At 39.3% G+C, this 144,179-nt stretch overlaps 8 protein-coding genes across 14 annotated transcripts in view; 3 read left to right on the forward strand and 5 right to left on the reverse strand.

Annotated features, from left to right (window-relative positions):
• The first annotated feature begins 996 nt into the window (after positions 1-996).
• On the forward strand, positions 997-7,252 carry LOC105010533 (cytochrome P450 26B1). The gene is made up of 7 exons (XM_010869866.4): positions 997-1,228; positions 1,777-2,031; positions 2,469-2,693; positions 2,935-3,210; positions 3,544-3,699; positions 3,912-4,346; positions 4,866-7,252. The coding sequence occupies exons 2-7, from the start codon at positions 1,828-1,830 to the stop codon at positions 5,199-5,201; spliced, it is 1,632 nt and encodes a 543-aa protein (XP_010868168.1). The 5' UTR covers positions 997-1,228; positions 1,777-1,827; the 3' UTR covers positions 5,202-7,252.
• Positions 7,253-27,682: 20,430 nt separating this feature from the next.
• slc22a15 (solute carrier family 22 member 15) lies at positions 27,683-41,559 on the reverse strand. Its single transcript, XM_010869867.3, has 12 exons — positions 41,445-41,559; positions 38,086-38,193; positions 37,779-37,911; positions 37,530-37,694; positions 37,253-37,382; positions 36,888-37,124; positions 31,722-31,862; positions 31,510-31,595; positions 31,306-31,414; positions 29,801-29,873; positions 29,467-29,625; positions 27,683-29,069 (listed from the first exon to the last, which is right to left on the reverse strand). Exons 1-12 carry the CDS (start codon positions 41,526-41,528, stop codon positions 29,025-29,027), a joined length of 1,470 nt encoding a protein of 489 aa, XP_010868169.1. The 5' UTR covers positions 41,529-41,559; the 3' UTR covers positions 27,683-29,024.
• A 1,403-nt stretch (positions 41,560-42,962) lies between these two features.
• On the reverse strand, positions 42,963-54,940 carry kif11 (kinesin family member 11). The gene is made up of 23 exons (XM_010869868.4): positions 54,796-54,940; positions 54,480-54,585; positions 54,113-54,245; positions 53,723-53,820; positions 53,532-53,610; positions 53,252-53,437; positions 52,294-52,418; positions 52,105-52,195; positions 51,730-51,972; positions 51,550-51,645; positions 50,843-50,931; positions 50,631-50,718; positions 49,739-49,927; positions 49,455-49,662; positions 48,623-48,795; positions 48,377-48,502; positions 48,105-48,263; positions 47,228-47,367; positions 45,265-45,544; positions 44,802-45,024; positions 43,660-43,820; positions 43,352-43,456; positions 42,963-43,256 (listed from the first exon to the last, which is right to left on the reverse strand). Exons 2-23 carry the CDS (start codon positions 54,554-54,556, stop codon positions 43,143-43,145), a joined length of 3,183 nt encoding a protein of 1,060 aa, XP_010868170.2. The 5' UTR covers positions 54,557-54,585; positions 54,796-54,940; the 3' UTR covers positions 42,963-43,142.
• Positions 54,941-60,482: 5,542 nt separating this feature from the next.
• Positions 60,483-61,922, forward strand: egr2a (early growth response 2a). The gene is given in 2 exon segments (XM_020047064.2): positions 60,483-60,504; positions 61,065-61,922. Coding segments are annotated over 2 exon segments (816 nt in total). The 3' UTR covers positions 61,859-61,922.
• Positions 61,923-66,402: 4,480 nt separating this feature from the next.
• Positions 66,403-67,903, reverse strand: adob (2-aminoethanethiol (cysteamine) dioxygenase b). Its single transcript, XM_010869869.3, has one exon. The coding sequence runs from the start codon at positions 67,613-67,615 to the stop codon at positions 66,860-66,862; it is 756 nt and encodes a 251-aa protein (XP_010868171.1). The 5' UTR covers positions 67,616-67,903; the 3' UTR covers positions 66,403-66,859.
• A 9,420-nt stretch (positions 67,904-77,323) lies between these two features.
• Positions 77,324-90,353, reverse strand: znf365 (zinc finger protein 365). 2 transcript variants are annotated; one of them, XM_010869871.4, is made up of 7 exons: positions 90,252-90,353; positions 87,985-88,763; positions 86,324-86,495; positions 84,093-84,136; positions 82,800-82,868; positions 78,893-79,073; positions 77,324-77,696 (listed from the first exon to the last, which is right to left on the reverse strand). In XM_010869871.4, the coding sequence occupies exons 1-6, from the start codon at positions 90,261-90,263 to the stop codon at positions 78,893-78,895; spliced, it is 1,257 nt and encodes a 418-aa protein (XP_010868173.2). In that variant the 5' UTR covers positions 90,264-90,353; the 3' UTR covers positions 77,324-77,696. The 2 variants fall into 2 exon arrangements, with proteins under 2 accessions (XP_010868173.2, XP_019902624.2); XM_020047065.3 differs by lacking the exon at positions 82,800-82,868 and having other exon boundaries at positions 77,324-79,073.
• Positions 90,354-92,296: 1,943 nt separating this feature from the next.
• On the forward strand, positions 92,297-106,976 carry rtkn2a (rhotekin 2a). Of its 5 annotated transcripts, none has more exons than XM_020047068.3 (12): positions 92,297-92,570; positions 95,032-95,231; positions 95,337-95,395; positions 95,589-95,642; positions 95,844-95,961; positions 96,086-96,286; positions 96,481-96,575; positions 96,697-96,803; positions 97,743-97,874; positions 98,176-98,341; positions 99,899-100,006; positions 105,329-106,976. In XM_020047068.3, the coding sequence occupies exons 2-12, from the start codon at positions 95,041-95,043 to the stop codon at positions 105,892-105,894; spliced, it is 1,797 nt and encodes a 598-aa protein (XP_019902627.2). In that variant the 5' UTR covers positions 92,297-92,570; positions 95,032-95,040; the 3' UTR covers positions 105,895-106,976. The 5 variants fall into 5 exon arrangements, with proteins under 5 accessions (XP_019902627.2, XP_010868174.2, XP_019902628.2 ...); XM_010869872.4 differs by lacking the exon at positions 92,297-92,570 and adding an exon at positions 92,581-92,765; XM_020047069.3 differs by lacking the exon at positions 92,297-92,570 and adding an exon at positions 92,909-92,930.
• Positions 106,977-109,920: 2,944 nt separating this feature from the next.
• Positions 109,921-144,179, reverse strand: part of LOC105010540 (AT-rich interactive domain-containing protein 5B-like) — a 66,075-nt gene continuing 31,816 nt past the window's right edge. For both annotated transcript variants that reach the window (XM_010869873.5, XM_020047668.3), the window contains exons 6-11: positions 128,908-129,035; positions 128,465-128,711; positions 124,050-124,102; positions 122,978-123,075; positions 114,258-114,465; positions 109,921-114,092 (exon numbers count right to left, since the gene is read on the reverse strand). In XM_010869873.5, the coding sequence (XP_010868175.1) occupies positions 112,200-114,092; positions 114,258-114,465; positions 122,978-123,075; positions 124,050-124,102; positions 128,465-128,711; positions 128,908-129,035 (2,627 nt within the window). In that variant the 3' untranslated portion in view covers positions 109,921-112,199. The remainder of the gene's footprint in view (positions 114,093-114,257; positions 114,466-122,977; positions 123,076-124,049; positions 124,103-128,464; positions 128,712-128,907; positions 129,036-144,179) is intronic.

Below are 144,179 nucleotides of genomic sequence, written 5' to 3' on the forward strand. Positions count from 1 at the left end.
TAAACACATACCCAATTATAATACAGCAGCAATGTTTGATAATCAACAGTTTATATTGTGATTCCACCGAAGAAAATGATATGCTGACTTCTTAAAATCAACCAAAGATAAAGTAAAAAATGTTAATCTCAAGTTAAAAAAAAAAACAAAGCAGACTACATTTGCAATGCAATGACCTTGCTTAAAAGAACTACTGCAGACTATTTCATCATTAGCCTACTTTTTCCGATGTTTTATAGCCTACAAATCACAAAAATATAGAAATGTTTGGTATTGAAACGTTTCGTTTACACTTTTCAGGTGATAAATGTGGCGAACCATACAAACTGGGTAACAGGTGTTCTGTTTCCAGAGCGAAAAAGGAACACACCTGAAATAATTGAGGTGATCGGCATCTATGGGACACGTTTCTACAGTGAGTAATGATAAGACAATAAGAGAGGAAACTCATTTATAACTAAAATATTTTCAACCCAACCGATCTTGTCAATTTCCAACGTTTTGAAAACGTTGACCCTGTTATTTATTGTGTCTCTTTAATGGGTCTAAATTATATTTCTTTTCACATTTGTTGACATAATACAACATGGTAAATTGTGACTTTAGTCTATATTTTGACATTTGTGTAAAAAAATATAGGCTAACTGCAAACTGAATACAAATCATCCGGCGGTTAGATTAAGGTCATGATGCTTCTAGAAAATTAAAATAATTGTCATTTATCCAAGGAAAATGATTTAAAAATAATTTAGCAGTTTCAGTTCCTCTTTAAAATATCAAAAAAGAAACGAAGTCTGATTGTTCATTTGTAGGCCTATAGCTAGTATATCACTATGGCAATACAGAATTACATTGCACCATGCCCACGCATCTCGAGAATTGGTCACTGTGAACAGAGTCAGTCAATGTGAGGGTTTTCAGCGATTGGCTGGGTACCTGTCTCCTCAATACACTGCCACACGCTCTTTCAAAACCGCCCCTGCTTGCGCTCACTAAATCTACGGGTGCTATAAGATAAAACATTCTCCAATCCTAGCGATTTATTAAGGTCTCTAGATATCCAAAACTCGTTATACGTCACCAGCGAAGGTGGATCATGTAGTGTTCCAAAGTTTATAAAGCCCAATGAGAACAAAACCTTGTGAAGGAATAGCCCACGTTTGGAGGGAGACTTTTAAGGACGAGTTTCAGGCTGCTGTCAGCGACTTGGTTCTACAGTTAAGACGAGGTAAGTCTACGTCCCCTTCTATAACAATCCAGTTGTACTTATTTTCTCCAAATATTTTATTTTTCTGTGTGATAATGTAAAGGATGATACTATTCTTAGGCATCATCCGCCTTAAACTTCTTAGACGTTGACCAATTTTATGCTACTGTATTTCAATCAATGTAACCTATCACCCTACTTTTACCTGATTTATTGCCATGCACTATATAACGTGGGGCGCCTTGGGGTTATTGAGCCCCCTGAACTATAGCCTATAAACGCAAGTAAATAGACAGGCCGGCGCATGTAACCTGTAAAACTATTTGGAATACTTGTCAGTTTTTGTCATTTAAGGGGAAGTAAATGGTAGCGGAATGAAGAAAATTTCCCGTATGTAAATCAGGCTAAACTTTTATTTTGTTTAGTTAATTTCAGACACTGCTTCAGTATTTTCAGAAACGAGGCGGTTTCTGAAATGTGTTTATGTCATATCTGAAAGTTCACTGAAGTAAATGCTTAACGAAAGTATTTGTTCTTTCCAATGAAAATGTTTTCTCTCTCCTGGACAGAGAAAAGAACCACGCGTCAGAGTTTGCACAGTAGCACGTGGATGTTTTGAAATGTTCCTTCTGGAGTTCAGTCACTTGTCAGCGCTGGTCACAGCACTCACGTCTGTGGTCTCAGCCCTGATCCTGCTTGCTGTCTCCAGGCAACTGTGGACTGTCCGGTGGACCAATACGCGAGACAAAGAGTGCAAGTTACCGCTACCAAATGGGTCCATGGGCTGGCCGCTGGTAGGAGAAACTTTCCACTGGCTCTTTCAGGTATGAAGAGTGTAGTTTGTTTTAAGTGTTCCAAGATTCCAAGCACATTCTTTTGCGTATGCCACCATACATGTGTTGAGCCAAAGAGTTTGGTTTACAAGTGTTAAAAAGGTGCTTAGGTTATCTCATGAAATGAGGGTTATGAAAAGTAAAAGATAATTATACAACAAAACAAATACTGAACGAAACTCTTAGACATTGGATCTTAGTTTAGTTGTTAAATAAAAGAGAAGGCTTTAATTCTTGTTTGCGATTAAATACGTTTTATACCGCTGTTTTTTAGACAACCTTACACCTTACACATGATGCATCATGCGTCAACTGCGCATGGTATACAAGGCACGAATATTAATCCATAACGTTACGGGTAGAACGCACCATCTTTATAGCTCGTGAAATTAATGACTCCTTTAATGCTTTTCCGTGTTTTGTTACAGGGGTCCAACTTTCACATCTCTAGGAGAGAGAAGCATGGCAACGTTTTTAAAACTCACCTTTTAGGAAAGCCGGTTATCCGGGTGACTGGTGCCGAAAACATCCGTAAAATCTTGCTTGGAGAACATAATTTGGTTTGCACACAGTGGCCTCAGAGCACCCGGATTATCCTGGGACCCAACACCCTGGTCAACTCAATCGGAGATCTGCATAAGAAGAAAAGAAAAGTAAGGATGAAATAAAGAAATAAATCATTAACCAAAGTTAACCAAACATATACCATATAGGTCTGCAGGTTACCTAACTTCACATAATCCTGGCAACATTTTGCGAAAAGACAGACATCTGTTATTATTAATTTGTTAAATACGTTTTTTTATATATAAGAATGGGGGATTCATTTCGTTTTAAGTATTTGTTCTCGTGCCGTGTACCGGATAGTACGTTTTTATTATCCTTTCCTTTCAGATCTTGGCAAAAGTGTTTAGCCGCGGGGCTCTGGAGACTTACCTACCCCGCTTGCAAGACGTTGTCAAGTCTGAAATTGCAAAGTGGTGCTCAGAGCCTGGCCCAGTGGATGTTTACGCCGCAGCCAAGTCTCTCACATTTCGTGTTGCGGTCAGAGTCTTGTTAGGACTGAATATGGAGGAAACACGCATAGTTTACCTTTCTACAATCTTTGAACAACTCATGAACAACCTCTTCTCACTACCAATTGACGCACCAATGAGTGGCCTCCGCAAAGTGAGTATTTTATTACCAAAAATGTCATTATGTCGTATTATTCGCACATTTAATGTTTAAAGAATTGTTTTTGACTTATTTATTGCCTTTGGATTTCTAACAACTATTTGTATTCATATTTTGGTATGGCATAATTAATAAAAAAAAGAATGTATATAAATAAAAAAATACTATGTAGCTTTAGCCTACGCTCTTGGAGGTGTGCCAAAAGTGTACTAAAATGCATAGCCAAATCAACATTTGCACGTGTAGCAAAATGTAATAAAGTGTCTTACACTGGATGTAAATATCAGCTAAAACGTTATAAGACCTCATGTTGATTTGTTTTCTCAGGGAATTAAAGCCCGGGAAATCCTACATGCGTGTATGGAGAAAATCATAGAGGAGAAAATACAGAAACAACAGTCTGAGGAGTACTATGACGCTTTTGATTATATGTTGAGCAGTGCCAAGGAAAACGGACATGAACTCAGCATGCAAGAGTTGAAGGTAAATTAGAGCTTAAAAACACACTAAAATGTATTTTCTGTGTATCTATTGTGCTATGGTTGTGAGTTTATATAAAATCCCACATCTGCAATTGTAGCCTATATTATTGAAGGTTTCTAGCCTGCTAAGATGAATTAGAATTGTTTTTACTTTGGACCACTGAAGCCAAATCCTAGTACTAGAAGGTTAATTGTGATTCATCTGGTATCTAGGAAACCGCGGTGGAGCTAATATTTGCTGCTCACTCTACTACAGCCAGTGCTTCCACCTCGCTCATACTTCAGCTCTTGCGGAACCCCGCAGTGGTGGAGAAAGCCCGGATAGAGCTGGAGTCAGAGGGTCTCGGCTACAACACACACAGCACAGACAGCTGGGAAGAAAATGGTCTGAAAGGTGTTCTTGCGTTCAAACAAGTACATAGGCCCCTAGACGCGGGGACCACCTCATTGATGAATGGGAACGGGACTGTTCATTCCGCAGCGGATGAAAACGACGAGGCACAATATTCGCGGCATCATATTCCTATTTTATCTATGGAGAAACTGAGCCAGCTCCGATACGTTGACTGCGTGGTCAAGGAAGTGCTGCGGTTTCTCCCGCCAGTATCTGGGGGATACAGGACTGCCCTACAAACATTCGAATTGGACGTAAGTATACAAATGGGCCTACACGCGAATTTTATGCACAGAGGCGCACTATGAAGGCTGACCTTAGATCAACCCCATGGCCAGGCTACAGAGCATCATAATTTCGATCTACAGACTGTGATGACCGCTGGGCAATTAGTTGTTCTAGTCACAAAAACTAGACCATTTATTCGAAAGCAGATACAACCCTATTTGAAAGTAATTGGGCGAGTTCTCAATACACCATTATGTGTGGCCGCTCAAGTGCGTCTCCCAATCATTGCTCCATAAAGTGACCACAGATTCACATAAACTGTGCTTTGAAATGAGGGTGAAGTAAGGTCAGTCCTAGGTTAACCTTGTCCGCAGGCTATTGGAAAAGAGATTACTCGTAGGTTAAAAAAATACAAAACTTTGAAGACGACTGAATATCCTTAATTGGCCATAGCCTATGACCAATGATGCATGCAATGCGATGTAGACTTTTTGTGTCGGATTGTAACATTTTGAAATATTATTTGTATTATCTGTTCTTCGAAGGGATACCAGATTCCCAAAGGATGGAGCGTGATGTACAGCATCCGGGACACACACGAGACAGCTGCAGTGTTCCAGAGCCCGGAGATATTCAACCCAGACCGCTTCGGAACGATGCGTGACGAAAGCAAGACCGGGCGTTTCAATTATGTTCCATTCGGCGGCGGAATAAGGAGTTGTGTCGGAAAGGAACTTGCCCAAATGTTATTAAAAACGCTGGCCACTGAGTTGATTGGCACGTGCAAATGGAATTTAGCTACGGAAACTTTCCCCAAGATGCAGACAGTGCCGATTGTACATCCCGTCAATGGACTGTATGTGCATTTCAATTATGCATAGGCAACTCCGAGAGTTCATTGATGCAATTGTGTTACTGAAGACATTTACCTCAAACTTTTTCCAATTGCAATATTAAGTTATTACATACGCATGAACCATATCCTGTTTTTTTTTTTTAAAGATGATGGAAATGGAAGAAACAGATAGATAGTAATTGTAGAGTGGAACCAAGACATGGTGCCTGGCTGGTGGACCTGTGATGACATGCTTATCGCCAAAATCGCCTTGGGAAAGGAGATTTAACGTTTGAAATTGTTCATGGACATCCGGGCGCCCCCTGCTATAACATATCAAACCGAAAGGTGTATTTTAGTATAATAATGCAATGGACACCTTTCTGTTTAGGAGTGGTTACAAATATTATCCTATTGCTAGGTTTATACCGAAATGGCTACAGACAATGCACGTTTGGCCAATATGCCTATTGTATAATCCGCTTAAAGAAAATATTGTGTTTCCACCAAACGTACTTTTTGAAATAGTAATCCAAGATGACGTAGCCCACATAACAGGATAGTTTTACTCTAACATTTTCTTCTATTCTACAATTTGATGTTTACATCGCATTTCAATTTTTACCAACGATTTGTCACACAAATAGTTTGTCAAACAAACAGCTTGTCACACAAACAGCTTGTCACACAAACAGTTTGCTACACAAAGTTTGCTACACAAACAGTTTGCTACACAAACAGTTTGCTACACAAACAGTTTGCTACACAAACAGTTTGCTACACAAACAGTTTGTCACATAAAGTACACAACGTTATTGGTCTTTGCTTGAGATAAAAAATTAGCAAATACATGGCCCCCAGATTAATACAATAACGTTTTTATTCGCCAAAAGGCTACTACACGAAAACACCACGCAAAAGACCCGCGAATTGGAAAGCGGCGTCAAGCTCATCTCCGTGCACTTCAACCATCTTATTTAATCTGTAGCTTAACAAACAAGTTTTTACTAGTTTTAATGGAAGGAATACAGCACATAATAATTCGAAGGTTTACTTCCAAATTATGGTTAGTCAATTATATTAATAATCGAGCATTAAGGCGTTTACACGAACTTCTCTCGCATAATTAAATTTGGCAACACAAAAAAATCCCACCATTGCTTAAATGACAGATCGACCTGCATCATATTTTAACTGCACGTCCCGATTTCATCACAAGTCAGTCATGATTTTTGTATAGGCCTATTTATTCGAGATTACTTTATTCGCATATAGCCTGTGGTTAGAAATGTGGTTTAAAAGGCAACATGTCTCTGGTAAAATGGTTTATAAAGATAAACTGTCTTTCTTATCTTGCACTTAGTCTCCGCGAAATGCATTCCGAAACACTTCAAAATGTGTTTCTGTCCAGTAGTTTAGGTAGGCTACACTCTTATGTGTATTAAATGAAGTAGGCCTAATATTAGAAATAATCTTTATTTGGGCCAGTTCTGTGTGCAAGTTGAATTAGAAACAGGCATTATCAACGTAAAAAAACTAAACAAAAAAAACGTTAAAACAAGTTAATATGCCTAAAGTAGGCCTAGCCGGTAATTAGATTTGAATTTCAGAGGCTATATCGAAATTCAATATTTAACGTTATTGTTAATAGTCATATTGATTCATTATTAATATTATCATCATTAGACATTATTACATGTGCCATCATTTTTATTACATGTGCCATCATTGTTTAATAATCGCTTGTTGATTTTCAAATAATATAGAAGCGCAGCGAAATTTAGATTAATGGAAGTAGATAGCACTTTTCGTCCATTATAAAGTATATAGCCCACAGACTATTTGTCTTGTTCAGTCACTGTGTATTTTTGTGTTGTTGTACCTTATCTATTTGGATGGAACGATGATATGAGCGAAAATGAGTCTTTTTGCAGTAGGAAACTATGACAATATTTTGAAATTGTTGCCATTATGTTGTACTACAGTTGCGTACAGATTCCCGTGTTCATAAGTAATGGTTACGGTTTTAGTAGTCAAAACCAATTCAATCTTTAATGAAATTGATGTTTAAGAAATACAATATGTCTACATTGTGCAGTTTTAGTGTAACGCCTATTATTGGATAAATTGTCTGTTTTTGTTCACTCGCACACTGCATTCCATTACAAACAAATTTGATTTACAGATAATTTACCATGCAAACAATGAATGGAACTTTCTAGAGATTACATGCACCTCATGAGAGTTCACTCGGATGCAAGTATTGTATGACCCTAGCGAACCATTTAATGCTGCGCTATTGACCCCATCTGAGGTGACGGCTTTGACTTAATTTGACTATCTTGTTGTTGCAGGAATGTCTTGGTATATTCAAGGTTTTAAAATTGTAATTTGCTCTTTATTATGCGAGATTTGATTTGTCCTAACGAAAAATATATCAACCCCTTGAACAGAAATTGCCATTAATTCTATTTTGCATTAAAACGAACTGCATTATTACTGCATTATTATCCAGCCATGTGAACCGGGATCAGATTTAGATTCTGCTTCTGTTGCTGCTTTTTCATGAGCCAATGACTACGCAAAATAGAAAGTAAATTACCGTTCAAAAGTTTAGGGTCACTTATGTCCTCGTTTTCCATGACAACATACATCAAATGAGTTTGAATAGGACATGTGGCAAAATTAATAGGCAATATAATCATTGACGAGGTTAGAAATAAATATTTTTAAATGAAATAACTGTGTCCTTCAAACTTAACATTCGTCAAAGAATCCTCCATTTGCAGCAATTACAGCCTTGCAGACCTTGGGCATTCTAGCTGTCAGTTTGGTGAGGTAATCTGAAGAGATTTCACCACATGCTTCCTGAAGCACCTCCTACAAATTGGACTGGCTTGATGGGCACTTCTTAATAGGCCTAGCCTATTAGCTCATTATCTGAACGTACAAACATCGGACGACTGAAATTATTCAAATGATTTTTGGCTACATCATCAGGGATATTTTGAGGGAATTGATACCCTAGTCTGTGATAAATTACTGAATAGACTGAAGTAGATACTGATGTACACCCCACCTCCCCAGATTGCACGTGCTAGAGGGCCCAGTAACGCGTGTTTTGATGGACAGTGAACTTGACGACGTTTTAGCTCTTTACAGGGTTGTCACGGTCCGTGTTGCAGGTCACATCTAGGTCAGCTCCTAGGAAAGGAGTAGCGCGTCGCTGACCCTAGATCTGTTGGAATTTCTTTGCGATAATGGTTTCAAACTTGGTCTACAAACAGTGATGTGAAGTGTTAAATGCCATCGCCATTTAAAAGCAATATATTCATTAATTGTAACCTAAACAAAATACAAGACGTGCCATTTCCGCTAGGGACACATTGACATTCAACGTAAAAATAGATTAAGCTTAACCGTTCTTTGACATGAATCCCATTTTCTGTTGAATTACTGTAGGCAAATCAACTACGATCAGTATGGTCCAAATACCAAGTAGGCCATATACATAGACTAAGTAGATCAAAATAGAATAAAAAAGTATAATATGATCTTTTAGGTGGTAGATCATATGTACCTATAATAAAATGGTTAAACATTCGGTCCGATTTGGGCGTAGCACAGAGTGAAAGAGCATTACGACTGAATAAGGGAACTCCGAGTGAACTAATTAACCTGACCTAACAGGCGGCAATGATTTGGGGCTAAAGTAGTCAACAAATTCGAAGACAACACGGTCAGATCAACCAGTCGAGTGCAAAACACGTTTCTTCCTCCAAATTAGTTCAATTTTTAACGATTTATCTATACTTGCTTGACAGGAATCTCCTCGAAATAGGTTTTTACGCGTTACTGGTAACAAATATTTGCATTCTTGTGCTCACACTTTTCATGAACCTGGCGGCGATTAATCGGTGAGAAATGTAAGTAGTGGGTGAACGTCATTCCACCTGCTTATCGTTCCCTTTCATGGGTCTGGACGCTTCGGATGATCCTACAGGTGAACCAAGAAGGAAACAGAACTCGAACTCGGTTCCTTTCTACTTGCTGTGTGTAGAAACCAGCTGTCGATTAGATGAGGTTATGTCTAGGCCTCAAATCTCCTAGAAAGATAGACGCTATTGAGTAAATGTAAATATTAGCAAAATTAAAGCTATTTGATTAACACATTATACATATACTGTCCATTCAAACATACTTTTTTTTCAAGAGAATTCCTAAATCATGAATCATAAATATGGATATATTTGAGACGCATCTGTTTGCTATTCCCACGGTGTGGGTAATATGTTCAAAAAAGAGAAAAAAATCTGATGTAGGAACAAATACTGTTAGCCAGCATTGGTGCACATCATCCTCAGGTCACACGTCCAATCAAATGGGCGCCTCGCTCTCCACAAGTGGACACGCGGATGTAGTGTACCCATTGTGATTGATGAAAAAATGTGTACCCATTGTGATTGATGAAAAAATTTATTTACCTCATTTTTTGATATTTGTGCAAGTTATTGTGTGTGTGTGTGTGTGTGTGTGTGTGTGTGTATGGGGGGGGGGGCAGTAAAGTCCATTATCAAGAAATGGAGAGAATATTGTATAACTGTGAAGCTCTCTTGAATATGCCATCCTCTAAAACTGAGTATACGGGCAAGCAGGGCATTTGTAAGGGAGGGCACCAAGAGCACTATGGCAACTCTAAAAGAGTTTGTCTTCCACAGATGAGCTGAGAGACTGTAAATACTGCAACAATAGCCTGGGTGCTTCACAAAAGTGGCCTTTATGGGACAGTTGCAAAAAAAAAGCCATTGTTAAAAACAACTCTCATCAAATCTTGCCTAGAGTTTGCATAGCTTCATGTGGGAGACTCGGAGACCAAGTGAAAGAAGATTCTATAGTTTGATGAGACTAAATAAAGCTTTTTGGCCCAATGCTAAGCACTATATTTGGCGCCTACCCTAAAAATACTGCCAAAGCCACACTGGAGTGGCTTTAAAACCAAAAGGTTAATGTTCTGGAGTGGCCCATTACTATTTTGTCTTCATCTGTGGCAAAAACTGATCAACAGACTAATTAAATCCATTTTGATTTCATATTAAGAAAATGTGGAAAAGTCCAAATAGGGTAAATGCTTTTGAAAACTACTATAACAGTGATTGTTTAGCAGATATCCTACTAGTTAGACAGTTGTGTAAATAACTAATATGTTGCCATTTGAGTCTCTAAGCCACTAAAGTAAAAAATCAGTTGTTTCAGCCTTTAAGCAAGGCATTTATAAATCATTACACCTGTAAGTTGCTCTGGATAAAACACCTAAGAAAATAATCGCGATGTGAATACATAACTTATTTCTAATAAAGTACTGTGTTTATTCAGGGACGACCCTGGACATTCTCCCGCTCTAGGCAGGACAAAATAAATAGTGCCGCTGGAGGGACGCTGGAGGGCGGTAGCCAATTGTCATACTGGAGGAAGTCAGCCAATTGTCAAAATGACACCTCAAATTTAAATAGCGTCATAGGCTGCAGCCTAATCTTACCTAATGGGAGAGCCAGCTCTGTATTATCAAAATAACGCCAGTGCAGATCCCTGAGCCTCCTCTGGCCCTAGAAATGTCGTTTGATCGGTCTATAGCCCAACCCTTCCCAGATAAATCATTGGTCTGTTATTATCATTTATCAGTTTAGTTTCAACAGGGCCTAGACCACACATACACAGGTATTTTTTAAAACAGGGGTTTTCTATGCGTTTTGGCCTTTTGTCCACATGCAAACTGCGTTTTAGGTCACTGAAAACTGACCTTTTGAAAAACTCCTTCCAGGGTGAAAATATTCAGATACTTAATTTTCAGTGTTTGTGTAGACCGAGATTTTGGCTTGTAATGTCAGTGTGCACAGTTACCTCCTTTGTTTACATGGGGCAATTTTGTGCAATGTCACACGTAGCCAAAATAGTGCTGTTTTTAATCTTGCTAACAGGACTTTTACATATTTACACAAACGTACAGTTACTCTCCCACTAAACTGAGGAACAGAGGCGTCCGAATATGCTACATAGGTCACTGATACATCCAATACTCAAGCCATTGTTGTTAGCCTACCGGAACCGGTAATAACATTTTTCAGGCTTCTGATTGGCCAATATGGCTTAAGGTTGGGGTTATATCGTCACCCGTTGGTTGGATTTTTTTACATTAGTGGTTGTATGGACGGGCATTTTTTTAAGAACAAATGAGAAAAATGTAGTTAAAAAATATACATGTGTATGTGTGGACTAGGCCCAAATCAACCGCTAGGCTCACGATTCAGGTTCGGTGGCAATAACACATGTACATTGTCCTAATCACTACGCCCTAGCAAAACTTTACAGTATTTTAAAGCTACACATGCTTACTACTGCCCCTAGCAACCACCCTAAACTTACCATTGTGTGGTATGGAAACAGGTAGGTATATCATAAACCTGAAAGTGTGAACTTTAAGGTTTTATTGTTAACCTATAAAGCAATACATGGACTTGCTCCTACCTACTTCGCTGAATTTGTTCAGCCATACATACCTACACATAACCTAAGATCGCAAGCTGCAGGCCTTCTAATTGTACCTAGAATTTCTAAACAACCAGCCGGCGCAGGGCTTTCTCTCATAGAGCACACTACAGTGGAATGATCTGCCAATTTAGAGCAGCAGACTCAGTGCAAACTTTCAAGTGTCAACTAAAGACTCATCTCTTCAGCATGAAGGTGAACAGAAAGGTTTGATACTGTCCACCCTTGCTGTCTTTCCAGATGAGCTCTAATCGCCACTTGGATCCCCTCTCTCCAATGCCATTCGGGGGCGGACTCCCTGGTTTGTTATCATCTCTCCATTGTGCCCATCGTGCAATTGGAGTGAACTCTGCTGTCTATACCCTCATTCAGGGTGGCTGCAGTTGGTTGGTGTCCCTAAATTTCTAAACAAACAGCGGGAGGCAGGTCTTTCTTCTGTAGAGCTCCAGTATTGTGGAATGATCTGCCAATTAAGGTTAGAGAGACAGACTCAGTGCAAACCTTCATGTATCTACTAAAGACTCATCTCTTCAGCTTGGTCTATTATTAAGTGTAGTCTGGCCCAGGGGTGTGAAGGATACTGTCCACACTTGCTGTCTCTCCAGGTTGGCTTTCATCTCTACTGGGATGTCCTTTCTCCAATGCAATTCGGGGGCAGAGTTACTGGCTTACTGTTCTTTCTCCGTTGCGGCCCTCGTGCAAACGGAGTGAACTCTGGACAAAGCCCACATTTATTCATTACTACAATTTGTACCCTTAAAATGTTCACCCAGCACAGCCAGAAGAGGACTGGCAACCCCTCAGCGCCTTGTTCCTTTCTAGGTTTCTTCCTAAGTTTCGGCCCCTAATAGGGATTCTTTCCTAGCCACTGTGCATCAACAACGTTGTTGCTTGCTCCTTGGGGTTTCAGGCTAGTTGTTTTGTAAAAGCACTTTGCGACAACTGCTGGCGTTATGAATATAGATTTGATTGACTGATTGAACCCTTGTTATATGTACAAAGAGGGAAGGGAAGTGATTAGGCTGCAAAAAGGTTATTATTATGAAATTATGATAGCACTGGAAATATGAAATACAGAAACCATGTGATGGCATAGTCCATAAGTTTCTTTACAACTCTCACAACATGGCAGCAGCAATTTATACACTGAAAAAAACAATATAAACACAATATGTACAGTGTTGGTCCAATGTTCATGAGCTGAAATAGGTGCTTTTATCCTTTTCCAGGATAATCCATAATCTGATGAACTCTGAAATTATTGCATGTCACATTGATATTTTTATTCAGTATAATAGGCACAGAGATGCTTTTATGTAGGTCTACCAGCTGCTTGCGACTAACTGAAATATGGCAATTTATTTAAATACTTGTTAACATTGATAATGTATTTTGTATATTTTTACAGATTTCAATAAAATTCCCAGGGACATTATAAAACATATTTAAAAACACTTTATATTATTGTCCTTTCAAAAGTTTAGACAAATCTATATGTATATTTTGTTGAGCTTTACTTGAACATTTCAATGCCACTGGCATGTGGTATGTTTTCAGTTAAAAATATATATTCAGAAAATTTGAACCATTTCCATTTTCCAAATTTCCTGACATAGCTTAGGGATTTCATGTGAATGATAAATTAGGTTGTTTAAATACTGAATGCTCACTGGGTGAAAACCATAGTATTTGTAACCAATGAGGCAGAAGGCTGTGTGGTATATGGCCAATATACCACAGCTAAGCGCTGTTCTTAGGCATGAAGCACCGCAATTTGTGCTTTATTGCTTAGGGCCTTATTGCTTGCTTATACACCAAGTGGATTGAATGCTTATTGGCTGATTGCTGTGGTCTATGAGACATTATACCATGGGTATGACATCACATGACTTTGTACTGCTCTAATTCTGTAACCGTGATGTGGGCCAGTGTAAGCACTATGCTCTCCACTGCACACTCGTGACATTGCACAAATAAGTGATAAGCGAGGAAAGAACTGGATCCCCTGCGGGTGTTTGAAGCTGAGGGTAGCTATATTGTCATAGGGAAGGTGGGCACACACGTTAGGCAGGTGTGAGAGCCAGGGCCATGTGTAAGGCTGAGCCAAATGAAACCAGTGAGGTCTGTGATTCCTGATGGCTAGGCTGTGGGTTACACAGCCACCAACGCAGCATCATTCAGCTGATTCCTAGATTCAGTGGCTTTCTCAGCTGGGAGCTTTTTCCCAAGTCATCAGACACAGGAGCTTGGGCAAACCCAACCTAGTAACGTCACCACTAGGGGGGACATCAGTCTGCAAAGCGCCCTGTTCATGGAACTAAATGCCTAGAGAGATGTTGTACTCAGGGTCCATATGCAATGGCTAGATCATCTTACTCTGTCCCAGCATGAGCATTGACAGATAATTCCCAATGCGGTGCATGCAAGCTACTGTGTCATAGGCTCAGGACAGTAGCGAATCAAGTGTTATACATAGAGGCCTGGGGAAGTGTCACCTTTCATGACTTAATCTGGAGAGAAAATCAGTTTCAGGGGTCAGAGTGGGCCTCTTGCAGGTGACCTATGCCCAGGCGGTTGGTTTAATAAACAACATCAGATTTAAACCATATTGTATTGGAATTTTCTTATCTTGGCAGCTAGAAAGAAGCCATGCTAAAAGACATTTTTGTGCAAATAACTAACCAGAGCTCTTTGGAGACAAATGGCATAAGCAAAGTTCATGTAAAATGAATGCTAAAAAGTTAATGGAAGAAAACAAACAGGGCCTTTTTTAAGAACAATATTAAAGCATAAAATGCATCGACTGTTTTGTTTAATATATTGCCATATAACAAAAAAGCAAGTCTATGTGAAGTGGAACATGGATTTTTAGAAATACACACTAGTGTGTGTAGAATCCATATAAAGTGTAATTTAATGGGGCAATATAGAGGGTTTAGCCAGCAGCAATTTCTTACACACCCACTACATTGGCTTCAAGGCAATACACAGCATGTCAACAGGCATATGCAAATCTTTTCTCTTGGACAAGCTGGTGGAATTCTCCAAGCTCTCTTCTCTGTAACTCAAGAACCCACACCCTGCTTGGCCTGCCGCCAGTTCCGGTTGACTTTACTCTCTGATACAGAAGGCAGACGCACACTTTCTTCAAAGATGGTCTCATGGTGAATTTGGTTACGCTACCACTGGTTTTCAGTCTAATCTATATTAATAATTTCCTCCCAAAAAATATTAATTTGTGCAAGAGATAGGCCATTTAGTTGCCTATATGTACAGTTACAATTTGCTTGTCTCTATTTTTGTGTAAACATTTTTTTTGAGGAGGGTCAAATATTAAGTGAACATCAAAGTATAACACCAAGTCAATGAAACATCAGGGATATCAATCTGTCCAGTTAGGAATCATAAGCAATTGTGAATCAATGTCACGTTTTGGTGCAAATGAAAGTGACAACAGGTGCACTGGAGAGGTAACAGCAAAACTACTCCCAAAAAGGGAATGATTTTGCAGGGGGTGGCCACAGACAATTGCTCTCTCCTTATGAATGATTCTTCTCTAGTTTAGCATTTTGCTAGTGTTCTTGTCACTACTGGAAGCATGAGGAAGCATGAGGTGGTACCTGCATTCAGGTTGCACAGAGAGTCCGTCACAAGAACGTTTGCTGTGTCACCCAGTACAGTCTCAAGAGCATGGGTGTGATATCAGGAGATGGGCCGTTACATGAGGAGAGCTGGACAGGGGCATAGAAGGGGCATCATCCCAGTAGCAGGACTGGTAACTGCTCCTTTGTGTGAAGAGGAACAGGAGGAGCATTGTCAGAGCCCTAAGAAATGACCTCCAACGGGCTACTAGTGATGTGACAGATGTGGTGACACTGTGGTGAACGTTATGCTGCGTACAACATCATCCAGCGGTGGGTCAGTGATGGTCTGGGGAAGCATATCCGCACAGACCTCCACGTCCTAGCCAACGGTACCCTGACTGCTGTCAGGAACCAGGACGAAATCCTCAGACCCATTGTCAGACCTTACGCTGGTGGTCCTGGGTTCCTCCTGGTGCAGGACAATGCCTCATGTGGTCAGAGTGTGTAGGCAGTTCTCGGGATGACGAAGGCATTGATGCCATTGACTGTCCCTCACGTTCCCCAGACCTGAATCCAATTGAGAACCTCTGGGACGTTATGTATCGTGCATCCGACACCACCAAGTAGCGCCACAGACTGTCCAGGAGCTCACTGATGCCCTGATCCAGGTCTGGGAGGAGATCCCTCAGGACACCATCCTTCGTCTCATCAGGAGCATGCCCAGATGGTGTCGGTAGTGCATACAGGCATGTGGGGGCCATACACGCTACTGAGTCACCTTATGAGTTGCAGTGATGAAATTCATGAAAGTTGGAACAGCCTGTGATTTCAAATGTTTAGTTAGATTTTCGGTGTGAGTTTGAATCTTGCCCTAAATCAGGTGGTGATTTTGGTTGACTGTTCTCAATGAATTACATAATGTTCAGTAAAGATTATGATCTTTAATATATTCCGCTCATTGAGACCCAGTGTAATTAATGTTTTCCCTTAATTTCTTTGAGCAGTGTATTTATACATACGTTGACTCAAATCAGTTTTTACTATATTTTTATTTGGATGAGAAAACAGACACCCTCCTCATCTGAGTGAAGATCTGACTTTTCACTTGGTGGATGAAAGCACTTCTAACAATTTGCATGTCTGGTGCACTTTTGCCCTCATGTTGAGCAATATCAGGTCCCCAAACTCTAAATCAGATTATCCATTAGCAGACCATTGGTATTATTTATAATTGAGAGGGAGAAGCTTTTTAAAGGACACCACAGGGTCAAGAAGAGTTCGTTGATAATAGGGACCCTGAGATTAAAGTGATGTGATTGGGGATGGACTTTCATCTGTCTGTTGAAATAGTTTACTGCTGAGTAAATACCATGAAAACATTTTTCAGGAGAAGATTAATAGGGCTATTTCATAATCAAAGTGCATTTCATGTTCGTCATCTGTCAAAGGCTTTATTGGCCAATAAAATTCACACCACAAACAAGTATGTTCATGCCCTCACAGCACTTTTGCTCTCCACTTTCATGCTCTTCAGTTCAGAGATGCGTTGAAGGCGATGAGGGACAGCGCTTTTTTAAATTAGAGGTAACCAGGGCAGATGGAGGCTATGATAAGGCTCCAAAGACATCAAGCCCATAGTCAGGCTATGTCACCCTTTAGTCCCAAAGGAAATGTACGTAATGAAATGACCCTCTAATCTTCCTCTAGAATCATGTCACTTCTATTCTAGTATGGTACAAAAGACACAAATCAATAAGGATTTCTTAAGAAGCCATCCCAGGTCATTGAGAGAACAGTTAATTACAATAATGACGTAAAAGATTAGCCTTTTGGAGAAAAAAAAAAATCTGCCCATTACAAAATTAATTCTATTCACAGAAAATAATACAGAAACTTTGCTGACTCTTTTGAAAGGAAATGTCAAATGTTAAGATTTTCAAATGTTATAAAAAATATGTATTATGCAAATTTTTTGTTATCCTAATATGCTGTTAGTCATCCGCGTGCCACCAAAAGAGTGCCGACTCACAGAGGCATGAACTCTACAAGACCCCTGAAGGTCTCCTGTGGTATCTGGCACCAAGACATTAGCAGGAGATCTTTCAAGTCCTGTAAGTTGCAAGGTGGAGTCACTGTGGATCTGGCTTGTTGGTCCATCACATCCCACAGATGCTCAATCGGACTGAGTTCTGGGGAATTGAGGCCAGGGAAACACTTTGAACTCTTCATCATGTTCCTCAAACCATTCCCGAACAATGTGTGCAGTATGACAGGGCGCATTATCCTGCTGAAAGAGGCCACTGCCATCATGGAATACCATTGCCATGAAGGCGTGTACCTGGTCTGAAATTATATTTAGTTAGGTGGCACGTGTCAAATTGACAATCCACATAAATGCCTGGACCCAGCAAAACATTGTCCAGATCGTCACACTCCCTCTACTGGCTTGACTCAAACGGGACACATCAGACCAAGTGACCTTCCACTGCTCCAAGGTCCAGTTCCGACGCTTGTAGGCACTTTTGATGGTGAATAGCAGTCATCGTGGGCACTCTGACCAGTCTTGTGACTATGCAACCCCATACACAGCAGGGTGCGATGCATTGTGTTTTGACACATTCCTCCCTCAACCATCATTCAAATTTTCTGTGACTTGTGCCACAGTTTACTTGTGCCTACCAGACAGGATAACATTAATTGCCCTCGCACGTCGATGAGCCTTGGGGGCCCAACAACCTGTCGCCTGGTTGAGGTTTGTCCCTCCTCGGACCACTGTTGGTAGGTACTCACCACTGCTGACCGGGAGCACCCCACAAGCCTTGCTGTTTCAGAGATGATCTGACCCAGTCGCCTGGCCCTAACAATTTGGCCCTTGTCAAAGTCTCTACTCATGTCCATTTCTCCTGCATCCAACAAGTTGACTACAAGAAATGATTATTCACTTAACATCCAATATAACCCGACCTTGACCCTTGTTAGGAGATTATCAGTGTTATTTGCTTCACCTGTGAGTGGTCATAATGTTTTAGCTCATTAGTGTATCCATGTAACACAAATAAATGACTTCTTAATGAAAAATAGACCCTCCATTTACTCTACAGTAAGGTTAAGGTTATTATCAAAGCTAGATTTATTTACAAATAATCAGTGATCAAGGCTGAGTTAACCATAAAAAAAGAGCTCAGACAATTCAGTGATGTGCTAAAGAAAATAAAATGCATTTGATTTCTGATTATACTAAACGTGCGCGCACCCAACTCAACCATAACCCGGGCTAATTCACAGTCAACAGGTGGCACTTTAAGGGGAATATAAGTTGTTGACTTCTCTCACAATACGTTTTAAATAAACAAGATTGCCTAGCACATTTTCTTGTTAAAATGTTCAGGGTACCTAGTAAGCTACACATGATGCCAAATGACAACAAATTACATTACTGCATTCAGATGGCAAACCACGGGACAGAAAAATTGACAGTGAACTCATCAACAGACTTTCAATTAACAGCTAATTGGTGAGGTATCCTCCAAATCAGATTTGAGGAACTGGCAATGTCTTTAACTCCATTTACCTAGAATTAAATAAATGCACCATGAGTTGAAGACCAATTAAATCTGACAAAGATTTCCTTATTTCTCTCTCACGAAGATTGCCTCATCATTCCATACCTTTGAGGAGGATTTTGAGGAAATCAAGGTTCTCTTTTGTGGCCTAGGATTGTCTAGGCAGAATTTCCCTGCCTTTCTGGATCCTTGCCACTCATCTATAACTCATACAGCAGCCTCATACAGAGTACGTGTTAATGTTCCCTCAACAACAAGAGTTACTCCTGGCAGAACAATTTGTGCTGGTAAACATTGCAGATTGTTTTGGTAGAATTCACTGGGAAATCAGTCCCACCATGTGGTCTCTTCAGGGTTTTAACTTAACTTTTAGTATTTCTCAGTGACAGAACTCCACATTCTAAAAAATATATAGAATCTTCTTGATCCTCCTGATTCACTGAGATTACATTCCTCCAGAAAGTTATAGATGTTTAATGGCTTTGCAGCTGCATAAGGATTCATAAAACTGACAGAATCTGTCATTAACATCCTTGGGAGATTAAGGTACTTCCCCAGTAGCAGACCTGATTTTGTGGAAAACACCACCACTCTTAATTTGATGCTGTTGTCTAGTCAGTAAATTGTCTAGCTTATTGCCAACAACATTTTTTTGTATGAAAGGATTTACACATTTTATAATTTTTATCTGCAGTAAAACTATCTGAGCATATTTCTTCTTGATGAATGTGGAAGACACCATTTCATATTGACTAAATGTTGACTTAATAATTGAAAAAAATAGAAACGTTGTACTGACTTGTCTTGACCTGACATGACTCAGAATTTACTCAACCTTAAGTCATTTTGGATCAAATTTGCTAAATGAACAAAATGTAAACGTATTTGTAATGTCTGGAGCATACTACCATTCTAAGGAATAAAATGTCTAGTTTTTAAAAAAGTTTTTTTTTAGATAAACAAAATTTTGCACCCAAAATTCTAATTTACATAAAGAACATTAGGGGAACAATGCAAAAAATGTATATGACAATTATTTGGTACTCTTTGTTATTGTTCTATATAGAGAATTTAGTGGAAATGATGATGAAATGTATAATATCTGATGATATAAAAAAAGTTCGCCACGTTGGTTACTAGGTTAAAAAAAATTATGTTTACATGCCTTCCAGGACAGGAGGCTAGCCAAAGCATTGCACCCATGTGAGCTAGAGGGAGTAAAACAAATAATCAAAGACTATGCAAGCCTTTGGCAAATACGCCGAGTACTATGTAGACCGATACATGGACATTTTGATATTTTCATGCTTGGATCCCATTTATTTAAAAAATAAATGGCCATGCCTAGATTCAAATAGTGCATCTGCAGCCTGTGTGCATCACACAGAAAGTTACAACAACTCTGTTTATCCACTGATAAAATGTGATTTGTGGGTTTCCATCAATGCAATGCATGAATTCCAAAAAGAGGCTCTCTTTAAAGTCTATAAACAACCATGTCCAAAAACTGTACGTCTCTACCATCAGCTTAAAAGGAGCTTCGCCTGTTTAGAGTCAGACTTGCCACTGAGTATATGCAGACATTAATCAACTCCATCATTTATGATTAATTCAGGAATATCCACTATTGTGGTAGCAAACATAAGTGAAAAAATAGCTAGCTTATTGAGTATTGATTCAGTGGTTAGCTTCAAAGCAGACTATTCCAGACTGATGTGCAGTGTAATATTATGCCGGCTTTGTGGATGCCGTGGCTTCATTCACGTGTGCTACACTTTAGTATGGAGAGAGTTCTAATCATGGAGTCTGCTTGAGACGACATCAGTGTTCTGATGAGCAGCATTGCACTGGTCTGATAAAACCCAGAAATGACCCCTCTTTATATTACCTCCTGACTGTAACTGGTCTAGCCTGGAATCAATTACCCAGCTTGCTGTGTTTATCCATTAATTAGTTGGTATTGAATATATTTCTTCTTTCCTTATAGATCTTAGAGATTGGAATAAAAACATTATCTAAGTATTTTTTTCATATCATTTCCTATAAATGTGACTCCAACATGACACAAACTGTTTTCCCAAAATGCATGCAACATGTTTGTACAGTCATTGGCTTGATTTATTCTGTGAACGCTAGGAACACAGAGGACTGAAGCCACAAACAATGCTCTGACCATATGATTCAGTAAAAGGAAGATAAACAGAAAGAATAAGAGGGAGCGAGGCAACAGCCGCCTGCTTTGACCTTACAAAGAAGAGGACACAAGCTGTTCACACAGGAGGAATAAGGCACAAATTAAACCAGGATCTGCCAAGGTGAGAGATAATTATTGGCTTTGTCAGACAACATCTGTTATTGCGGCATTCCAGAAGTCAGCTTCTCTGAAGACAAGCTGAAACCTCATTCAGAGTTCATGACTGACATAGGCCTCTGGCTGTTCCCTCTGGAGTTCACCCTCCTCCATTTCCATCACAATAACGTGCATTCGGCATGATAGTGGAAAATAGGACAGATTAGGAGACGATACGCCGCACATTTGTGTTGTTCTTTTTTTATACTACCCTGCACAATTGAAACAAAGCACATTGTGGAAAACAAAGCATTTGACAGGTTTCATTGACGTCGTTCCAACAGCATTAATGTTAGCTTGCCAAACACTTGGGTCTGACACAAAAAACATCCGAGGCTAGAGTCCAGATAGCCTGGCTCTGGTGACATCACTGTGAATCAAATAGGTGTGTAGAGGTTTGTATAAGTGCGTGTGCATGCACTACGTAGAGTATTTGGTATGAGTGTATGTATACCAGTAGCAAAACATATTGCACCAAAGGATATTTGGCTATGGTTTACATTTTTTATGTTAGCAGTTTACCCATGAAGGCTCACCTTGTAAACATTTGGATTGACTGCACACATTCAAATTGAACTCCCAGCCCTGAAGCATGGTAAAATGGGAGAGGAAACATGAGTTTCATCACCAAATAACTGCAAAAACTTGTTTCGTGGCAGCCTATGCCTGAAGGTTCAGACAGAGTTCATAGAAAAGTGAAAACAAACATAGCTAAATCAGGTGTCTGAGGTTTACTGTTTAAGTTTACAAACGACAAAAAGTTGGAGGATGAACTGCAAGAGCCCACATGAACACTTGTATCCATTAAAGCAAATAAACACCTTGTGTCTCAGAAAGGGTTGTTTATGCTCTAAAATACTGTGCAGGTTTGATATCCAATGTAACACCATGTGCCACATACCAGCAGAAGTTCAAAAGTTCATCTGAACCATGAACTCTGTCAGGGCACAGCAGGCAGTTCCACCCATGCGTCAAATAAAAGAGACAGAGAGGCTCGGAGCAGAATAAAACAACCTGCAAAGTGCTGCACGCCACATTCAAGGGAGCTGACAGGTAATAGGTGTCACAACTCCTGTCCCCCTCCCAGTCCTTCTACCCTTCTGGATACGCGTATGACCCCCTGATGCCCCTACACCTGCGATAGGAGCACACATCCAGTTACATACAGTTACAGTCAATTAAACTCAAGTGTGGCTGTCTAGTCTTTCCATGCATGGCGTGTGTATGCTTTCTTTGGGCCGCCCTAACCAGTCCCCGAGAGAAGGGGGCCTGGGATGCCAGCGATGAGGGAAGATTAGATTTGGGTCACCAAAAACAAAGCCATGCAGTTCAAACTGCAGGGCTCACTGCTTCTGGAATGAAAACAAGCCATTTCCAGCTTTTACAAATAATGTGTATTACTGGTTTATCAAAATAAATTGTGTTTGACTTAGTAGAACAAAAATGTTACCGTAAGATGCGTTTTTTTTCCGAACTCATACTGAATGTACCAATAAGCCTTCTCATTTGCTGAAAGAGCCAGTCATGTTGTTTAAATTTTTTCTAAGCAATCAATAAACAATAATCTATATATATATATATACACTATCTATATATCTATATATATACACACACACACACACACATACAATATATGTATACACACACATATATAAATACCTATACACACATATACACTCACCTAAAGGATTATTAGGAACAGATTGTGAAATACTCAGACCGGCCCGTCTGGCACTAACAACTATGCCACGCTCAAAATTGCTTAGATCTCCTTTCTTTCCCATTCTGACATTCAGTTTGGAGTTCAGGAGATTGTCTTGACCAGGACCACACCCCTAAATGCATTGAAGCAACTGCCATGTGATTGGTTGATTAGATAATTGCATTAATGAGAAATTGAACAGGTGTTCCTAATAATTCTTTAGGTGAGTGTATATCCTATACTGATTACAATGACCATTGCTCTGTAGTTGGTTCAGGACATTTTCTTTTCTATATTCATCACTCCTCCTATCTGCCTCTTTTAGTCTTGTTTGGACTGTCATTATGAGCATTGGAAAGCTATATGAGCAAGGAGAACGGTTCATTTTCTGATGTTTCACTGGACATATGTGAAGCCTTTTCACTCACTATGTTGGTCATAGACTTACACAAAAGTTTTAATGGAATTGGAAAGATTTTTCCAGTACATCTGAACTATTGTCATTTGCAGTCCCAATAAATATACAATGCTGCAAACTTTCTGTGTGAGATGATGAAAACCTACTTTCAGAAGTTTCAAGCTTTGGGGGCGATATAAGATACTGCTCCAGAAGAAATTAAGAGACCACTGCACCTTTTTCTTTCCTTTCCAAAAAAGTTGAAAAGGAAAGTTTTGAGTGAGGAATAAGACAGCTTTGAAATGGGTCAGTAACTATTTAGTCAGGTTATTACTCTTCTGGACGGGACTAAAACACTCAGTAAAACCATTGCTTATCAAACTCGTCTCATTAAAGACTCCAAACTGACACAAATTACTAAGTTGCCTATTTACTTTTGTTCAGGCAGTGGTTACATAAGCATTGATACATGTTGTTTTATAAGTCTAAGTGTTGTTTTAGAATATTTTGAAAGAGGAAAAACTGTTTGCTTGCCTTTGGAAGCATTTAGTAGATACCACCAATGGTCTATGTGCAATGACCTGAATCTGCCCATTCATGTTTGCTGCTAAGATAATATCCCTTTATTAGGATCAAGTGCCTTGAAAGCAGCATTGCTTTCAGGTGAGATCGCTCCTCAGAGCTTTTAAGAAAAGGTGATTTGCTTGACTGGCAGGTAGACTCTTTAAGAACCCTGACATCCATCAGGGTCACAATATTATGGACACAGTTATTTTTAGACATTGCGGTATTTGAATCTGTGTGTACAAAAAGCGCTTCCCAAACTCCTCTATGTGAAAAGGTTAATTTGCTTTTCCTGGCAGGTCTAGGCAGAAATATAACAGCCAGAGAGGTATTTTCAACAGTCTACTTGCCTCAGACAGTCAGTCTTCATGGGAATTTAACTGCATCATGCAGCAATGCTGCGCATGGAAGGAACATGAACAGGTCACAGCGAGCAGAGGAATACACTTAGGAAATAGCATTAACGCTTAGACTCATTTAGACGGACTGTCTCTGACACATAGAGGTGTTAATGCAAAGGAGACAAATATAGGCAGCTCAGTATGGCTAGTTGTGGGACGATAAAATAGATGAGGTTTAGGTAAATGCACAGCTCTGTTATTTTTCCAGCTTCTTCAGCACATCTCATTGCGTTTGATTCCAGGTTATTACGCATTACCACAATCTGTTCAAGGGAGATCCAGTCCCCTCCAAATTCTGGCCACACATTCATCATATGATATCACTTTTTCCACAGCTGAGCGGATAGTCATCCATCATTGCCATGTGCTTGTTTCATTAGCACCTCTTATCTCTCTGTCACTCTCAGCAAACATGTCAGGCCTCCTCTACAGCTGTGAGAGAAAGAGAAACCATCAACTCTGTGAATAGTGAACATTGAGCTACCCTCCATCTTCATCTGTCAGGAGGGAGTCCTACCAGGTTCCAGACACTTTTGTGGCTCTTACAAAAATATGTGAGACTGAATAGGTAATGTTAAAGCAGGAATGGCACTTTGCTTTGACCTGTGAATCAATCATTATACATTTTAGGAGATTTCAGGATCACATAATATGTTTGCAAGCAAGGTGTTGAGAGGCAAAAAGTTGTATCATCATTCAACTCAAAAACTTTTCTTGGTGTCAGTAATAGAGGAAGGGATACAATTCCTCTGAAATTCTGAAAAAGACCAAGAATAATAGGAAAGGCTTGTCCCATTTTCTGGTCAGACTCAACTCACTCTTGTCATAGGTATCACTGTGAAAAGTTTCCCCCCCCCTCCCCCCTCTTTAATGCCCACCCTTCCTCTCCCCCGTCTCTCGCTCAAGAGCGTAAATGCTTTGGCCTCTAAGAAAGTCACCGACAGGATGCTCCATACAGTGTAATTACAACCAGAAGCCAAGGCAAGTGTGAAAGCGTCAGATAACATCAGGTCACCCAGCGTGCAGGAGTTCACACAGAGCCCAGTGGAGGGGAACACAGTGGAGTGGCAGTGGCTGAGTTATTGCTCCATGTTGTACCTGTACCATACATCCCCATTCAGCATTTGGATGGAAAGGTTGGGTGTGTGGGGTTTGAACAATTAGAGATGCAGAACAAAATACAATGAATTGACATAGAAACTGTTCAGCCATTTGAGGTCAGAGATTTATATTCAAAGATAACATTCACCTGGATGTGTGCAAACCTACAGTGCAGTTTTGTGTAGCAGGTCTGTAACCGTATGAAGTGCAACAAAAAAATATGTGATGAATGAAGGCTAAGAAGAGTGGCGACACTGCAGTAGTCTTTGTCAATCTTATGGATTAATTGCTTCGGAGATAAACTGTTTATTTTTGCCATCATAAATACAAAAAATAATCCATTGTGAAATGCCCTAACTGTTGCCAAAACTGTTCTGAGCCAGAACTGCTATATCCAGGTTAAACACAGAAGGGGAGTCTACTGTAAATTATTTGACTGAAATCAAACCTTTTAATATGACCATAAACCTGTTACCTGAGAAAAAGATAGCAAGGAGGAAACAGCAGAATATCATAATGGCTTATAATAATGGCTTGGTGCGAGATTGTTCTTGATCAGACCATAAAAAACCTAAAATCAGGACAGAGCACTTAATAAAGAAACGATTAACTTATTCAAATAAATCAATATTAGCGCCAACATCTTAAGCAAAAAACATAGCTGTACTAGTGAGCCCACATTTACTGCTAGCAAATTGTTATCACAGTTTTCTACCACTAGCAGAAATACACACTGAATCTCAAACCGACCCCTATCCCCTACACACTTGCTTGGAGTGACCTCCGTTGTCACGTGTCTGCGGCGGCTATTGGTTCAATAAAAACATAAAAATATGGGATACGCTTAAATGATCCAAATAATATTCTGTTAGTTAACAAAACAACAAAAAATTCAAATTTACAAATCCCTCCTGTCGTTGAAGAACAAATCAACATAATTTACCAACTGAACATTTAATTCATAACATATTTTGTTTTGTATTGCCCCTCGAAATTTAAACAAATCCATATCATATAATTGCACACCTATCCATTCCTTTGTGTGAAATTTTGCAAGCTCATAAATAACACTGTGACTTGTGGGATTTCACTTTGCTAGCTATTTGCTGGCAGAGCCTGTACTAATGTGGCCACTGGAGGGTGTAATTAGACCCTATAAACATCCTCTGCTTTAGGACACCTGTACAAATTGCAGAGGCATGCTTAAATACGCACATTTCGTTCGAGGTAGGAGTGGAGGACAGAGGGTTTAACGTAAGATTTACCAACACTTCCCAGCACACATACATTGTGGCACCAACACACCCCCAACTGTTACATCAGAGTTACACCCACAAGAGAGGAGCCAGCCAACAGGGCCACCCCTGCACAGCAGTTTCCCATCAGGACCTTGTCTGGCGAGGTTTAGGAAGGCCCTGGCAAAGCAGGCTTGGGGGAGATCAAAAAGGAGTTGGAGGAGATGCTGTAAAGTATTGAGCCACAACTCAAACCCAAAGCCCTTGATTTTGTTCTGTCCTCCTAGTGACACAAGTGCCAGTAGTGGAGGAAAACAGCCAGGAAGAGGGTGCAGTGGCTGCCTGAATCTTTGACCGTCCACGCCCATTTCTTCAAAACCCCCACACCATGAGGCCACCCCAGAGACAATGCCTCCACCCCTGGCTGCCCATTCCTTCCTAACCCCTTTTCTCCTCTGATGGTGTCTGACAATGAAATGCCTCCAAGGCCCTGAACACCTGCAATCTGTCTGTTCCTTGTCTCAGTGACACTGGTGAAGGATGGGGCTCAGTCCTGGCTGGGGACACTGGGAACTTTACTCTATGAAGGTGCATAAGCATGTGAGCTTTCATTACTACACACACTCTTAAAATTAACGTTTATCAAACCTTGGTGGTTGTGAGCTTGAAAGTAAGCGGAAATTGCATACTGCAATAAGTCTATTCAATAACTGTTTACTGTAATTCCACACCTAGTTTCAACAAATCTTTGTTGCAGATTGTTTATTTACATAAATAGGGGATTCCTGTGCTGGCAAGGACACATTGTCAAGTGGAATAAAACCAAAACAATGATTACAGTTTAAACTCTTCAACTCGCTCCCAACTACTTGTTGAATCGGTGGTTTGGGCCAACTTTGTCATAAGGCATAATTATAAGTGATGGGGAAAAACATTATGTGGTTACCACTCAGTCTTTAATGAGACAGCTCCTGGGAGATACGCTTTAACTGGGCCTCTTCAGTCTACGTCAATGGTGACAACCAACCCTGAAGGTATGCTGATGCTGAAATGTTGGTATTTTGCTTAATAAATCAATGCGAGCTTATACAGCATAGGACATTTTTATTTATATAGCCTGCAGTTTACTCTACCTCAGAACAAACCTTTTCTAGACCCTCAGTGGTGACACCTCATTGAGAAAAGACCAAACGCAACAGAGTTCAGGATTTTACTGTTATTAGAGTGCCCTCTAGTGTTAACTTACTTTGCTTATTGTGTTTCATTATAAAACACTACCATGTCTGTTAGAATTACAGAAAAGAAATAATAAAATGTGTTGATGTGTGCTTGAGCAAGTCACAACCTTAACTGGTCCTGCGAGTCCTTCTAGTTAAGAGCTTCTGCTAAACGACTAAGAAGTAAATGTATCACATTAATAAATGGTAACAGTACTTCAATAACTGTTAATACATGTGTTATATGTCACTACACAATAAAAAGCATAGAATTCCACATCAGTAATGACTTAAGTATCCACAGATTTGTTTTGTAATTACACACTTGTTGGTAAAAAAAAAAAAAAACTAAAATAACTGAAACAGCAGAAGTTATGGCTTGTCAGAACTTTTTACCGGTGGCACAATGTAGCAAAATGGTCATGTAGCTAACAGGGCAATTCTCAAATGACTTTCAAAAGTGTAATTACAAAACCATAGTTAAAAAATTTACAATGACATGAACTACACAAGTAGCATAAACTTCAGCAAGTATGTATAATACAAGCATTCCATACAAAATATCTGTTAAAAAATAAATAATAATTGACACCATTTCCAAAATAGACATTTATATTATATAATCTTTTTATAATTTGTATTTTCATTGCAACTGAAATTTGGTCTGACCAGCAGAGCACATGTACAACATATATGGAAGAAAACCATTTAAACTACAAGCTTCAGATTAGTAGTTGTAACAAAGAAAACTGAAACTTTGGCAGTAATTGCAGTCATCCTCAACTTGATATCACATACATGGGGACAAAGACAGTACATTCAACATGACAGACTCACTATTGCTAAACAGTGGTTTAATAAGGCACTTTACATTACACTGCACAATACAAAACATATTTATGATGTAGTAATGTTATTGTCCAACCTAGCCATCATATGACAAATGTAAACAGCTCTGGAAAAAGACGGCCTGTTTAATGACCCAAACGAGTCACAACACATACAGATACAAAATCACAAACACAGTTAACGTGTGCGTTTCCCTGTAAAATGGCCCACCATTCCTCACGGCATGTTGCTAGCCCCCTTTACTTGCTTCTCTGTGGATACAGGGGCCACTGGTCCCTTGTGAGAAAGCACTGGTATGTGGGCAGGCTACAAGAGACTCCTGCCTGATTGCTTTTGACTGTTCTCTCAGGATGAGTCACTGATTCAGTTTGAGTTTCTTTTCAGTTGGACTTCTTCAAACAAGTGTGTCTGTATAAGGAAAGAAAAAAACAATATACAAATAGGATTAAAGATCATTGCAAGCTTGCATTTGGAAAGTACATTATCTAGTCTTGTGTGACCATCCTAAATTCTGATTATACTACTGGATGTCTGGAGAACATTGATTTGAATGGGTGACCTAAACAAAATTTCTTTGAACATTTCACCTTAAACAATTACATTTCATCATAGCTCTTTATACTCATCTTTACCAAGCATTACAATAATTCTACAGGACACTACCCCACATGGAGGAACATTACTATAGAACTCATTACATGTGTGGTTAAACAGCCCTTTTTGGTCATCTTTATCACAATAAATGAGAAGCATGTCCCATGCTTAGTCACAACTTTTCCAACAGTAACAAGAGTTATGATCATACCTCTTTCTCTACAATGCGGTGGTAAGCAGGGCTGCTGAGCTCATCCAGTGTTTCAGCTACAGGTTTGTTGAGTGTTTCAGGGAGAAGAAGACCCAGGCAACCTGAAGAGATCCCACTGAGACAGAACACCATAAAGGGCATGGAGGTGTGCAAGGCTTTCTGAAAAACAGAGCAAACAAAAGCGTGAGGGGTTTAAGTGCAATCTGACAAAGGCAAAACCAAGCTGCCATTTTCCACAATGAAGAATTGTGCAAAGTTCAATGTAGTCCGTTTTGTATGGACATGATTTCTATTGTCTATTATTATTAGTCAATTATCACATTATATGATGTACCATAGATGGCACAAAAGGAGCCAGAATCCCTCCAACTCTGCAAGACATTGAGCAGACCCCAAGACCAGCGCTCCTGAAATCAAGACAACACAACGCTATTTAAGAAAGCATTCAACATACCATACAAAAACAGAATGCACTAGTGTTATACAGTATATCTAAAATGCAGATGCATGTTTCTCACAAACAAATAATGTAAAATAGCACCCTCTACTGTACTTTATAAAAGTACACTCCACAAAAAAATGAAGGGAACACAATCACCACAGTATAACACCAAGCCAATTAAACTTCAGGGATATCAAATCGGCCTAGTTTAGAAGCATAAGCAACTGAGAATCAATGTCACCAGTTTTGGTGCAAATGAAAGTGAGAAGTGCACTGGCAAGGCAACAGCAAGACAACCCCCAAAAAGGGAATTGCAGGTGGTGGCCACAGACAATTGCCCTCTCCTTATCCTTCCTGACTGATTCTTGTCTAGCTTTGCATTTTGCTAGTGTCCTTGTCACTACTGGTAGCATGAGGCGGTATCTGCAGTCCATTCAGGTTGCACAGGCAATCCAGCGCTTCCAGGATGGCACATCCATACGAGTCGTCACAAGAAGGTTTCCGGTGTCTCCCAGTACAGTCACAAGAGCTGTGTTTGGAGGAAGAAGGATGAGTACAACCCCAAGAACACCATCCCAATCGTGAAGCATGGAGGTGGAAACATCATTCTTTGGGGATGCTTTTCTGCAAAGGGGAAAGTACGACTGCACCGTATTGAGGGGAGGATGGATGGGGCCATGTATCGCAATCTTTGCCAACAACCTCCTTCCCTCAGTAAGAGCATTGATGATGGGTCGTGGCTGGGTCTTCCAACATGACAACAACCTGAAACACACAGCCAGGGCAACTAAGGAGTGGCTCCGTAAGAAGCATCTCAAGGTCCTGGAGTGGCCTAGCCAGTCTCCAGACCTGAACCCAATAGAAAATCTTTGGAGGGAGCTGAAAGTCCGTATTGCCCAGCGACAGCCCCGAAACCTGAAGGATCTGGAGAAGGTATCGGCGCATCCCCGAAACCTGAAGGATCTTGGTGGTATCGGCGCATCCGACACCACCAAGTAGCTCTACAGACTGTCCAGGAGCCCACTGATGCCCTGATCCAGGTCTGGGAGGAGACCCCGCAGGACACCATCTGCAGTCTCATCGGGAGCATGCCCAGACAGTGTCAGGAGTACATACAGGTACGTGGGGGCCATACACACTACTGAGTCACATTATGAGTTACCGTGATAAAATTCACACAATTTGAAACAGCTTGTGATTTCAAATGTTAACTTAGATTTTTGGTGTGAGTTTTAATCCAGCTCTGGTGACTTTGGTATCCATTATGTAATTTTGTTCTAGACGAATTACACAATTCGATTTTGATCTTTAATATATTTAGTTCATAGAGAACCAATGTGTCATTTAAGTGATTTTTCTTTAGCTGTGTAACTGAATGACGTTTGCACAGCACTCACCTTATGACAGTGGGGTACAGTTCAGTAGTGTAGACGTACACTATGTTGAAAGCAGCACTGACCAACAGCTTCCCTAACAAAGCTAAAGATGTAGCACTGAAAAATGCCCCTAAAATTTTAAGGAATAACAAAAAGATTAAAAACAATGAATAAAATGATTTGAATATACTTTAGACTCGCATATGGAAGATGAGATCCCCTTACCAGCCTTTACTGGGACAAGCATGGTGCACAGACATGACAAGCCAGCTAAACCTAGAAAACCGGCCATGGTTTTCCTTCGCCCGGCCCTGAAATATTAAAACAATCATGAGAATGTAAGGTCTTCTAAAACTATTATAATAAATCAAGACATTAGGTGCCCCACTGGCACCCTATAATGAATCTAAAATAATCACAAGTGTTGAAAATCATACCACTGCTTGTTGATAAAATAGAAACAAAGAGGATAGGCCGGGAGTTCCACTAGTCCATACATTGACACGCTTAAATAGCGGTTCCCACTGTCCTCACTGGCATTCATGGTCAGTCCATAGTACACCAGGCTGCAAGAATACCTAGAGCAATGCCAGTGACAGTCAAACATCACAAGTTTAGATGATTAGTGTGAAAAGTGAATAAAATGTATACTCAACCTAAAGATCTTTGTGAACGGTTGATACTGTAGAATTATGTAGGAAAACCGGAGCGCTGCTTTAGCATGTTGCTCAAGCTGTCATGGTGTTTTCTAAATATTTTCATAAACTGATAAAACACAGGTGTAAAAAGTGATTCACAGAGACAAAGACAGCAAAGAGCGGGGATGAAGAAATTAGTGTCAACAACTAAATCACACTGGACTGTAAAAAGAAAAAAAGCATGATTGTGTACTGTGCACATGCTAAGAATAAGGAACTACAGTGGGGAGAACAAGTTTTTTGATACACTGCCAATTTGGCAGGTTTTGCCACTTACAAAGCATGTAAAAGTCTGTCATTTGTATCATAGGTACACTTCAACTGAGTGACGGAATCTAAAACAAAATAATCCAGAAAATAACATTGTATGATTTTTAAGTAATTAATTTGCATTTTATTTAATGACATAAGTATTTGATACATCAGAAAAGCAGAACTTAATATTTGGTACAGAAACCTTTGTTTGCAATTACAGAGATCATACATTTCCTGTAGTTCTTGACCAGGTTTGCACACACTGCAGCAGGGATTTTGGCCCACTCCTCCATACAGACCTTCTCCAGATCCTTCAGGTTTCGGGGCTGTCGCTGGGCAATACGGACTTTCAGCTCCCTCCAAAGATTTTCTATTGGGTTCAGGTCTGGAGACTGGCTAGGCCACTCCAGGACCTTGAGATGCTTCTTACGGAGCCACTCCTTAGTTGCCCTGGCTGTGTTTCAGGTTATTGTCATGTTGGAAGACCCAGCCACGACCCATCATCAATGCTCTTACTGAGGGAAGGAGGTTGTTGGCCAAGACCCCTCAATACGGTGCAGTCGTACTGTCCCCTTTGCAGAAAAGCATCCCCAAAGAATGATGTTTCCACCTCCATGCTTCACGATTGGGATGGTGTTCTTGGGGTTGTACTCATCCTTCTTCTTCCTCCAAACACAGCGAGTGGAGTATAGACCAAAAAGCTCTATTTTTGTCTCATCACACCACATGACCTTCTCCCATTCCTCCTCTGGATCATCCAGATGGTCATTGGCAAACTTCAGACGGGCCTGGACTTGTGCTGGCTTGAGCAGGGGGACCTTGCGTGCGCTGCAGGATTTTAATTAATGACGGCGTAGTGTGTTACTAATGGTTTTCTTTGAGACTATGTTCCCAACTCTCGTCAGGTCATTGACCAGGTGCTGCCGTGTAGTTCTGGGCTGATCCCTCACCTTCCTCATGATCATTAATGCCCCAAGAGGTGAGATCTTGCATGGAGCCCCAGACTCCCCAGACCAGAGACTGACCGTCATCTTGAACTTCTTCCATTTTCTAATAATTGTGCCAACAGTTGTTGCCTTCTCACTAAGCTGCTTGCCTATCTCAGTTCCAAGGTGTTACGCTGCTATATTATTGTGCTGGGGGTTATGAGGAATGCACTTCTAACTTTTCTCAGTTTCCTCCAGTTTTAAATTTTAGGAGGAGATGAGGTCCTGGTCCACACCTGCGGATTACCTGGTTTGGGGGGCCCGTTGCTGTCCCTGTCCACCTGGTCATACTTCTGACCTAGTCTAAAATCAAATAGCCTCTGGATTTAGCCCAGAGAAATGTATTAATTTTTCCAATTGGACTCTTAATATCTCACCCGGCACAGCCAGAAGAGGACTGGTCACCCCTCTGAGCCTGGGTCCTCTCTGGGTTTCTTCCTAAAATTCGGCCTTCTTAGGGAGTTTTTCCTAGCTACTGAAATTCAACACTACTGTTGTTTGCTCCTTGGGGTTTAAGGCCGGGTGTCTCTGTAAAGCACTTTGTGACAACTGCTGTTGTAAAAAGGGCTTTATAAATACATTTGATATTGAAATTTGATATTGTCCTGTAGCCCATCCCAGCCTTGTGCAGGTCTACAATTTTATCCCTGATGTCCTTACACAGCTCTCAGGTCTTGGCCATTGTGGAGAGGTTGGAGTGGAGAGGTTGGAGTCTGTTTGATTTGAGTGTGTGGACAGGCGTCTTTTATACAGGTAACGAGTTCAAACAGGTGCAGTTAATACAGGTAATGTGTGGAGAACAGGAGGGCTAAACAGGTCTGTGAGAGCCGAAATTCTTACAGGTTGGTAGGTGATCAAATAGTTATGTCATTCAATAAAATTCAAATTAATTATTTAAAAATCATACAATGTGATTTTCTGGATTTTTGTTTTGGATTTCGTCTCTCACAGTTGAAGTGTACCTATGATAGAAATTACAGACCTCTACATGCTTTGTAAGTAGGAAAACCTGCAAAATCGGCAGTGTATCAAATACTTTTTCTCCCCACTGTACATGGTACCTAGGCATATTTGTAACATAGTAGAAAGGGATTCATATATATTAAAGTTGTATTGCTAATATTCTATTAGGCCATTTATATTTTTAAAGAAGCTATTATTGTTTTAAGACAAATTATTTTCTATGTTTTCTATGTATCCAACACTATAATTGAACGGAAATGAAGAATGTGGTTACATCTGTGCATAAATCAGGCAGGGTTTGGTGTTAGTTTAAGGTAGCCTAATATTGGGCCTATTAAGCTATTATTTCTATTTATAGAAAACGAGTCAACAAAACAAACCATGCAGGGAGAAGATGCCTTCCATGCTTTTCGGCATGTGAAGCCAGAGTAGGGAAAGAGATGCTTGGATGAAGCTTCAGTAAAAACGGTTTACATGGACTGAGCCCATAACCAAGGGAGAACCAGAAGGGATGTGGTACAAGTACAGCCCAACCAGGGTACACACCACAATGCTATGCTACAGTCTGAGGACACCCTTATGCCCAACCAGGGTACACACTACAATGCTATGCTACAGTCTGAGGACACCCTTATGCCCAACCAGGGTACACACCACAATGCTATGCTACAGTCTGAGGACACCCTTATGCCCAACCAGGGTACACACCACAATGCTATGCTACAGTCTGAGGACACCCTTATGCCTAACCAGGGTACACACCACAATGCTATGCTACAGTCTGAGGACACCCTTATGCCTAACCAGGGTACACACCACAATGCTATGCTACAGTCTGAGGACACCCTTATGCCCAACCAGGGTACACACCACAATGCTATGCTACAGTCTGAGGACACCCTTATGCCTAACCAAGGTACACACCACAATGCTATGCTACAGTCTGAGGACACCCTTATGCCTTACCAGGGTACACACCACAATGCTATGCTACAGTCTGAGGACACCCTTATGCCTAACCAGGGTACACACCACAATGCTATGCTACAGTCTGAGGACACCCTTATGCCTAACCAGGGTACACACCACAATGCTATGCTACAGTCTGAGGACACCCTTATGCTCCATGCTGTCAAAGTAGTGGAAACCAAACCGAGAGAACTATTGCAACTATCCAATGGTTTCTTTGTGTTAACAGACATCTAAAGTAGCAGACGTGAACATTTCCTGGGCATGTATATTGTCGGTGTTCGGTTGCGAGCACATACAAGGACTTCACACAGCAAGGGCAATTTACCACTGAAAGTGTCCTGAGGAACTCGAACGTGAAGCAGCAGGTGATACAACTGGTGACTGACAGCTCAAAAAACATGATCAAGGCCTTCAACCTACCTGGTTTTGAGGAGATGAATGATGCAGAGGAAGATGAAGCATTGGAAAGAACAGCGCACCGCAACAGTTTCAAACTAACCATGTAGCCAAGAAAATTGACATACTAAACCAGTACTTCATGGAATCCAATCTACATTCATATTGCCAAATGCACATTGCTCCAGCTCACAATAAAGGACGCCATTAACATTCATGATGGGGTTACTGTACTGATCGTGGTGAAGGTACTAACTTTACTAGCAGACCTCACCATTAATATGCCGAACGAGTTGGGGAGCTAGGCATTATTGTTCTTGTGACAAACTTAAATCTGTGGACTACACTATCAGAGAATACGTTCACTGAATACTATAAACATTTTCTTAGCGGACATCCTTGACCCTGGTTTAGAGTGGTAGTAAATCTAATATTGTAATCGTCTTATTGGTATTTCATTACTTTGATAGGTAGAATAGTTGCCATAAGTTTTGCTTCCAGCATTTCCCTGGTATGTTTTGGTCGGGAGTTGAGAACCAATCTATGTAGATCAGTTTTGTTCACCAATTAAGTTGTTTTGATAACTCAATTCTCCTGCAAATTCTCTCATGTCCTTGGGCATCATGCCGCAAATTCAGTTAGCAAATGTCATACTGGAGTTGTCATGTTTGGCATAGAGTCGACAGTCTTTTTTCATGCATCATTATCAGGCCTCATTGCAAAGAGATGAAGCAACAGACTCTTGCCAAACTGTGATTCTAAGAGTAAATTCAAATTCATTGTAGACAGACATTCAGCTTCAGATAGTTCTTTAATGCTGTCAATTAACTTTTTTAATGAACGTGTATGGTACCGACCAGGCTACGTTGAATGAATACGACGAGCATTTCAACAAACATGCTGAAATGCTGAGCACCAAAGTTGCCAGGGTTTTGCATATTATTCAAAGTATTTGCAGATATCACACTTTTGGTTCCTTCTGTATGGTTACCAACAAATAAGGCAATTCTCAAGACATTTTAATTTAATCCTAAGAAAGATTCTACACAACCTCTAGGTAAAATGTTGAGAAAATAATTTTCCTGGCAGTCTAAAGTGTATCATAAATTGTTTACTATGTCTTTGCAAGCTATAGACACATTTTTGTTGCTAGACCTATTTAGAGAGTGTATCCATTTTTTTAAATAGGCTATCAAGCTTCATTAAAATCAAATATGCTTTGGTTTAAATCATTTAAAACACACATACTCTGCTGGCCAAGCCATAAAAATACATTAAAAACAAAGTCCCTTTGTGGTTCCCCAGGGCTTAAGGTCCTGGTGAATTGACTCACCAGATATACATGAGCACCACTGTCCTCCAACGGAGCACTGGGTGGGTGACCAGGCCGAGGAGGCCAGGGCCACTGTTGCCCTGGTTAGCAGTCTTAGCAGAGCCAGGACACTTGTAGAGCTTTACTTTGGCTGAGGCGTTCACATTTCCATTCCGCACGGCCATGTACTGCAGGACCTTCTCCGCCTGCTCAGTGTAACCACGAGAATACAGCCAGCGAGGCGACTCCGGGAGAGTACTGCCCAAACCAGAAAAGAGTAACAAGACAGAGAAAAAATAATTATATTTATATTTGTTCCACAAGCAAACTGCAGTCTGTCACGTACGTAATTGATTCTTGAAATAGTCATCCTAACAGTGACTTACACACAAAGTAGTAAAAACAGGACGCCAGGGCAGTTTGCTGCAGTGGCCAGGTTACGCCAAGGTCGGACATAGTAGCCAAGGGCTCCAAACAGAGCGATCCCCAGAGCAAAGGTCATATTAGATAATGTCCCTGTAAAACACAAACACAATTAAACCTGCACAGGAAGAAACTATTTTTGGTGGTGCCAGACCATTATGCACATCTTAGTCACACCCTCCATTACAAATTTTACTGTGTGTGTCAAGCATTTGTCAGTGTCGACATTATTATTTGTACCTGTCATCGCCCAGTAGGATTTGCCCACATACTCCTGGGTGAGAACGAAACATACGAGGGCCATGCCCCCATTCGTCACACCCACCAACAGACGCGACAACGCAAACACCTCATAGCTGGGAGCAAAGGCGGTGACATAGCCAAAAAACACCTCAAAGAACAGAGCTGATGGAGAGAGAAAAAAAAAAAGAGTCAAATATTTTCTAAGATATGAACATACAGAAATGTTGTGATCCTCATTCTCCTCACATGTTAGGAAGACGGGTTTCCTTCCAATCTTGTCCGAGAGAGGTCCAAACAAAATATTTCCAACCAAGACCCCAGCAAAAAACAAAGAGCCTGCCAAGCTGACCTTGTAAGCATGTTGCTTTGTAAGAAACCACTAAGAAAAAAGGAAGGAACGTGACAGTAAGATGGCATTCATAAATGTTTTATTGTTTAGAGACATGCAAATAATATTTCTATTAATTCTATACACTGCTATTTCAAATGACGCGACATTCTCAAGCACTTCCCATTCTTCCTACTACAGTCATTATTAACAGTGGCCTCTCACCTCTGTCACAATGGAGTCCTCATTGCTGGTATTGTCCACTTGATCAATGTGGTATTCTGGAACAGCTCCAATGATAACAATAAGCATCGACTGGAATGCCATATACACCTGGAAAACAAAACCAAGCTGATGAGTACTAAGAGCTGCATTTAGCATGGGGCGCTGTCGAGCAATGAACGGATAAGTCTTACCCCCGAGTGCTCCGTAGAGCTTTACTCAATTTAATGTAAAGAACCAAACCCTACTTCAGGTTTTTCCTGCCGGTAGCACAACGCCTTTATCTCACAGGGTAAACGTTTCAACACAAAACGACCACCACAGATAGAAATGGTCGGTACATCATTGTGGTAGGGGAAATACACTCAATCCCTATATCCCTGCTCAATATTTAGGCTATTGTCCCAAAACAGATAACCCTGCTTTCTTTCAAAGGGTGTTGGCTCTGATCCCAGATACCTATTAGACTAGTCTGGTTGTTGGAGGAGACCTAAACAGTCCTGGACGCATATTTGGATCATTCATCCACACGTGAGTTTCTGAATACCTAGATCAAGAACACAAACCTTTTTGATATCTGGAGGGTTACTAAACCCACAGGGCAGGGAATATTCCTTTCATTCTCAGGTACATAACACCTACACACAAACTGATTATTTCCTGGTGGATGCAAAACGTCTGCCTTATGCGACCAATGGGACATATCATGGCTGTGTCATCTCGGACCATTCTTCTCTCATCTTCTATTTGTGGTTAGAGGATATTGTGCCCTCAGAGAGGCCTGTGGAGGCTTAACCATCAACTTCTCTCAGAACACACCTTCTGTGGTTTTCTACAGGCACAGAAAATATTTTTCCTGGCCTACTACAAAGAATGTTGATTCAAACCAATAAAAAGGGAATGCTCCCACCAACACCTGATGTGGCAATGATCACTGTTATACAGAAAAAAGGCAAAGACCCGGAAGAGGATGGATCTTACAGGGCAATCTCTCAATAGTCGAAAGAAGTTTGGCTAAGATGCTCGCCAATAGACTTAGCCCACGAATAGCAACACTGGTCCACCCTGACCATAAGCCATCCCAGGGAGACTCAAAAATATCAGCCAAGGACAAAGCTTAGTCATTTTTACCAACCATTATGTCCATTCCGGACAAACCTTTGGTAAGTGAATTTTTAGATAAACATGAGACAAACTATCCTTTTAAAGCAAAATGGGAGGAGGAGCTAGGCTGCGAGACCCCACTCAAGGATTGGGAGGAGAGGCTGTCAAACATACATCTGCAAAGTCAATGCCAGGCACTGCCTGATTCAATTTAAGGTATTACACAGATTACATTATTCCAAAGTTAAACTGTATAGAATCTTTCCAGACACCCCCCCCCCCTCTGTATGACAAATGTGAAGGGACTGAGGGCTTACTTCTGCACAGTTTAGCATTGTGTCCTAAACTGCAAGATCTCTGGACAGGAACTGCTAAGGTATTTACGGACATTTCCAAAACCCCTATTGAATTGGGCCCTCTTACAACAATCTTGGACGTATCTGACGCTCATCGATGGCTCTTAATCTCTTAAAGCCGGATTGTAGCAAAGAAGTCAATCTTGATTTGAAAAGTCCCCTTTGACCTCCTTGTGGTTGAACTGACAAATACCTTACATCTAGAGATAATTACATTTGTACTGAGGGATAGGTTAATTGATTTTGACAGGATTTGGCAACCCCTTCTCTCCTACCTTACAGAGGTGACATGTGTTGTTTCCTGGCCGTTTGCGCTTTTTACCACTTGAGCAGTTAAGGCTGGATAAGTGAGGATGGTTTATTCATTTAGGTTAATTGTTGGCTGTTTTTTTTGGAGGGGTGGCCGGGTGGGGGGTTGCTGACTTTGGGCCGGGTTGGTTGCTGTGTGATATTGTTTTCTTGAACCTTGTTTTTGTTTATGAAAATGTTGTATGGATGAATACAAATAATTGATAGAGCAGCACTGTGAATCATGTCATTCGGTAGTGTCTGCATATGCCATCAAAGACCACAAAAATTCTAGTAATTTACTTTTTCTCGACATGCGCCTCATACATTTCAGAAAAACCTTACAGGTGCTGGTCATAAAATTAGAATATCATCAAAAAGTAGATTTATTTCAGAAGTGAAATAAAAAAAGTGAAACTTGTATAATGTATACATTCATTCCACACAGACTGATATATTTGAAGTGTTTATTTCTTTTAATTTTGATGATTATAACTGACAACTAATGAAAACCCCAAATTCTGTATCTCAGAAAATTAGAATGGAATTCTTAATTTGAATGGAATTACTGAAATAAATCAACTTTTTGATGATATTCTAATTTTATGACCAGCACCTGTAGTTGCCTTAGTATCTATCACTAAACATTGAGCCTATCCAGATAGAGGTCGCTGTAGTATTTACTGGGCATTCTGAGTAATGGGTAGATCTGAATATTGGATCATTAACTGGCTTCGTTCACCTGAAAGAGACAGCTTTTCTCTCTGCTTTCATTCAAAATGCTTAAACAATTACAACGAAGCATAAACAATCGTCCAAGCCAGATTGCCATAATGTTTAAAATAAGTTTACCTGACCTAATTTTTATAATGTTATGTTTATTTTATCGTGACGTCAATGAGAAATGTAGGTGGAATTCAATTATGCGCTTTCCACAATACTTAATATTTTGGTATTGAAGATCCACCATCCATAGTTAAATTATTTCGTAACATACATGCAGACAATAGTTCTGAGCTTTTAAAGTAGGTTAGGGAGCCAAATAAATATATCTTTCAGTTGGGTGATTAGAATTCTAACGTGCACCAAATAGAGACGACATTTTTTTCCTCGAACAGCAGCACTAGCTATGACCAAATCCAACTCAAAATCAACGATAAATCTGTAGTGTATTACGTTAACGAAGTGCTTTTGGAACACGTCAATCAATAACGCGAAGCAAAGCACGTCACCGTGACAACCAGATTCCGCAATCTACTTCGAAGCATCCCTGATTTTCATTATCTGAGAGAAGCGACAAACTATCTATGGTTAGCTAGTTGGCTTGATAGTTGTCAACTCAAATTCAACAACATAACGTTATCTTACACATTCCAACTGCTGTAAATTCTTCCAGGAAAATATAGCTAGCTATTACTGCTTTATTATTACAACAAAGCATTTGCTACTGAAGTAATAGTGCAAAGTACAACGCATTCTCTGTAGTTCATTCATAGACGCTAACTAGCTAGCTAACGTTAGACGGAGCTATGGTTGGCATACGTTTCGAGTTATAAGTTTGCTGTGGCTTATTTTATGTTATCCTTCAAAGCAACGGAAGTTCATGAAACAAACCTGGAGTAACACAAGAATCAACACCATCTGCTTCTGATATAATCCAAATTCTCCTACTAGTTGAAATGCCTGTTCTAAATCCATTCCAGGACAAGCACATTGCACCACTTTAACGTACTAGGTGTAAATATAATTTGCAGACGTGGATTACTATCACATGTTATCATATAGGGATGCTGATTGGACAAGGAATCCATAACCAAAAAAACAGTTTATGCGCAGTAGAACGGCACTGTGGGGCAAGTGTTCGACCATAGATGTTCGACACAGCGCTGGTTCAAAGGTCTCGGGCTCACGATCGGATCGGTGTATTTTTGTCATTGGATTTTTCAATGCAGTGTGAAAATTACGTTACAAAAGACAATAAACGTAAGCAATTGTAAATTAGGTTTGCAATATTTATTGTACATTTTGGTGAATTCGGATTTGTTTCCCCATTGCATATGAACTTCAGGGGTCCCACATTTTTGTTACATTAGGTAGGCCTAAACAGTACTATTCTATGTGCAGCAAAGCAAGAGGTGAAACATGACATCACCTGCAAAGTATTTTTATGTTTATTTAAAGTTCCTTTGCCAACGACTCTATCATTTCGATGAACAGCCGTTAGGGTTGCCACTCCTTTGTTAATTTACGGAATCATTCCGTTTTCGAAATGATACTTTCAGGATTTGTTCATCTTAGTGATCAAAGTCAGTTTAACAAATTAGTCTCTGCATTTGCTGCTGGTCAGACTTTACATTTAATTTGCTTCATAACACAACCTTAAATATAATCTGTCACACATCAGCTCGATACACATCACACCTTAATGAGCATGGTTGTGTGCACGATGGGCACGGGATGGTCTTTACATAGTTCTGCAACAATATATGCACAGGCCAACTCGGGGCCAGCGTACTTTCACGTCAAACTAACGCTTGCAGTAGAGGGACCTCGTATTTATTAAGCCAGAATCTATGCGTCGTTAAGAACTGGGAGGTATGCTCGAAAAATCCTCAAGTAGGCTTGAATCGAATTGTCAGCCGAGTAGGGGTCAGCAACACTTGTGTTATTGACAATGTGCAGGAATTAATTGATAGCAAATTGTATTTCATTATCTTATGATTAAGTCTATGATTTTATGTTTGATGGAGCAGAAAGTTCAAACTTTTCAGTGGGGGGCAGCTATACTAAAGTGCAGCTATCAAGCAATACTTTACCATACTTTTACAAAAATGTAATACCCAAGACAAGCCAAACAAAGTATTAGGTAACGTAACAATTTCAATGACTTTACTGAATTACATTTAATGGAATTAATTAGTTCCCAATCTATGGATTTCACCATAATAAAGATGAATAAAGATGTTAGAAACATTTCTGGGATTTTTATTTAAGTTTATGAACCATGGGACCAACACTATAATACATTTTTTGTTCAGTTTGGGAGCCATTTTGGATATACCACAACTGTTTTTCAAAGAATGTGCAGTTTACTAGACCAGTGTTGTTAAAAATCAAACAAGGGACCTCAAACATCTTTAAAATAACAGTTTAATAATAGTTTTACACATACAAATTTAAGAAATGTACAGTTAAATTCATTCATCCATTTTTAAAAGTCAACACAAAAGGCATCACTTATATAGAACAGAAAAATAGTAAAAGGCAAAACATTAAAACAAATGGTAAGAAACAAAGGACAATGACATTCAACTAGTTTTGACACCTGAGCGGTAATTTGGACTTAGGTGGTGTTGCCTGAGATTCATTTTCTGCCATCTTGGAACGACTGAGGGATTTGTTTTCTTTCTTGTTGGCCTTCTTTTGCTGAAAGCAGAAGACGACAAAACAAATTAAAAGACATGGCTTAGACATGAAACAAGAGAAAACTACTTCACTAAAGAGAAACAGGCTAACTTTACCTTGAAGAAAGGAACTCTTCCATTTTCATAGCACATTAGATTTTCATCAATGTAAGACGGCTCTGTGACATTGCTGTCATTGTACACCTCGTCCTCCAGAGAGTCCTGTGACAATTACAGTAAAAATAAACATACCACTCTGTACACAATGTCAGAATTTATTAATACATGCTCAACAGCAAAGATGTGTCAATGTAAGTCAGTGTATGCAGATCAGTTAATGGAATCATGATCCATGTACTCAGCCAGATCTAAGAACCATGCTACCAAGCCCAGAAAAATTGGAATCTAAACAACCTCTCGTGTACCTGATCAACCTGCTTCTCCTCCTCCTCCAACGTGTCACATTGCAACAGGGCTGCCTGCAGCTCCTCCTGCTTGTGGCGGAGATTCTCCAGCAGTTCTGCCCTGCTCTTGGACTTGTCCAGGACACGTGGGTACACAAAGTCTCTCCTCTGAGGAGTTGTACCTGCCCAGACAAAAAAAAGGAAAAATGAAGACCTCAGTGAATCAGACCAAGATTGTACAAAAAAAAAAGGCAGTTTTATGTTACACTGTAATAAGTAACTGTCCAACTTCAATTGAGTACTGACTAAAACATCTACACGGTCAATAGAACTCAACGCCTGTGGTACCAACTCATGTCAATAATATTTTATATCACTTGATGTTTTCAAGTGCAGTTAAATACTAGGTTCTTGAGTAAATTAACTACATTTGTGCTCTGCTAATATAAAATTATTATGTTTTAGTAAATCATAATTATTGAATAGGTCTAGGTCTATTTAATAAGTTACGCTTACATTAGTTAAGTATAACTATTAAAAGACAAAATATGAAGGAGAGTCAGACATTTGAGAAAAATCCACTGGATTTGTACATTGTATTAATTTATAATAATTAAGGCACTAATACTGCTATACAACGAGACTGTTCGAGCATTGTGGGTAATTCATCCCCCCACTTTTATAAAATATTTTATTTTATTAGCATTTTTTAAGGACAAAAAAAGTATTTCCAAAATAGTGTTAAGGAGTTAGCATTCTTATGAGGTTAAATTGGCAAGATGAATGGATATCAAAACCATGTGGCAAAGTTATGTTCTCCAATAAGACAAAGACAAATCTCCCATCAAAAAAATAAATGCAGCATGTATTGCAACAGCTTTACCAAGAGCAAGGTGAATGTTAGATAATGCCTGCTATGGTGGGTGACAGACTTAAAAGTTACTGTTAACTAGTAGTACAAAAGGAATTTCTGATGATGATTAATAATTTAAAAAGGAGCCTATATTTCTATGTTGCCAAAATTACAAATTATAGTACATGTAAAGTTAAGTGGCAATGTCACTTGTTTCAATCATCACTGCAATGCTTTGACTTGAATTCCACAACAGGTTTCCACAAACAAGTTAGCTCAACTGAACACTGCAGATATTCATTAGGCTCACCAGTTGGGACATCCTGTTTGAGTTCCTCGCTGAGGAACCGGTGGACACGAACCAGGCCATCATCCACGTGGGCCTTGAGTTCAGTCTGTTGATGTTCCAAGGTGTTCTGATCCAGTGAGGTTTTCTCCTTCATTGACATCAGGTCCTCCTCAACCTTCCTTTGCTGCTGCTTCAGCTGCCCACTCACCTCCTGTACCCTTTCCTCACAGCACTGCTCCACACTCTGATAGACACCAAACGAAATCAAAGAGGTCAGTTTCAGTAACAATGGACGATCAAGGAATTACAAAACTAAGCAATTTGGCAAAATGGAAACTGAAGGCAGCACCCTACAAAATTGTTAGCTAAAACAAATAAATTAACAGAAAAACTACAGGAGACATCAATGGTCCGTTGCATAAAACCGCACGGCAGTTAGCCAATTTTATGTAATCATGCATAACATTCGGAGTATCAAGTTTACCAGGAGCAAGTTCTGAGCGGATGCGTTGTTCTGTCTGATCAGGGTAAGCTGAGCCTGAGCCCGGGAGTCAGTGCTTTCCATGGTGGAGGCACACCACTGCAGGCTCTTCTCACCCAGCTGGGTCAGAGAGCTGTGCAGGTGACTGCAGTAGTTGGAGCACTCCTCTACTGTGTGCTGGGCTTCCAAGGCATTCTGATTAAACTCAGAGATCAGGCTGACGGTGCTGGACTCCATACACTCCTTTTGCATGGTGGTCTGGTTTTCAAGAGCACTGACTGACCTGGAGAACATAATAGGAGTTTGAGGCTTTGTAGAGGCTCAAATATAAGTGATGACAGTGACATGTACAGTGGATTTTAAAATTCTACACACCCCCGTTAAAATGCCATGTTCTTGTGATGTAAAAGAATGAGAAAAAGATAAACCATGTCAGAACTTTTTCCACCTTTAATGTGACCTATAATGTGAACAATTCAATTGGAAAACAAAAATCTTTGAGAAAAAAAAAATAATAAAAAACTCACAATAACCTGGTTGCATAAGTGTGCACACCCTTAAACTAACACTTTGTTGAAGCACCTTTTGATGTTATTACAACACTCAGTATTTTTGGGTAGGAGTCTATTAGCATGGCACATCTTGACGTGGCAATATTTCCCCACTCTTCTTTGCAAAAGCGCTTCAAATCTGACAGACTGTGCACAGCCCTCTTCAGATCACCTCACAAATGTTCAATTGGATTCAGGTCTGGGCTTGGCCATTCCAAAACGTTAATCTTCTTCTGGTGAAGCCATGCTTTTGTGGATTTGAATGTGTGCTTTGGGTCGTTGTCATGCTGAAAGGTGAACTTCTTCAGCTTTCTAATGGACGCCTGAAGGTTTTGTGCCAAAATTGCCGGGTATTTGGAACTGTTCATAATTCCCTCCACCCCGACTAATGCCCCAGTTCCAGCTGAAGAAAAACAGCCCCAAAGCATGATGCTGCCACCACCATACTTCACTGTGGGTATGGTGTCCTTTGGATGATGTGCAGTGTTGTTTTTGCGCCAAACATACCTTTTGGAATTATGACCAAAAGTTTAACCTTGGCTTTATCAGACCATAAAATCTCCCCACATGCTTTTAGAAGACTTGATGTTTATTTTTGCAAACTTCAGACGGGCTTGGATGTTTTTCTTTGTAAGAAAAGGCTTCCGTCTTGCCACCCTAACCCATTCATATGAAGAATACGGGAGATTGTTGTCACATGTAGCACACAGCCAGTACTTGTAAGAAATTCTTGCAGTTCCTTTAATGTTGCTGTAGGCCTCTTGGAAGCCTCCCTGGTCTTTTCATCAATTTTGGAGGGACGTCCAGTTCTTGGTAATGTCTCTGTTGTGCCATATTTTCTCCACTTGATGATGACTGTCTTAACTGTGTTCCACGGTATATCTAATGCTTTGGAAATTATTTTGTACCCTTCTCCTGACTGATATCTTTCAACAATGAGATCCCTCTGATGCTTTGGAAGCTCTCTGCGGACCATGGCTTTTGCTCTGAGATGCAACTAAGAAAATGTCAGGAAAATCCTACTAGAAGAGCTGAACTTTTTGTTATTAATCAGAGTCTCTTAAATGATGGCAGGTGAGTAATGACTTCTATTTAACATGAGTTTGAATCGGTTAATTCTGAACACAACCACATCCCCAGTAATAAGAGGGATGCACACTTATGCAACCAGGTTATTGGAAGGTTTTACATTTTTCCCCCTTGAAGATTTCAGTTTGTTTTTCAATTGAATTGTTCACATTATAGGTCCCATTAAAAGTGGAAAAGGTTCTGACATGATTTATTCATTCTTTTACATCACAAAAACCTGGCATTTTAACAAGGGTGTGTAGACTTTATATCCATTGTAGAAAGACAATGCAAAGGACCAAAGTCCATTACATTAATGGCCCAGTTAGGAGCCTAGTTGTACTTACGTTTGGAGTGTCTGCTGAAGGGAGTGGACAGGGACATGCAGGGAGTCTGAGGCATTCATCAGGCCAGCATAGCTATTACGGTTCTCAATGACCAGGAGATTCAATTGGTTCTGTAGACACTGAATCATTTGGTTCATACCCTGTAGGACCACAGACAGAATGCGTATTTTTTATGTGCTCCATCACTATTGGTCTTAAATCACTGAAGCCAATATCCATATAGCTTGTGTCTTGTAAAAATAGTTTCATTTTCATAAAACAATGCACTTGCATAGTTTTGATAGTATAAATGTACTGTAAGATGAGAAATGGCAACTTGGAAAACAGTTTGGTTAATACTAGCTGGTAACGACATCAGCTCTCTGCATTCACAGCCCCTTAAGTAACACTGGTTCTAGTTGAATATTCAACACTGCATCTCAATCAAAATATTGCATTTTTATAGAAGGCAGAAATTAGGTCTCTTTTTTACAATTTTACTATCATCTTTAGCTAAAAAGCAAAATGACCTGAAGATGGGGAGTATGAAACCCAGAGTTAAGTCTGAAAACCAGATGCTTTTGTTTTGACCACGCTTACGCATCAATATCATGCTTTCTATGTTACAGGATGCAAAACAATTTTTTTACTGCTGTATTTTCTCTCCGATCCCAATTGAGAAGTCCAATTAGCCATTACACTCTTTCCTCCTAGCAGCAACTACCAGCCGGTCTTGGTAGAGCAAAAGATTGACACGTCAAAAAAATCTCATTAGGTCATTCAGCTTCTTATCATACGGTTTGCCCAACTAGGAAATACTAATCTGAACCTACACAGTCAACAACCATGATGGGGAAAACGTTTAACTACTCTAATTCCAGTGAGTCCCAAGCCATACCGTCTCATTTTCCTTGTCTGCTCTGCTGATCTGTTCCTTTAGCTTCTGGTGCTCAATTTTTAGGGAGTCAAGACCTTCTGTAGCCATTCCCCTCAGGGCAGCCAGGTCTTGGGCAAGTCCGCTGAAGAATGACATCATCTCCACCTTCATGGACTCCAACTTGGGGGGGATGGGGGGGAGAGATAATGCATTCAAGAATCTGTCTATTGTCAAATTTATACTCTACAAAGTATTATGACACCAATAAATATATTTTAGCTAGCGTCCCTTACCCTTGTTGCCAGAGAATGGCGGCTCTCCAACGTTTTCTTCAGGCTTTCATTCATGGCTGTGATGGCACTGAGGCCCGGCAAAACTTGGGCCAAAAGGACAACCTCAAGCTCCATCTTATGCTCTTCCTTTAATAAAAATGGGGGGGGGGGAAAGTGTTCATCATGAATCCACTAATTTCTACTCCAACAGATGTGGACATGTACCATATGAGAGAATATTAGACATGGCTTCATCTTTATCCTTACCAAAACCTGGTGCAGGCTGCATTTTGCCTCCTCGCACAGTGACTCTTGTTCCATTATTTTAGCCTGACACTTGGTCATGCCATCAGTAACCAAGTCTTTGAGGCCACAGAAGGATGTAGCTACGGTAGCCATGGACCCTTTGAAAGCTTTGTCATTCACTGTGAGAAGACCCTCTGTGAGCAAAAGACAGACATTTGACAGTAAGATCATAGTTGCAAGTTAAACACTGTTTGCAGAAACTTTTGTTAAATCACAAACATCTGTTTTGCCAATCAGGGATGCAGTTTGAACACTGAGGGCAACATTAACTATTTATTGTTTTTGAGATTGCTCACATTTAGTCATTTGCTGGCAATCACTGAAAAACCACAATATAAAAAACCATTTTAAAGCAGATTATAGTTATGAAAAGGACCGGACTATTCAGGGCCACTCAAAACCTGTATCAAATTATTCATTTGAGAAACAACTATTCCACAATAAGGTTTAAAATAAAGGTTGACAAGATTCTGATGCTGCCAATGAAAAATATACTTAAAATATAATGCTGCCAATAATACTGTATCTCAAATTTCTAACCAAAAGTAAAAAGCCAAAGCAATTGACAAATCATATCAAGTTACAATTAATTATTCACAGCTCTAATAATGGCTGCTCACAGTGCTTCCACCAAGGATTAACTCTTAAGGGTGAAGGCCTATGCAATAAAGACCCCGTCATTTTCATATAAATTCAGAAACAGTTGTGTAAATGTGCAAGTGTAACAAACATAACCTAACCCTTTTACATTCACTAGACACTGCATAGCACCAGTCGACTACAAGATGCTCACCAACTGAGGCTCTGTAGGAATCCAACATGCTTTTCTGCCTGATAAACTGTTGTTCTGTGGAGTTCTGCATCTGGCTGAAAACTGCATCCATGCGTTCAGCGAATGTCATCTGGATCTCAGAGTTGTGCTCCTCAACTTGCTTTTTCCTCTCCAGTTTGGCATGCAGGCCAAAAACATCTTTAGTGCTAGCATCAACCGTCGTCAGCAACTGAGAAAAATACGAAATTAGAATTTGCCTAAAACCATTTGAATACACAGTATTTTGTCAAAGATGTCACCCTAACCTTGTCTGCAGTGTTGTACAGCTTCTTCTCAGTGGTAGCCAACTCAGACACCATCAATTCCTCTTCTGTGAGCTTCAGCTTAGTCTCTTGCAGGTTCTTGTGAGTCTCCTCGAGCTTCTGTTTCTTCTCTTCTAGGTCATTGGTGCACTGGTCCAGCTTCTCCTTGCTGTCATCAAACAGCTCTGTGACCTGGGGAGGAATGAATTGGTCAATGAACCTGACACTAAGAAGCAATTGAGTATTACATTTCAATTAAAGCCACTAAAAAAAAAAAACATTCATGATTTAAAATTGTTAAATAACGTCCCTGGACAGCGAGAATATATGCAGACATAAATCAGTCGATACTACAGACAGCATAACCCAAAACAAAGCAAGTATCCAACTATGGGGACACACAAAGTGCAGTGCAAATTGACTGAACACTATCCATTGTGTGCGTGTGTGGTTGTGGAATGAAGAACAATTCCCGTTTGTAAAAAGAATTGAACTTGTTTACCAAAAAGACAAAAATTATTAATACAAACCCAGGTTCCAATATTTTTTGTAAATGGATCATTTTTACTCACACTTCCACGACAGTATGACCTGTGTGACAAATTGACTACTTGCATACAGCCCTACAGTAGCTGAACGGATATGGCACACCGGTCTATATGGAATTCAATACGAACATATTCATCTTATTTGCTCAAACAAGCATAGTTTTCTGCCATATTGGAACGACAGTGTTTTTCCTCTTTTTATTTCCCCCTTTCATTTAAACAACATGGTTTGAAAATAAAATGCAATTACTTTTCACAGCATCAACACTAACCACCAGGGTAACCCGAACCAGATAATTTAATTCTGTTATTGTAGGATCTAAAATCGGGAACAGAATTAGACTTACCCTCTTCAGTTCCTCCTCCACAGCTGCAATTCTGTCAGTGTATTCTGTTACCTGCTCCTCTAGGGAAGATATTGTGCATGACATGTTCCTGGTGGAGGATAAAGGATGGTTGAATCACACCTTCTCAACAACTGATTTAATTCTAAACAAAACTTCAGTAATAAAAATGTGATTCATACACAATATTTTAGTGTTAAACAATGGGCACTTACTCATAGTTCTCAGATGACAGATACACTCCGTTCTTATCACGAGTGGCAGCCAAATCCCGTTTTAGACGTTCAATTTCTTCTGTGTATTCCTGATGAAAAAAAAATTCTGTCCCATGAATAAAATAGGCTACGAATAGGTTTTACCCAACCCTAGAGAACAATTTTTCAAACCGAAGGACCTAGGCAAGTTAGTTAACTTCACACAACTTACTCTGTTCTGAACCATGAAGTAGCCTATGCCTAATTTCTGAACAGCAGAAATACAACAAAGAAGGTTCTGGCCTTACCATAATGTAACAGACATGACAGTTGTAGATGAAGCTTTAGAAGATCTAAGAACATGATCCATGTTTTGCGATAATGTAGACTAAATCTATATCAAATAAAAATGCAATATTCATAGTCACAGCCATATTGTGACTATGGCTTCCTCCATAGCTAGTTTGTAACCATGAAAACAAATGACCTCAAATCGCTAATTAGACTAATGCAAACAAAGTGACAGCTAGATTTTATTGCCAGGTTCCATTGCTATTCCATTGTTTTCCAACACCTATACTGCCAAAACTCTAACTACAGCAATTTGGATTCCCGTAAAAACAGAATTGCAGACACTCAGAAAAACACATTTTCAAAAGATATTGTACTACCCGGCAGAAAATGTAAACCACACTAAGTCCCAAGTTGGTCAATTTTTAAATATTTACCTTGATAAGAGTTCTCTTAGTCAGCTTCTGATTCACTTCAGGCTTGTTCATTATGTTCTTGGCCCTGTTCGCATAGTCCAGGGTACTCAGAGTTTCCTGGGGATTTCATGAAATTCAAAAGTAAGTATAACAGATAAGGCTTCAAGCAAGATATTATTGTGAAGACGGAGCCAGACACACCTCCAAGTTGATGGAGGCTGGGGAAACTGTGGCAATGATTGACGTCTTGGTACGTCCTCCCAGCGAGTCCTGGAGGATGCGGGTTAGTTTGGACTCCCTGTAGGGAACATGGGGCCTCTTCTCCACCAGTGCAGTGATCACCCTGCCCAGTGTCAAAAGAGACTGGTTGATGTTTCCAGCCTCACGTGCCCGCTTATCCACAGCCCCAGACCGGCCAATGTTCTCACTACCTGCAAGGTCAACCTACAAGCGGAGCGCAAGACAGATAATGCATTTAAGCTGCTGTAGGTTACAGAGGATGAGGTGGTATTTTCTGTACAAACAAGACCAGGAACATCATAAACAAGCCTGAACACACATCAAGGTTAACCATACCAAGTTTAATTTTCCAATCTTGACCAGTTCCTCTCCTTCAACAGTGATCTCCTTCATATGAATTGTGACAGAGAACACTGAGTGAGAACGACTGAAAAGACAAAAAGGGAGGAGATCAATGGAATCCAAACCCTGAAACAGTAACACTCTGGGCTTGACAAGCATAGAGGGTTAGACATGCAGGTTTACCTAGAGTAGGCATTCATGAGAGTGGAGGCAGTCTTTCTCTTCGCAGATCCACGCTCCAGAATCTGGTACACCTCATTTTTGTTGTGTACTGTGATTTCTTCAAGGCCCTTGATGATTACACCCCTCTAAAATAAGGAGACTATTTTAACCCTCAAACTCAGTATCTATGCCTTACGTAAATAACATATAAGAAATGTTTCAATGACTATAGGATACCATTTAAAATAATTTCACATTAATTATGTAGTGATTTAGTAAAGTAATACATTATATTGTTAAGATAAACAGTATGTCATAACAATGCCAAGCACTTCACGAACTAAACAAAACTATGATTTCCATTTTAAGTGTATCAATAAAAACCTGTACATTGGCTTGGGTTTTAACCAGCTTTGCTCAGAAGAGAAATTCCCAATGAAAGTAAAAAACACAATAGCAACAGTCTAGTTAAGTGTCAATCTGCCATTGCAGGGCACAGAAAAATGCTCCAAAAACATCAAAATTCATCCTTTTAGAAAGACAACACAGTCAGTATAATTATGTAGGACTTCACAGAAAAAAAGGTTCCTTTCATATTTTATCAATGTCCTGTAACTGCAGAATGAGACTAAGGAAGACTTGATAGTGGCTAAAGAGAAACTGTAAAAAGTGTTTAACTTAATTTACACCAAAACATGATTTTCTGAACTTGTCACAGGATACTACATGCACTTAAAACACACCCATATTTTCACTTCTGTAAAATTTGATACATTTTCATATGATGCCTGTCCTGAACTCCGTTCGTAGAACAAGGACCTTATTACCCTAACTGCATGTCATAACTTAAACCTTAATAACAAAGGTTAAACGGCAGATTTGTCAATTACAACCTTTGAGGAGCACGTTAACAGCGGGTCTGACGGGAACAGTGTTAATGCTTTTGTGACCAGGAACATAATGAGAAAATGGATAGTACCTTATTACGTGGATCATCAAACAACTGAAGGCGTTCAGTGACATCGGGAGATGGACTCAGCAGGTCAAAGAGCTCTTCATTGTAGATCTCCAACAAGGAAACCTTGACAGAAAACTCAGTTCCACTGTCAGACAGTTTCTCGAATATCTGATGAAGGGTACGGGGAATGATACCAGCAAGGGGGTCCTAACAGAGTCAATTTAAAACAACATTAGTACACAGAGTAAGGAAAATAATAAAAAAATAAGTAAATCCCAAGACCTGCAAGAAGTTGTTATACCTCTTCCCATGTAAATTCTTCATCAGGAGATCTTTCTCCTTCCATTGTGAAGGTCTTTCCGGTTCCCGTTTGGCCATATCTACATGGCAAAAATGGGAAGAAGACAGTTTCGAAAAATCTCTTGCATAAAACCAACAGCCAAACCAGCAGTTTACAATTGCAACCTTGTGCCAAATCTTGTCCTTACTTACGCAAAAACTGTACAGTTGTATCCACTTATCACTTCATCCAAAATAGGGCACACTACACTCTTGTACACTTCAATTTGTTTGGCTGCGGCACCAAACACCTGCGGGTTCGATAACATTTTAGTTGACCATTAATAGTACCTACACGTGTAAAACAGACCAGAAGAATTTGAGCATTTTATTATTTTATGAATTGCTTCTCTATCAGACATGCACTAAATTACTTACACTGATTTATTACGAATTTTATTTTATGAAATTACAACAACAAAATAATTAAAATCGTTTTTATTAATAGCGGTTTTGGAAAACAATGGAAATTAGGCCAACTTAATAAAATAAAAACGTTACACTTGCAAGATATTTACAGGAAAAACGTTACATTCAATTTACCATGTCAAAGGTGTATGTTTTCCTAGCGGCTTTGTCGCCGATCCCTCCAGTACGAACATTGATCTCTTTTCTGTTTTGATCAGTATCAACGACTCCATGGGAGCAAGACTTGCGTTCAGCGATGTTGAAGGGTCTGAAGAAGTAAACAGAAGTGACTAAAACCCGCGAACTATACAGTTAGCTTAACGTTATGACCGCGACGGTCTACCGACTGATGTTTCATTCATTTAAAGCCATTGTAGTAACAGTATTTAGCTAACTAGTTAGTAAGCAAACATGACTGAAGTTACTCATCTAAATCCCAATGGGTTTCATAGTTACCTATCAATAAAGTATAGTTCAGATAACTAGCTATAAGCAAGCATACCTGCATCTCACAACGACTTGAATATTTCTCCCTTCCTTATCTTTCTTGGCGACATTGAAAGAGTTGTGCGAAGACATGTTTGCACTTCAAATACTGCAAACGTCAACTGTAACACAAAAACACAAAGGATGTTAACATAACATTACAATCGGACTACTGTAGTTAACTACTAAATTAACCAATAACAGGAACATAGCAAGCTACGTTAGCTGGCTAACGTTATATCAAGTATTGTTCTGCGCTAAACTAACGTCGGGTAATATGAACAACTTTTAACTTTACGCTGGCTTAATTACATTTTGAAAAGCATCCTTACCTAATGGCTGCCTTCTTTTTGTTGATCAGTTTTTATGTAAATATCAAGTTAGCTAAATAATAATTAAATGTACAATTAAATGAAGCGTGCCAACGCTGTCGCCTTATCGTGGGACTTATTTTTTTCAAAAAACATTTCAAATATTTTTCGTTCGAGAAGAATAACCAATAGCTAAAGCGGTATATCTAAAACGCGATTTCATTGGCAGTTTGAGGTCACATGGAAAATGGAGGGGTGATGCATCACGGGACATATACAGTAGAGAAAACCTAGTGTTTGATCAAAGAGCGGATAACACTCCCGCCCAGCAGAGTTTTGACATGTTGTGTTTCCGTTGTCATGGTGCGTCATGCGGTTGTTTAACTAATAGTATTAGTCACGAAATCGAAAGGATGCGCATTTTCTTCGAAAGTACCAAGTGTTACGATTCCAAAACGACACATTATAACAAAGAACAAATTGTTCTCGTATTAAGTGCTAATTTTACGTTTTTGAGATAGAGCCCAATTGACTCCCAGTCACTCATTGATGGAGTGCAGCACTATCGCAGTCAAGAGTTTCCCATCTCCCCAAAGGTTTCTCCGATTGGGACAAACGACCACTTCGCGTTCGGGTTAGCCACCAGAAAAAAAGCTCGAGTGTATACTCTCTCTTCATTTGTTATAAAACTACAGCTCAAAAAATAAGAATGTCGTGGAAAAGTTCATTTTTTACGTAATTCAAATAATAATGTGACACAATATATTCTAGATTCGTTTCACAAAATGAAACACTTCAAGCCTTTTATGTTTCAATCTTGATGATTATGGCTTACAGCTCATGGAAATAAAAAAATCTAGCATCTCAAAATATTAGAATTTTAAAAAATTACAAAAATGTCCACCTGAGAAGAGCTCTAATCAAATAATTAACTCCCTGAGCCTTCAATCTCTCAGTTTGGTTCAGTACACACAACCACAATCATTGGGAAAGACACTCATTGACACTCTCCATGAGGAGGGTAAGCCACAGAAGGTCATTGCTGAAAGGGCTGGCTGTTCGCAGAGTGTGGTATCAAAGCATATTCATGGAAAGTTGACTGGAAGGGAAAAGTGTGGTAGGAAAAGGTGCACTAGCAACAGGGATGACAACAGCCTTGAGAGGATTGGCAAGCAAAGCCGATTCAAGAACTTGGGGGAGCTTCACAAGGAGTGGACGGAGGCTGAAGTCAGTGCATCAAGAGCCACCATGTACAAATGTGTCCAAGAAATGGGCTACAAGTGTTGCATTCCTAGTTTCGAGCCACTCTTGAACAACTTCAGAAGGGTCTTACCTGGGCGATGGAGGAAAAGAACTGGACCATTGGTCAGTGTTCCTTAGTCCTCTCTTCAGATGAAAGTACATTTTGCATTTAATTATTAACTCAAGATATAGCAATTACTGTTTTATTCATTATTCCTTTTTATGGAAAACTCTATAGTTTTATTTTGACAGAAGAGTAGTTTTGTGAATTTTTTATCAAAAATTGTAATTAATTCATTGTTAAATGTAATGTAATAAAATGAGTAAAACATCAAGGAGGTAGAGATTAATCAAGAAGAAAAATTTTAAAATAAACAATTTAACAGGTTGTACAATGAGGGCAAAAATGGTAATCAGTCAGCCAGAAAGCAAGGTAGTACAAGGCACATATGGGCATAGATATACAATATTTAGTGTTTGAGATTTGCATAAGGCAAGTGTATTGGACTGGCGAAGTGCACTGGAATGGTAGAGTCAGTCATCATTACAAGAACGTAATCTGTGATTCATTATTGCATCAAACATCAGGATAAAAATAATACTTCCTTCTTGTTCAATAATTTACTTTAAACCGGGTTTTGTTTTTAGTTGGTCATGTCTGACTTATGCAATATGATTACTAATAACTGAAAATATAAATTGGGAAACACCAAATCATACAAAGAGGACACCGTACATGACAGTATGTTGATAAACATTGTTTTCAATCGTCAATATTCTACTAGTATTTTATTAAGTTTTCCCAATATAATATAAAGAATTAGAAAAAAGATTACAACGAATCAATAACATGCTTCCATGCAGCTCTATTGGCAGTTTTTTTCCCCTTTACTTTCTACGTAGGACCTTGTTCACCTCTACTCTTTGTCTCATATTTTAAGACATGACACCACCCATCAACCTTGCAGAGCACAGTCATCCATCTCCTGGGGGGCATCCACCCACACATCCTAGTGGGAACAAGGGTTATTCCCCTGTGTGAGTCTCTCTCTCTCTCACACACACACACACACACACACACTCACACAAACACCACCATACAGACAATTCCGACAGTTTCCCTACCCAAATGTGATTATTCAGCAATTATAATGTATAACAATCTTAATCTGTTTTTGAAACTCTCAGTAAAAAAGGAAATAATTGTTTCAGCCCCTTATTGGCCACTCCGTTCACTGATTTCCTTACTTTCAGTACAATAATATTTATTTTTCCTTATCCAAATTGACATCAGAATCGGACAACAGTGCCAAGCAGTATATAAAGTCCTATTCCAACTACAATGTTGCTCGTCAGAAATGGAGCGGTCTGAAATATAATCCTTCACACAATCAGTGGTGGTTGGGTCTCTGAGATGAGCTACTCCTGGAGGTTTATCGTCACGAGAGCAGCTGTCACCAAGGCCACACCCCTGGCATGGGGTTTGAGTGACCCAAACACCTCCGGTTTCTCCGATCAAAGAGACCTTTTCTATTACAATGTGCTGGGTCTAACAATTTCACTTCATTATCATAACAATTTTCACTGCGAGGGTGGAAGCATAGTCAAGTGGGAACAATCCTATTGTTTCTTTTTGCATCAGTCTCTCAGAAAAAGAAACATTATATGACCCACTCCATTAGAGGATTCTAGCGGGTAACATTGGTCGATCACAAGTTAGGGGACTGCCGCAGCAGAAGCATCTCTTCCTCTCTCTCTCTAAGGCCCTGGGTGTTATTGTTTCGGCGGCCTGTGGAAGAGACTTACCAGTACCATCATTACATTACAGGTAAGCAATCGCGGGGCTCCTTCATGTCTGTGAGTGGGTTTTCTTTGTCCCCTGCTGTTGAATATTCAGGAATCCCAGGACCAGTTTACCCAGACAAAGATTAAGCATCCTGGATTGATATGCTGTATAGATTTAGAATTGAGCATACACTCGTGAATAATTCACTGTTAATGTATGAATTCTGAGCATGCCATTCACTTTAAGACCACAGAATAATTGAGTGTAACTTTTAGTCCACAACAAAGCTTAGTCTGTTTCTTGGAGACAATTTATTGGTTACAGTATTGTTACTTTGAATTTTTAAAGGAAATATGTAGATATGTCTGAAAAATCTAAAGTGTTGCAAACTATACAATATAGTATACGCCCTATATATAACCTACTATGTATTCAATTAAGCTATATCAGAGGAGGATATTTGCAAATACATCAATCTACTCTTCATTAAGCACAGTATTTTACTCTACACACAAAAACAATTTATCTTGAGTGCCATTGTATATTGAAGAGCTGCATGGTTATATCATTGTATATTGAAGAGCTGCATGGTTATATCATTTTTAAGAAAGTGTTCTGAAAGCACGTGTTAAAGTAGTTACAATACAGTGCTAAGACTTATTGGTGTTGTCAAGTTGATCTTAAAGCTTATGAATGTGGTTTAAATAATGTGAGATTAGGAGTGATTCAAACATATACATTAATCCCATTTAAAAAAGCACAATAATAAATGGATTGTCTCGCCTGGTCTAAATGTTAAGCTTACTGAAAATCGAGAAGAAAATTATTGTTTTACTATGTATTATACGTTTTACGAAAAACCAGATTTACAATAATAAAGCATCATCTCCTATATCAGCCTAGTGTTAGCAAACAAAGATCTATAGTAACAAAAAACACACATGACATTTGATTAATCGTCATGCAGAGGTCTTCAGACCCCCAGATGACACTGAGGCATCACAACACAAAACGCCCCCCCCCCCCTCGCCCCTCAAATTCAGCTCAATGTGGCGGCGCGTGGGCGAGGGATGCAAAGAGGGCACCATTCCCCACGGAGGTCCAATGTGCACCCTAACGGCCGGACACTGAAACAGGACAAACCCCCCATCTGTCCGAGGGAGGCTGCGTTCACACAATACTCGAAAATTTTTGTAACTGTGGGCGTTGAATTGGGTACTTAAAAAGGGATTCCTTTCCCCCCTCCAAGAGGAGAGAGAAGTTAGGGAGGGAAGACTGCGCACTGGCTATTTAGGATGTTTGGTTGACGAATGTTCATGTTGTTGCTGGCATTACAATACAGTGGCTCTCCTAACATTTGGGTTCAGGGAACACTTCAGTGAAGATAGTAAAATAATCCAGCAAACCCTCATTGTCAGAATTGAACTCAAAAGGTAAAAACAGCATACAATTACTTTTACTATGACTTCAGCAGGTCATGGCTTAAGGAGTCAAGTCTTGCTTTACATTTCTAATATCCTGTAATTTTACAAATTCTTTGTAGTTTTAACCCTCAAAAAGTATTTTCCCTTAATTTTTGATTTGTACTAAACTAAAATATACAATATTTTAAATGTTATACAAATGTTATACAATTTTGGATCATAAGTCATATATCAAGGTCATTAAAAAAAATAATGCTAAAATCTGGTTATTAAACAGATTTTATAAACCATTTGAACATGACGAATAGATCATAAATCTTCAAAACGTTAAAGTTTATTTACTTATATCTGAGAGGTATATATAGTCTGGCAATGGACAAAATTATTTTGGGTTGTTTATACAGTAGCTAAAATAACAATGAACATATTTAAATTAAATAAGAGTGGTGCAGTGTCTATGTGAAGGATAATTTACTTTTAGAAACAGTTACACCAATACCTAAACAGTTTGATGTAATTAGGAACTTGTCAAACTCTGTTTGGGTATTAAGTCCAAAGATCATTCCCATTATCAGGCGATGTTATCCTCTGTGACAGAATAGCAATTAGCGGTACTTGTGGAGGACATGTAGTGAGCAGCCTCATTACCTGTGTGTCATGGTGGATGTGTAGGTCTTGAGACAGTGTTTACAGGGTTTGCCTCAGCCCTTGCATTAACAAAGATGCCCAATATTATTTAATACAGTGGGATGTTGAGTAGGTTCGGATATGTAATACATATTTTCAGTCTGTACATATTTGGCAACTTAAAAGTAAAGAATGATTAATAGTCTCTCCAATGACCCTTCTGTATACTGGCAACAAATTAATAAATTTAAACTGTAAAATAGGTTACTGGCAGAGACTTAAACATTAGATCATTTTTACCATGACAGTCATATAGACATTAAAAGCTCATTAAGTCTTGAAGCAAATATTCTTGGTAAAAAAAGAAAAGAAAACTACAGCTAAAACTATGGTTTAACTATGGTTAAAGTAACAGTCAGTGGTTCAATAAAAAAAAATCTGCTCAATGGAAGAGGAAATATCTACATGGGAACTGGGTTAAAAATGAAGTATTTTTCGGAAATGGCACTTCACTGTTTTTTTGTTGTTGAAATTACAGTGTAAATACTCCATATTTGGATGGAGCAATTGCAACAGACTGCAAGAATTAATTAATGATGATATCATTTTGAAAGTTACTTTTCAATGCTATGACCGATAAAAAGGACTCACGTGAGATTTCAGGATTAATGATGCGCTCTGTGATGCTGGACACTAGTAGTGAAAGTGACACTGTCAAGCCAAAAAGGGTCCCAGAAAATTGTTAACCATGATTTGTGCCCCGTGTTATCAAAACCATTTGCGTTTAACCTTGAAAATTCATAGCTAACTGAGGTATAAAATGGGAGGTATAAAAAAACATGTTATTAATATTAGTTTCAAACTGCATATCAATAGTCATCATATTTAAGATAAGAAAATGTAATATTATTGGTTTATACTAATCTAATAAGAATAAATGGTTGGTATAGTATGTCAACATATTTTTTGTAAAGCATGATGTGACGTTTCTCTCTTTTTAAAAATTTGGCCACACATCGAAGTAACTTTTTCTTTGCATTCCAGGTTATCGTGTGAGTGAAGACAAAGGCCAGCTTTGAGTTGTCTTTCCTCTGCAACTTTGCGTAACATCAGAGACATCAGGCAGTATCATAGAGAGGTTATCAATCAGAGGTGCAGGAGAACACTGGAATCCCTGGGGTGTCATTAATTTAGTGCTGATACAACGCTAGCCCCTTCGTCCCTGGTGTCTACCTCAACTTAACCACTGCATCTTTATGCAGGAACTGTGAGCTGCAACATGGCACAGAGTCAACATGATATAAACCACATGTATGCTCTGCCACCTTATTCTGGTAGCGGAGAAATGTACCAGGACCAATCAACCTACTTGGCAAATTCGACCTGCCCCACATCCTATCCACAGCCCTCCTACTCATACACGTCACCAAAGTCATCAGTGGACAGCACTCTGTTAACCATCATGCCAGACTACAGTGGGTTCTACCAGCCAAATTGCCAACGTGATATACAGGCTTTTCCTGATAGAAAAGCATTGTCATTTTCACTGGATTCTCTGAGGGTTCCTCCGCCTCTGACGCCTCTGAACACGATACGTAATTTTACGCTTGGGGGACCTGCAGTGGAAACCCCTTGTTTACCCAATCCTTACAACACTCCAAATGTACAGCTTAGGCCAATACTGAGACCCAGAAAGTATCCCAACCGCCCAAGCAAGACACCTGTCCATGAGCGACCATACCCGTGCCCAGCAGAGGCCTGTGACAGGAGGTTCTCCCGGTCCGACGAGTTAAGCAGACACGTCAGGATCCACACCGGACACAAGCCTTTTCAGTGCCGCATCTGCATGCGCAGTTTCAGTCGCAGCGACCACCTAACTACACACATTCGCACGCACACTGGAGAAAAACCCTTTTCCTGCGACCACTGTGGAAGAAAGTTTGCCAGGAGTGATGAGAGAAGGAGACATGCAAAAATCCACTTAAGACAAAAAGATAAAAAGTAATGAATGACCCTGTGACAAGTTATTAATTTGGGTTCATTTATTTATGGTTTAGACAAACGTTGTTTCCCGGCAGCACCAATATATTTAATAATATCCACATCACATGCGCAGAGTAATTCATGAAGATTTATGGTCCTAAATAAAATAAACACAGAATTGGTCAGTTACCTGCAAATGTGCTCAAACACAAGTGATTAGTACATTAAGAGTAGGCAAGGAGCACAACTGGAGGGGTCTCTGATGACAAGTCTCACTCCCTCTGCAGTAAATAAGCCTATGACATGAAACATCAGCGGGAACCCTTTAATTTCATACTCTGACATCCTCTGTCCTCATCTCCTTCCCAAAACCCATTGGACGAGGAAGCAAGACGTCTCACTTTGACCTTTTTCTCCGTCAGGTTCTGAAAATGAGGAAATTAGGGAATGAGGAGAAAATATCTCAGTTTCAAACCCCTCACATCCAATGTTAACCATCCTTGAATTACAGCAGGGAAAGGAGTGCAATGACTAATATTACTGAGATAGACGTCTGGCTTGGGATGGTGTGTTCCAATTATCATCATCTACAGTGGATTGCACAAGTATTTACCCCTTTGGAAAATATTGTTACATTGTGAAGTGTGAATAATATGGATTTACTGTCTTGTAACTCAGACAAAAAACACATACATACACAGACTATGTTGATGTGAAAAAGTAATAAAATAAATCATTAATTAAATCTGTTAATGAAATATAGTAATTGGCTCATTGCAAAAGTATTCACCATCTTGGTTAAGCTAAACTTAAGAGTCAGGAGTCAAATTTGGATTTACAATTTCCGATCACATCCACTGCAAACCATGGTGCTTGACTCCAAATACCTACCTTCAACCATTGTTTGAACTGTGCATCTCGAACACGCGCTCTATATTCTGCCTAATCTAAGTCCTTGGCCATCCCACCCGTACAGGGGAGGGCTGCTCCCAGTCCAAATTCTTCTTTGTTGTCGCACCCTTTGAAGCATGGATAGGAGAGTCTCTGCAAAATTTCAGAAACCTTCTGAACAACTATCTTTTCAAAAAGCAACTACAATAACCACACCTGCTTTATGTTGAGAGTGGAGTTTACAGAAAAGCATAGACAATGAATCTCCATTAGTCCACTAGTATGGGAGTTATGGTTGTATTTTTGTCTGACAAATCACAACAATGTGCAAAACCTTTAACACAGCCAGCAGAGCAGTGTTGCCTGGATTGCTCTCCCTGCACAACTGCGCTACTTTGAAAACAAATTGCTTGAAAGTCGGGTTTTTGGGAGGCGCTCCTTTTAAATTGCACCAGCTCAGCTGCAATGGAATTGCTTTTATCAATGAAGTATCTAATCATTTCACCTGGACCTGCTGGTGCAGACTGCTGGACAGTAAGTCAGGCTGTTGTTAAGTAAATTAATGATCTGGATGGTAGAGTTGGAAATGTGTGTGCGTGTGTATACTGAGAGACCTCAGGAAGCTGAGGCAGCAGTGTGACAGAGAACTCTGTTAGCACCATTCGTTTAGCAAAGGGCGTTACATGGGATTTGTCAAAGAAACACCGGGAGAGGTATACTGAGTCAGCATTTGCCACAGCACTTGCCAAAGAACCAACCTGCTCATTGATTGTTTAGAATGAGCAGTCCCTCCACAACTAGTGTCTTAACCAAAAGTAGTAACCGCAGGTAAGAGTGAAGAAGAAACCGAAACAAATGCGTTGTAGAAGTAAAAATATTATCTGTCGTTGACAGAATATGTAAACATAAATGGCCCAGTAGCGCTGTCTAGAGCTGCCATGAGACAGAAGTTTGTGTGAGATGAAAAGTAGCATTAGTTCTAGTGACTTTCCAGGGCGGGATTTGGCCAAATATTTTGAAAGAGAGGGTGGAGTACTTGGTTTCCGTTCCAATCTCATGTCCTAACACATATGGACTCAGAACCTATATCAAGACATTAGTTCTGGGTAGATTAGGAAACAATGTAACTATTTTTGTATTAGATATCAAATCATATGTTATTTCTTTTATATTAAAGGTTTGGCATCATTTTATAATGATTTGCTTGGTTTTTGGTTACAAGTCAATACATTTTTCTTTCAACTTTTTGATTTAGAGCTCAACATCCACTCTTTAACGGCAGGACAGTTAGAAGCTGTTCATTGAAAGTCTAATTTTAAAACTTCGGTCAAACCTTATTGACTATTAACTGTAACAGAATTTCCACAACCATCCTGATTGTAACAACCCTGCAATTTAAGCATATTTTAGGAGCTATGCTTCCTACTAATCTTTAGAATCCACAACAAATATCAAACTTTATTAAAGTCCTAGTGCAGTAAGAATCCTGTTTTTCATGTTGAATTGTTTTTGTGCAACAGCTGATGAAACAGACTGGAAGCGTGAAATATATATTTCCTTATGAATGAAAATAAATTCTATCAATGATTGAAAATAGTCTGTGATCCCTTTTGAAATTTTTGGTGGAAATGTGTGGCAATAATAATTGAACAATAGATTCAATAAACAACTCCTGTTGTGAGGGTTCCACAGCAGCAGGGAGACTGCCACATCAGAATGAAATAATTCCATTATTACTGTAGATACATTTTCAACTATAACAAATATTATTTATACCCATAAATGTAAGGATGTTGAAATCAAGAAACAGCTGCATTGGTTCTTAAGAATTCAGAAAATTATTTCTCAAACAATATATATTTTTTTTTAATTTGTGGGAAGTAGCCCCAGACCCCCAACAATAGCTCCTGGGAACATAATGTGGAATAGTGATGGGGTCTGAATACTTTCTGAGTGCACTTTAAGTTGAGCAGCAGATTATCCTCTCACTACAGTAAAAGAAAGGTTGCTATCCCAGATAGCAAGGGAAAAACAATATATACACCGATCAGCCATAACATTATGACCACCTGCCTAATATTGTATAGGTCCCCTTTTGCCGCCAAAACAGCCCTTACCCCCACTAGACCTCTGAAGGTGTGCTGTGGTATCTGGCACCAAGCAGCAGATCCTTCAGGTCCTATAGGTTGCGAGGTGGGGCCTCCATGGATCGGTCTGCAACATTGCTCAGGTAGGTACGTGTCAAAGTAACATCCACATGAATGGCAGGACCCAAGATTTCCCAGCAGAACATTGCCCAAAGCGTCACACTGCCTCAGCTGGCTTGCCTTCTTCCCATAGTGCATCCTGGTGCCATGTGTTCTCCAGGAAAGCGACACACATGCACGTCATCCACGTGACGTAAAAGGAAACATGAATCATCAGACCAGGCCATCTTCTTCCATTGCTCCGTGGTCCAGTTCTGATGCTCACGTGCCCATTGTAGGTGCTTTCAGCAGTGGACAGGGGTCAGCATGGGCACCCTGACTGGTCTGCGGCTATGCAGTCCCATACTCGACAAACTGTGATGCATTGTGTTCTGACACCTTTCCATCAGGACCAGCATTAACTTTTTCAGCAATTTGAGCTACAGTAGCTCGTCTCTTGGATCAGACCACACAGGCCTGCCTTCGCTCCCCACATGCATTAATGAGATGCTGGGTCACCGCATTTCCTTCCTTGGACCACTTTAGATAGGTACTGACCACTGCAGACTGGGACCACCCCAGAAGGGCTGCAGTTTTGGAGATGCCCTGACCCAGTCGTCGAGCCATCACAATTTGGCCCTTGTCAAAGTCGCTCAGATCCTTACGCTTGCCCATTTTCCCTGCTTGTAACGCATCAACTTTGAGGACAGAATGTTCACTTGCTGCCTAATATATCCCACCCACTGACAGGTGCAATGATAAAGAGATTATCAGTGTTTTTCACTTCACTTGTCATGGTTCATAACTTTAGGGCTGATTGGTGTATATACATGCATAGTTCTGTCCTAGCGCTTTGCTAAAAAGCAGGTTTTCTGGATGGTAATGGTGTGGGCATACTCTAGCAACAGGATGGTGTGGCTGTATACCAGACATCAAAACAACAGTTCTGAGTTGACTGCTAATTGGGCATCGCTTCTCTTTTTAGTTTGTGACTTTTAAAACTTTTGCTAATATAGACGGTAAAGTGAACAACACTTCTAAGGTAAGAGTTAACATTAAATTAACACCAATAAGCAAGATTTTCATTTGGTAATTAGTCTGATGTGCACTTATTCTACTTCCATTTGTTGTTACGAAGACACTGCCTAAGAACATTTTAGAAATGTCTTGCATATCTACAAGTAATGCAACCTAGATACACAGTACAATACAAATAACTAACAAAAACAATATAATTTGCAGACTAATTAATGATTTGTCCTCTTTATGGAGAACTCTGGGGTAAAAAAAACCTTTATATTCAGGAACCAAACCAGGGACATCAAGCAAACTTTACTCAGACCACCTGTTGGAATTATCAGAGCTCTCAAAAACAAAAAATTGCTGGAAAGGAACAAGTGTTAAAACAAGTACCTAAATGTCACTTTATGATAAATTACCTTTAATATAACACACTTTCCAAAATAAGTGAAGATCCCAAAATCATGAAGAAAGGAAAGTTATCATAGATTAAGTTTAATTAGGAAAGCTCAGTTAACTAAGTCATCATTCTAAATCTGACAGTAGTTGGAGCTAGTTAAAACATGCTTAGAAAATTTGTATTACTTTTCAAACATAAGTGACTGGAACACAACGATTTAGTGCATTCTTGAATCTTCCCTTAGATTTGATTTCAGAGAATCTAATGATAATCTAAATGTGGTTTCTGTTCATTTCAGGCAAGCAATATCAAAGACATGTTTATCAGCTGGTTATGTACTTTCATTGCAGTCAAAATGCATATGGATTGAACATTTGTCAAATTCAGGATAAGTGCAGTTAGTTCTTAGACATGTTTTTCTCCATTACACAACAGGGTGAAAAATACCATCCCATAGTCAATTACGATCATCATACATTTACACAATATGACATGGTCCTGAGAAACGAATCTGCATTTATGCACTTCAGATAGTAACTTCAGGGCCAGGGTAAGGTTCAGCACCACACCAAAAATCAGAAGGTTGTGATATTTCCATGAGACAAACTTCTTTTTGTCCCTGAGCCTCTGCCTTTTTGTCCTCTGATTCTGAAGCAGACTGCATTACTTTGTAGTAATGACAGTCCCTCCCTTCCTCTGGATCATATGGGGGAGCCAGAATATCCAGGAAAGCTGTGGGTCCATCCACTGCGTCTATTTGGTGAAGGTTGTCTCGGTCAGGGGTCAAAAAACACGGACCGCTCTCTTCTGTCAATTCACCCACCGACCGGAGTATCGATCTCCTCAAGGCACCTCTCTGGAAGGGTAACAGCGGAGGGCTGAACTGCGTGTCACTGACAACGTTGGTTGATTTGTTCAACCTGTCAAAACAGGTGATCCTGACCTTGCCATAAATCACTTTCAGCATGCCGTACATACCCGGGTGGTCGTGCAATGGTATGGAAGCACCGCTCTTTAGTAAAAACACCCCCATGCTGAATTCGTCTGTCTCGCATATGTGCATGTATGTGACCGGGGAATTGTGTGGCAAAGGCGTTGAAGCGCTGCCAACTTTCCTTGGAGCAATGTTCAAGTCTGCAGCTCTGACTTCGGCCATGAGGGTTTGAAGTTTACCTTGATTATCCAAAAACGCTTTATCACCAACCGAATAGGGATTTCTAAAAGTTACAAACGCCTGTCGTGCAATTTTCTGAACGAGGGAGGTCATGTCTTGAGGCATCATAACTAGCCAGCGAACGGTTGTCCTATACACTAGTCTCGCACTTGCTAGCTAGCTTCAGCAGCAAGCTAGGTATACCAACACAGCTGCCGTTGATTTTGCGTCGATGAGAATGAACGACTACACCCAGTGAATATATAAACAGCTTGATATAGCCGGGCCTAAAATAAAGCAGAAAGTCTAATATAATTTTACGAGAGGGGTCAAGTAGCATACAAAAAACCACCTCTCCAACAATACCCCATTTGCGGATATCATTCACACACGTCCGCAAAGGAACCAGCAACACAATCGGCTACGTCATATTTGTAATGAGGAAACCTTCAAAATAAAAGCCTGAATTACAAAACTTTAATAATAAAATATTCAAATTATTACAGTACTTTTCGATTAGTACAGTAATTTTCGATTATTATTTAACTAATAACAAATAAGATTAACAATGCATGAAAACTATAAGACTGGAGTATTAGAAAGATGCTGAAAGATGCATTGGAGCTATTTACTGAACCCCCAGGATGTGTTATGTCCTTGGGCAGGATGTGTAATATGTTGTTTGTATATATGTACAGTATACTATATGCATACTCTGTTAGTAGAAATTGGGTTAATGTCGATTAAGGTAATAATGTCCGTTCTCAAACTATTTACTTTTGTTACACATTCTAAAACCGGTCACGTTCAGCTCCGGAGACAAGTGTAGGCTATATCCATCTCGTTTGGAAGGGAGAGTAGTGACTTTGGTCGTTCCAATACATAAGCAGAAATCGATTGTGTCTTTTGTCAACTTTACTTAATAGCAAATATACAACTAATTGAATGGTGGTCTCCAAATGCAATTTCTAAATTTCAAAACAATAGGCGTTACTTATATTCCTCTTCATAAATTCATGAAACGATAATGGATTTTACTTCTAGAAACCCAATTTAATAACAGGATCTCCCTTTGTATGAACATGCTGTTTAAGTCTTCAAATACAACCAAACATGTTGCCAAATGAACATGCTTTTATTCAATTTCTATACAATTTGTGGCAGAAGAATTTAGCAAATGGCATTTTGGGCCAACAAGCACTCTCAAGTCTTCTCTTCAGTGTGTTTCGTACGTCATCACAGCAGGTGGACACGTTAAGTAACGCATTAAATGTATCATTAGTGCTATACTTAATTCCACAACATTCTATGGAATTAAGGGAACGTGAGAATTAGCACACCTATGTAATCACCTCTCAGAAAACGTTGTTTCTTATGACACGTTGAAACAGGTGTCATGTTGTTACTGTGTTTTTTTAAGATTTGATGTTGCAAAAATGCCACTGTAACTCCATTGCACTAAGTCTGTAAAGAGTTGTAAATACTGTTTCTGCTATTCCCCTTGTAGACGCTTGAGGGAGGAATTTACCAATTTCTCATTAAAGACTGGTACGTTCACAATACTTAGTTCCTACTACTTTTTATAATTACTTTTTCCAATGTCACAAAATTACACCGACAAGAGAAAAAGCTGTTTGACTTGTGGTTTAACTGAACAATATAATAGGGTTAATGTGCAGGGATAGGCTGAAAATGAATTGTTCGCCGACGGAATTACAAAAAAAATTACGTGCAACATTTTTGCAAGTCCTAATCAAGTCTCAAGTCTTAAAGGGGCATTTCATCCACGAGGACATTATGTGGTTTGTGTCATGTTTGAGAGATTTCTAGGTCATTTAGATTTGTTTCACACATAAATGTCCAGAAAGAGTGTGCTATGTATTGAAGAATTACAAGGATACAAAGCCACTTCCAAGCAATTTCAAGCACAACATTTCCCTGTCTGAAAGATCCTCTACAAATGGTGAAAATGCCAGACAACTGGCAACAAAGTAAAGAAGAGTGGGCAAAAAAAATCCTCCTAGTTGATGTAAGATACTGAAAGACAGTTATAAGAGACTGGTACCTACCATAAGGCAATGTTATTTTTGAGCTTAGTTAATTTCACATAAATTAATGGATAGGTGTGCTTAACGATAAGCCAGTGGTTCCCTACTCTGGTCCTTGAATACATCTAACAGCACACATTTTTGTTGTAGCTCTGAACAATCAAGTCAACAAGGCTTGATAATTAGTTGACAAGTTGAATCAGCTGTGAATGCAATAACATTGTGTACTGCTGGAGGTACTTGAGGACCGGAGTTGGGAACTAAGGATGTGTTTAGGGAAAGGGGTCGGTTTGAGATTCACAGATCCTCTTACCTGGTAGCTACCAGAGATGGTGTCTGCTATGGCTAGTGAATATGTATTACATAAGGCGAACTTCCTCTACTCTCTGACTGGAACGCAATGAAATAGGTTCCACTGCCTCCCTCCAGCCCACACAAAATCATGTACAGAAACTAACTCTGTTGTCCATACGGAGGCTATAAAATTTTTGATACAGCAATGTGAACTGCAACATATTAGTCTAGTTATGTGAGTATTCAAGGGATTAGATCCTTGTTTTAGATCACTGTGAGAAAGCTTGGCGTTACCCTCAACCGTGACTTCTCCTTTGATGAACATATAAAATATATCTGAAGAGCTGCTTTCTTCCATCTTCAGAACACTGCAACAAATCTGAAACTTGTTAGCAAAAACTGATACAGAAAAACGAATCCATGCTTTTTTACTTCTAGATTAGATTAATGCAATGCTCTCTGGCACGACTTTCTGTCATAAAGCTCCACTAATGTGGAATGATCTGCCAATTAAGGTTAGAACAGCAGACTCAGTGCAAACTTTCAAGTGTCAACTAAAGACTCATCTCTTCTGCATGGTCTATGATTAAGTGGAGTCTGGCTCACAGGTGTGAAGGTGAATAGAAATGCTTGATACTGTCCACCCTTGCTGTCTTGCCAGATGAGCTGTCATCGCCACTGGGATGCCCTCTCTCCAATCCCATTCGGGGGCGGAGTCACTGGCTTGTTGTTGTCTCTCTGTTGCGCCCATCATGCAATTGGAGTGAACTCTGCTGTCAATATTCGTCCCTCATTCAGGTTGGTTGCGGTTGGTTGTTGTCCCTTTCGTTGATGCTTGGCAATGTGGGTGGATTGTCCTCCTGCCGGTTGGGCCCTGTCCTGGGCCTCCCCAGGATAGGGCCACAGTGTCACTGGACCCCCCTATCACAGCACCAAGATTTTACGCTGCTATATTATTGTGCTGGGGGAGTAGGGTCAATTCTCCTTCTCCAATGTAAATCTTTGTAAATCTAAAGAATGCAATCTCTATATTTACCTTGTCTCCTGCTCCGTTTAAACTTAGGAGGACATGAGGTCTTGGCCCACACCCCTGGAGTACCAGGCTCAAAAGACTTGTTGTCCCTGTCCAAAGTCCTCCTGGTTGTGTTGCAGATCAAGACGATACCTATTGATTCCAGCTGCCACTCTGCTGAACATTCCCCCCTGGGTTGTCCCTATCCTTATCTATCTGGTCATGCTTCTGACCTGGACTAGGTTTTATAGACTTTGGACACAGCCCACATGCATTTACTAATTGTTACAACTTGTGGTCTTAAAATGTTCACCCAGCAGAGCCAGAAGAGGACTGGTCACCCCTCCAAGCCTGGTTCCTCTCTAGGTTTCTTACAATATTTCGGCCCCTTTTAGGGAGTTGCACTCGATCTAATCTTTAGATGTTGTCAACTAATCTCAGCACAACACTGCTCCATTCGTCTGACCACTTATTTGTTTCATTCTCTCTTTCTGTCCTCCACTGTCAGCCCCCTCCAATGATTCAGCCTGTGCTCTGGAACACTTGTTCACTCTCCCCAACTGCTCTTTCTTCTTCAATCCCATCATCTCTCCCGTCTCCAAAATCCTTCAACTTTCTATCTCCATTGTCTGCCTCTTCCGAGAGCCACAGGGAATACAGGTGTTTATTGCAACACTGGCAAGACTGTTGACCAGCCTCACACGTTCTACATTTTAATTTATATTAGTTTTTATGTTTGAGAAATGCCTAACAAAGCTGTCGCTGGCCCTATACTGACTGTGCTAACGATACTACATTACAGGGTAGTTTTTCCTGTCTTTCCTGTGTCCAGTCCTCTCTGATATCCCCCTTATACTCAGTCTGTATTGTTGGGAACATTGGGGTTATCCTGGCATTTTGCATGTGTTCACTTCCATTGACCAGTGCAATTCATGAAGAACATAGCTTCATGTTGTACCTAGTCAAAAGCCCAAATATAAGCTTTTTCATTGTTCTAAACAAGCAAATATTTTATAGCCCCATTCTTCTAGCTTTAATATTTCACTACCAACACAGTTCATGAATAATAATTTTGATCACAAAAGATGACAGTGAAATGTGAAATAGAGACCTCAAAATGACAAAAAATTTGTGCTGATGCACTTTAATCTGTCATGGAGACCAACTAGTTTAAACAAAAGTAGTATAACTGTTCACAGTATTGCATTTTGCACAGTGTTAGTACATATTAAAGTGTGAAGGTATTTATACAAGAGTTTATTCTTGCAAATAAACCCTACCTACACATATAAACCAGAGATACTAAACTTGGCAGATATAGTAACACTTAATTAAACTTAATGTATCTCTGGTCACATCAACACCGTAACCAGTCTGATTGTCAAATGTTAACAACAATCTCCATATGAAACTTATATGCCCCAAAGTGCTTTTTACTCAATTGTACAATGCTCCATCTCCAATATAATATACCTTGCTTTGCTACAAAAGTACAACTCATAACAAGGTACATATTGCATTTGCTACATATGGAGCATTTTCTCACAATTGACAATATCTATGCACCTCATGCATTTATGTCCAATTACATTCACAATGCAAAAGAATACAGAGGTGGCAAACTGAACACTTGCAACAAAAACTTGAAGCACACATAAAAATCACTATCTGATTAAATGCAAAAGCATTCCAATAACCACTTTTGGAAATGAGTCCAGTGTACTCTACAATCAACAAAGTACAAGGATCTGAAATTATCCCATAGACTATATATATATATATATATATATATATATATATATATATAGAAGGGTTGGAGTAAATAACAATGAATATTAAAATATTGGGTATATTCATGTTTGCTACATTCTTCATGAAACTACATTTCACATACTGCAACTCTATACAAAAAATCAACATATCAATACCATGAACAAAACATAGTCACAACAATTACAAAATATTTGTTTTATATTAATTTCTATTCTAATACATTCCCATTGTTTGATGGATGGCATTGAATTGTAAACAAACACCTAATTACCATTTATTTTTACTAGAGAATGAATGAGTGTAATGATAAGCTTCTGTGGAGAGAAAAATGATTGTTCCAATATTTGCATAATCATTGTGATTGGAGCATAGCTGTAAGGGTTATTAAATCCTCTGTTCACCTCAAACACATTAGTTAAATAATGTTAAAGGAATTTGATTACATAGTTGCCATGACACAATAGGCTGCTGAAACAGACCTTTCCGTATATCTTGTGTATATTTTCACGATTTTAATCCGCTTTGAGTCTTGATTGGATATATCTTGTTTTTTACCCAACGGGTGGAAGGACTGATGACAAGTTTACTTGTTAAGTTTGGCTGGCTAGATAACTAGCTGCCGGCTAATGTTTGAATTTAAAAATGTATTGCACACAACACCGTCTTCTTGATAAGAGACCTGACAGCTTTGAAAATGGCAAAGAGCTTTTAGTAGGGATGAATACTGCTGTAGCAGCTCCATCTCCATCACCTAGCATGAAAGGTAACCAGTCTCTTCACTAAGTTGGCACACTCTGTTGTGAAGGAACTCTCCAAAGCTGGCTTCAGTTCTTTTGTTTAATCTACCTATTTCTTTCTACTGTAAATGTTTCTCTATATCTGTTGTCCTTTACTAGAACCAGCTTTTAGCTGTGGATTTTTTGCCTACAATTTGAAATTCAACTATGAACCCCCAATTTTCAAAACAGTGCAATAGTCTTAGGCCATCAAAGAAATATTACCTGGGCAATAACTGTTTATTTGATCATGAAAACTATATATAAGTTAATAATAAATAAAAGGACAATAAAAAGGTAACAAGAAAATCTTGTCTTGTCCAAAAAGTTATTGACATCTTGTGAAATGACTAGAAGAGATATAATAAACAAATATGAAGACATAAAAAGCAGTGGAAACCCCAAAAAGCTGTCTGCATCTCATGAACAGTATGCTTCAATGGCATTAACTTGAGGGATAGAAGTAAAGTTAGTGGACAACTTGGTCAGCACCTGGCAGAGTCATTTAGCACAAAAGTACAAGCTTTGACCGATTGGCAAAAAAGTTACCTTTCAGCACAATAACAACCCAAAACCCTCTGCAAACATGATTAAGTCCTGCTTGTTGCATAAGTCTGCAGATAGAACACTCACAGAGTTAAACTGACTACCTCAGAGCATGACCTTCAACATATCTAAAATTGTGTGGGACAGGAAAAAGAACAATAAACAGCCAATGTCAAGAATGTACCCCAGGACTACTTGAAAATATTACATGACAGTCTACCAAAACAAATTGATCAATTTTAGATCGTAAGGGAGGCAACACAAAACACTAATTTGTTTTAAAAATGCAATATGTTTTGTTCCTTTTCATTGTATTACTTACTCTTTGTGTTTACTTCAATGTTTTATATGTTCTTTTCCCTGAACAAATTAACACTTGAAGCTCAGATAAATGGCTTAAAACATTTCTCAGATGGCCCAAGACATGCAAAGAACTGTGTAAATATTTGAAGACTGAAGAAAGGTCTGTCTTTGTCAGATGACGAGGAGTGTAGTAACCTAAAGAGACTGGTACCAAGGCAATCCTGCATCAATTATATAGATAGAAAATAATGAAAATATTAATAATACTTTCAAATACTTGAGTTAAATGCAGTGGAGTGTATTTGACACTTTCCAAATGTATTTGCAAATACAATATTAAACTACTTCCAAATAACTTGATGATTGTACATATCCTAAATACTGTTGAATTAGAACCCAGGTCTATTTCCTGGCTTTGAATGAAATATTTATTTATTGTGGTTTTAAAGGCCATAGGTATGCTGTTTTTTTAACAACAAATGAAAAATGTCATACAATATTTTTTATTTCGATGAACACTCAAAAGTACTTAAATAATACTAAAATTACAAAACAATATTACAAACAATTAAAACTAATTAAAACAAATGATGAAAATCTGATTACCTACCCAGGTTACTACAGTAGTATATTAAAGAATAGGACAGAATAATTATAACATTTTTGTAAAAACCAGCACACATATGGCCATTGATGTAGGCATTCCCTGCTGAGTGCAACCCTGTTTCTAAAAAAGTTGGGACGCTGTGTAAAATGTAAAGAAAAACCAAATGCAATGTGCAAATCATTTAAACCCTATATTCAATAGAAAATAGTTAAAAGAAAGATCAAATGTTGGAACTGAGAAATGTTACTGTTTCTTCAAAAATATATGCCCACTTTGAATTTGATGCGAGCAACATGTTTCCAAAAGTTGGGACAGGGGCAAAATAAGACAGGAAAAGTGCAATGCTAGAAAAGCTAAAAAAAAAAACTGGTGGAACATAACACAACTATTTAGGTTAATTGGCAACAGGTCAGTAACATGATTGGATATGAAAAGAGTCACTCTTGCATGTGCACTAGCATCATCTATGGTACACAATATCATTAAAAGATCCAGAGATTCCGGAGAAATCTCTGTATGCAAGGTACAAGGCCAAAAACCAATATTGGATGGCCGTGATGTTCGGGCACTGCATTAAAAACAGACACAATTCTGTAGTGGACATCACTGCATGGGCTCAGTAACACTTCCAAAAACCTTTGTCTATGAACACAGTATGTCGCTGTATACACAAATGCAAGTTAAAACACTACCATGCAAAGAAGAAACCATATACAGTTGTCCTCATAAGTTTGCATACCCTGGCAGAAACTGTGACATTTTGGCATGGATTTAGAAAATATGACTTTTATTTAAAGATAGTGATCATATGAAGCCATTTATTATCACATAGTTGTTTGGCTACTTTTTAAATCATAATGATCATCACCCAAATGGCCCTGATTGTAAGTTTACAAACCCTTGAATGTTTAGCATTGTTACAGACACACAAGGTGACACACACAGCTGTAAATGGCAATTAAAGATGAATTTCCTAAACCTGTGGCTTTTTAAATTGCAATTTGTGTCTGTGTATAAATAGTCAATGAGTTTGTTAGCTCTCACATGGATGCATTGAGCAGGCTAGATACTGAGCCATGGGGAGCAGAAATAACTGTCAAAAGACCTGTGTAACAAGGTAATGGAACTTATAAAGATGGAAAAGTATATAAAAAGACATCCAAAGCCTTGCAAATGCCAGTCAGTACTGTTCAATGACTTATTAAGAAGTGGAATATTCAGGGATCCCTTGATACCAAGCCAAGGTCAGGTAGACTAAGAAAGATTTCAGCCAAAACTGCCAGAAGAATTGTTCGGGATACAAAGAAAAATTCACAGGTAACCTCAGGAGAAATATAGGCTGCTCTGGAAAAGGACAGTGTGGCTGTTTCAAGGTGCACAATACAATGATACTTGAACAAAAATGAGCTGCATGGTCAAGTTGTCAGAAAGAAGCCTTTACTGCACCAATGCCACAAAAAAGCCAGGTTACAATATGCCCGACAACACCTTGACACACCTTACAGCTTCTGGCACACTGTAATTTGGAGTGACGAGACCAAAATAGAGCTTTATGGTCACAACCATAAGCACTATGTTTGGAGAGGGATCAGCAAGGCCTATAGTGAAAAGAAAACCATCCCCACTGTGAAGCCTGGTGGTGGCTCACTGATGTTTTGGGGGTGTGTGAGCTCTAAAGGCACAGGGAATCTTGTGAAAATTGGTGGCAAGATGAATGCAGCATGGATGCAAAAAAGTGGTATCGTTGCATCCCTACAAAAAACTGCACGGCGTCATTGATGCTGAAGGGGGTAATACATAGTATTAAGAACTAAGGGTATGTTGAACTTTGAACAAGGGTCAGTTCATTTTCTTCTTTATTGCCATGTTTTGTTTTATGATGTAGTCATTCTGTTATAACCTACAATTGAATACGAATTTCATTAGAAATAAAATCATTATTAAATAATTATTTTTGGGAATCCGGCTTGTTATCAGTGCATAGTTCAAAAGCCAGCATCCGTGATGGTATGGGTGTGCATTAGTGCACATGCAAGAGTGACTGACATATTTGTGAAGGCACTATTAATGATGAACAATATGTTCAGGTTTTGGAGCAACATCCAGACAACGTCTTTTTCAGGGAAGGCCTTGCTTATTTAAGCAAGACTATGTGAAACCACATTCTGCACGTATTACAACAGCATGGCTACGTAGTAAAAGAGTCCTGGTGCTAAACTGGCCTGTCTGGAGACCCCAAACTATTGAGCAGCTGAAATCCTATATTAAGCAACAATGGGAAAACATTTCAGTTTCAAAACTAAAGCAATTGGTCTCCTCAGTTCCCAAACATTTACAGAGTATTATTAAAAGGTGACGCCACATAGAGGTAAACATGCCCCTGTCCCAACTTTTTTGAAACATGTTGCTGGGATGTCTATTTCCAAAAATGAATTGATAGGTTGTCTTTGTACTATTTTCAATAATAAATATAGGGATACATCATTTGCACCTCATTGCATTCTGTTTTTAGTAGCACTTCACGCAGCGTCCCAACTTTTTTGGAAACAAGGTGGTATTATCCAGGATTGGGCCATTTAAATTAAAAGCTGCCATGGAATATATAGATTTATTAATGTAAAAAATATATATATATATTACGTCTTTTCTAAACTTCTCAATACACTGAAAAATACAGTTTCTTAGTATTGTTTTAGGGGATCACCTAGTCATGACAATTGGTGTCTCTTCTCACAAGGAATAATTTTGCTTCTTGGAAGAATCAGGAATTGTCCCACCATTTTGAATTATGTGAAAATGACATCCCTCCATTACCACTGGCCGGATCAGGAAGGGACTTAATATATAGCATCTATGGACCAAAGTCAAAACAACGTCAACACGTAGGTAGGCATTTCAAGCAATATGGCTAATATGAAATGACAAACATTCAATTGGTTGTGATTTTACACCAATGCATATTAACCAGTTTATTAACCAGTGTCATAAAACATTCTGTACATTTAAAAAAGAAAAAGGTATTCAATATTTTTTAAATAAGGGCATATCTGACAGGAAGAAATGTTTGGGGCGCCAAATTGCTTCACCTTGAATCCTGGGTCAGCGATGTTTAAATTTTACATTGAAATCACTTTCTGAATTCAGTTCCTTTGATTTTATCCCAACCCTGGTATTGTCTAACCATTGATTGACTAAACAAATACAGTATTATATGGGCAACTGACAAATAAGGGTTTCAATCCTAAATCTAATTAGTCCTGAGAAAATGTCATATGGTGCAACCACTATAATTTGCTTGATTTATAATTAAATATTTATCTTATAAGATACAGTACAAGCCAATGGTTTGGACACACACATTCAAGTGAATGGGCAAGTGTGTCTAAACTTTGGACAGATACTATAGTTGCACATGATAATTCAGAGATGATTTTAGAAACTGATACTCTGCACCTATATACCTTACGGTGTTCATGTTGCAATGAAGAGCGGATCTGAAATGGAGGGCAGGGATTTACTAGGTTCTTACAGTCTGAGAGGAGGGGCTCCTGGAATTGTTTCGGACCTGCATTTACTTAACAGGCGTAATTTTATATACACACACACATTGTTTTTTGATATTGACACGTGGAAATGAATTATGTTGTCGTCAAAACGGGCATTTTAATCCTATTTGCACCAAATTATAGTGTTTTTCAAATTATATTGTTTGTCAAAAGTATTTAAAATACAGTGACTGCTTCCTCTGAAAATATATTGACAATATTTCATAATATCATCACATACACTTAGATATGTATGCTCAGGTGAATGTGTATTCGTGCATGCACCTCATGACATTTTCACATTCTTTGACATGCCAAAACAAATGTATAATTGTATTGATTCATCCGTATGTTTCCAAACAGACTAAAACATTTAGAAATTTGCATTAAGAAAATTAATAAATTAAAATGTTTTTATTATAAAATCTTCAAACAAAAAATAACTTATGTCAATTTCCCATATATACATTCAATGGTCGGATTCATACATGCATCAGATTACCTAGTCTTCAAACCCAGCTGATCTTTGGCGCTGGGTCCAGACTTCATCTCTGCGATCAGGTCTAAAGCAGCCAGAGGCACCCATTCGCTCTCTAGGGGCATTGGGGAACGCTCGTCCTAACTGGGAGTGGTATTTTCTACCCTCCTGGGGACATGACTGTGACAGCTGAAAACCCGCTGACCTAGAATCGGGAGTGCAACAGACATAAAACACATTCACGTTTCAACAAGATGCAGGTGAAGAAGACAGCAGTGCTAAGTGATTCATATTTCTGAGGTTAATTGTATAATTGAGAATTTTTGATTAACATTGTCATTGTAACAACAAATTGATTTTATTTTATAGTGATATCTTTCCCAGATAGCTACAAAGGTCTGTGCTGGTTTGGGGAACAAACTTAGTCAACAACCAGTCATAACAGACATAAATGTTTCTTTATCATCAGAACAATTATGAAAAACTGTCAAACTACAGCACAACCTAGATATTTTCAATATGTGGTTTATTAAATACAATGTTGCCTTTTACATTCTAGTAATATATATGTTCCTTTAAGTCTACTGGTTACTATGATACTGTACACCAATCAGCCATAACATTATGACCAACTGCCTAATATAGTGTAGGTCCCCCTTTTGCAACCAAAACAGCCCTGACCCATCAAGGCATGAATTCCACTAGACCTCTGAAGGTGTGCTGTGGTGTCTGGCACCAAGATGTTAGCAGCAGATCCTTTAAGTCTTGTAGGTTGCGAGGTGGGGCCTCCATGGATCGGACCTGTTTGTCCAGCACATCCCACAGATGCTCGATTTTATTGAGATCTGGGGAATTTGGAGGCCAAGTCAACACCTTGAACTCGTTGTTGTGTTCCTCAAACCATTCCTGAACCATTTTTTGCTTTGTGGCAGAGCACATTATCCTGCTGAAAGAGGCCAATGCCATCAGGGCATACCGTTCCCATGAAAGGGTGCACATGTTCTGCAACAATGCTCAGGTAGGTACGTGTCAAAGTAACATCCACATGAATGGCAGAACCCAAGGTTTCCTAGCAGAACATTGCCCACAGCATCACACTGCCTCTGCTGGCTTGCCTTCTTCCCATAGTGCATCCTGGTGCCATGTGTTTTCCAGGTAAGCGATGCGATGGTCCAGTTCTGATGCTCACTTGCCCATTTTAGGTGCTTTCGGCAGTGGACAGGGGTCAGCATGGGCACCCTGACTGGTCTGTGGCTATGCAGTCCCATACGCAACAAACTGTGATGTACTGTGTGTTCTGACACCTTTCTGTCTGTACCAGCATTTTCAGCAATTTGAGCTAACGTAGCTTGTCTGTTGGATCGGACCACACGGGCCAGCCTTCACTCCCCACGTGCATCAGTGAGCTTTGGCCGCCCATGACCCAGTAGCCGGTTCACCGCTTTTCCTTCCTTGGACCACTTTTGATAGGTATTGACCACTGCAGACTGGGAACACCCCACAAGGGCTGTAATACTTACAAAGCATGTAGAGGTCTGTCATTTTTAACATAGGTACACTTCAACTGTGAGACATGGAATCTAAAACAAATATCCAGAAAATCACATTGTATGATTTTTTTATAATTAATTGCCATTTTATTGCATGACAAGTATTTGATCACCTACCAACAAGTAAGAATTTCTGGTTCTCACAGACATGTTAGATTTTCTTTAAGAAGCCCTCCTGTTCTCCACTCATTACCTGTATGAACTGCACCTGTTTGAACTGGTTACCTGTATTAAAGACACCTCTCTACACACTCAATCAAACAGACTCCAACCTCTCCACAATGGCCAAGACTAGAGAGCTGTGTAAGGACATCAGGGACAAAATTGTAGACCTGCACAAGGCTGGGATGGGCTACAGGACAATAGGCAAGCATCTGGGTGAGAAGGCAACAACTGTTGGCGCAATTATTAGAAAATGGAAGAAGTTCAAGATGACGGTCAATCTCCCTCAGTCTGGGGCTCCATGCAAGATCTCACCTCGTGGAGCTGCAATGATCATGAGAACAGTGAGGAATCAGCCCAGAACTACACAGGAGGATTTTGTCAATGATCTCAAGGCAGCTGGGACCATAGTCACCAAGAAAACAATTGGTAACACACAACACCGTGAAGGACTGAAATCTTGCAGCGCCCGCAAGGTCCCCCTGCTCAAGAAAGCACATGTACAGGCCCGTCTGAAGTTTGCCAATGAACATCTGAATGATTCAGAGGAGAACTGGGTGAAAGTGTTGTGGTCAGATGAGACCAAAATCAAGCTCTTTGGCATCAACTCAACTCGCTGTGTTTGGAGGAGGAGGAATGCTGCCTATGTCCCCAAGAACACCATCCCCACCGTCAAACATGGAGGTGGAAACATTATGCTTTGGGGGTGTTTTTCTGCTAAGGGGACAGGACGACTGCACAGTATTGAGGGGAGGATGGATGGGGCCATGTATCGCAAGATCTTGGCCAACAACCTCCTTCCCTCAGTAAGAGCATTGAAGATGGGTCGTGGCTGGGTCTTCCAGCATGACAACGACCCGAAACACACAGCCAGGGCAACTAAGGAGTGGCTCCGTAAGAAGCATCTCAAGGTCCTGGAGTGGCCTAGCCAGTCTCCAGACCTGAACCCAATAGAAAATCTTTGGAGGGAGCTGAAAGTCTGTATTGCCCAGCGACAGCCCCGAAACCTGAAGGATCTGGAGAAGGTCTGAATGGAGGAGTGGGCCAAAATCCCTGCTGCAGTGTGTGCAAACCTGTCAAGAACTACAGGAAATGTATGATCTCTGTAATTGCAAACAAATGTTTCTGTATCAAATATTAAGTTCTGCTTTTCTGATGTATCAAATACTTATGTCATGCAATAAAATGCAAATTAATTACTTTACAATGTGATTTTCTGGATTTTTTTTTTAGATTCCGTCACTCACAGTTGAAGAGTACCTATGATAAAAATGACAGACTTCTACATGCTTTGTAAGTGGGAAAACCTGCAAAATCTGCAGTTATCAAATACTTATTCTCCCTACTGTAGTTGAATGCAGATGGGATGTATCACACTCAAGGACAGATTTAAAAAAGTCGTTCTTGGGAATAATGTTTCTTTTAATTTTATTATGACTGTTATTATTAATTTCCAACTTTTTTCTTAATACAAATTAACGATAAAGCACCACTAGGATTTTAAAAAATCCTCAGTAAACTCAAAACATATTTAATGACATAATTCAAAATAAATACTGATACTACAATCAAAGTAATTTTTGAATGTTGGTAATTCACAAAGCAAGCACTCATTTACTTAAAATTCCTTCCCAAAGTAAGTATATAATTTCATTGATTTACTGTTCTAATTTTTTTCTGTTTCATATTTTGATTTTGAAACACTGACACTGAAAATATATTATATGGTTTATATTATATTACATTGGTTTTATGTTGGGAAATAGACAAAAGTGCATTCTGCAGAGGTTGGAAATTAAATAATACAAATGCATAGATTGGGAAATATAATATATATATATTAAATATCCTTGTGAGCCCCTGTTTGGATACATAATCAGGATGTGAAAGTGGCACAAGAAGTCTTGTGAGAAGCCACAGAGAGGCCAACAAACATTTTGATACACAAGTTGAATAAGATATGATAAATTCAGTGGCTGGGAATGATGTAATGGTTCACTGATCAATCAAAATGCTCTGCATAAAATTGGCATGCACTTGAGGCTGGTAAGGAAGAAAGCCATTACTCAAAAAGTACCATCTGAGAATGTGAGAGTGACCCAGCTGTGATTTGTGAAAAGGTTTTGTGATCATTTGAAACAAAGATAAAGCTTTTTGGCCAAAACTCAGTGATGTTGGTGGCATGAACCCAGCACTGCAATGCCGCAATTCACACTAACCCAAGAGTAATGTATGGTGGTGGTAACATCAGGCTGTGGGGATGCTTTTCATCAGCAGGGAATGAGCATCTGGTTAAAATTGAGGAAATATTAGATGGAACAAAATAACAATCCCATTCAGAATCTGTGGCAATATTTGAAATGTACAGTGCACAAACATCATCCAACCAACCTCAATAACCTAGAGCTAATCTGCCAAGATGAATGGGCAGATTAGCTCTAAACTCAGACACTGTCCAATTCTGGTGGCCTACATACCAAAATATTTTAAACTGTAATTGCAACGAAGACTGGATCTACCAAATATGAATGTTTGGTTGGTTGAATAATTATGTAAGCAACATATTTCAGGAATAGTTCCGAACATAAAACCAAAGTAAACATAAATTTTTTTATTTTGACAGTCAGTGTTTTCAAATACAATGCAAATCTTTATGTACAATATTCCAGTAAAATTTAAGAACTGATCAGGGGTTTGAATACTTTTGCAAGGCACTGTATAAGAAATACTACATGCCGATTCAAGGCTTTGCTCAAATGGAATATCAGGTTTTGTTCAGCATAAGCATGAGTAAGCCAATGTTCATGCTTCTAGACAAAACTGAACCAAGTGGACTAATTAAATACAATACGTAATTATGTTTTATGGGGTTGGTTGCGCCCATACCTGCAGTGCTCGTTGCTTCAGCATTCACATTACTTAAATAAAATGTTGGTTCAGTTAAATTTTTTATTACTTTATTACTTAATTTCAATCATCATCTCAAGTTCTAAGTTTTAATACTCATATGCATGCAATAAACAAGGCAAACTACACAATGAAATTCTTACTTGCAGGGTTCCTACTTGATCATGCTGAATAAGAGAGAGTAAGTTAATATAGAATAATAAAAAAAAATTAAAAAAGAAATCCCATGCAATGATCTTTCACAAATTCTCCCCTTCCTTTTGTTTGAAAGCTCCTTGGTGCCTGTGCTTGAATGGTGCCTATGCATGCTTTGCAATTCAATGGGACCATACAGAAACTGTGAAAAACTACAGTTTCTGTAGTTTCTGTAGTTCTGTAGTTTCTGAGGCCAATTAACTTACTAATACAAGGGGGGGGGATATTTCAGTTCTGAATCTTTAATATATAATCTCATTTAATAATAATAATATTTCCATTAAAAGTATGGAGTATGTTGAGATGAAAAAATCTAACTGCATAAAAATCTGTAGCACTGACATCACAAAATGTGAAAAACTGTACTTCCTACAGGGCACTATGTCAAAAACATATGTTCACAAACTTGCCTGCTTTTGGTGATTCTGTGAGATCCATTTTCAGCTGTCTGTTGCTGCAAGTCAGATAAAAAAAAGATATTTCCACAGTTGAGACACAACCTCAAAAGATTCGATTAACCAGTTATTGAATGTTGGGAAAGATATCATGTAAAAAAACTAAACTCTAAATAAGTTACCAAGTTGAATCAACAGTTCTCATGAGAGTTTAAATGTATGAACCATTATTATTATTACTATAATTACCATAGTTTCCCGTTTATAAACCACGGCTTATACACAGATTTTGAAAACCTTTTCAACCACTGCGGTTAATACATGGGTGCAGCTTGTACACAAGTTTAGATTTTTACAACCGTTGTAATGATTGCTTGATGAGGTAGCTTAAATTGATTGCTTGAGGAGGTAGAGGTCTCAGAAACTGAGACCAAAGTTATCAAATTAATGCTGCGGTTTATACACGGTGCAGGTAATAAATGGGGAATTATGGTACTACTACTATTACTATTATTAATTGGTATATGCAACCAAAAATAAATGTATTAAGATATTAATGCACACTTGTACAGTGAGGGAAAAAGGTATTTCATCCCCTGCTGATTTTGTACATTTGCCCGCTGACATAATATGATCAGTCTATAATTTTAACTGTAGGTTTATTTGAACAGTGAGAGACAGAATAACAACAAAGAAATCCAGAAAAACACATATCAAAAATGTTCTAAATTGATTTGCATTTTAATGAGCGAAATATGGATTTGATCTCCTCTCAATCTTACAGATTTCTGGCTCCCAGGTGTCTTTTATACAGGTAACGAGCTGAGATTAGGAGAACACTCTTAAAGGGAGTGCTCCTAATCTCAGTTTGTTACCTGTACTTAAGACACCTGTCCACAGAAGCAATCAATCAATCAGATTCCAAACTCTCCACTATGGCCAAGACCAAAGAGCTGTCCAAGGATGTCAGGGACAGGATTGTAGACCTACACAAGGCTGGAATGGGCTACAAGATCATCGCTAAGCAGCTTGGTGAGAAGGTGACAACAGTTGGTGCGATTATTCGCAAATGGAAGTAACACAAAAGAATTGTCAATCTCCCTCAGTCTGGGGCTCCATGCAAGATCTCACCTCGTGGAGCTGCAATGATCATGAGAACAGTGAGGAATCAGCCCAGAACTACACAGGAGGATTTTGTCAATGATCTCAAGGCAGCTGGGACCATAGTCACCAAGAAAACAATTGGTAACACACAACACCGTGAAGGACTGAAATCTTGCAGCGCCCGCAAGGTCCCCCTGCTCAAGAAAGCACATGTACCGGCCCGTCTGAAGTTTGCCAATGAACATCTGAATGATTCAGAGGAGAACTGGGTGAAAGTGTCGTGGTCAGATGAGACCAAAATCGAGCTCTTTGGCATCAACTCAACTCGCTGTGTTTGGAGGAGGAGGAATGCTGCCTATGTCCCCAAGAACACCATCCCCACTGTCAAACATGGAGGTGGAAACATTATGCTTTGGGGGTGTTTTTCTGCTAAGGGGACAGGACGACTGCACCGTATTGAGGGGAGGATGGATGGGGCCATGTATCGCGAGATCTTGGCCAACAACCTCCTTCCCTCAGTAAGAGCATTGAAGATGGGTCGTGGCTGGGTCTTCCACCATGACAACAACCTGAAACACACAGCCAGGGCAACTAAGGAGTGGCTCCGTAAAAAGCATCTCAAGGTCCTGGAGTGGCCTAGCCAGTCTCCAGACCTGAACCCAATAGAAAATCTTTGGAGGGAGCTAAAAGTCTGTATTGCCCAGCGACAGCCACAAAACCTGAAGGATCTAGAGAAGATCTGCAAAGAGGAGTGGGACAAAATCCCTCCTGAGATGTGTGCAAACCTCGTGGCCAACTACAAGAAAAGTCTGACCTCTGTGATTGCCAACAAGGGTTCGAATAATTATTTCACTCATTAAAATGCAAATCAATTTATAACATTTTTGACATGCGTTTTTCTGGATTTCTTTTTTGTTATTCTGTCTCTCACTGTTCAAATAAACCTACCATTAAAATTATAGACTGATTATTTCTTTGTCAGTGGGCAAACGTACAAAATCAGCAGGGGATCAAATATTTGTTTCCCTCACTGTACATGTGTTAAACAACAAGTAAAAAATACCCACCAAGTCACTCTTATTATTAGAAACACAGAAAATAATCTATCATTCTAAACAGACAACCTTGATATTGAATAGTACCATGTAATCATTGTAGTTTGGTGGGCTGGGGGAAATTTGGTAGTACTCCAGTAGCCTCTCAGCCAGGGCGATGCGTTTGAGCAAGTTCTCAATGAAATGTTGGATCCGAACTTTACCACATATCTCATGCTGGGCTGCAGCTTCCAGGAAATTCTGAATGGTAATAACCTCCCTAAAAACAAATTCAAAGAAATTCAAGCCATGAGAGAGCTCGCCCTATCATAATAAAAGTTTACAGTTAGGATAGCTTATCAATCTGCACACAATGCTACAATTTAATTGCTCCTGTCAATTTTCCCAACCTTCTCCTTGGAGACATTTATAATGTTTGTTTTGATTTAATTCATTGAACAAGTGTGCTTTCTGAGGGTTTGAACAAACCGGAGCCAAAAGCAGCTGAGATTGATTAATCCTGTGGACTAATACTGCATCCACTAATCAAATGTGTTAGATTGTAACACCACCAACTAAAGGCATTCATTGAAATAGGTCAAACGATCTTAAGGAAAAAGGGTAAATTATTGGTCCTCAGATTCAAATAACGAATGAAAGAAAGATAATAATAATGCAGATAAGTAGCCTGTAAGTGCGGTCTTGTCTATTGGCCTCTCAACCAGTGGACTGAAGAAAGATACAGCTCCTCTGTGATGTCAGGTTATTCCTTCTGGTTATTATATAATCATATCATAGTCTGATGATGGCTGTGAGGTTAATGTACGCCAGAGGTGTCAAACCGGTTCCACGGAGGGCAGAGTCTTTCACTCTCACCTTGTTCTTGATTGATTAATTAGGTCACTAACTGGTTAGTTTCTACCCTCATCTGGTTGTTTAGGTCTGAACTGGGAACCAATTTAAAGGAAAAACCAAAAACCTGCAGACACTCGGCCCTCTGTGGAACCGGTTTGACACCCCTGATCTACGCTGCATCTTAATTTTTCTTACAATTCTGTTGTATCAAAAAGAAATGACAGTGTAAAAAGCTATATTGAGACTCTGGTCTGGTTCCACCTTCAGCACTGTCCACCAGTAAGGTCAGGTCAGGTGGAACCTAGCAATGCTGCAGCTTGCAGCACGCCTTTTCCTTAACAACAAATAAAGAACTAACATGGACAACAGTAGGACTAACATTCTGGCTAAAAGTAAAGTGGAGACTAGCTGCATCACCTCTTGCTTTATTGAGAAATATCAACTCCAACCGAAAATAGAGAAAGATTGCCACACAAAGGCTGTAACGTGAATTTAGTCTAGGCCAGTTTGATGACATTGTGACTGGGAACAAGCTACACATAGCAATTTCCATTTTTCACCCTTTTCATTTTAAAGGTAATGCCTGTAGCATTATGTAGCATTTCATTATGTGCAATTCATTAAAGTGGCAGATTTTAGGAGAGATCAGCTGTTCTAACATCAAATTTTGCTAAGGCCCACAAGTTTTGTCCCTGAGGGAAACAGTGAGGGGAGTAGCTAGAAACATGCCAAATAAGGTTGCTACAGCACTAAAAAGTTTAACTCTCACTTCCAACAGCAACAAAATAAAGATGTACCAGATTATTGTGCTGGTAACTGTTGTCTGCAAATTGACCTCATGACTAAAACTGTTATGAAAAATAAAGGAAAAAGAAGGTTTAGGTTAATATTACATTACTGGTTCAGACACTCACTGTTCTCTCCTCTCCAGCTCATTCTCTGAATTGTTGAGCTGCTCCTTGAGTGTGGCAATCACCATCACAGCCATATCCACCTGCCGGCTCAGCGCCCTCTCCCTCTCATGTACCTCCTGCCTCTCCTGGGCTAAGTGTTGGGAGTGTGCACGCTCACACTGTAGCTCTGTGTCTGTCTGGGCCAGCTCTCTGCTTATCCTGTGCAGCCTTCTCTGCATGGTGCTGTCTGCTGCCCGTAGCACGTTGGTCAGCCTGCGTCGGACCGAAACCTCCCCAGCACAGATGCTCCACTTTTGGGAAACTACCTCTGTCTCGCTGCCTGGTTCTGTGGGATTGTCTAATGGAAGAGGCAAGGGGATATTAGTTTTCACAGGGCTGCACTTGCGGAATTTGAGATCATCTTCACTTGCTCCTTCCTCTTCATCATCCTCAGTCTGCATCTTCTCTGCTGCTTGTGTCCCCACACTATGCCTACGACACCGCTCCATGCAGCTATTGACCCCTCGTGTGTCACTGAGTGAGCGCACGTGCAGAACTCTCTCTGGATGAGAGTGCCCCCTGCTGGTCGGGAGCCTCAGCTCATGCATGGTATGGTAGTAGTTGTGGCTGTATTCTAAGTGGGCTCTCAGAGAAGACAGGCTACGGAACCTCTCATGCTCCCCACACCGAGAGCATCTGAATGGGAGCTCGGGGTCAGCAGGTGCCCCACATTCATGCCCATTCTCTGTGAAGAGGGAGGTACTTCTGGAACATACCCTCTGCTGCATTTCACCTACCACCTGGAAACAGACAAGACAATGGTCACAAGACAGTTGATATATATATATATTAATTGATTTATGTAGTCCACTTACAGCACTAACAAGACTGGTACTTAATCCACAACGCACTCAACTGCAATGGATGTGCATTCAGAAGTATAGGATAATCTAATCAGAATAACCATACAACATTAGTGCACATTTTCTTTTAAATCAAAACCATTGCCCATGTTTGATTTGAATAAATGTCCCTATTAATGTGATTGAATGTCACCTAAAAATGTGTCCTCAATGGTTGTGTTCCAACACAGTGTTGGGTAGGTAACTTTCTAAATGTAATTGGTTACCAGTAGTCTACCTGTCCGAAACTAATCAGAAACATTAATGTTGGAATACCCAATCTCAGCACGGTAATCTACGTTTCCTTTTTAAATGTTGATTACCCATCCTTAAAAGGCACATCTGTCAAGCCAAATGTCCCAATGTTCCCTGAATGAGAATTAATTACCAGTTCCTTATAAAGTGTTATAGTTTTTTTTGTCATTGAACATTTTTACAGCATTATAGTTATTTTATATTCATTGAATATTTATAAAGCAGCTATCATAACAATATGTGACTAAAGAGTTCACAGTAGCTGGATGTGGCATTCATAAGGTGGTATGTAGACTGTATCATTGTGCACCAGGTTTACAAGTAGGGTAGGCTACAACCATGCCGTTTTTATAACAGGTTGTTACGAGTTGCTTTTACACACACGCACACATAGACCTGCAGTACTATATGCAGTTAAATAATTCATATTACTCCATCATATGGCAGGCAGGTAACATAGTTGTTAATAGTTTGGTTAGGTTGCTGGACCGAATCCCAAAGCAGATGAAAAAATCACAGGTAAACACAAAGGTCATTCTTTAACACCCCAACTACATAACAAATGTACACATGAATAACGTTCAATTACTTAATTTAATACTCGGTACGCTCTTACGTAGGTCATTGGAAGATGAACAAGGAGAAATTCAAAGATAACTAAAGTAATCTTGTTATTATCTGTGAATTAATCCTCGAAGTAAATATGTGCATAATTGGTTTCGTACGCTATCTAAATGTCCACCACGGTTTCGTGCGTGTTTTGACCGGTCACCGAATTAATATAACTAGCTCGTTCACCTAGTATAACGGTCAAATTGGTAACGGCCTGTAAAAATCCCATTAAAAAAACAGCCAACAACAGACAACAGCAGTATAACTTTGATTGACAGCCTACTGAAGCAAACGCAACTCAAGTATTTAGCGAAGCAATTATTCAGGAAAGGACTCGATAAGCGTGTATAACTGCTTATAACATAACGTAATGTGATTTAACGCTGCTAGCATTCCTACTGTATCGCTACTTGCTGGCTCACCACGCTAGCCAGGCTGCTGATGCCAATATAAATAGTTTGATGTATTATTTATTTATAGCTATTACTTAAACGTTATCTTGCACGCATATAGCTTTACCTGTATTTGCATGATGATGTCATGCAAAAAAGTAAGATTCCCCCGCAAGCAAATCTGCTGCGTAGGGTCCGGTAGGGTCGTGCAAATTCCATGTGTTTCGTAGGCAACATTAAATTGTCGGTTTACCTTCAAAATAAAGGTCCCACATTAGAAAATGGAAACGGGAATTGTGAAATATTTGAACCTATGATTTCCATCGACTTTTACCTCTAAACCAGTGGTTGTCAAACTTTTCTGATCAAACCAAACCTTCTAAGTAGCATCTACAAGCCTCAATTAAAAAAAAAAAGTGCACATACAACATATTTTAGAGTCCCATGGTGAACCAGGAGTTGTCCAGCTTATCCCCAGTGGTACACTCTACCATAGTTTGAAAATCAATTCTCTAAACAACCCAAAATGCATGGAATTATTTTAAACTGCAACTTATCATTCCCTTTTGGTTGGTCACTTTGGCTCCACAATGGGGACACTCATGTGTCAAGGATATCTGTGAATACATTCATGCCTGAAAAGGCCCTACAGGTGTATAGCATCCGGAAGCCCTGTCTTCTATCCTATAAAAAATACCCAGCTATATTCACTGATTTATAATTCTTCAGGTACTCCTGTGCAGGGCCGTAACTACATATGAGGCACCTAAGGTCCATTATAATGTCTAAAAAATTTAATTCCAGATTCAGATGTATATGACTTGGATGGTGAGTTATTTTTTACTTTCCTTCAAAACTATTTTATTACCTACTGCAGACCAGATGGAATTGCCTCATGGGTTGAATGGAACTGCCTTGCGGGCTGAATTCAAAATGTTTGGGTCACTTAGAAATGTCTTTGTTTTCGAAAGAAAAGCACATATTTTGTCTATTAAAATAATGTAAAACTGATCAGAAATACAGTGTATGTATTGCTAATGTTGTAAATGACTACTGTAACTGGAAACAGCTATCCTAAGTCCTGTGTTCCAAAGGCACGTTGTGTTTGCTAATCCAAGTTTATCATTTTAAAAGGCTAATTAATCAATAGAAAACCCTTTTGCAATTATTTTAGCACCACTGACAACAGTTGTGCTGATTAAAAAAAGCAAAAAACTGCCCATCTTTAGACTAGTTGAGTATCAGCAATTGTGGGTTCGATTACAAACTTAAAATGGCCAGAAACAAATAACTTTCTTCTGAAACTCATCAATATATTCTTGTTCTGAGAAATGAAGGCTGTGCATGCAAGAAATTGCCCTAAAAACTGAAGATCTCGTAATGCTGTGTACTACTCCCTTCACAGAACAGCACAAACTGTCTTTAACAAGAATAGAAAGAGGATTGGGAGGCCCGGTATACATCTGAGCAAGAAGACAAATATATTAGAGTGTCTAGATGCCTCACAGGTCCTCTACTGGCAGCTTAATTAAATACACTCCACAAAACACCTGTATCAACATCAACAGTGAAGAGGTGACTCCGGGATGTTGGCTGCAAAGACAAAGACATCTCAAACTGGCCAAAAAGGAAAACATAAAAATAGGCAAAAGAACAGACACTGGACAGAGGAAGATTGGAAAAAAGTGTTATGGTCAGATAAATCTAAGTTTGAGGTGTTCAGATGACACAGAAGTACAGTCGTCAGACACAAGGCACACAATTATGTTTATTGAATGTACATGTTCCAGGGTTTGGCGCAATAAACATCACAAATACGTTTTTTTTGTGCTGATTTACAAATGCAGGAAATGAAGATAAGGCTCGAAGATAAGGCAAATCTGTCTGAATAAATGTATAAACGAATCTATCTTCTAATGTACACCTCTACTGTCTGTCTGAACGTGCAGACCAATGTTAGCCCCAGAAAATTGTCTAGTGGGCTCCGCTACACTCATATAACCGGAGTTACATTCCCGGTAACTAACGTTATGCAATGGTCTGATAACATAAAAAGTGTAACATCAAAAAACCTTCTTAATTTCAGGCTGGGATGGGTGTTTTTTGCAGAGTGATCAATTCAAGCCTGTACATAACGTCCCTCGCAAAATAAAATATAAAACCCGTGGCAGACAATTGGGCTTGACCACTAACGTACGGGGAGATATTCCCCCGAACTTCGCAAAATGCATGAATCAATGTACAATTGTTATTACTAATTGGAGATAGATACAGATATTTTTAACACGCAGTAATACTGGTGTTGCTGTCAGAAACTCTAACTAGTCACGGATTACTCCGAGTTCCAATTTGAAAATGGTAGAATCCATTGTTTGAAACCAGAACGCGTTCGTCATCACCAAGATGCAATCCAATCGCCAGCCATTGTTTTTCAACTAAAATCGAGGTAAGGCCCTCCCGTTTCGTTTCGTTTAAAAACAACTCCTGGACATTGTCAGGACAAATGGCGAATATGGAATATCCGCGGGATGTTCAAAATTTCAGAAGAAATACCCGTGCTAGTTCAACTGTGTCTTCGTGTTCCTCTCTCGCTATGGAGATTAAAAGAAAGAAAATAGACACTGTATTTTTGCACCCAGAGGTACATTAACGTTTCTTTGTTGTGAAAAATTTACGTTTGCTTACCAACGACGTAGGTTGGTTAACATTACTCTAGCTAACTGACATTGTCTTCAACAATCAAAGCTAACGTCCCCGTGTTATCGGCCGTTTCTACTGGGATAATTAAACTTATCAAGCTCAAAATGTAAATGCATTGGATAACAAAGATACATTTAAATAAATATACTATTTCAGCTATCCCACCACCGATTTTTATGAAAATGCAATAATCACATGATCAAATGTTTACTGTGATCTGTACAAGAGGATACAGTATTTCAGAAGACTGTTGGATATGCCGATAATACTTGGACATACTACGCAAGTACTGTAATAACACTACTGTGTTTACTGTATCTAACTTACGTTGGCGTTTACTGCATCAGTGAAAGTAGAAATAGCTTGCTAACTATGTAATTTTGTGTCCTACAGTATTGCTTTTTTTCATGAGAACCAATCAGTATTTTTCAGTTAGCAGAAACTGACTCTGTGCCACTTCACAGATTATAAACAATTAAAAGACTGCAAGTACGTTAACCACTTCTAAACCAAATACCGCAGTAGCCAACTACTTATTGTACCGCATGCAAAACTCCTCATCTCCCTGAGCATATCAGAAGTATATCCTTGTTTATAAAATACAGTAGGCTACCTATTGTACCTACTGCTCATAATACCGGGCATAACAATTTTTTTTGTTCTCACCACCCGCTGTAATTACTTATACAGGTACAGTATGGGTAAAACGGATACATTGTTTTCTACTAAATCGTTGGTTCTTTCTCTAACAGATCATTAACATATCCAGGTACTCTTGAATTATAAGAATTTCTCACCTAGTTTTGAACATTTTGTGGTTGTATGGTAGACTTCAGGTTGTCCAGGTTTTTGCTTCCCCAGTAGACTTTGTCCAGGTTTTTGCTTCTCTTTCCCCCTGCGGTTCTGTGTATAGCAATGGGCATGGCATGTTCTGTGAAACTGTTGTGGTAGGTACATTTCAATGGGTTCAATCACCCTGGTGTTATGCCTGTTAATTTTGGCACATTATTGAGTGTGATGGGTATGTTACCTTGGTTTTCTTGAGCACTGAGATGATGGGGTGGTCTCCTTGAAGTGAGTTGGGACCTACAGCCTGGGTTGGTGACCAGTTGAAGACTGTGCCCAAAGCACACTGTTTAATGTCATCAAATGTAATTATTTTAAATTCAACCCTATTTTAAGCATTTAAATCATAACCATTTGGTTTTCCAGTAGAGGACATATATATGGTACGGTGAGGTAGGCAAATTGGCTTAACTTTGAGCATTGTTTTTCTTAAATGTTTTCGCAATCAGGTCCAAAAATATAAGTTTGGAGTGCTCTCACAATGACCGAAAGGCATAGCGTTTTTTTTTTTATTATTGAATTCAAATAATTTGAATTCAAGTAAATTATTGAATTATTTGAATTCAAGTAAATTATTGAATTCAAATACGTGATCAGAAATTAGAATTACTGTGTATGCCATTATACAGTGAATGGTTCATTTGTTAGTTTCCCTTCCATATACATCTGCATTTGGACATTATTTTATTATTCGTATAGTAGCCTTTTTTATTTGAATAGTGTTTTCTTACTCTAAATACATATCTTTGACCTAAGCACTGCCCCACATTATTATATAATGTGCAATGGAATGTGTGACTTGATCACATAACGTCTGCTCAATGGCAGTTTGTGTGGAAAAAAGAGCAAGCGCACCAATGGAGGACAGGTAAAGAGAAATGCAGTGGTTGCTACGCCAAACTCTTCTACACAACTAGATACAAGTAATTAATTATCAACTCTTAACTGTCTTTCTTGGATGGCTTAGTCTACAGAGAAACTATTTGCTTCACTTCCAATTTCCTGCACTTCCCGGCCTAATCTGTGATACTGTGATTGATTTTGTGTTCTCGCAGAGACAACCCTGACATGTCATTCACCTGATGCAGATCATTCCATGTCAGGCACTGCTGAGTCTGCTCAACTATACACGCAAAAGGGATTCAATTGTCTGTTTCACTTTCAAAGGAGTGTTTTTGAGCTCCTTTAAAATGCTTTACATCTGCCTGAGTTCTCTTGTCATTTATCGTCCACTAGCATTCATCATTTAGCAGTGTCCCCACCACTACCATCCACAACCCATCATTCTATCTAATGTAATAAGACTATTTCTTAATTGTAATTGACTATTCCTGTTGCTATGGTGTTTTCCACCTCTACAGGACAGTAACATGCAGGAGAAGATCGATTTTGAGATCCGTATGCGGGATGGGGCATACAGACTCCTGTTGGCCGGCACCAAGAAAGAGCAGATCCTAAACGCCTCTAAAAATCTCCTGACCTGCAATACTCGGATTAAGGCCTACATGACAGAGCTGCACGAGGAGGATCACCATGATAAGAGAATAGTATCTCATAGGGGGTAAATATATCAGATCTAATGTTGTCTGCTTATGTGTGTTTATTTGTATATCATCATCTCCCATAAGTCAGAATCACAATAATAATGTGTTTTTGTGTGCAATAGGCTGTCAGATCCAGTTTCAAATGATCGTGTGGCCTGTAAAGGAAAAGTGGCCTTGTCTGGTAAGATCCATATTTATTTGTCAGATAAAGGACCAATGAATATCCTGTGTCATACATTTTTCTTTTTACTTTTCATATCTTTCATATGTCAAGATCATCAGATATTTGAACAAAGCAATGTGCTTTATCATTGTTGGGGAATATGTTGGCATTCTTTAATCTACTCGCTGGTTTGTCTTTTCCCTTTCTGTAGGGCTGCGAATACCCTTGATGTGGAAAGATTCAGACTATTTTAATAACAAAGGCAGTGAGTAGATTTAGCTTATGTCATTTAGTATTTTCTGTGAATGTTTATGTAACAAACTAAACGGATGCTTTGGAAATGCGTTACACTTAATCCAGATGGAACCTAGCTAAACTAAAGCAAGTATAAACCATATCCTAGCCAATATTCAAAACATGAGTCAGAATTGTTCTGGATACATTGTAGTGTTATTTCTGGTTTTAGGCTCACGGCGGGTTGCCGTCTTCTGCCTGATGAGAATTGGATCTGAAGTTTTTGACACTGAGATGGTGGTTGTGGACAGATCAATGACTGATATTTGTTTTGAGGGTATAACAATTTTGTAAGTATTGACAAAATATAGACTCATCAATATTGTTAAAATGTGATACCTTTGTTCTAAGATTAAATTAACTGATATTCTCCTCAGTGTCTTCTGCTCTGACATTTTACCTCCATTTTCATAGTAATAAGGTTAGCCCTGAATTTGAGATGAAACTGGAGCTCTATAGTTGTGCCATAGAGGAGGAGACCACCCTGGTCAACACCCCAAAGAAACTGGCGAAGAAGTTCTACAGCTCTATTGGCAGAGTGTCTAGAAGGAAACTTGACCCCCTGCTTGAGACTGGAGACCCAGATGCTTTCCTTCTGTCCAACCCAATACCCCTGTATGTAAGCTATACTGAGTTTTCCCAGTTCAGGTCTCAGTCAGACAGTTTTGGGTGCTACTCATGTAATTGTTGTAGCCCAGCTTTTGGTACAAGTTATAAATGATTGGGTACTTCTTGCCTTTACTCAAGTGAGTCATCTGATTAGTCTTGTATGTTAAATTGCTTTGGATATCTACATTTGGCCTTCCTAGTGGGGCAAGGTACAGCCTCCTGGCATACACTTCTCTGGGGTTGGCCTGGGCTGATGGGGGCTTCCAGTCCCATTCTCTCATTGTCATCCAGGATGGTAAGACCAACATTTCATTGTCCATTCGTATATACTGCTTTCTGTTTAAAGATTTCTTTTAGTCAAAAAGCATTTTCTAACTAACATGCTTTTTTGGGACTGTGGTCTCTTTTCCTGTTAGCTGAGTCATCGTCCTGGTTGCCTCTCTATGGCAACTTGTGCTGTCGTCTGGTTGCCCAGCCTGCTTGTATGACCCAGGACATGATGAGTGGCTATCTGAGTCACCAGGTGAGCTTACTGTCATTAATCAATCACATTTCCCCCCATTAATCAATGGGTAAAAACTCCATAGTAAAGGTCAAAACTCAGGAGGGACCCTAGAGAGTAGCCAGTCTCAGGGGTGGCCAGTCCTCTTCTGGCTGTGCCAGGTGAAGCTAATAAGAGTACATGAATTTTTGGGCCATGTCAATGTTTTTGAATGCTCAAATGTCCTGGTAAATTAATGCAGGTGGGCTGTGTTGTCAACCCTTCAACTGGTCCCTGATCAGCCATGGTAAGACAATAGCTTATCTACCAGTCAAGTCCAGAAAAGCAGAGTTAAAGGTCTGGTGAACTTGGCTGAATTATAACCCAATTCTCTGCCTTCATGTTTATTTCTGCCAGTGCTATGGGCATGCATTTATTCCTCATTAACATGAATAACACTTCGATGTCACACATGTAATTACATGGCAACTGTCAACAACTTGGGTCAATTTGGCTAATAATGGCTGAACCATATGTACATCTCAGGAAAGGATTCGTCGCTGTAACACATTTTGCATATTTGCCATGGTTCTCTGTAAATGTCATCCATTTCTGCCTGATTCCTGTTTTCTTGGGGGGAAATTGAATGAAGATGGATTGCCATAGGGTCTATGCCAAAGGTGACAACATCGGTGTTGTGTAATGGATGTCAAATTTATTTACGATGTTACACAAGATGATTTGCATTGTGAGCAAAATGTTGTCATTGGTGAACGACACCACTCTATATATACAGGTACCTGTTCTCGATCCCGTCTACAAAAATCACAGAAATTGATTGTTGGATAGAGCAGAACATGTACAGGATCTTCAAATATTATTCAGTCTCAACATAATATAATTTGTGCAAGAAAACTATACAAATGTCTTACAATAGCTCACTTCATAATACAAAAAATCTCTGTGTATTGTCTTTTACAGGACAATGTGGAAGGCCTGTTCCGGTGCTGTAGTCTGTACTGTGTGCTTAAGGCTGGAAATCTGTCCTGCTACTACAGCCCTGAAGAAATCACTGCCAAGGTGGAGCCCAGCCTTGTCATACTCATCAACAAGGTAGACGTTGCCATAAAAAAAACTGTACAAACTCTTGGGCTGGCAGGGCATCCTAGTGGTTAGAATGTCAGATTAGTGACCCAACGTTTTCTAGATCAAATCCCGGCGCCGCCAAGGTGAAAAATGTCAAAATGTCCCAGAGAAAGGCAGTTTCCCATAAATTCCTCCTGGTTGTTGATGAAAATAAGAACGTATTCTTAGTCATACTTACCGGGTAAAACAACAAGGAAACGAATACTGGATTCAGGGTGAAGGAATTGCAGTAAATATCTCAGATTTCCTCCGCTGTTACCCTATCCAGGACACTAGGATCCGTGTGCAGGATAAAGACACTAAGAAGAGGTCCAACAGTCTGACGATAATCAACCCGGTGCGGGGGGTGGCTCTGACCAACGTCTTCACCGCTGACAGTAGAGAGGAGCTTGAGGACTGGACCGAGGCTTTCTGGCAGCACTTCTACGACCAGAGTGAGTGTTTTGCCCCCCCTTCAAATGTGAATTATAAAACACGGTTTGGTGAAAGCCTATTCTTGGATTCAGACTATACATAATGAAATGATTTTTGTGACGTCAGTCCAGGTGCAGTTCAGGTCCTTTCCACTGGCTTTCCGATCACTAGAATGTGAGGCCGCTTCCCAATGCAATACCTCCATGCATTCCGGCAGTATGAGGATGCCCAGCTCACTTTGTAATTGGCTAGGTAACTAGTTGGTTAGCTGGCTTGCTATGTGATGCACAGTTAAATTTAGCTTACTATACTAACGTTAGCAGAAAGTAGTCCCCGCTACTAGCTACATTTGCTTAATTCTATTGTACTATAAGCTAGGGTATACATTGACGTGGGTGATTGGAGTGAAACTGAAGACAACTCAGGCACATATCTCCATGTCAGAGCTCAGCTTCTAGCCCGCAAACAGCCTGAATCATACCAACACCTTTGCAAACTCAGGTAGTTGATTCTTAAGACCCGGAGACTTGGGGCTGTAGTTACAAAAGTCTAAGAGCCACAATAGAGTAGTATGTAACAAAGTGATATTCATAACAAATGTGTGGAATTACGATTAAACAAGTAAATGCAAGTTGCTTAACTTCTTTTGCATGACGAGAGAAGATGATGAAATATCCACTGAAATCCAGTAGGCATCCATCCCACTGCAGCAGATGCTCTTTATTGCTGTGGTCATTGTTTACTTGCGTAAAATAACAGCACAGATTATACATACTGCTAGTAAAAAATGTAATGCCATGTTTCAACATCAGTAGCCTATAGATGCTGAGAACAACATTCCGATCTTTCCTTGCTTAGGTTTAGTTATAACTACCACCAGCCTGTCTCCGTAAGATCTTACTTTGATTAAATATACTGTTAGCTTGTTACATCGCTGGCTACACGTCTAAGCAATACCTAGGTTAGGCTGAAGACAAATGACTGCCTTCAACAACAGGGATTCACATCACAGCTCCATCTCTCATCAGTTTTTTTTGTGTTGTTTTCCTCCCAAGTACCTGCTATTTTAGCAGATAGAAGCAGATTCTTTGTGCATTTTGCCTCATCCATTCTTTAATTTAAACACTAAGGACTAGCATCCCCACACTATGATGTTGGCACCCCCATAATTCACTGTAAGGATGGTATTGTTAGGTTTGTGCCACAAATAGCACTTTGTTTGAGAAAAAGCTCTATATTGCTTCTGTCTGACTGCAAAACCTTTTATCTATATTGCAGCTGGGTCACTCTTGTTTTCTGTCAAACTCCAGATGTGCTTTCATCCGATGGTACTTTCTGAGTAATGGCTTCTTTCTTGCTTTCTTGGGTTTCAGTGATTTTAGATTTTCATGTCAATGTATCATTTGTAATTTGGTAAAATTAAGGGGGTTGGTCAGAGGTCTGAATATGTTTGCACGGTATTTAATTGACCCACCTGGTAAATAATGGTGTGGATAAAAAAAAAATATTATATATTTTTACAAACCTTTTTTTCTCCAGGCAAATCTCTGATCTGCTGTATTTGTTTTCTTTTCCAGGTCAATGGCAGCACTGCTGTAGTGAGCTGATGAATATTGAGGTCAAGTCACCAAAGAAACACCCGCTGTTTCTCAACAAACAGGCCAATTCTGTCTACAATGACCTAAGTAAGTATAGTCCCCCAAACCATTTGACTACATATTGTATATTTAGATTTTTTTCATTAAGAATGTTAGGGTGTAAAATTACAACAAATTTGAAAAATAAAACAAAACAAAACTTTTACCAAGAAATACCATTTGAACTCTAGTCACTTTATAATGATCTCAATATCAGAAACACCCTGCTCAAAATTAAGGGAACACGTAATCATCACAGTTTAACACCAAGTCAAAACTTCAGGGATATCAGCCTGTCCAGTTAGGAAGCATAAGCGTTTGTCAGTGAATGTCACTTGTTTTGTTGCAAATGGAAGTGGTAACATGTGCGCTGGAGAGGCAACAGCAAGACAACCCCCAAAATAGGAATGGTTATGCAGGTGGTGGCCACAGACAATTGCTCTCTCCTTATCCTTCCTGACTGATTCTTCTCTAGTTTTGCATTTTGTTCGTGTCCTTGTCACTACTGGTAGCATGAGGCGGCAACTGCAGGCTGTTCAGGTAGTCCAGCTCCTCCAGGATGGTACATACATATGTGCCGTCGCAGTAAGGTTTGCTGTGTCTCCCAGTACAGTCTCAAGAGTATGGAGGAGATACCAGGAGACAGGCTGTTACATAGGGACAGCTGGACAGGGCCGTAGAAGGGCATAAACCCAGCAGCAGGACCGGTACCTGCTCATTTGTGCAAAAAGGAACAGGAGCACTGCCAGAGCCATACAAAATGTCCTCCAGCGGGCTACTGTTGTGCAGGTTTCTGACCAAACTGTCAGAAACTGATTCCATGAGGGTGTCATGAGGGCCCGACGTCCTCTAGCGGGACCTGTGCTCACAGCCCAGCACCATGCAGCTTTATTGGCATTTGCCAGAGAACATCAGAATTGGCAGGTCCGCCATTGGTGCCTTGTTCACTTCAAAGATGAGAGCAGGTTCACACTGAGCACATGTGACAGAGTCTAGAGATGCTGTGGTGAACGTTATGCTGCCAGCAACATCATCCAGCATGACCAGTTTGGCGGTGGGTCAGTGATGGTCTGGGGAGGCATATGCTTGGAGGGTCGCACAGACCTCCACGTGCTAGCCAACCGTAACCTGACTGCTGTCAGGTACCGGGATGAAATCCTCAGACCCATCGTCAGACCTTATGCTGGTGCAGTGGGCCCTGGTGCAGTAGGACAATGCCCGGCCTCTGTGTAGGCATTTCCTGGATGACCGTTGATGCCATTGACTGGCCGTCACGTTCCACAGACCTGAATCCAATTGAGAACCTCTGGGACGTTATGTATCTGTGCATCCGACACCGCCAATTAGCGCCACAGACTGTCCAGGAGCTCACTGATGCCCTGATCCAGGTCTGGGAGGAAATCCTCCAGGACACCATCCACCGTCTCATCAGGAGCATGTCCAGACATCATTGTTGCATTTGGGGGCCATACACACTACTGAGTGACAATGTGAGTTTCGGTGTGAGTTTGAATCCAGCTGCCATTTGGGTGATGATTTTGGTTTACATTGACTGTAGTTGTGTAATTTTGTTCTCGACAAATTACAGAGTGTACAGTAAAGATTTTGATCTTTAATACATTTCATTCATCCAGACCTGATGTGTGTGACTTAAGTGTTCCCTTAATTTTTTGGAGCAGTGTATAAGAAAATACGCAACTCTAAATGCAGTCAATAGTACGTGAAATTATTCAAACAAGAATCCAGTGATTTACATGGCAGTTTCATAGCATTTTAAGAACTTAAAGGAATTTTATGTCTACATGCAGTTTAGAGACTGAAATTAGCACAGAGTTAGCTTAGCTCATTGTTAAAATCCTGTCTAGTGCTTCTCAAAATGGCTGTATCTCTGTAAATTGTGCTGACCATTGCATTTACAGTTATCATAAGACCGATACAACATCTCCAAATTGCACGTAGACATGCAGTGCATTGCTAAAGTCTTTAAACCCCAGACCAATTATTTCAAATGACTGAATTATAAATGGTACATTGACAGTTCTTTTTTTTTTTTATGTTAGCACTGGCACACAAAATCAATAATTGTATTGTAACACTGGTTTTACGTTGGGAAATATTTTAGAAAAATGAGAAACAACCCCTGTGCTGTGGAATAAAGTGCCCTAACGAGGACTCAATTACTTCACCATTGGCCTCCACCTGTGAACCATTAAATATGCTGTAAAATTTTCTGGATAAAATCCCCAATGCTTAAGGATCACTTGTTAGGCTATGAATTACAAGGAAATGGAAGACCAAAGAGCATTCTACCAAAGTTTGAGGTATAAAAATGCATATAGGATTAAGGTACAAAATAAATATTTCTGGATATCCTAATAACCAGTTTGGACCACTAATCAATATTGCAGTCCTTAAGGTTTTTCCAATGACCCTAAATAATCAGGAGTCAGTCTGCCAAGAAGAATCTGCTAAAATCAGCGACATTGTGTGCAAATCTGGTACATACTGGTAAACACCAGGTTTTATGTTTGTAAATATTGGTAAGAAAAAGTCACCACACTTTATTTAAAAAAAAATAAAAAAATGAAACAATGACATTTCACTGTACCATTTCTAGTTCACAAATATAAGATAATTGTTTAGGGGGTTTTCTAGGCATAAAAAAAACAACTGGATTATGCATTTGTTTTTGCACAACTTCCTTGAAGTGCTTAAAATACTAGAATTTGGTTCTCAGGAATTTCAGTATTTGAATACCTGGAAACATGAAAAGTTAGTGCCCTCCCTCCATCACTGCAAGGAATTTTTATTACCATTCTGCAGGATATTATCCTGGCAGCCCAAACTCCGATTTCTTTCAAAATAAAAGCCATAATTGCATCATTCATTATGAAGCTAGTGTATTGTGGTCAACGGCATTTTTTTTAATGCAAATTCAAAGAAATTATTTGAAAATAATAATAATAACAACATTATTATTATAATAAACATATTACAGTATAATAAATATACATTGGTACTGGTCAAACATTTGGCCACACCTTACTCATAACACATTTGGAAACAAAAAGTGTTAGAGATCAAATTAGTGTATTTGTATACCAATTGAGATGATATAGTTAGCAGGACAATTAACCCTCCCACTCCATTGGATGCAATGCAAAATAATATACCCGGGAAAAAATCACTGTGATGTGATGATAGATATATCATCGATATTAGCCCAAGAAATTACACTATATATGGGTTCAACCCATTCTAGTGAGTATTTCACAAATTGCATGTTCCAATTCACCTAGTCAGTTCTTTTGTTATAAGGTAATGTATTTCACAAATTGACCTGTACATTTTAATATTTGTCTTAGGTTTCTTGGTTAATTGGTTCTCAAATAATTACTCTCTGCATTTGCTGGAACACAACATAAATGCTTTTGGTTACAGTTTACTATCTTTAGAACGAATTGCACACATTGACATGGGAGATTTTATCTTGGGGTTTCATCATTACCATCCAACATGTCATTGTCAGTGCTGTTGGCAGAACAATGGTCACATTTTTTGGTCAACTGCCTGGTAAAGGTTAATCTTGTTTGACATTGCTTTACAGGTAATGTCTCTCTGTTTGAATAATATTATTCTTGACCTAGTTGTTTGTTAAATATTAACTAACTACATCCGTTTGTCGTGACCAATCCTACTTTAATGCTTAATAACATGCTGAAAGCCATTGTTAGCTGTGTCATTATTGTACACATAATATTTAATTTGTCATTTAACATTAGGCGTGCAACTGTACTGCATGTTTGTCTTTACCTACAAATAACTACCATATCCATATCTTTCAAACATAGCACATGTTAGATTGCTATTCTGATAATAGCAAGTCAACTTGACTGACTCGCGTGTGTTGACTTTCACTAAAAAAGCTATAGATTTGAGCTGTTTATAAATAAGAACATTTCATTTTATTGTACTTATAACGTAACCAAAGTTTTTTTTTTTCTTTAAAATGGAGTTCGTAATAGTGTTCCAACAAGCTAAGCAAAGGTAAGGCAGCAATTAACTTCAATATTCAGCCCAAAACAATAGCCTATATTTTAATTGACCATAGGGAAGGTCACGTTGCATGGGGAATTTCAAAATGTTTCTACAAAGACCCACTAATCTCTAGACCATATGTGATTACCAACAAACTGCACTAACCATGCACTTCAAATATTGTCATTTAAACTATCCACACTAAGTATTGTTATACCTTAATATAAAGGTAACACACAAAACAACAATTTTCTGTCAGTGTATTATTTTTCCAGAGCTGCGTAAAAATAGACTTGGTTTAGAATGATGTGCTATGACGCCGCTGACATTGGGGACACTTGCAGGCGGTTTGTCTTCTTTCATTGACTCCTGTGCCACCTAGCTCCAGTAGGAGCACATGTGGACCAGTGCTGTAGAATTCTATTGAGCGGTATCCACTTTTTGATCGTGGCTGTGACATTCTTTCAACTGAAACCTTTGAAAATGATCATAGTAACATTGAACCATGTTTGGTAGAGATGTATTACTTTATTTATTTTATTTATTTTAGCTTTAAATGAATGTTTTATGGGAGAATTAAAAGTTCAAGAAAAGACAATTTTAGAACATGAGAATGAATACATGAGCTTGTTTACTTTCTGGATTCTTGTTAAGTACAGAATGGATACTTCATAAATAGTATGGTGTTGGCTGCAGCTGGGAGTTTATATGATTTGTGTAATGTTAATAAACAAAATATAGTGATATTACTTGGTTCAGTCCTTTGAAAAATGAAAATGATTTGGAAGTCGAGTAAAAGGGATGATTGATTAAATAGACAATATTGTATAATTTGAAATGCAAATGTATAGTAGGAGATAAGCCCATTTTAATACCCTGAAGTATACTTATTACTATTTAAATAGTACTTATACTATTTTAATCAGTCTTCCTCGTTCTTACACAGCTGGCTATGTCATTTAGTTACATTTTAAGACCATACGGTATACATGGTTTTAGCAACAGCAAGCCAACCAATGTCAGCTGTCACAAGCTGAAAATACTGGGCTACACCCCTGAATTGACAGTAGTAAATGCACTTCTCAGATTTCCTGTCTACTATAATGTCTGGATAAATGATTATGCTGCAAATTTAAAACAAGCATTGCTGCATAAAATGAGTATGCTACAAACGTAAAACAAACATTGCTATGTACAAATTACCATATAAGTTAAAAAAATTATTTTCATAAACACTACCGGAGGAATACAGGAATTACACTTTGAAAGGGATGCTAAGCTTATTTTCCTGTTTCCTTGAGCACTGACTCAGTTTTCCCTAATGCCCTAAAGGTATTCATTCTCCGGGAAAGTTTGAGAGTATCACCGACATCATCCATAACAAGATTGTGGAAACGGGGGGCCACTTCCTCATTGGTCAGGAGGAGGTAAGGGAACCTCCAAATTTGTCCACTCTGTTTGATGGGTCCCACCGCATTGTGGTGCAGAAGAGGATTCTGTCTCCAGACAAAGAAAGCCACTGTCCCACCCCCACTCCCAGCTCCAATGGTTACAAGAAGAGGTGTGCCCCACCCCCACCTGCTGACAAGCAGCCTTATGTCCTCCCACCATCCAGACCCCCACCGCCATATCAGGAAAAGGAGAACATTGTGACTGGGGCAAGAACCATGAGAGGAAGGCCCTCGCTGGATGCTAAATTCTCAGCCATATTCCAGCAGCTACAAAGGAACCCTGGCATGTCCCGAAAAAATGCCCCTCTGGGCCAGAAGGAGCCTTTCCAGCAGGAGCTGGAGTACCCCCGCACTCCTGATGTTCCTCCCCGGCCTACCCCAGTCCCTGCTCCACGCAACAAACTGAGGAAGTCCTTCGGGGAGAAGATAAACCCTAAAGCCTGGTGACTGAGTGAACAAGCCCCCTAACCTGGGGTTTAATATTGAGTTTCTTTATTGATAAGATCTAACCTGGTTTGTTATGGAAATGACTGAATGTTAAACCGTACGTCTTAATTTTATCTATGTCTAAATACTACCTTTTGGAATAATGGCATGGATGGACAGCAAACTGTGGAACTTTCTGAGTTAAGTTTTTTTGGTTTGTTTGAAATACTGTCATTTCTATTGCTAACTAACCAGTACAATATGACTGATAATGGACTTAGTTTTAGCTATAGCATCACTGAAACAAACATGAGATACACCTAATGCAGGGATCTAATGCAGTTATTAAATGGAATGATCCCACAGGCCAGTCAAGGAAGAATATGTTTGGTGTTGTACTCCGTATGAGCTGTGGCGTAATTACTGAAATGGGACATTACTTTCTAATGCACCAAACTAATGAACTGTGGTCTGAGCCAGTTAATATATTTGTTTTTTACATAAGTAAAATGGTAATAATGGGGTTTATAGAAATCTTTGGGAATTTCAGATTCTAGAATGCAACTCCTTCCTGAAAAATTAGGCTAATAGTGGTAATAAGAGATTTTTTTATACTTATTGTTAATCACAATTCACTGTTAGATCTTTTGGATTGCCCTAACATGTTAGATTGTTCTGTTACCCTCCACTCACCTACTGTATGATCGTATCAGTTTTGATGCTGAGGATTAAATCTGATTTGAATTACAATGTGACATGTTTTTATTTCAATGTCTTAACTCACACTATAGAAGCTTTCAAGTCAGACTGAAGACTATGGAAGCTTAAAGTAGTAACCAAATTATTCTTTAATCCACGTTATCCCAAACTCTGTCCTGATTGCAATAATCAACTAAACATTGCGCATTGATTATTTCAATCTGCTATTTAGTGTTAGGGTAGAAACTGAAGTGTACCCATGAGACCCAGGACTGACTTTGGGACATTCTGATTTAGTCTAACAGTGCAGTTTCAGTGCACCAGCAGGCTCAGGAACCGTTTATTTCTATCTACTGTAACCCTGCTTAACTCTGACCCATCACTAACCATACCCTGCCTCACAGTTACCTAGTTGCACAACTCGCTTTGTAATACTCTGACACTGCTTTGCAAAGTCTGATAATAAAAGTTTTCAGTTGTTACAGGTACGTGTCTACCTCAGGAACCTCACTGCTGCTATCCCTGCATTTCAGATACACATTCACCCTGCACATTCAATTTGCCTCTTTGCACATTTAGTACTGCCATCATCCTTGCATTTCTACAGTTTTTACATAAGCATGTCAACCTCATTGCTGCCATCTCTTCTTAGTATTTCCATTTGTACAAACCCGATTCCAAAAAAGTTGGGACACTGTACAAATTGTGAGTAAAAAAGGAATGGAATAATTTACAAATCTCAAACTCATTTCATTCACAATAGAATATAGATAACATATCGAATGTTGAAAGTGAGACATTTTGTAATGTCATGCCAAATATTGGCTCATTTTGGATTTCATGAGAGCTACACATTCCAAAAAAGTTTGGACAGGTAGCAATAGGAGGCCGGAAAAGTTAAATGTACAGATAAGGAACAGCTGGAGGACCAATTTGCAACTTATTATGTCAATTGGCCACATTATTGGGTATAAAAAGAGCTCAGAGTGGCAGTGTCTCTCAGAAGTCAAGATGGGCAGAGGATCACCAATTCCCCCAATGCTGCGGCGAAAAATAGTGGAGCAGTATCAGAAAGGAGTTTCTCAGAGAAAAATTGCAAAGAGTTTGAAGTTATCATCATCTACAGTGCATAATATCATCCAAAGATTCAGAGAATCTGGAACAATCTCTGTGCGTAAGGGTCAAGGTCGGAAAAACATACTGGATGCCCGTGATCTTCTGGTCCTCAGACACAACTCCATTATATACAGGAATGATACTGTAATGGAAATCACAACATGGGCCCTGGAATACTTCCATAAAACGTTGTCGGTGAACACAATCCACCATGCCATTCGCTGTTGCTGGCTAAAACTCTACAGGTCAAAAAAGAAGCCGTATCTAAACAGGATCCAGAAGCACAAACGTTTTCTCTGGGCCATGGATCATTTAAAATGGACTTTGGCAAATTGGAAAAGTGTTCTGTGGTCAGACAAATCAAAATTTGAAGTTCATTTTGGAAATCTGGGACGCCATGTCATCCGGACTAAAGAGGACAAGGACAACCCAAGTTGTTATCAGCGCTCAGTTCAGAAACCTGCATCTCTGATGGTATGGGGTTGCATGAGTGCGTGTGGCATGGGCAGCCTAAACATCTGGAAAGGCACCATCAATGCTGACAGTTATATCCAAGTTCTAGAACAACATATGCTCCCATCCAGACGTTGTCTCTTTCAGGGAAGACCTTGCATTTTCCAAAATGAAAATGCCAGACCACATATTGCATCAATTACAATGTCATGGCTGTATAGGAGGAGGATCCGGGTACTGAAATGGCCAGCCTGCAGTCCAGATCTTTCACCCATAGAAAACATTTGGCACGTCATAAAGAGGAAGGTGCAACAAAGAAAACCTAAGACAGTTGAGCAACTACAAGCCTGTATTAAACAAGAATGGGACAACATTCCTACTCATAAACTTGAGCAACTTGTCTCCTCAGTCCCCAGATGTTTGCAGTCTGTTATAAAAAAAAAGAGGGGATGTCACACAGTGGTAAACATGGCCTTATCCCCAACTTTTTTGAGATGTGTTGATGCCATGAAATTTAAAATCAACTTATTTTTCCCTTAAAGTGATACATTTTCTCAGTTTAAACATTTGATATGTCATCTATGTTGTATTCTGAATAAAATATTGAAATTTGAAACTTCCACATCATTGCATTCTGTTTTTATTCACAATTGTACAGTGTCCCAACTTTTTTGGAATCGGGTTTACTTCATTTGCCTTCACTGCACATCTATACATTCCATTTTTAATATACATGAACTCACTACTTGTACATTTTCTGCCCTCTTCTATTTGCACTTCTGGTTAGATGCTAAATGCATTTTGTTGTACTGTTCAATGACAAAGTTTAATCTAATCTTTAGTTTGGCCAGGAGGTGGCGGCTATACCCACATCTGGCACTCTGGTCTAAGATTGTTGTGTCCATTCAGTGATTGGGGCAATGGTCCTGTTTATCTTTTGTTATACCTTTTATAATAGGACGCTAAACAGGTATCCTGTCTTTGGTTACTAAAGATTCCATGGGTGTTATTGTAAGAGACATTTTAAATCTGGTGTTCTGCTTAGCTCTGGGATCACTCCAAATCCACATTGCAGTCTGCAACTTTTAAAGGCAATTACTATTGCATTTATTGTGCATGGTAATCAAAGTTGCAATGCCTGTAACCCGCTTTGAGTGAATTGAGGCCTACATTTCTTCATACAGTTACAGCCACCTAATCATCCCCAGCTTCTAACTAGATCAAATTTTCTCCTCCCTCCTGTAACTACTCCATACGTTGTTGCTGTAAATGTGTGTTCTCTGTAAATTTAAAGTAGGTTAAATAACATTTTTAAAAAGCTGGAAGACGAAGCTTCACACCAGTTTGTGGGTAATGTGCCAAGAATCACTTTTAGAAAAGGTCAGAACCAATACAGAACAAAAATCCACAAGGTAACTATGCATATAACTATCTGAAATCTGAAAGTCTTGATAGCAACATTTGATGGTAACACAAGCAATTCTAATGTAAAGATGATTTATCTCCCTTATGTTGGGTACTGTCTATAATTTAATACATTGTTTCAACTGAAAATATATTGCTCACAAACAACCAAAACAATATCTGAATGATTAACAATCTTCCAGTCAAGAGATTGTCAGCAAATTGCACAGTGATTAAGACGTTATGAACCAACACTGGTAAACAGATATGGAGTTAGGTGTACATGATTAATATTTTACCATGAGTCATCTGAGATATTTCCCAATCCACCATGTGTGGTAGAGTATTGCCACAATTAAGTGGAGAAAAACAAGAGATAGTAAAATATTTTAATTAAATATACAGAGGAGCATATAATACAAAATGTTTGTCTTGTTTGCCAGCTGAATGATTGGTTTACAGATGGCACATTGTATCAAAAACACCAAAGAACAAAAATGTGGACAAATAAGAACACAAAACAAAATAACGGTGTCCTAACTTGTGTTCAGATCTAATAGTAAGGGATTCTTTAACACATCTAGATTGTGTAACCAGTTATATGCATTATATTGTTTACAGGTTAACATATTACTCATGATAACTGATGTCAGAATAAGTCAACAGTATTTACAGTATTATTTACAGTTAGAGATTGAATTTGCCAGAGGATGTGTTTAAAGATAATGGAGCCTAAATAACTATTAATGATTCTGTTGAAACCATAGTGAAATTGTGAAGATGTCATTGTGAATTAATGCTTTCGTATCTGCTGAACCTCTTGATTCGTTTTTTAAACAACAAATGCATAATCTATATTTCATAAATCCCAAATACCCATTGAAAGCAGTAATGGTTTTAAACCCAAACCAGGTCCTATTAGTCCTTCGGCACTACACCCAGCTTATTGCTCGGAGTGCCTAGAAGTGGCTCAATCTTTTCTAATGTATTCTAGTATTTATCTACACCAGTGCTTATCCATAAGCTAAATGGCAACTATGGTACTTGTAACTGAAGTCAAATGCAGGAGTTTGCAATGCAATGTGACAAAAAAGAATAGAACCATTACTGGTGCTGCAATCCCTAATCAAAGATTAAGAAAGGCACAGATATTCATAAAGCAATGATCTACAACACAATCATATTTATCATACAATATCCTGTTAAATGGTGGAGGTAAACAGCCATAAACAAGAGTGAATGTTAAGAAATTAGCTTTTAGATGTCGAAGTAGGCAGCATCAGTGACTTAGATTTGAATAAGCATAGTACAAATACTTTCTGTTTAATATATGAATGTGCCATCTTTCCATCTCTCAGGGGTCAACAAAACATTTAAAGAGAGTTTCTGACAAATAAAAACCTGAAAAAAAAGTGTTTTTTCACAGTTTAGGTGTTCTGTTGAAAATGAACCTATGTACATATAAGACCTCAAACCCTTGTGGTTTTATACAGCACCATAGTTTAACACAGTCATTCCTAAGAATACAGGTGAAGTGTGTGGTTTAGTTGATAATAGATGGCGCTTGTAATGCCAGGGTTGTTGGTTCGGGCTTAGTTGTTTGAGCATGGTGCTTGCAATGCCAAGGTTGTGGATTTGATTACTAGTGGGGAATAATATGAAAATCCTAAAACGTATGCACTCCGTACTGCAGTTGTAGGCTACTAGATCTAGCTGTAAGCCAATTTTTGTTAGACTGGATGGTCGGGAGGCCGGAATATAATTCTAATAACTAATTTGTAAACAGCAAAAGAACTGCAACTAAACCCCAAATTACATTTTAAAATAATTTCATTCCTTGATTACATTTACACACAACCACAATGTCTCATTTTATTTGTAGGAATACTTTGGAACAGATATCCAAAATGAAACTCCCATAGCTTAATATCTGAAGATTTGACAAAAAACCTGACTCGCCTACATCTGCTCTACTGTAAGTCACTCTGGATAAGTGTCAGCTAAATTATTAAAATGTAAGGTTGTGTACTTAAAGTAACACAAACTAGTCCCAGCACCACAATAGAGATCTGTAAAACATTGCCATAACATTTCTGATGGTAAACCTGAAAATAATTGTAGTTTATTTTTAGTGTTTCCGTCTATAAAATCCAAAGCTAGAACCTAACAGAGGATGAAGCTGTTCAATTCAGCTGTTTAATCCACTGAAGACAAAGCAAATATGATTATCTGCAACATGCATCAAATGCCCTTTTCTCTTCTACCACATTCAAAATATAGTATGAACCTGACTGTTAAGTGAACACAAATACTACAAATTGAGTGTGCAAATTGAGAGTAATTTGAGTGTAACTTAAAGTAATTTAAGTTGTGAAACAGCACAATGCCATAAAGGAAAACGAACAGAGAATGTAAATGTAACTCTTTGCCTGACTAAATCCACCATTTACAACTAACCAGTGTTGTAATGCTTTCTTAGCAATAGAACACAAGATCCACTGTCCCAGAGACTAGTAAAAAATAATAATAATTACTGAGTGCCTTACAAAATCCACCATGTACAGCTAACCAGTGTTGTGATGCTTTCCAAAGAATAGAACCAGAAGATCCACTATCCCAGAGAAACATGGTTAAGCTCCATGTGGGTCTTTCTGTTAGAGTCTGGTGCTGGGGTGCATGGAGGACAGCTGTGCTGGGGTGAGAGTGGTTAGGGGGTAGAGGTGTTGCAGGATGTCCCCGTATAGGGCTGCCCCTCCAGGATACCTGTAGAAGTGCTGGGGGCTTGGCTGTGAGACCATCAGCTGCCTCTGTAGCATAATGGAATGGAAGGTTAGCGGAGGGACTAAGGGGGACACGGCGGCCTGGCTCTTTAGGTACTGAAGGTTGTGACGGAGGCTGTCCGGCATCCCAGAGTACATTCCGGGGTAGAAGGGCGCGTGGGGAGGGTATGTGTGGCCCTCATGGCTGTGGAGATGGATGCCGTGCGCAGGTTCAGCTGGTTTGAGCTCTTTTCCCTGGGGGTCCCCTCTGCGGACAGAGTCGGCTGGGTGCTTCGGGGTAACCACTCGCACCTTGCGTTCTGGCAAGCCCTCATTCTCAAGTTCCCCAAGGCTTCTCTTACTTGGTCTGGATGCACCAACAGTTTCAGCATGGCCTTTAGGGTTGAGGGAGGGTTGAGGGGGGTCCAAATTCTGTTTGGGGGTAGATGTAGTCATGGGGGGGACTCTGCACGCTTTGGGATGACCACCTAAACTATGGTGCATCATGGGATATGGGAGGTCACAGAAAGAGGGCTTAGTGAAAGACATTCTCTGAGAGCCATGCTTGGAAATACTGAAATCTTGAGGTTCCTCGTCCAGTGGTCTATCTCCAGGTGTCCTCTCAGAGAAGTGGGGAGGTCTGTAAGCTAAACCATCCCTGTCAGGACTGTTTGAGGTGAAGACCTCAGTGCTCTGACATTCCCCCATAAACGTACCTTGTTTGTCCGTGTTGGGGTAATTGGACATACGCTCTTGACTTAGACAGTTTTCGGTCTGCCGATAGAGGTTGTGCAGGTGTGGGGAAGAGTAGCAGTCGCCTCCATAGCCAGTTGACACCGGACTGGGATGGTGCTGCGTCGGTCTCTCCCCTGCATTCTCCACTCCATCCTGTGGCTCAATCCTGTGGAGGTACGAGTGCCAGGGGGGGTTGAGTCGGGGTGGGAAGTGGCTAAGTCTGCAAGTGAATGGCTCAGAGAGATTACCCAGCGGACTCCTCTCATGGTGGGGTTTGATGCTCTGGGCATGCTGGATGACTGAGGGCCTGAAGACAGGAGCCATCTCTGGGCTTTCCGGGAGGGAGTCCTGCCTCAGTTTCACCACCTCTTCAAAATAACTGTCACTCACATTAACCGCACTGGCGGACGGAGCGGGAGGAAGAAGGGGAGGGGCACTGAACGAGTAATGATTTGTCTCACAGACTTGAGAGAGGAGTTTCTTCTTGGCTAGTGGGGACATGACCCCCAGACTGTCCTTGGAGTATGCTGTTGCCAAGCGCAACGGACACTGATTTACCTCTCTGTTCTTACTGGGGGAGTCTTTGAGAGACTCGGTCGAGTCCAGTGGCACTGATGGGGGGCTCTGCTTACACATGGGCAGCACCTTCCCAACCCTCCCACCATGCCCATAACCGTGACTGTCAGTGTCATTTGCTAACGGCGTGCCAGGTGTGCTTGGCTTACTGCTATACCCATGCTTGCCGTCATTGGTTTCCCAGTGGTGCGGATCGGGGGTCTTAGGGAGGGAACCGTCAGCTTGACCACTTGGCTCATGGTCAGGTTTTTCTGACTGTGGTTGGTTGGGATGTCTCCGCTCAGGCTGTGGACACACGTTATTATCGAGGTCAGGCGTAGCTGTGTGGCAGTCTGAGTTAAGGGGATTTGGGGCGAATGGTTTATCCTCATTCAATGTCTCCTCTTTCTTTAGGGTGAGCTGGAGGTGCTCCTCTTCGGGCTCTCCTCTGGGCAGAGTGTCCCGCACGGTTACAGGCTCCTGGTGCTTCTCAGACACCTTGGGGGCGAAACAAGCCACACGGTTTATAAAATACATACAATACATGAAACGTGTCATGTTGGGATGTACTGTTGTTGCAAGAAAGAGAAATAATGAACACGTTTTGAAAGAGTGAGAGTGGGAGAACTGTATTGAAATGGATAGAGAATCTACAGAACTGACCTGTGAGAGTTCCTGGCCTTCTGCTGTGTTGTCCCTGTCCTTTCTGACCACCTGCTTTTGGTTTAGTCCACCTTTGGGTTGTCTTGTTGTGATCCCTTTGGGTTTAGCACCCACCTCTACGGCCCCATACTCCAGTTTGGGGGTTTTTGCGGACAGGGAGGATTTGTCTTTCTCTCCTTTGGCATGTCTCTCGTAAGGTAGGAGGAGCCTGGAAATGTCAGGAGGAAGTGACTAAATTAAATCGTAGCCCAGTGGTTAGACCATCTGACCAGTAGCCTGAAGTTTACTTGTTTAAAAATCCCAGATTCAGCAAGGTGAAAACACTTTGATTCCATTATCTGACGGCGAAAATTTTTGCCCAATACATGGACGACTTTTTTGTAACTCATTGTGACCATGTGAATCATGGTCTGTAAAAAACATTTTTGTGGATTTGGGTAGATGGCCTCAGAAATTGTCTGGGGTAAACATTTTGTGACATCTATCAACACTGGTAAGACACCTCAAAACCTAGTCACACTGTACAGTGGCTCTCAAAAGTATTCACCCCCCTTGGACTGTTCCTAATGTTACTGTGTTACAACATGAAATCAAAATGTATTAAATCAGGAGTTTCACCACTGATTTACACTAGTTACACAAAATGTCAAAATTTAAAATGCTAATTGCTCTAAATTGCAAATATAAAAAAGTCACAATTAGTTGAATGAATCCATCCGTGTGGATTTAAGCTGTTTAAGTTGACATGATTTCACACTAAATACATCTGTCTCTGGGAGGTTGGTTAGTACAATCCCTGACAAAAATGATATAATGAAGATGAATGAACAATCATGAACACAAATCTAGAATAAGGCTCTTCAAAAACACCAGTCAGACTTAGGATATAAGAAAATGTCCAAAGCATTGAAAATCCCCGGAGCACAATAATGTCTAATATTAACAAGAAAATGGCCCAGTGTACAACAGGCCATCTTCAAACATGGAGTATTGAAAAGAGCACTGAAAAGAGTAATGAAAAGAGCACTTGTCAGGGAGGCCACCAAAAGGCCTATGGCAACTCTAAAGGAGTTGAGGGACCCTGCATACTGCAACAATAACCCAAGTGCTTCACAACAGTGGTCTTTATATGAGTGGCAAAAAGAAAGCCATTGTTAAAAATCACTTGCCTCACATCTCTGGTAGTTTGCCAGAAGGCATGTGGGAGACTGAGACCAAGTGGAAGAATATTCTAAAGTTAGATGAGACAAAATACAGCTGTAGTTTATTGACGCTAGTCTATTAACGCATCCATCCCTACCATGTATCATGGTGGTGGCAGCGTCATGCTATGGGGACACTTCTGTATCATGGCCTGGAAAGCTTGGGAAGATAGAGGGCAAAAGGGATGCACCAAAGTACAGAGAAATCCTTTAATTAAACCTGAAGTCAGCAAGAGACCAGAGAAAAGATTAATCTTCCAGCAGAACAATGAATCCAAACTCCAGACAGCCAAATCCACACTGCAATGGTTTAAAAACAAAAAGGTCAACTTCCTGGAATGGCCAAGTCAAATCCTAGACCTAAATCCATTTGATAATATGTTGAAAGAGTTGAAAATTGCTGTTCACCAAAGGTCTAACTTGACAGAGCTTGAGCAATTTTACAAAGATGAATAGGCAAAAATTGCTGTGTCCATACGTGCAAAGCTGGTAGATACTTATCCAAATACACTTGACTGTAATTGCTGCCAAAGGTGGCTCTACAAAATATTGACTTTTGGGTGTGAATAGTTATATGATAAATAACTTTGTTTATATTTGTAATTCATTTAGAACAATTTGACATTTTTCTTTTCCCTTAGACGTTATGGACGTTTTGATGTTGATTAGTGGCAAAAACTCCTGATTAAATCCATTTTGATTTCAAGTCGTAACAAAATGTGGAAAAGTCCAAGGGGGTGAATACTTTTGAAAGCCACTGTGTTTGCAAACCGTTGCATAGAGCGCAGGATTAAGATCAGAGAAGGCACAGCTACTAACAGCTGCAACCAGCTATTTCTTTTTTCAGGTTATGGTCCCACTACCCAACTAACTTGTCCAGTGTTTTTTTTAACACAAAAGTACTTTTTATTTGCACAGGGAACGTTTGACTTAGGGACCATCATGCCACATTTCCTTCACCATAATTTAAAGGTCACTTGGAAAACATTGTGCTAAAACTCTTGATGGGACAAAATGGTAATGTTACAAATGTAACCTAGTCTGCAGGGTAGTGCATACAGGATGAAAAATTATACACCACACATTTGACAGATCCATAATAATTACTACATTTGTTGTGTTGCCAACATAGTTGCTTAATGGACTTTCACAGATAAATGTTAACTGTGTGTCAACCTTTTGTTTGTGACTTTTCCGTTGACATGACAGTGAAAAAAAGTCCAACTAATATTGGTTGAGGATATGTTCCACGTTTTCAATTTAACCAGGGATACTAGGCCTAAAACTGTAGCAGAGATGCACAACTAATTATATTTGAAACAAAAAGGAACTTCAGTTTCATTTTGGACACCCGACTGACCAGAGTACACCTGTCATGGTGGGCAGGAGTCAGTTTGTCTAGAGAACATGCTTAAACACAGAGTTGGTATGTGTTAAAAGTACTTGGGAGCCAACAAACACCTGGCACTGGGCCAGCAGATGAAGCAAGGCAGTGGCCCCCAGTGAGGGCATGTTAATCTTTATAGAACATTACCGTAGAAACAGTTAAGATGCTACAGCTGCTAGAATAACTAAAGAAACATCCATACTGAGTGAACTGTGTTGAGAAACATCCATACTCTGTGCAGTTTATGTTGAGACTGATAACAGGGTGTATTGTGACAGTGTGGGCTATCATCACCAAAATTTTATCTTATGAATATGGATAAAGAGAAATACTGGGGGAAAACCTGTCAAATACTAAATTGAAAAGAGGTAGTATCAGTCACTGATGGAAGTTCAGTATTATTTAGGAACGCCTTGCCTGGCCTTTAACTTGGATTTTTTTTAAATTTCATTTTAGCAATCCAACTGCTATTAGGAAACAACTTCTCAAACCATAGGCAGGAACGCCTTCTTGTGTGTGCACAAAGTTGTTGCTCAATTCCCTTTTCAAGGGACACTGTGGTAGAACAAACATGGAATAATGAGTGGTTTGCTTTTTTTTTCTTCAGAAATAAAAATGCCACTTAAGAGTTTGAGTGGCTCAGTGGGATGAAAAAAAGTAATAATTATAGAACCAAACTGTTGGCAGCAGAGGCAGTAAAACTTTTCATACAGCTGGCACCGGGCCCCAGGCCAAGAAAGGAAATGTACGATTAAATGGGACTTATTTGTAAAAGGGGGAGAGGGAGAAGAGAGAGAAGAAAGACATTAATAGACTGAAAAAAGAATTCACCATAAATCATTGCAGCATTGAGAAAAACAATTTGAAATCTACTTAACTCACTACAGAGTAAAGAGTAAATAATGTCAAATGGGTCAAAGATGTGACCTTTACATGTTTGAAGCATATTCATAAGCACCACATTTTAATGCAAATCCCCGCCTCTTTGTTCACTTACATGATTATTCATTGTGAATATGGGAGAATGAAATATGGGAGAATTCTGAACTTCAAGTCTTTTCCAACATTCCCATGACAATTTAGTGTTGCACTCCTCAAGCAGTACAGAAAGATTAGGGTCACCTTTACATTGTGACCTTTTCAGCTATATATTGTTTAAAATTTGAATCCCCAATTAGCTACTGCCAAAAGCAGCAGTTACCCTTGCTGGAAAAAACTAAAAACAATATGAAATACACAACATTAAGTACACTATAAAGACAGAACTACACGCTGTATATTTCAATACTTAAAATCTATTCTGTGTAATATGTTCAAGTATGTTTTACTCCAAAATTGCATATGTAATATGAAGGGTGAAATTAAAATCTGAAATAAAAAGACCCAAATTTGACACAGCAGCAATCTGTATTATAAAATGTTTATATAAGTATTATTTCTATCATTTAGTATAACTTGAATCTCACCTCATACCTGTCCTGATCCATCTGGTTATGCTGCAGACTTGGATTCTGATTAAAAGCCCTCTTAAAAGCATTTATTGACTTGCTCGTCTTCTGGTCATGCAAAAACATTAATGTGGCCTAAAAAGTCACACACTCAATCTTCACCCAGCAAATAAAATAAAAAGGACACAGGCCACCCCTCAGAGTCTGGATCCTCTTTAGGTTTCCACATTTTAGACTCTACTAGGGAGTTTTTCCTAGCCACTGTGCATTAACTCTGGTGACTTGCTCTTTGGGGTTTCAGGCTGGGTATCTGTAAAAGCACTTTGGGACAACTGCTGATGTAAAAAGGGCCTTGTGAAAAATAAATTTGATTGATTGATTGGATTTGTTGGCCACTTCCCCCAAATGACACTTTGAGGTTGGGGTATGCGTCCATACTGCTGTGGTGATTCCGCCTTGTGGAAGATTATGCTTAAATACATGTAACGTCACTCCAAATTCAGTGCTGTATTATTTCCATTCTGTTTTGGAATGTAACATGTTCTTTCAACACTGCAGGAGGGGATTCTTTTCAGTTTCTCGACTTATGAACAATAAACTAAGAAAATTCACACTTTAAATAACACCAACTTGGTAAAGGACAGAGAGAAGAAATACAGGGACATCGTATAACATTGTCCTGATCACATAATATTGCAATGATAATAAAGTTGAAATTTCCTGAGGGGGCAGGCAGGGTCTGCAATCGAGAAGCCATGAGAGGAATTCAGCAACCATATGAAGGCAGCATGGAGGCTCTTTGCGCAGCAAATTTGTGTAAATATAGGACTTTCTCCAATAAAACTATTTGGTGAAGTTCAAAGCAGGAGCTGTCTCCCCAAGGAGCACTTCCAGTAATAAATATCACAGTCAATATAAAAATATAATGCAACATTTTCCTGCACACTAGAGGGCAGAAGGAGCACAACACGACATGGAATAGTCAATAAGGGAATAACTCAATGAGGGAAAGAGAGCTTACATTTTTGCTGGCGATGCATCATTGAGCCTTTTAGAAGAGCAGCCATTTTCCATGATGGTACATTAAAGTGTGTAACCTATTCAGTAATTTAAAATGTTCTCTTTCATATTTGAATGTCATTTTAATGTCATTAGCCTACCTTATATATAACAAAATTGTAATCAGTGACAAAATGCATTTAAAAGAATGATTTACATGGCAAATAAGCACTTGAAAATGAACATTTTGTTTTTATTAACAATAAGCTTGCCTGTCATCTGAGTTAAAGAGAATCCAAGGAATGCCTAAATCACCAAAGCAGTAGAAAATCCCTGCAGGCTATTCTATTCAGCACTATTCCTGGTACTGAAATAGATTTTAGCTGGTGTTATGTTTTGTTCAGAGATGTTTTTTTTACATTCACAGACTTTTCAATGTCTTTATTTGGGAGATAAAGGCCAGGCCTATAGACTAAAAGTTTACACGAAAGAAGGATTTTTATTACAACCTCGAGGGTGTGGAGGCAAGAATAAAATCTATATTAATAAATGGTTATGATTGTCTTTACAACTAATGTCTTTACAAAGCAAATACCAATCTTCAGAGAGGAGTCAGAGCGGGATAAACTGACAGTTCCCTCAGCTTTGGAACGATTTGGCTTCAAAGCCTCTTTTGTTGAGAAGTCAACCACTTCAAGTGATCGTGATTCACACAGTTAAACAGGGCAGTGAAGGAATGCTAAAGTAGGGCCTTTTGTCGAGCCTGAAAATACCAGATCTAAAAATGACCATTACCATTCCCCCAAGGCTAAACTGCATTAAACTACAGACAGCAAACTGTAATCACTGTAGGTGTTGGGGCATGGAATGGTAAGTGTATCCATTACTAGATAGTAGTAGGTAATGTTTTTTCATTCAGTCTCATCATTAGGAATACATTTATAACAGTGAAATAGGCTGTTCATCAATAATTTGTTTCATACATTGTGAATGTTTGAACTACACACTGAAAGATTCCAAACTGGAATGCATAAAAATGACAGATGAATTCACTTAGGTTCTGGTCACATTAACCGTCCCTAAACCAAAGGCAAAAATATACAAACTGACTGCACATGTATGACAGTATTTGCTCACAAGCCACTAAATTCCAACACTAGGTTTAAAAGCCTAGCATATTTTATGTGGGTTAGTTATTACTTTGTTATGGCAGGTGGGTAAGAAGAAAGAGCAAATGTCATTCATCCATGTGCTATCACAGCTGTAATCCATCATTTAGGTTTTTGCTGTAGCTAGTCATTCTAGGCTTCAGGTTGTTCAGGTTGTAGTTTCAGCAATGTGTCTTTTTAAACTGATATTAATACTGATAAGACCATGGCACAGCCAAAGTGAACAGTGTGTTGCATAAAGGAACAAAAAAATAACAGACTTTAGGATTTAGCCTACTCTAACATCCACTGGGTGGCGACTGGCCAAGTCTTTCCAGTTTGTCATGAGCCTATGCACTGTGGGATGCATTTTCAATCTGAGGTGCAGCTTGAGTGAGTGCAGAGGCACACCAAAACCAAGAAGAGTGAATACAAGAATCAATAATATCGTCTACATTGTATCCAAATGAAATCAACCCTGCATCCAAAGCAAATAAATATTCACACTGGCGTGTACATCTGGTATTCATCAAATAAATAACTGACATTAGCTAGTATATTAAAAAATGAATATGAGCTGAATTCCTTGCAGTATGTTATGCTCTGTACAACCTCTGATACATTTATTCTTGATTGGCTTCACTGTTGCCATGGATACCCCCCCCCTTCCTGCAATTACATAGAAATGCCAATGCATGGCACACATTAAATCTGAATTAACACAGGAACTTTAGGAGTAACAACATGTACAGTTAAATGTAATGCTTCTGTAGTAGTAGCAGCTTACACAGAAAGTGAGAGCTTAAATAGCTAATGGCAGCTTAAAGGCATTGACCTGTATAATCAAAGAATCAGCATGAAGCGACATGCAGGGAGAGAATGCAGCAGTCTATTTCAAGGTTATTGATGCCATCTTTTCATGACCTAATTTTTTATTCAGAGAGCTGAGCTCTGACAGCTAATCTTGGGAAACGGTTTAAATAAATATCATTAAAGCTTTCCCAGCTGGAGCCTTAGACCTTGGGTTGGACATTAAATATTGATTTTTTTCCTTTAAGCTAATGAACAGTAGAATTGCTGCAAAGAGCAACTGTCTAAATGACAAGTACCTTTAGGTTAACTTGTGTTTCAGTTCATTCTATGTTCACCACTGCCCAAAACTATAAATACAGTCATTATTTCTTTCTGTATCATTCAAAATAATGTCTCCTAGGCAACCATTTCAGATGACTTCCATTAAAGAGGTAAATGGATAATGTGGATTATTTCAAATTACAGTCATTGCTTGGGGACATTTTAAGTCCCAAACAAAAGCCCATTTAGTTAATCTAGTGCAATTACAACCAAATGTTACTCCTACTTGTGAGTTTGTGAGGAGCAAATCAAAAGGCTTTCTGAGAAATGCTGCATGTTCAAGTTTAAATTCCTTGTTGTGTTTTCAATCCAGGCTGAGTGAAAACCAAGATGCCACCAGAGACCAAACATATACTTCACCGAACCCACAAACAGGGTCATTTATCATACACTTCCAAGGGAGAGAGAATAGCTTTGTTTGCTGAGCTAATACAATGCAGTTAATTGCCCTCTGAGCTGCTGGAATAGTGAGCCTCAGCTAAAATTCTCCTCCCCTGTTCTTTTTGGGTTCAGCTGAGATTTCCCACTCTCTTTCTGACAGAGTGATATTTACTGCAGTGGGGATATTATTGGTTTGTATTGATTCAGCACAATTTCCCAGCTTTCTGTGGCCGTATTGAGAAAGGCCGGCGCAGCAGTCACACCTCGCTGGTCTCCCCAAACCCCCTGTGCTGACACCGTCTATACCCGTCCTCCTACCCACGCAGGGCTGTGAAAGGGCTTTTAAAGGCAGAGAGCAAATACGGTCCCCTTCGGCCACGCAGGAGGTTTAACGCTGCCGATCTATACTCAAATACTAGTATGCAATTGTGTATATACCAGTACAAAGAGCATGGCTAAACCTATTGACTGAGCATTTCAGCCTGTGTTTTTCCATTTGCATGGACCTATATTCTCACACATATACACGCACTATGTTGCAGGTAAATATATTCCATAGCATTGCTGAGGCATGGAAATATCTGCCCTGAGGGGATTCAGGGATGGCTTGCTATAAGAGGAAAGCTTAATGAAAGAGAGGTTATCTCGAATTAAGCACACAGCAGTTGCCATTTGTTTAACCTTGAGAATTTGTGTGTGCATGCATAATATCCTCAAGGCTCCCCCAGGATCATATCCGTTTGCTGTTTGCTTTGGGTCAGACCTTCTCTGTAGTAAAGGCTGGCTAGAGAGTGTGACTGGGTCTGTAGATATACTGTAGCTGTGCTCTGTTAGTATGCATGGAGCAGCAGGGTGAGAGAGTCTGTGAACATATCCAGGCTAAGGATATCACGTCAGGAATAGGAAGGAAGCCTTACCTTCCTGATCAGGCTTTACATACACCTGATACTTGGGCTAATTGTGGTATCCATCTCCCTCCACTGCATTAGGAAAATGGAACAGGGCTGTATTAATAACTCACCTCTCATAGTGTCGTCGTGTACACGTGGCGGCACTTGTGCTTCCAGGATTACCGCCTAGCTCATCATATACATTTTTCCACTGTCTGCGAACTGTGATCTGAGACAGAGAGAGAAACATTTTTACAATGCTGTAATAACATGCTGTTAGAGTTTACTAGTCATTTCCCCAATGAAAGTGGTTAGTGATGCTATAGCGCTTTAGTACTATTTCTGCCTATCTTTTTTAAACTAGAGTTTGCCAAAACAGTAGTACGATTAAACAGTTATACTATGACATCATTTTGGATCGTTTATGTTATACATTTCAACTAGTACAATGTGTTATGATTCAAATCCTGGTGCTTCAAATCCTGGATCGCATCTTTAATGCTAACGTAGTTGTAACATGTTCTACAGACAATAACACTACTCTTTAATGTAAAACAATCTCAATAACACATGCATGATGCTGTCTACTGCCATGTCTACAACAGCAGAGATTAAACAGGGAAAACATACAGTACAGTGGTAGATGTGAATTAAGATGCCACAGAGTGATGAGTAACACCATTAAATACATACTGTAAGCATGGAACTTCCAGTTCACAAAGACAGCAGCAGTTATGAAAGAACGATAATCAGCCACAGATAAAAAAGGCTTTAAAAAGAAAAATACCAATTACATGACTAGTTTCCTGTTTATAGTTTGATGGCATGTCTCACTGTATGACTATATGTAGATTATGAACTAACTGGCATTCGCAATGCATTTCTTCTCCACATCACAAGACAAACATGAAAAAAACACTTCCCATATTAGTACAGAAGAAATGTGAGGTAGGCTGCCAAGTAAAATGTCCCTGCTCTGCTGTCTCACTGTGTATAGTAGTCAGCTTTATTTTAGATCCTCACCATGGGAAGAAATGACAGATTTCACCAACTTCCTTGATATGGGACAGTAACATGTGTTTTCCACAGGGCCTTTAAAACAACGGCATAATTTAAGCAAAATGAGGGCCTGACCATGGGTGAAACACGACTGAGGCAGTAGAAAGAAAAGTAGCATGGCTCAGGACATATGTGAACACTTACCATCTCATATCCTCCGAGTTTCTGAGCAGCTTGAAACATAGTCCAAAGGTTTACTGTTAGAGGGACAACAAACAGGGAGATCAATGGTTTTCAGATCATCACATTCAAAAGATATTGTCAAATAGACATAAATGTCTATGCCTGACTCCCAGATAACTTCTGTAACACTTCAGCTAAAAGGGATTTGAATAAACACTCTCATGAGCATCAAGTAATACTTGGCTTGTTAGCATTAGCTGACAGTGTTGGCACAATATAAATGCCATTTTGCATTCAGTTTTACATGCAAAGATTAAATGGATTATCCAGACTATATCACATGGATTATAGGGCTTTTGGTACCTAATGATTATGCAGGTAATCAAAATCCAACAAAATACCCCTTCCGATGAAGCCTTATAAATGCTTAAAATCATTCCATCTCTGACAGTACATTTAGTCTTACTCCAACCTGCAGGAATGATCGCAGGTTGGAGTAAGATTTTTCAAACAATGACATATGTATCTGCTTTCTGTAACATTGTTGCATTCTGTAATCACTGTTTAACATTTTTATATGAAGACCTATAAATAAGGAAGGCTCGCCTGGGGAGAAATCCATCAAAATTCAATCTGTGCGTACACAAAGGCTTGCATTTGTCAAAATGACATTTTCCTATCTCCGTATTTGACAGCATTGATTTTTTTCCTCCCTCCTCTTCTGTGGCTGTTGTCAATGCACAGGCAGAATAACAAAGGAATCTGGGTGGGTTCTACTGAACTGCAGAGTGTGGCATTGTGTTTTTCAAATGGATAGCAGCTTTGGGCTATTAATGGGGCTGTTATGCATTGACTGTAATTACCACAATAGTGAGCAGAATTAGGAAGGACAGAAAATAGAATGAAAATGAGAGTACTTCCTTAGATTAGACTTGCTGCCTCTTCTTTTATTTTATTTTTTTTACAGGGCAACTGTCACAGGAACACAAAACAGACTGAATTCAAAACAGTCTAGATGTACTAACAGATATATTAAACAAGCAAATAAAACCTGACATAATGGGCATCACTTTCCCCCACCCCCCATCCAGCACACGTTTACCAATTCTCCAGCTCCCTTTCTGCTATCTGGAACCAAGGCCATTCAAAATGTGCAATGTGATGTCAAACTGTACCAACCCTGACACACACATTTCTTCCCCACACTCCCATCGCACATTCAGAATGGGATGCTGGGAATAGCTGTTTACCCAAGTGAATGGAAGATAATGAAAACCTATTTTTATCATGTGGCCTTTTATTCTTCTGAAGTTAATTTATCTTATGCCCTGTGCAATGAACAGACACACTGCCAAAGCTAAATAGAAAGCAAAGAAAACCCCAAGCTTTCTTTTTGGTAGAACAGATAAACTTTAAACCAGAACTATAGCCTTGCACAGTGTAGAATATGTAATTCAAATAAAAAGAGGATGGATTTATTTACAGTATTTCATCTCTTATCTGTGCTGTGCTATTTGAACTACAATGTACTTCAGAGGAAGTGGAATTGTGAAATTCGGAGCCAACTGTTTTAAGTTCTAAGACTGAAATCCTATTTACTCCCATATTTGCATTTCTTCCTGTAGTCTGAACAAGCAAAAGCCACAATTGGATATTTCAAGACACATTTAAAGCCACATTTGTAGATAGTTTGACATAAGATAAATAATTTTCCTTGCAACAACGGTCATATCAATGACCCTTAACTGTTTTATAGACCGCTATTTGGCTTATTGTCTTTCTTGTTGGCTACTTTGTTAATGGTCTGATAATAACCAGAAAGTTGTTTTTACATACAAGTTAGTGCTAACAAGCTAAACAGCTATATAGCTAAAGTGCAGTCCATAGGTATTTAGACAGTGACACGTTTTGTTGTTTTGGCTCTGTACTCCAGCACAATGGGTTTGAAATGAAACAATGATTGAGAGGTTAAAGTGCAGATAATAGTAATACTTTTCTTCATGGCAAGAATTCTTTGGACATGGTCTGTTCATAAAATAGTTCCAGAATTCATAGCAAACGTACATTTATAAACCGTTTTTATATATATTTATATCACCTCCCTTGTAATTGAATGCATTTACCAATAGAAATGACTGTTTACATGATCATTTCCTTTTGACAAGTGAATTATATTCCTTTGCAGTTACTTAGCAAAAACATTCACACACATTTACCAGTAGAAATAAGAATGAATGCTTTCTCAAACTATATCCCAATAATTCCCACAGTCACTGGTTTCAGAAAGCAAGATTGAAATCAATTGACGTTTTAACTAGCCATATCTAAAAAGATGATATCCTGCAACAGTTAGCAAAAACAGTAGAAATAGCTAATACAAGATGCTTTCTCAACTTCCCACAAATTGTGGTTGTTCATTCAATGATGCCAATGTTTGTTATACTAAATGTTCAGACAGTTGCTCAAAAAACAGTGACTGCAATCATGTTTTTTTTACATAATACTGTAGAATGCTGGCCACAGATTTATTAGGTAATTTCCACAGGCATGGTTTTCAATAAGCAAGGCTAATATCTTTTGCCATTATAACGACAGTAAATAGACATGTGTAAAAAGTGTAGGTTACACATTTTACAGTACATTACTTGCAACATCTCAATAGTTAATTCCCACAGATATGGTTTTCAACAAGCAAGCCTCATTCAGGAATTTCCCAATATATCTGGCTACCACTTTCATTTAAATATGTTGTACCGTAGCCTACTCCAGTCCAAACATTTATGATTGTGTTGCTTATTAGACAACTGTGCTCTTGCAACTCCTTGTGATGGCTTTGCATCTATGAGCTAGAAGATAGAAGGCCAAAGAGTGCACTCCTTCAGGTATGTAAGAATTCTGATACAGAATTACTGGTTTTGAGAGCAGAGTAAAAAGAACCAAAATGGCATCAAATATGGTTTGGAAGACATATCTCGACATCACCTGTCCCAGGTCCAGTGTGACTAACTGCGATGAAGCAGGGGTTTAATTACAAATTGGATAACATGAAAATGGGGAGAAAAAGTAGAATCAAGTATCGAAATATCCAACCTGTCAACTGACCTTCCCCTGTCTTAGACACCACCTATTGCCATCTACATCAAAATGAGGTTTGGTCTGTTTTAGTTTTCAAAATGTGTGTCACTCTTACTTTGTCTTCTAAACAAATGATTTGATTGTGAGATAGGACCTTTCTGCTGCAAGGATATTTTAGATGGATGATTAGGTGACCGTTGTTCTCCTTTAAATATGCATACAATCTCCATTGGCTTAACTACGAAACACTTTGGATTTCCCAATGGATTGCAGCTTTTTCAGATGCAAACACCACCCCAAAGTTGACATATGACGACAGACTAAATTTAGATGGTTCCAACAGAATGTTCCAACTTACATTCTGTTAGATGGTTCAAACAGAATGTAAGTTGCAACAATTTAAACCTTGAAGAATGTTCAAACAGTAAATTTTTTTAAACTTAAAAACACAAAATGGTTTACAAAAGGTTTTTTAACTATATCCTACTATACAAACCCACTAACCCCCCATAATGACACCCCTATAGAAACCCCCCCAAAAAGTAAAAGAAAATTACTCTGAAAACCCTATTACTATTAAAACCATTACTGTTGCCATCCCTACAACAGCCATTACTACTATTATTTCACAACCTTAAACACGAATAGCAAGCAAACCACATTTACTTCTGTACATGTCGTTTTTTAGTTTGTGTTTATGTTCTTCATTTAAACAGTCTTTTTACTAAGTATGAGTTTTAGGGGCTTGAATCAAAATGTGTTATAATGTTGCATGGTTTGTAATTCGGAACTTCTAGAGCAGTTGCCGATGCCTCAATTCAATTATACTATGATGCAGGTTCAAAACCACAATGTGTACAACCTACTTAAGAGTTTTGTTGTGAAAATTTAATCTGTAATTATCTACAGTACATATGGATAACAGTTGAACCACAGCTCACATTTCTTTGGAGAGACTAATATTTTAAACGGCTAAAATGGTTTCTCATCGATTAGACTCATTCATTTACATTAGGAAAAATGTGGAAATCTGGATGTGGAACAATTGAGAAAACCCTCTTAGGTAACCTTTTAAAAACTTGGCTTGAATGCATTAAAAGTTTGTCATTCTGCTGCGGTGGGAAGCTCATACACAACAGCATAACCTGACTTAAGATATGGCATCTGTACAATATGAAGCTTCATTGCTGTGAAGTGAAATATTCGACCCACATAAATAGCATTTGATCTGAGATTGATGTGTTTCCCAAGCATCATTGGAAAAAGCCTTGTGGACCCACATATGATGCTCTTGACAGGTGTGTGAAGACGATATATCTTACATAAAAAGCTTACATGAATGTAAAAGATGTTACACTCACTCTGCTTAAACCCCAGGAAAGGGATCCTCTCGATAGGCGTATCCCTCTCCTTCATGTACTTGTATAGGGCTTCTAAGAAGGCCTGCTCGTCTGCTTGATCCTCCTCTAAGGATTCCTTCTTCTCTTTCTCCTTCTTCTCCTTCTCTTCTATGTCAACCTTTTCCTCAACCAATGCCTTTTTACAGATCCTAGGCTTGGTCGTTGTCCCCTTGCTGGTATGAAACGCGCCCTTGCAGTTAGGTTTTACCTGTAGGAAATATACATGTGGGTTAACCTTTAACTTTACTAGAAGTCTATTTAGTGAATAAAGGATTCTGTGTAAATATTCATATCTGATGCTGAAAAAAGGGATGTCATCCGTATATGAATCACAACCTTTTAAAAAAGAATTAAACCAAACTATGGTAAAGTAAATTGAATCAAATGTTAGATGACAGGTGTACCTTTGTGGGAGACTGGTTCTCTGGAATGCTGGGTTCTTGGGGTCCCTGAGGCCCCTGACTGTGGCCTTGGGAGTCCCTTCGCTGGGACGCTGACAGCTTTTTCCTTGGCCGACCCTTCAGGTTAGGGGCTAAGAGGATGAGGACAGAACATATGACGGTTGGTATTCTAGTGAAAATGTTTCAAGAGAACCACACTTAGGGCACAGTGAATGAAGACAAGCAAACTAATTCATCATAGGAGCATATAATAACATTTCTGTAAACAACTATATAATTTCAATAATCTAAAGAAAAAAAATTTTGGTAATTTTGTTGTAGAACATAAAATAAGTTTTTAATTATTTCAATTATTGGTTCCTTGTGACTTGCTGATTTTAGACCTTCAATATCGTGGGGGGAAACCTACATTTCTGTTTGATTTGACTCCTTTTTTAGAGAGTAATGTAGATAATTCCACTTTCCATTTAGTAAATCTTCATACATACACATTTAATGTTAAACACCAACTGAAATGAAACACATTGAGAGACTGCTGTCTGAACGAACAAAAACAGTAAGCTCAAAGGAGAGAGGAGGCACTCAATTTGAGTCAGGTTCAGTCAAGTAGTTCACAGCGACATTCTGTATGCAATGACAATTAAATCACAGCCAAGGTTAGAGGCAGCCAAGGGGAATAATTTTTTGCCGGATCAAATTCTCATCAAGGTTTGAAGGGGGGGAGAAATTATAAAGAAACCAAGACCAATGAAATCAAGGAAGTAATTACAGTAGGTGAAAGCTTTAGTGACTCAATGACCTTTCAATTCTTTCGAAAACAGCCATGGAAAAAGGCAAGGAAAATTACACCATGTTCTGTAATCAGCTTGGCAACTGCACATTTTCAGGATGCTTGGCTTTTTTGTAATACAGTACAGAGCGCTGTATTGTTTCTTCATTTTTTCCCTGCTCCCTCTATAAAATTGAAGTCTTACAAAAACATAAAGTACAATCCTTTGCGTAATGGATGACTCATCAGTGTTAATACAAACAAGCTGACTTCAGCTCTACCTCATTGAGATTTATTTTTCACAATGTGACATCTGTTTAAACAAGATATTCCATATCTAAAACAGGCTTATGTAGGAACAAGTGAGTAAATAATACTCTCGATATGGGCCTTTTTTTAGAAACCAATCCGTAAGCTCTTGACATTCTGCATGTAACAAAGCCTATTGCGCAATGACCCATTGTGCAGTGCAGATTTCACAAGTCAAATGCTACAGATGTGAAGACTGGGACAGACATGCTATATGCTCATAATAATGACTATGGCTAAAATTCATGGATTTTCAGATAGTGGTTTCAGAAGTGCAATTGATATGCACAGCAATGTATTTCAGATGGAGGGAGCTGAAACTGATAATGCAATTCACTCATAATTTATATCATGCGATTTGGTTGCAAATTACTTTTCTGGGCCTGAACTAATCGTATGTGTGTTAACTCCAATGACTACATAAGATTGGTCTTTGAGCTGATGCCATGGGTTTGACATGGATCTACAGACATCTGTGCTAGTTTAAAAACATCAGAAAGCCTCCCTTAGACTTTCAGGATATCAAGTTCAAATGAGCCTTAAGGTCAAGCGGAAGAATGTGAAGAATCCTTTTATTATACTAGACCTAGATGCCACTGATCATGTTCCCTGATGGCAGTTATGTAATGAAAGCCCCTCACAACACCAAACGGGCATTAGGTCTGCTTTGGCCCTTTTAGGTTCCCTGACCTGACTCATGGTTAAATATGAAGGTTTCTGGTTCAGACCCCTGGATGAATACACAGCTGTTTAAATGGGCAGCTGTAAAAAGTGGCAGAGATTTAGAGTGCAGGTCGAATGCATAAGTTACTTTGGATAAAAGCTTGCTCTCTTGGTAGAGCCAGACATAAAATCACTCCCCGGGGCAAATCCATCATATCTGTCATCGAGCAGCACCCTAGAGGTGTGAAAGTCACAAGGAATTCAGCAGCAATGCAAGCTGACAACTTGATCTTTTGATGCAGTCCAATGCTCCACTTAATGTCTGACAGTACATTCTCTAATTTCTTCAATTAAATTAAGGCCTATTACTTCATTATCATTCTGTGGACATTAGATGTGGTGGTTTCAACAGCACAGTGAAATCATCTGAAACAAGTCAGTGGGGGAGGTTCATTGGAGAAATTCCCTGGGATTATGCAGCAACAAAAAATGTACCGTAGAAACATTAAATCAAAATACCACCATAATATAGCATGATGGCTTGAAATTATAGCTTTTGCACACATACTGTACAATCCATTTTGGAACTGTGCTACTTAAATCTGAGCTGGCATTGGTATACTGTAGAGTGATGGTGCAACAGAACACTAAAATGCTTCCTTGCTAAAATACAGTGCTGCTGCAACAACATCTTGTGAAAGGCTGCTGTACTCAGTGAAATAAATCCTTAACCACATACAAATTAGCTGCCCTCTTTACTGAAGCAATGCTGATGCAAGTGCCACTTTGACTCTTCTCGTCCAAAATAGCAACATCTCTGTTTTTATTCTGACCTAACTTTGAGACTAAATCGGACGAGGGCTTATATTTCAAAAATATGACATATCACAGTACCAGCAAAAAGGCAGATGTGGTTTCACAACAAATTCTACTTGTGCCTTGCCATGTACAAATTGTGATGATAAAATGATAAAATACATCATTTTCAGAACACCATGATTTCAGATGGCTTTACATTTAAATGATACATTCTACTAAAAAAATATATGTACAAATTGTAAGTTAAAAATAAATCTACATTATAAAGGTGATTTTATGTTAGGATCTTAATATTAATAAGATACTACGGTTTACTATTATAAATATGGAGTATGGCCCAGATAAAAAAAATAATCTATCCAGTAAAGTATAAAGGCTGTTACTACAGCTTTTGCTAACTGTTCATGCTGCCATTACTGTTGAATTACAGAAAATGATACCTGTGTATCCAGGCATGCTTATGTGTCTGGGTAAACTCATTTTAAGTGCATTATACCCTTCAATACATTTCATTATGTTAAGTGTTACCTGAATCAAAATGTTTAATCTCTGAGACTAAAGAAGATACTGTAGGTTGAGTGCCATGTAAACAAAATTGATTTGGTTTTCAACAGCATTGTGGCTATTTTAATTTTTTGACTGTAGAAAACCAGGAATCATAAACAATTGGGACTGGCATTTTCAAAACCGTTTTGGCTTCCCAACAGTGTAGCCCCGCCCCAACTGCAGGCACAGGGAACAAGCTAATTGAAACGTCCATACTGAAGCATACTTTTCAACATGTTAGTGTTTGTGCCGGTGGCTCGTAGGTTCACTGTCCTTCCCGCTCCTTCCTTCCAAAGTGTGGTCCTGCCAGGGAACGCCTCTGCCGACCGGGCACTGTTCTCCAGTACAACCTGCAGTGAGCTCTCAAAGTCACTGGGCCCTGGCCATGGGAGGAAGGAAACAGCAAATGGGCCGTTCCCAGAGTCTCCTTGACTGCATGGTTTCTGGGGTGGCCTCCTGGTGGTGGCTTGGGAGGAATGGGTACAGGTGGTCATAGAATCAGCAGCCTCTCCACTCTTCACATGGCTGTTTACCCCATTTTTGGCTCCTGCATTGTTGGGGCAGAGCAACATTGAGGGCAGAATGGCTTGGTGACATACTCTCTCTTTTCCCTTTGTCATGTTCAGACACTTCTCCCTCAGCCTACTCTACTGGGGCCTCTTCATACGTCCCCTGATAGGATCCAAATGGGAAGCATCTGTTTGGGGGTGGGGCATGCCCTGCTGGATGCCTCCGGAAGGTCCCAGAACGTGACAGATTTCTCAGTTGGGGTGTTGGTGTGATGCTGATTCAGCAGGCGCGTTCATGCCACATGGAGCATTAAATGTTCTGTCCTGAAGTCAGCTGACAGTTTACAACAAGAAACTTGACCCAGCTAAAGAAACTGTAATGTAATTAACTGAGAACAGGACAAATAATTTGGCAGAGCGAAATCTCCATGCTTGTAGCCCCAGTTAGTCAAACCCTCCAAGAATCCATCCTGCTTCACAAGATGGCAGCTGCAGGACAAGGGCAGCACAAGCATGACCATTGCTGAGACAAACAATAAAACACTCATGAATATCAGTCACTGTAAGGTTGAAGCTGTGTCCCATGAGGCATGGCTGGACTTGTGGACCAGCTTAGAGGTAGCCTTTCTGTCTTTTGGTTTAGTAACCATCTTACTAACAAGCAGATGGACAAACTAAACAGGCAGAAAAATAGTCAGACATATTTCCAAAGAAACACAACTACTTCTTCACACAACAACAATAACAGAAACCTGGACTATGTTTCAACATTGTGTTCCAAACATGCATTATCAAAAAGGCACAAATCATCCTGGTCAATTAGATAAAGAGCAGAGAATCAAGGAAGGGAAGGTCAGGCTGGTTTAAGGTGTGGCCTCCAGTGAGCTCAACAATTAACTTGGCCATTTCAAAGTGTTCAGTGGATGCACTAAATCAGGGCAAAACCAGTACATGTAATACTCAGTGATTGACAGGAAGGGATATTCTGAAACCTGCTAACATCTGGGCTTTTCCATGTGGTCGTGTATGGCTCAGTTGATATGGCATGTAGTTTGTAATGCTAACATTTGGTGGTTTGGTTTGTGCTGGGGCCTCCATAAATAAAATGTATATCTTTGTTAAAATGTAAATGGAATGATTATTATTCTTCACCAGGTTGTTTGGGAACAGGTTATTTTGAGAGAATAACATTTGTGGAAAATCCTGCACTGATCTCATAAAATCTCAAATGTTTTATTAGATTGGAGAGCATATTTGGAGGAAACCTAGACCATTTCTTTACACAGAATCTGACAGAGGCAAACATGTTTTTGGCTAAAAATTTTCTGTTACAAGTAGAAGCACAACATTTCCCGACAATCAAAGACCTGTCCCCATATATTTCAGCAGGAATGAGGTGCTTCTCTTCCTATGCATCTTTCTTCTGACAGTAAACCTATCACTGGGGTATGTTGCTGAATATTTTCATGTCATATTTCAGAAAAAGTGTCATTATCCACAAAAAGCGCTGTTCTCCTTACAAGGGGAGAATGCCAGAGTATTGACAAAAGGGCTCCCAAAAATGAGATTGTTTTGAGAGAAAAAGAATATGATATATATTTTTCTGTACAACTGTATTAGTATAAAAATAATATAATAACTTTAATATTTGGAGCAAATACTCAGTATGATTTGTTTAAAACCGTACATTTTTACTTTTCTTTATCAAGAGTGCCGTTGTGGTAATTGACAGTAATTGGAACCACGGCCAAAGACCTTTCAGGTATTGATAGCTATTCTATATATAATAATCATTTATATATTTGCTTAGTTTCAGAAAAAATAAAATAAAAATCAGGGATGATGACACAGAACAAAAAACCTGTTATTTCATCCTGTTCCACCTGCTCAGAATCCATTGTGAGAGGCAAAAAACAGTAAGGTGTGGGATGCCACGACCCACTGGTATCGATATAGCTGCCATGAAGAAACAGTCTGTAATGGACAGTCAGTCGATGGACGCGTTGCAGGGTGTCATTGGCCGAGCGGTAACAACACGGCGCAATTGAAACGCACTACATAGTCTTTATTCATACTTGTTTCTGCACTGCGTTACTGTCATTTCTGGTTGTGAATCTATAACCTGAGGCTAATCCAAAAAGACCCTGGACTGCTGCCTCGGGAACCCAGGCCTAACAACGCTACTGGAGGAAGCTAAAATTGGTGGTTGAATTTGCATACATATTTCATTTCATTTCATTTGTGATTTATATAACCATGAAAATATGAAGCAAAACAAAATTCAGACTAGAAGCTCCTAATAAACCCAAAACAGAAAATCAATGCCAAATAAAATTTTTACAGGCAGCAAATCTTATGATTGTGTATGACTGTTTCCCTGCAGGATTCAGGAACTCCACAGATTAGACATTTTCACAGTCAGAGTCTGATACGCTTTAAGGGGGCTCTTGCAGAAGGCAACTCACTACTCCTGACAATGGTCAGGACTTGCTATTACATGTATCATAGGATGTCTACTACTGAGCTACATCTCTGGTGAACCACAGTCTAAGGTGTGACCCACCCAATCTAAAAGGTCTACAACCTAGTGTTTAAATTATATAAATAAAAATGTCAACTAGTGATGGTTACACAGCGAGGAAAGGGGGATGGGGGGCAGCACTGTGATGTTCTCATCCTCTGGCCTTATGTTTCATGCTATTCCCCAGCCATCCTCCTTATTACCTAAACAAATGGTGTATTATGTGGTCCTTTTAATATTCCTCAAAGACAATAACAGTCCACTGACTGATAGGGGAGGATGAGTGATCATTATCATTAACAGACCCAGGGCTTCTTTGCATTCTGATAGTCTTTTTAACTCATAGGGCTTTAACTCTCTCCTCTCATGTATTTGGTTTACTTAAATAGCAGGGGCTCAGGAATATAAAATATAGTCCATCACGTACATAAATATGGTAGTGAGAGACATATGGGCTTTTGAAAAATGGGCACTTGCATTCTTGCCTTTTATGAGTGTCTCATGGAGAACACAACTAGCTAGCTATGTAAATGGCATGAAGATCCAATATCAACAATAGAAAAAGGCATGTTTAGCTTACATTGGCTCCTCTGTGGTGTGTTCTACTATGAGTGAACAACGTTGGGAATGTAGTACCTTCCAATTGGTACTTTGTTTTCCAGACCTCCAGAGTATGCTACAAACCTTCCAGCAAACATAATACTTGCCATTTTGTGTTCTATGGTTTGGAATTGCAAAGGGTGGAAAAATGACAATTGACTTCTCGATTTGCTCTACACAGAACACAAGTAGGCAGTGAAAGAAAAGGAACCAGGCGCGCCTAGTTCGGCCAGCCTACTATTAGAAGTAATAAATGTTGTTTCCCTCACTGGATTCAAACCTGGGTCTCCGATATGAGAAGCTATGTCTTTAACCACTACGCCACAAATGTATACGCATGCAGTGTCGGTATAGTGTCTCGACATTAAGCATTGTGTTAAACTGACAAACGTTTCTTGAGTTTACTTCCACCACAAACAGCATCTATGAACTGTATGGCTTTTGCTACTGGCCGTTTTAACAGCTTTTTAGCCAGTAATAGGCTTAGTACCTACTAACTTACTACTTGGAATAGTCATAAGAATTTAGCAATTGCTAGTGAGACTGAAGATGAACTTTACACTAACAAAGTGAGTTCATTTCATGGCACAACATGTTTTTCTTTCATACGTGAATGATTGATAAAATAACGATCAATATAGGTGACGATAACTGACTTTCATCAAGACGAAAGAATCATGGAGACCCGTCCTCTTTTACTACGCAAGGGGTTGCGATCGACTGTAAATTACCCCAAAAAGCATGCACAGATTGGTACTTCGAAAAGTCATCAGAAATAGTCTGAATATAACCGTATATAATTTTATTTTAGGCTTATTATAACGTAACTTCCGAAGGTTGTGGCCAACCTTTGTCTATCTTGAACAAATCCCAATGCATAATTTCAATGCATAATTAAAAATATATATATAATTATACACACACACCCACCAGCCATAATATAATGACCACTGACAGGTGAATAACTGATAACCTTGTAACCATGACACCTGTCAGTGGGTGGGATATATTAGGCAGCAAGTGAACATTCTGTCCTCAAAGTTGATGTGTGAGAAGCAGGAAAATGGGCAAGCATAAGGATCTGAGCAACTTTGACAAGAGCCAGATTGTGATGACTAGATGACTGGGTCAGAGCATCTCCAAAACTGCAGCCCTTGTGGGGTGTTCCCGGTCTGCAGTGGTCAGTACCTATCTAAAGTGGTCCAAGGAAGGAAATGTAGTGAACCGGCGACAGGGTCATGGGTGGCCGAGGGCCACTGATTCATTTGGGAAGCGAAGGCTGGCCCGTGTGGTCCGATCCAATAGACAAGCTACTGTAGCTCAAATTGCTGAAAAAGTTAATGCTGGTACTGATAGAAAGGTGTCAGTGACCAGTCAGGGTGCCCATGCGGACCCCTGTCCACTGCCAAAAGCACCTACAATGGTCACGTGAGAATCAGAACTGGACCACAGAGCAATGGAAGAAGGTGGCCTGGTCTGATGAATTACGTATCCTTTTACATCACATGGATGGCCGGGTGTGTGTGCGTCACTTACCTGGAGAACACATGGCACCAGGATGCACTATGGGAAGGAGGCAAGCCAGCTGAGGCAGTGTGATGCTTTGGGCAATGTTCTGCTGGGAAAACTTGGGTTCTGCCATTCATGTGGATGTTACTTTGACATGTACCACCTACCTGAGCATTGTGGTAGACCATGTGTACCCTTTCATGGCAACGGTATTCCCTGATGGCATTGGCCTCTTTCAGCAGGATAATGTGCCCCGCCACAAAGCAAAAATGGTTTAGGAATGGTTTGAGGAACACAAAACATGTTCAAGGTGTTGACTTTGCTTCCAAATTCCCCAGATATCAATCCAATCAAGCTGCTGTGGGATGCGCTGGGCAAACAAGTCCGATCCATGGAGGCCCAACCTCGCAACTTAAAGGCCAGGACTTAAAGGATCTGCTGCAAACGTCTTTGTACCAGATACCACAGCACCCCAGATACCTCAGAGGTCTAGGGGAGTCCATGCCTCGATGGGGCATGGCTGTTTTGGCGACAAAAGGGGGACCTATACAATATTAGGCAGGTGGTCATAATGTTATGGCTGATTGGTGTATATATAGCTATAGGTCTGGAAAAAAATTATATAATTTTAATCATGAAAGGCAGAAGCAGTTTCATGACTATGAAAAAATTTAATTTAATACTTTCACAGGCACTTTAAAAGCCAAGTAACCTATAGAGTTTTAAAATTGTTAAAATTAGACTATTGTGATAGATTTTACTGATACAACGTACCTCCGCCATTCATTTAGTCAGGATGTAGAACCGGCTTATTTTCACCCCTAGAAATAAAGCTTGTTACACTTTCAAAGCTGTATGAAGAGAAAGATTTCAATTGCTTTCTTCAGCTTATGTAAGGTAGCAAGCAGCATAATGCCTTGCTCTCGGAAATATAAATAACCATAACAGCAATAGCCATTGTCAATGCAATAACCATTTTCAAATGATCAAATTCCAAAATGCAGCTACATCCTCAATTCTTTCTTTTTTACAAGAAAAAAACATTGTTTTGCTTTCCCCATGAAACGTAGACAGTGGAACATTTTAAAATATTATGAAAGGAAAAAATCAATTAGATATGGTATATGATGGAGGGCAAATCCAGCCATATGTTTGTGAAGATGAAGACCACAAGCAGGTAGTAATTATCAATCATCATCAAAAGCCTGTCAAGACAGCAGGCTGCCCGGACCCTAGTACCCATGGCAACATGCCCACATCGCCACAAGTATGTTTACAGGAAAGGAAGCAGTCCTTTTCAGTCCAGCCTCCCTTTTTCCCCATCTCACAGCTGAACACAGCATTTCATGATACTGTCCTTAAGTTTCAAGTTTTAATGATTATATATAAATAATACACAAGGCAAACTACACAATAAAATTCTTACTACCAGGTTCCTGCTTGACGATACTAGAGAAAAAAATAGATAGTAAGTGATAAAATATACAACACGACTTACAAATCAGCAATAATAATAATAATATAACCATTCAGACAGAAACCATATAGGTTAAGTACCCGCTTGGGAAAGTACAATCGATACCATTGGAAATCCAAAAAAAAGTTTTATTCAAAGGTTTGAAGGTTCTCAGTACTGTTTTCCTAAGGAGGATGAATGGCATTCTCAGTATCCAGTGAGTGAATTTGCCTCTCCATTTACAACAACTTTGCCTTGATTTGCTGGTTCATGGTATCCTGGAATGCTATAAACGTAGAATATTTCCCAAAATAAAGTTAGGGTTAGGGTCTCTGTGTTGTCATTGGTTAAAAAAATAAATAAAAAGGTGTTTTGGATTTCAAATTTGCTGAATTCTGGATCCGGGAGGAGCAGAGTGTTAATTGTCCACTCTCTCTTCCCAATGTCCCACAGTCTCAAAAAGAATGGGATTGGGCTATGATCAGAGATTACAATATCCTGTTAATTTGCATTGTACGAGGAGGAAAGTAATTTGGCATTGGGTAAGTACTAAATTTGTGTGTAAACATTATAGACATATGAGTGGAAGAAGTATGCTGGTGGGGTTGGAATGTCTCTACATGTCAAATTGTGTGGGCTGTAGCATTTACTTATAAACTGTTGAAATTGGCAGTCAATCATACAGAATGTGAAGCCAGTGTATTGCACTCGTAATAGCCTGACACTGGCATGCATGTTTATTTTCAAAACGTCACAGCAAAAGATTATAACATTCTGCCAACACCACCACCACATAAATTATATTTATTTTGCCATTGCTCTTTCATGAAACAGGGCGGGGACAACTTCCAATAATACCAAATCACACAGCAATTTAAGTTGTTTTTGTTACCATAAAAGGTAAATGAAGGGTGTTTCATGTCCGCAGAAATACAGATTGCCTAATTTATCAACGGAAGCACGTGTTTATGTTTGATAAGTGTTTGAAGACAATCTTTAAAGGCTAAAACCATGCTCTGTAACTGAATGTCTAGAATTTGAATCAAAATACTTGTCTTCAGGGAAGTGTAATACTTAAAAGGTGCTGATGTTTTTTTTCAAATTACTGTCAACTCTCTAAATACAGTATATGGCTCTGGGAAGGTTAACTACAATGTCAAGGTTTACAGTCCATCAAAATCCTGAAGATAATATCTGGATGTCCATAACGTCTGGATTGCATTAAATAATGGCAAGTTCCCCTGCAAGGAGAGCCTTTTTAATATTTTTTATGTGCAAGCCTGTCCCTCTCCTTCAGTTAGACTACATGCCTTAGTGTAGAACCACATCCCAAGACATATATGCTCAACGTACCAACTAAATAGCACACTGTCAACTGTCAAAGACTGTAATATTTTTGTCACAACACAACCCACTGATACATCATTTGAACAACACAGCCCCCGATACGTCACTTGTACTGAATAACCATGCTCTTTCATCCTCCTTGAATTCATATGCTATTCACTTAAAATCTGCTAATGAACAAGATTAGTGGATAAACATAACAGCAATTTGAGCGCGACTGGCAGAAGTGTGCATGCATTTGCCATGTGTATTATTGCTGTCATTTGCCACTGCATCTTTATTTATACATAGTTGTGTATGCACCCCTTGGGATAAAACATTACTCTTTCATCAGATCAAATGAAATGAAACAGTGCCATTCTAGGAAGAGCCAATTAAACGGTTCAAATACGTTTATTATGGAGAGGATTATGAAATCATTCTCAATGGTTGAAGTGTGTTTGAGGGTGTGAATGTGTGTGCTTTGTACTATGCAAACTTCAAGCTACAATGCTAATATAAAAGTAAACTCAAGCATTGTGTTTCCCCTGTACCGTTCCCACATGTACAACACCACACAGTTAACTTAAAGTTTAACGGGCTTTGTTTAATCTCACTCCTAGAGTCATGCATATGTAAAACAGAATTTAAGCATTCTCTAAATCTCTCATTCATTCTCTCCGTCCTCTTCTCTCCTCACGTGACACACATGATTTTTGAAGCGTGTCATTCGGACTCATTAACGCACATCATTCTACAAACTGCCAGCTTTAAACCACAGCCAGGCTAACAAGCAGAGTACGAAATGCACTGAACTCTGACCTAAACATTTTTTTTTTGAAAAATCACCCGGCTCAATTTAGGTGCAGTCACAGTGAGTGATTTTAAGTGTGGGATTTTAAACACACCAAACGCTCTGACCCCACAACACCATACTGTACATCTCCACTACCCTGTCCAATTAGAACAAACACAGTGCTGCTTGGCAGTCAAAAGTGAGGGAAATATAAAACAGATTCAGAGTCATGAACTAAAAATACATATCTGAACAGTTACTACATACAGTAGATTTCAGATTTGCCTTAGAGTTGGCAGTGGAGCTTAATGGGTTTTGTTTAGTAAAAAAATAAAAATAAATCCCTTTTAAGGATTTGAAAGTGAAGCTAACAACACACAGAGGGGCTGTCCCAAATACAGCATGTCTTTCTGTGAACAAAAATGTAAAACAGACAAAATTACGTAATGTGGGATTATCTAAAAACTGGCTAACCTTCAAACATTTTGAGTATTGCTATTGACAGAGTGTAACAAAAACGAAATGGGTCTAGGGCATTTAAAAATTAAACAATCTGTTTAATATAACTACTGAGCTGTGGAGAAGCTCAAAACGTATGCTACTCATTACCAGGAAAGGGAGAAAACACTGACCTATAAATAAATGCACAAATAAACAAACGTATACATCAATAGATTACGCTCCAATTACATTAGATGGGATCGGGTTAACCAAAGAGCTATATCATTACGACTTTGTCATGTAAAATTCCAGCATGAAACTGTGGAGATGATAATAAATGTAGTCATCATAATAGTTTAGAACCAGTGAGATGATTTCTTGGCTTTTCCCCTTCATTACTCTGTTATGACCAATAAGCATGTGGAGGAGTTGTGTTGATGCTATTTAGGCTACTCAAATGATGTTTAAAAACACCAACATCTGCAGTATGAAAGGAGCAAGAGAGCACCCTAACAATGCACTTGAAATACAAACATCAAGGGTGTGTAATATCATCATGGATGACTCATGGGTTTGACGCCAGGCTCCAGCATGCTACTCCACAAGCTCTGTGTTGTGTAGGAATTAAGCCACGTCAGGCCTGTGAGAATCTGCTACCTACCTTTCCTCCAGATTAATTAAAACTTTACAGGCTTTTTAGGGTACAGACCCAAAAGGCCTGAAACAATGAGCATGTTGCCAGCTTCTACTATAGGAAATAATTATTTGCCACACAGTCACATAAATTATTTCAGTAAACATTTTCTTTTATTCAAAACCAATGTGAGGTAATTAGTGATATGAAGAAAAATATTATATGGCGGAACGTATACTGTATTGTAGCATCTATCCCATTTACCTTCACATCCATATGTAATATGTCAAGAGTATGGTATATGAATTCTAAAAGAAATGTCCATGATAAATACTACTATGAATTGAAGGGACAAAATGAATGCTCTATGATTTCCTAAATACATTAAACAGCTATATAAATGTATTGTAGCTGAGGTAGCAAAAGGTTTCAGTGCATTAATTATTTTAATATTTTGTGGTGCAGATGTTAACCATTTAGTAGGATAAAAATTTAACTGTTGTAGGCAAACTCCAGCTCTACAAGGGTTCAGTGGAGGAAAGTGACACAGGCACACAAAGGAAATCACTCCTTTATCAGTGTTTACATTCTGCCCTCATCTTGACCATGCTACAGTGCTTTTACAGGAACTTTAGCACAGTTTACACTCCAGAGCGAGAGCCTTTCATTTCACAATATGTAAAAAAGTATATAATTTCTTTAGGATCTATGCATGTGGGGAGCATTAATATACAGCAGTAAATCTTCCCATCTGAGAATCGATAAAATAATTCAGATGTACTATAGAAAATGTCCCCCTTAAAAATTCCTCAACCAAATCTGAGTGACAGATTTCAAAGAGGAAAACAATAACAACCAATTCTGCACACAAATACATTGATTGTATTCCCTTTCCAGACATACCAGTTAAAATAAAAGACTAAACAAAGGAATGGGCCTGTGGTTTCACTTCAAACATGAGTGTCTCTACAGCTTTCAAAAAACGATTTATTTAAGCAATGGGTATTATGTTTCTCAGAGATGGGGGCAGACAGGGTAAGCAACATTATTACTTTGTCACAGGAAAAGAGGAATAACTTGTCTTACAGTACTCTGAATGCATGGTTCTACAGTTACCAGGCCAGTAATTATACCAATGTTCAAGAGAACAAGTTCTCTCAAAGCATATTCCAACCAAAGAATTACAACTCTAGAATTAATTAAAAGAGAGTGAAGTAAATCTATATCTGATTTATTGCCTTCAATACAAATTTAACTTCAAATCTTTCTAGACTATGTAATTACTCATATTACATATCTGTCTGGTTGTGCAGAAGAGTATATTAACAGAAAATGTCATAATATGCCATAGTCACATGATCATTTTGTGTTCCAAACTTCGGTGGAAATTATATTACATGAACACAGAAGTACTTGATACTGAGTAACATCATGTCCAACTGTCCAGCTATTAGAAGCGCTGTGAGTAAGCAAACCAAAATAAACCCTCAAGTTTCTTTAAGCGACAAAGACACTCGGTCCTTTCTAGATAGCAGCATTCCAATTATCAGCAGTGTTCCAGTAATTCTGCAGTGACATATGACATTCTGTCCACACACAGTGATGTGGCTGTCAATAAACTTTTATAAATAAAAGTCTGTTAAAGGAGCAATGCTACAACAAGACTTGGCCAAAGTTAAAAGGTCAGGATTAGCATTGGAAAAGCAAGAATACAATATCTTCCAATCACTTTTTGGTTTAACAAAAGCCTAATACAAATCGGGATTAAACATGCATGGATTTAATGTTTCCCAATGAGAATAAAACAAACAATGTGGCATGTTGACAAAAGTGGTGTTTACCTAATGGCACTTCAGTCTGAGTAAAAAAAAAAAAAAACACTGGCCTAAATGGGGTGTAGCACTACTATGCACTGGCATTATGAGCCAACAGTATAGTATGAACAGTAGCAGCTTGTGAGCTTGCTATTCATGCCCCATTTTCCAACGCATCAAACAGTCTCATTACCAACACACTTCAACTCTGTTCCACGATTATGGTGAATAAACGTAACTGCCAACTGAAAATGATCACTTAAAAATGTATATTCTTTATAATTTTGTGGAACAATCCTGTTCAGACACATAACATTCTGTTGGTGGGGTAGGGCAAGTTTATTTTAACATAATTATAGAGAATGTTAGTTAAAAGTTATTTCACTCATATTGAAATAATCATGCACATATTGTAAGTAGGGATAAGAACTAATATGGAGAGTCCATATCAGTACCCACAGCATTTCATTTAATTGATATCGATATGGTAATATTTAAACGTTATTTTAGATTTTCACTGAAATCTTTAGATTTTAGTTCCCTTTTCAATTCTCCATATTTCT

The sequence above is a fragment of the Esox lucius genome, chromosome 6 (genome assembly GCF_011004845.1).
Source record: "Esox lucius isolate fEsoLuc1 chromosome 6, fEsoLuc1.pri, whole genome shotgun sequence".
Taxonomy (NCBI): Eukaryota; Metazoa; Chordata; class Actinopteri; order Esociformes; family Esocidae; genus Esox; species Esox lucius.

What these genes read in the sequence shown, in the direction of transcription:
- rtkn2a (XM_010869872.4), top strand. Translation starts at nt 92,628, where the DNA reads ATGGCGAATATGGAATATCCGCGGGATGTTCAAAATTTCAGAAGAAAT. An exon ending in CTGTATTTTTGCACCCAGAG is followed by an intron (nt 92,766 to 95,031) that starts GTACATTAACGT and finishes CCACCTCTACAG; the next exon opens with GACAGTAACATGCAGGAGAA. An exon ending in CTATTTTAATAACAAAGGCA is followed by an intron (nt 95,643 to 95,843) that starts GTGAGTAGATTT and finishes TTCTGGTTTTAG; the next exon opens with GCTCACGGCGGGTTGCCGTC.
- LOC105010533 (XM_010869866.4), top strand. Translation starts at nt 1,828, where the DNA reads ATGTTCCTTCTGGAGTTCAGTCACTTGTCAGCGCTGGTCACAGCACTC. An exon ending in TGCATAAGAAGAAAAGAAAA is followed by an intron (nt 2,694 to 2,934) that starts GTAAGGATGAAA and finishes CTTTCCTTTCAG; the next exon opens with ATCTTGGCAAAAGTGTTTAG. An exon ending in CAATGAGTGGCCTCCGCAAA is followed by an intron (nt 3,211 to 3,543) that starts GTGAGTATTTTA and finishes TTGTTTTCTCAG; the next exon opens with GGAATTAAAGCCCGGGAAAT.
- slc22a15 (XM_010869867.3), bottom strand. Translation starts at nt 41,528, where the DNA reads ATGGATTTAGAACAGGCATTTCAACTAGTAGGAGAATTTGGATTATAT. An exon ending in GCTTGTCCCAGTAAAGGCTG is followed by an intron (nt 31,415 to 31,509) that starts GTAAGGGGATCT and finishes TTAAAATTTTAG; the next exon opens with GGGCATTTTTCAGTGCTACA. An exon ending in CTGTACCCCACTGTCATAAG is followed by an intron (nt 29,874 to 31,305) that starts GTGAGTGCTGTG and finishes TCTTGATTTCAG; the next exon opens with GAGCGCTGGTCTTGGGGTCT.
- adob (XM_010869869.3), bottom strand. Translation starts at nt 67,615, where the DNA reads ATGATGCCTCAAGACATGACCTCCCTCGTTCAGAAAATTGCACGACAG.
- kif11 (XM_010869868.4), bottom strand. Translation starts at nt 54,556, where the DNA reads ATGTCTTCGCACAACTCTTTCAATGTCGCCAAGAAAGATAAGGAAGGG. An exon ending in CTGTCATCTGAGAACTATGA is followed by an intron (nt 50,719 to 50,842) that starts GTAAGTGCCCAT and finishes ATCCTCCACCAG; the next exon opens with GAACATGTCATGCACAATAT. An exon ending in CTTCAGCAGACACTCCAAAC is followed by an intron (nt 45,545 to 47,227) that starts GTAAGTACAACT and finishes TATGTTCTCCAG; the next exon opens with GTCAGTCAGTGCTCTTGAAA.
- znf365 (XM_010869871.4), bottom strand. An exon ending in CAAACTACAATGATTACATG is followed by an intron (nt 84,137 to 86,323) that starts GTACTATTCAAT and finishes TCTGACTTGCAG; the next exon opens with CAACAGACAGCTGAAAATGG. An exon ending in CACAGAATCACCAAAAGCAG is followed by an intron (nt 82,869 to 84,092) that starts GCAAGTTTGTGA and finishes AATTTTAACCAG; the next exon opens with ATGCTCATTCCCTGCTGATG.